This window comes from Chelonia mydas, chromosome 10 (genome assembly GCF_015237465.2).
Source record: "Chelonia mydas isolate rCheMyd1 chromosome 10, rCheMyd1.pri.v2, whole genome shotgun sequence".
Lineage (NCBI taxonomy): Eukaryota > Metazoa > Chordata > Testudines > Cheloniidae > Chelonia > Chelonia mydas.
Window position 1 is genome coordinate 67,246,046 of NC_051250.2, and position 129,964 is coordinate 67,376,009.

Below are 129,964 nucleotides of genomic sequence, written 5' to 3' on the forward strand. Positions count from 1 at the left end.
TCAATCCTTGAGGGGGCCATTTAGGGATATGGGGCAAAAATTGGGGATTGGTCCTGCTTTGAGCAGGGGATTGAACTAGATGATCTCCTGAGGTCCCTTCCAACCCTGAGATTCTATGATCTCTGTTTCTTGGAGGACTTACCCTACAGCACGCTGTTAACCAATAGTTCTCTACCAGATGCTGTTTGCTGCAATGGGCTAATGGGCTGAGCACAGGGATGTGAATAGAGAGCCTGGCATCTATTCACCATTACTCTGCCACTAGCTTCTTTGCTCCGTCCTACCAGTGTCAATGTTTGAAAGATGCTTTAAAAGTAGAAAGAAAAGGAGTACTTGCGGCACCTTAGGGACTAGAGCTGTAGCTCACGAAAGCTTATGCTCAAATAAATTTGTTAGTCTCTAAGGTGCCACAAATACTCCTTTTCTTTTTGCGAATACAGACTTAACGCGGCTGCTACTCTGAAACCTTTAAAAGTAGAGTTAGCTTTATGAGTCTGAGCCACACCCAGGGCCAGTTTTAGGAGCGGTTGAGCACAGTGGTTATCCTGGGCACCAGCTTCCACTGGGCGCTGCCATATTGCTGTGCTGCTGAGCTTTCTCACCCCCCACCTTCCCCACCCCTTTGCTCCACTGATTCACTGGCTGTTTTGTTTTTTGCTGAGCCACTCGGGGGACTGTCACTTTCTGCACTGACTGGGAAAACAACTAGGGCAGCTCCAAGCTATACCACACTCCTGCTGAAGTAAACTCCTCAGCTGTACTAAACTCCCAGATTTGAGTTAGCGCCTCAAAGCTAGAGCAAGACCCTGGCTATTCTGAGCTTCCAAACAGTCTTGACACTCTCAGGGTGAGAGCAGGTTCCTGGTTAAACCGATGTTGCCAACTCTCACAATTTTTCACAAGTGATGGGATTTCAAACTGGGCTGGCACCTGTCTCATGATGATGTGAGAATCGCCAGCCCTATTGTGAAGTTCAGCCCTGCCAGAAGCCAACAGAATATCTCTTCACCACTCGCCATTCTCACGAGTGGGGGCTGGCTGTCTTAGGGAAGTTCCTCTCCTCCTGTGAGCAATGGAGATGGGATAGCACCTCTGCTCCTCCCTCTTGCAGCTCCCGGTCTGGGAAGGCGCGGGGTGGGAGAGCGGTTGAAGAGCCCCTGGAGCTGTCCCCCCATTCTGGGAAAGAGGAGAGGGGAGTGTGCTGCAGTCCCCCAGGTCTGGGAAGTGGGGGGAGGAGCTGAAGAATCCCGGGAGGACCAGAAGTGAAGCTGGGACAGGCGCTGTGTGGGGACAAAACTGATGGGAGGACTGGGGACATGACTAATTGTTGGGCAGGGGACAAACAGATGTGGGGGTGAGAGTTCCTGCAGCAAGAGCCAAAATCACCTTTACCCAGTAGATGTTAGAGAGCGGGTTACACTAATTTTCTCACACACACGAAGTTCAAAAATCAAAAGACAGATTGAAAACACAATATAATTTTAAAATATATATATAGTGATTTTAGGGGGGCCAATCACATGATTTGGTGAGGGGACTCATGTCTTTTTGATGTCTTGAGGTTGGCAATACCAGTAAACCATTGTTCCAAACTGCCGGGAGTTTCTCTAGGCTAAAACAAGCTTTTCTAATCTTAGTCCTACCCACTAATGGGTTTTGGCCAATCAGCTCCTTCCACCTAACCCAAAAAGGAGTCTCCCAAGCAGCTAGCAGCAAAAATCAGTGTTACCCAACTCCAAGAAAATGCCACTGGCACACTACTCCACTGTAAAGGTGTCTAAATGGCTATTATTTCTGAATAAGGGGAATCAGAAAGAGGAAAGGAGATACCCACCCTGTAGCACAAATCCTGCAGTTGGTTTCTATTTTCCTATTCCTGTTTGGGCCGCACTGAAGATTTAAATTGTAAAAAACACCCATTTACCTTTACACAAACCAGCAGTCTGGGCCTCTACTTGCCTTGTGAGGCCTGTTCTATCACACTGACAGTCAAAGTTAAGAACCCATCTTAGCTATATAAATCAGTAAAATCATCTGAGGATATGTTCTTCTGTGGGCTCTGGATCAAGTGCCAGGTAAATGGAAGGACTCCCATTAAGTGGATGGCCTTTAGATTGTGCCTGAAAGGAGCTGACTGGCTAAAGCAGTGTACAAATGGCAACATATGTAAATACAAAATAAATCTAATGTCAGTATTTCTTGATAGTTTTATGCAGTAAAGTTCCCACAAATGTTTAACAGAGTTTGTTTGTTTGAAATCTTTGTTTATGTGCTTTGAAGTTAAACCTGATAGGTGTTTTTGGACATTTTAATCATTAATGTGACTATATGTGGACACACCTTTGAAATTTCTCTCATTTCAGAAGGTAGGTTTTATTGTGTTGTTCAAATTGTGCTCTGTCTTTTGCATACCTTTTTGAATGCACCTCTACTTTAAGTTAATGGGAAACAAACAAAACAATTAGGTCATGAATTTCAAAATCCTAATCATCAGAGGTCGTGCAACGGCAGTTGGCTATACCAGCATACTTCACAGAGAACTGAATCACATGTGACATGAAATCAAGCATATTAATTTCTTTTTCATGTAGTTATCTAAGGTGAACAGCTTGAAATCTATAATATGCGGCATGGAGTTTTGTGGAGGCTTAATTGAATTATGTTGGTAATGTGCTTTCAGAGACATATATGTGCAAATATTTTAATTTTCAAAATGAGAGCAACAGATAAATATCAGAATATAGCTGGAATAAATAATACTAATGGTTTTCAAAGGCTCAGCTTGTGGAGGAAGGGGGGCTATTCAGCATGAATGAAAATGGCAGAATCTGGCTCCTAATAACTAGTCACGGACCAAGATGGGCAGGCAAATGACGAAACATAACATAGGAAATATACTTGAACTGACTTCTTATTGCCCTTAAATCATAAAATTAGAGGCTTATCGAGCAGCACTACAAACAAGTTGTGGCTCAGGCTCATTTACAATAATGTTTATGAGCATAAAGGATTTCATGGGCAAACAGTCCTCTTGTTTGTTCATTCCAGCTGGAAGGAGGTGATAATCCTTCTAATGGCAGAAAAAGGAAGTGTGTGTTTCTGTCCTGATATACCTGTGACTCTTGGCTGCTTGCTTTAACCTGATTTATGTTTGATACATAGCTATGTAGTCAGGGGATTTTGGTGTGTCGTGAATTAGTAGCCAAACAAGCATGCTGTCCCCAGGCTGGTGGATTTGCGTGAAGTACACATGGCTTGATGTGTCAGAGTTCTAGCAGTCTCTGTTTTATAGATTTCATTATTGAGAATATTAAAGTGTAACATAAAGAAAGTCAATATAGACCTCTTGTTGGGAGTGCAGTGGGAGGGAAGATTATGGGAAACTAGCAAGCAAAATCCCAGTCCTCCAGAGGGCTTAGAGGAGGTGTGTATCAAAGACGCTCAGGGCAGTACTGGCCCCAATAAATTCACCTTATGCAAAAGTAGAAAACAGCTACTTTCCTTTATAGCTTACTCAAAGTGGTTTCTGCACTACTGGTTTTTACTGCACATTGGTGCACTCAGGTGTTGTGGACACCTAACATGCATCATAAAAGGAGGATTAAAGGGGATAGAGTGGCGTGTAGTGGAGTGATTTTACAAGACTGGATCCTGAATGTGGACATTTATTTACCCCATGGTGGGGATCCAGTTTGTGTGTGTGTATGTGTGTGTCGCTGATTTTCATGGGAGCTCCACACAAGAAGCAACTGTGGAATTGGGCCTCATTGTGGAAGTTTTTAGAGCACAGGCAATTCTTTATCAAACCTGGTCCTTCCCTCTCTGGTAAAGAGTGTACAGTGAATTAAACCAAATTCATTTAAATTAAACCATAAAACCTGCTGAGTAACCCAGTTACAGACAATACATTATGAAGCCTGTGACAACTTAGCATTTGGCTTACTTAGCTGTGTGCTGTGTTACGTTTGTAACAATGACCATCAAAAAGTGACATTTCTCTGCAAGCCTCAACACTGTAGATTAGTCGAGGGTATGAATGAAAGCAGGCTCCATGCTGTACTCTGCAGCAAATCTAGTGGAGAGAACTTAATGTTCTGTCTTGTCAGAGGATGCAAATAAAACGTAAGTACCATGGAACACTGATTTATGCAACTTGAAGCCTTACACCCCATCTCGTACAGAGCTTTTATGGAGAGAAAATACCGAGTTAGGAACCAGCAGTATCTTTTCCTGCTGTTTTTTTTTTTTTTTTTTTAAAGTGGAAGGGCCAAATTGTGTCAGTAAAATCTATTGATTTCAGGGCCTGTGGGTTGTAGTTTTTGTTCTCTTTTTATAATTTGATCCAGATCCTCCGCCAAGCCTCATCTGAGTGCAATTCAAGGGAAAGACTATCAAGGAGCTATTTACAGCTCTCGGATCCTGTGACTAGTTTTTTCCCCAGCCTTAGTCCCAGCAGAGTTTGGCCTGAGGCCTGTTCTACATTCCACCACTGGTAGAAATTTCTAAGATGCTAACGGAGAGGCGACAAAGGCATCAGCTATGAAAGTTCTGCTCAAGCTGGTGGCTCTTCTGTGTCGGAGGAGTTCCCATCAGGGGAAATGCAGCTAACTCCTGCTCCTGTTGCACTGCTGGAACAGCACAACGGGATTGGCACAAAGTGCCAGCATTTGGTCCCTACTTCCCCCAACATAAGGCTAAATTGTATCAGGGTATAAATAATAGGCCCCCACCTGTTCGTGTTAAAGTCACTTTAAAATCATTTTAAATAATTTTGTAAAAATTGTAAATCTATCAGTATAATGAATATCACTCCTCTTCCAAGTGCATGATTGTCTGTGACAATAAATGAACTGATCATCACTGTTGTGAAAACTATGCCAACCCAAAAAAATGTAAATCGGGTAAAGCACAATGTATTTGTACATGAAACGTGCACTATAAGAGCTGAGTGCCATATATAGATGAACTGCTTTTTAAATAAAATGTAAAATGAATAAAGGCTGTAGCTATGGATGTTTGGCTTTGATATCTGCCTTTGCTAAAGCCTGGGGTTTATAAGGTCTTGAAGTTCTTAAAGCAACAGCAACATCCCCATCTACCCCCCACCCCCCAATTATTTATGCTCTGGGAATATGACTTAAAACATGATGGTTCATTCCAATTGAATGGGTGGGTTTTCAGAGGCCATTTTAGATTCAGTTTATCGTACAGGAATATATTACATAAAACATTGTAGCACATAGGGAAGTCCAAAACAAAATCATACATGTGAATGGCCCTGAACGCTGCGGAAAGTGTGGCCCCAGAGTTAAGCTTTGTGCCTCAGGCCTATCTGTGGTAGCCTGCCACCGTTGGAAAAAACATTTAACAGTCCACCCTTGGAAAAAAATTGACACCATGGGGAGAAGGGGAAATCATTTATTTCTTGAAAAAAATATACTGATTTCTGTCTAAATGTAAATTCTATGTGGTTCTTATATAGCCCCCATTATGGTAGTATTTAAGCACTTCGCACACTTTTTAATGGATTTATCCTCGCAACACCCTTGTGGGGCCGGGCAGTGCTGTTTCCCCCATTTGACAGATGGGGAACCAAAGCACAGAGAGACTTGCCCTTAGTCATACATGAAGTCTGTGGAGGATCAGGGACTTGAACCCAGGTTTCACAAGTCCTAGGCTAGTGCCTGAACCATAGGATCATTTCTTTTAAAGCAGACATACATTGTCTACATATCATATAGACAAAATCAGTATCATGCCGATTAAATGTATTTAAAAACTGGCTCACTGATAGATCTCAACAAGTAATTGTGAATGGAGAATCTTCATCAAATGGCAGTTTTTTCTGTTGTGGGACCTTCTCAGCCCTGTGATAATCAATATCTTTAGTAATGATTTGGAAGATATTGCTTGTAAAGTCTGAAGATGACACAAAGATTGATATATCTTGACTTTAGTACGGCTTTTGATACTGTCTCGCATGACCTTCTCATAAACAAACTAGGGAAATGCAACCTCGATAGAGCTACTATAAGGTGGGTGCAAAACTGGTTGGAAAATCATTCCCAGAGAGTATTATGATACCCAGTTATTAGTGGTTCACAGTCATGCTGGAAGGGCATAACAAGTGGGGTCCTACAGGGATCAGTTCTGGATCTGGTTCTATTCAATATCTTCATCAATGATTTAGATAATGCATAGAGAGTGCACTTATAAAATTTGCGGATGATACCAAGCTGCGAGGGGTGGCAAGTACTTTGGAGGATAGTATTAAATTTCAAAATGATCTGGACAAACTGGAGAAATGGTCTGAAGTAAATAGGATGAAATTCAATAAGGACAAATGCAAAGTACTCCATTTAGGAAGGAACAATCAGTTGCACACATACAAGATGGGAAATGACTGCCTAGGAAGGAATATTGAGGAAAGGGATCTGGGGGTCATAGTGGACCATATGCTAAATATGAGTCAACAGTGTGACACTGTTGCAAAAAAACGAACATAATTCTGGGCTGTATTAGCAGGAGTGTTGTAAGTAAGACACAAGAAGAAATTCTTCCTCTCTACTCTGTGCTGATTAGGCCTCAACTGGAGTATTGTGTCCAGTTCTGGGTGCCACATTTCAGGAAAGATGTGGACAAATTGGGGAAAGTCCAAAGAAGAGCAACAAAAATAATTAAAGGTCTAGAAAACATGACCTATGAGGAAAGATTGAAAAAACTGGGTTTATTTAGTCTGGAAAAGAGAAGGCTGACAGGGGACATAACAGTTTTCAAGTACATAAAAGGTAGTTACAAGGAGGAGGGAGAAAAAAATGTTGTTGTTAACCTGTGAGACAGGACAAGAAGCAATGGGCTTAAATTGCAGCAAGGGAGGTTTAGGTTGGACATTAGGAAAAACTTCCTGTCTGTCAGGGTGGTTAAGCACTGGAATGAATTGCCTGGGGAAATTGTGGAATCTCCATCATTGGAGATTTTTAAGAGCAGGTTAGACAAACACCTGCCAAGGATGGTCTAGATAATACTTAGTCCTGCCACGAGTGCAGGGGACTGGACTCGATGAGCTCTCGAGATACCTTCCAGTCCTGTGATTCTATGATGAGATTGGTGGAGCTGTAAATGACGACAGCTCAGTTACACAGAACAAACTGAATTACTTGGTAAACTGTGCTCGTTCAAATAACATGTGCTTTAATACATCCAGATGCAAAGTCATACATCTAGGAACAAAGAATGTAGGTCACCTTTACAGGATGGGGAGCTGTATCCTGTTCAACAGTTACTCTGAAAAAGACTTACAGGTCATAGAGACATCTAGGTCAGCTGAAGTTCTGGAACAGTGCTACGCTGTGGCACTGCAAAGCAGCTGGATCAGAGGCTGAAAATTTAGCCCCATATTTTCAGTTTATCACAGTTATAAGAAATCAGTTTGACTGTGCTACATTTGTTGCAATGCATCACTTGCGATGCCTTCCATCTCTTTAAGTGCTCCTCTTCACACTCTTGATTTGTGCTGAGAGAAAAATGATTTCTAAGTCGGCAAAGCAAAGACACTGTAGACAGCCCCTCTATATTTACGTTCTTCATGGTGCCTTGACCCAAAGGAATTAAGGTAAAGAGGAGCTGAGATTTATCTTCAGTACAATCTTCAAGCACTGAATTCTCCCCAGATACGTGTAGATGGCTTTCACGGATGGTACTGGAGGACTATACCCCTATAAACTCTGGCACTTTTCTAGAGAATTGTGTCCTGTGGCTGTTAATGCTGTAACACAGGGACCTCGTGGTACCACATGGTAAAGGGCACCAGAATGCATCAGGGATTCCCCTGGGTCTGGTATCCACAGAGAAGTTCACCAAAGAGTATCATGAAAGGTGTCTAATGAAAGCCTGAGTCACACTGGTCTTCATACTCAGGGTAAAATATATGTAGGAATAAGTTATGTGTGTGTACTGAAAATTATGTTCTTAAGGTCTGTGACCAAAAGGTGAGAAACGGGTTTCTTTCAGACAAGAGATGTTTATGTACCTGTCTGTCAACATATAAATTGAGTATTGTATGGTTCACAATGGGTACCCATTTACAGTCTGAGCAAAATGCTAACAAGTAATTGCACAGTCTCCGGGGTTGATTCTTGACAGAAAAACACAAATGAGGATGGGGATCCTGGTTGCAAATGCAGAAAATGGATTTTTGGACTATAACAGGAGGGACAGAGCAGAACTCTGGATCTTTCCACTGAGGAGGCAAGAGGGCAGCGTGCTTGTTTCATGAACAGAAGACCACAGCCAAACCTGGTTGTAATACACTGGCAGAATTTAGGGTGAGCTTTTGCTCTCTGTGACATGACAATGTCTTATTAGTTAAGTTTAGAGTCTAGAATGCATCCTATGATTTTGTTTTATTTGTCACCCTTTGTTGCCAGTATTTCTGCTTACTACCATTTGAATTTCTATTTTTTGTTAAATAAATTTATACTTGCTTCCTCTACAAACAAATCTAAATGCTGTGTGGTAAGCAGAGCTGTGTTTTGTGGTGTGCTGGTCCTTTTTGGAAACAGAGGATCTAGGAAGTCCGTGTGTGTCCAGTGGATTGGGGCTGGGCGCTATAGAGGGATGGTTGGAGGACTTGGGGTTGATGTGTTCCTATCATTAACTTGTAAAGCAAAAGCAAGACCTGGGAGGCAGGGCTTGATGTTGCCACAGGCTGGTGGTGTTGGAGGACTGACATGCGGCAAGCACAGACAGGGCTTTCACATGGTAAGGTCAGGTAGTAGCGAGGTGCCTCATAACTGTGGCTACCCCTAGGAAGCATCACAAATGCCATGTCATGTTTGTATGATATATTTACATATATGTATTGCACAAGGTGCTTGTATTAATGTATGTATTTTGTTAGGCTTGCTACTATATCCTAGGTCTGCGCTGATATGGAATTGAATCCATTGGGTCCATGATTGATGTGATTCCGGAGGATAAATATCAGAGCTTACTTTTTAACAAATAGGCTAAATAAAAGGTGTAATCCTAGATTTTTGAGTAAAGCCCTAGTCATGATTCCGTAAGGGTAGGGTGGGACAGAATCCTCCCTCCTTCCCTAGTTGGGAACTTCAGGGCATTCTTCTGCAGCCACTGCTACAGCACACAGGCTGCTGTAACAGCCATGCCCAATGCACATCCGCCTACCCAGGTGCAGGGATTTTGGCCAATGGAGCCACATAACTGTCTAGGTCCATCCCACAACCACTGCTACTGTGATGACATTAGCCCTGGGCCATGTTTGGTAGTTTTCTCCCAAACCTTTTCTGAAATCGTAAGGGGGCAGGAAGAGTGCCTGCTGTTTATAGGTGCCTTGATCTGCTGGAATTACCTGCTTTAGGAGTCAGTTTAGTCACTGCCTAAGGCTTGTCAGGCTGGTGAACTAGGTACTCCTCTCTCAGCTGTTTCTATCAAATGCCCTACCGACTTTCGTGCTTTGGCAGTTCTAACTCCTACACCCAATGGCTGTGTGAACATGATAGGTTTTTGCAGCCTGAAGTCCAGAAGAGAGGGAGGATTCTTCAGTAGATCAGTGTCTATTTCCATTTTGCCTGAGTCTTCCCCAATGGGGAAAGTTCAAGATCCATAAGTTATGTGGGAAAAGGAGATCATATTTTCAGCTGTTAGAAAGACAAAGAAAAAATGTTGACAGCTCTACTTTGCCCGAGGCCCTCTTGCAAGGTGGCGAGGCAGAGACTCTGGCAGCCTGGCCAGTGCATTTGATTGTCTTACTCAGATGTTAATATGAACTTGTGCTTTCACCTCAGTGCAGTGGTGTGGGTTCTGGTCCTTTAAGGGTATGTCTGCACTGCAATGTAAGCCCAGGGTTAGTAGAAGCCTTTTGGTTAATGAAAACCAGGGCTCCAGGTGAGGTTTGACGTCACAACTTCAGCATGTCTCTACTCAGCACTGCTCTATAAGTACTAGGGGGTAGCCAATTGAGCCACTGGAGCACCCTCACCCTTAGCAGATCCTGGATTTGTTAACCTAGGACTTGTGAGTCTACACTCAGTTGTAACCCCAGGTTAGGAATTGTTGAATCCTGGGTCCCAACCTGAGGGTTCAGCATCTTCACTGCATTATGCAGGCCTGCATCCAACTACCCGTATCCCAGACTTCCTTGCACCTTCCCAAAATGAGCCCTTTGTTCATGATCCAGAGTGGAAAAACTTGACTGTCCACCAAACTGGACTGTCCAGAGGACATAGAAAGTCGGCCTGTGGGATTGTAGAATACTTTTAGTGGACCCCCAGAGCATGAATCCAGTGGGGCTGCATCTACACTGCAAAGCAACAGGGCTTGAACACTGGGTCCCGGCTTGACTCAAGCTCGGACCCTCTACCGCTGGGGGCTCCTGGAACCCTGGGGTCTGATCCTAGGGTTAGCACAATTTGTGTGTAAACAAATGGGGTGGAAGTGGTTAGACTTCAACCTGAGTTTGAACCCTGGGCTTACACTGCAGTGCAGACATATCCTAGAGATTATCACTATCATACGTGGCAATGGCATCTGTGCTCTGGATTTTGGACTGCAGGATGCCCAGACACACTCTGGGAAACTAGGTAGAATGCCTCAAGGATACCAGACTGAGCATCTTGTGTACTGCCACTTTAAGACTATCTATGCGTTGCCAGGTTTCAGGTCTTTCCCACTCTTAGGAGCACCAGATGCAGGCGAGTAGTGTTCTGCTTCTGCAGGGCTCAGGAGTCATTCTGTGCTCTCTAGTTCCAGATAATAAGGTCTGCTGTTTAAGGTACTTCACCTGTGAGCCTAAGTCTTCCTTCTAGCCTTCCAGAATTCCATCTGCTGCAACTGGGGCTAACACAGCTTCAGGTATTGCCAGAATGACAACAGTACGTGGGTCTGCTGCAGTGAAAACTACAAAGTCCTGCAAAAGGCAAAAAAGTGTGAGGCAGCATGCCAGCATGTACGCGTACAAGGAGCCACCCCACAGGTGAGAGATTTTCTTCTGTTCCACTTGTAATGCAAATTGGATAAAACTATTATTGATCTGAGTGAAAAGAGGCATCATCCCTCTAATGTTTTTTTCTGCTATAATCTATCCAAATGATGAATAAGAACATGAAGAGAGAGAGGAAAGCTTTCATTATATTTTTCCTTAAATCCTTTTTTTTTTTTTTAAATCATGTTCCTTATAGGACCAAAATCATCTCCAGTGAGATGATTTCCAGTGAGGATTTATTTGAGTGATTCCAAAGGTATTATATTTTTCAACAAAGCTGCAGGGAAGTTTTAGTGGGTGTCATTCCCAACAAATGTAGGAAGCTGATACGAAATTTTTGGTTTTGTTTCATGTAGCATTGCAATTCTGTTTATATAAAGGAAAATCTTAATTGCCGGAGCTCCCCTGTAAGCATGAACATTGTTTGTTCTTCACTTACAGTACACAGTATGCGTTACAGACAGGGACTGAGAGCCTTAGCTCCACTGTTTAATTTGTAATGAAAGAGGTGTCAGGGTTCAAGTAATTTTTTTTTAACATTCATAACAGATGCAGGAAGCCCAGAGGTGCCAGGGCTATGAACTGCTAAGCCTAGAGGTGCCGGGGCTCAGTCTTGGAAAGCCCGAGAACAAATTAAGCACTGTTTAGCTCAACAAATACACAACAACATCAGAAAAAGATAATTATCTGCAGAAGCCAGTGTCTGGGTACATGTTTCATTTTCAGGGATGTGCTACTCTTACAGTGCCCCTGTAACAGGGGGTCCCACAGTTAATCCCCAGTACTCGCAGTGTGGAGGATTGAAGAGCTAAAGCACTCTAGGCATTTGTTGTCCCCATTTTAACAAAGAGACACTGTATCCTAATCACAATCAAAGTAGAAGGTAGTGCTGCTTCTGGCAAATACATTTGTATTAAGTGCACTTGCTGGAAATGTTTACATAGCACTTAGTTCCTGAAAAATATACTGAGGACAGGACAGCATGGTGTTTCAGCTGTATGGTTTGAAATGTGGGGCGCTAGAGGGTTTGAATTCCTGTTGAGGGATACAGGGGTACCCCAAAATGCTTGATACTGAGTGCAAGCTGGTGCATTCCAAAGGCAAAAAAAAATTGCTCTTCAGAAGTATTTTTCTGAGCTACAGGGATAAATGTCATCTCTGGCGTTGATAGTCTAAGAGTAGCCAAGGAAAGCGGTGACTCCATCTACAGCAGAGAAATCAGCCCAATCCTCCCTCCAGTTTGGTGGGCTCCTGTTATTATGCTGTTGTTATAGACTGGATTGTATATGTGTCTATTCTTTGCAATAGTTCTGAATGGCAATAACTTGTTTTGTGTTTGTCCCCCATGGGTCTGGGTCTCTTCAGTAACTCAGGTGATGATAATGGTGATTTAAATACTGACAGCAATGACCCAGAGCAGATCTTCCAGAATATACAATTTCAAAAAGAGATCATGGCAAACATCCGTTGCAGACCATGGCCTATGAGACACAAGCTGAGGGCACTCAGGTAATGGAGTTTTCATGGACACTTTCAATCCCACCATTTATTGCTGCTTTTCCAGCTCTCACAATTTTGTTAACGTAAATTAGGTGTGAGCATGGGAATGGTTTAGAATTGCCAGAAAATCATGCAGCAGCTATCTTTCTACTACTCCATCATAGAGTAGTACAAGGTTGGAAATCATAGGATTTTGAAAATTAAAAAGCTTCTAAAAGTTGATTACAGCTCATTTTTGTATGTGTTCATTGAACTTTGGATCAGGGCAGAAGAGCTTTGTCTTTATCTTTGCCCAGCATCTACAGGGTGCCGTAGGTATCACACAGCTCTTCATTCTTTACCATTTCAGCCTTGTTTCCAGCACCAAATTCAGAATCTTTGTATTGCTGGTTAGTGATCAGAGATTTTCCTGAGCCATTTGGAATATTAAAACTATTCAATGATTCTGCATTAGAATGCTCAGGAAGGACCACTGAGATGTCACCATATGTAGTGTACATTCTGTCAAAGATACTCAGCAATATGTTATCAGCCAAATTTTGTCCTCGTGCTCTGTGAAACACTGTCAAAAACAGCACAACTTCCCACTATTAAGGAAGGCTGTGTTTGAAAGTAATGAGGCGTTGGTGGATGAGGGGACAGAATTTGGCACTTCTGCTTTTAAATTATGTTTCAAATACCAGAGACTAGTGCCCATGTTTGCAGATTAATGAGGTACATGTAGACTGTTGACAGCATGCAATGTAGTATCATCATGACAACAGAGTTTAAAGCCATAAGTGTTAATGGTTCCAAATTTGAAACACAGTATAAAAGTTCATAACTTTCTCCAATATCTTATCTAAACTGCATCAGTCCTTTCACTGTGCATTCCATTTGACTTTTGTTTCACCTTCTATGAAATCTCTCCCTTGTCACCTCACTGTGTGCTGGAATGGCACTTTACTAACAAGGTAGGTTCATTTTTCTGCCCACCTTTGCCTTGTCTTAGGAAGCAAAGGGAGAATTTTCTCATATCCCTGGAGTGAGAGACTGTAATTTGCAGCTAAACCTGAGCCACCTTCATGGATGAGCAAATGCCCTGTTCCTGTCCTGTCTGATTGTCTATGGTCCCTATTCAGCTTCCACAAAAGTAAAAAATTCCCATTAACTTCAGTGGAAGTAGGATTAGGCCTGTATGCATATCTTGTCCAATACCTCTGATTAAAATGTAACCAGTGGTTTAATATTAATCAATTGCTATATTGATAAACCCCATGCTTTAGACTATACTTTCAGAAGAAGTGTTGGTATCCATATAAACTGAACTGAATGAGGTATTATAATGCTTTTACTTTGAGATGATTTTGGTTACATTATTACAGAAAAATTCTAGAAACCAGGGAGCAGGGCACAGGAAAAAATTTTACTGAAGCTGAAAATCTTACATTTGTTTTGCAAACTGTTGGGATCTGATCCTGTGGTTCTTTCTCAGACAAAACTCCCATTGATTTTAAATGGCTAGCAATACTCTTATTTTAAGGAAATGAAGTTTTGCCTGAGTAAGGACTTCAGGATTGGGCAGGTAGTCTGTTGTGACAATATTTCCCATTACTTGGCAACTTTCATTTATGTGTGGTATGGCCCATGTTCAGAGTGTAATAAGATTTTTGGTTACATGAAATGAAGATTCTGTCTTCTTCTGCAGACAAGCTAAGGAGATTGTGTTGAAATATGAAGGCAGGCTCACTAGAACAAGAGGTTACCAGGCAGCCGGTGCAGAGGTATGTCTGCTTTTCATTAAAACTACAGCTCTTTCCTATAACAATTATCTGGAATTCTCATTTACAGAAGTACCTATTTTCTGTGAAACACTGCTCCCCAGTTCAAGAATCGTGTGGAAGAAAAATCCAGTTATACGCTTCTTTTTTCTATTAAGAATTTAGTAATTACATTTTCGCAAATTAATTTAACGTATGAGGGATGGGCCTCGTTCCGGTAACATGAGTATTTTTTCTTTTCAAATACTCCAGCAAATAATGAGGGTCTGCCAGAAGGTTGATGATGGGAACAGGAGCCAAACAATTTGTATTCTATAAAGAGATGTTGTGCTGAAGTAGGAGACCGAGTACAGTCGTTTAGTATGAAGAGTGTTTCTGCCTTTTTGTTTTCAAGGTATTGTTATGAACGCTTATGGTAGAGATCCTGTGGAAAGATAGTATGTGATCTAGGGTTGCCACCTTTCTAATGACTGGTAACCAAACCCTCGAGGCCCAGCCCTTGCCCTGTCTCTTCCCCCAGGCCCCACCCCTGCTCCGCCTCTTCCCCCGAGGTCCTGCACCTGTCACTCACAGGGTCTTCACCAACACGGCCGAGGCTGCTTTGTCTGCCACCTGTGGGCTGCACAGGGCCACGCACCACCACCAGCTGCATGAGCAACTGATGCTGCATTGCCTCCTTCCTTCCACTTAGGGTTGCCACCTTTTCCACAGATCAAAAAAAACCAGACATCAAGGCTTGTCAAATGGCATCCAGGGACACAAGCAGAAACCCGGACTGTCCGGGTGAAAACCAGACAGGTGGCAGGCAACCCTAATGTGATTGTGTAATTAAAGACTGTATCATAATGCATACGCACAAGGAGACTGATTACGCAACCTCTGTTCTGGTACTTCCTAACTTCTGAGGGCTTGCATTTACAAAGCTAATAATGTGCTTGTACTTTGGGGCGGAGTGTGCGTGAAATAGCATATAAAATGCAGTACAGCCAACTAAAACTTCTAAAGCTAAATATTTATCTTTTGTTCTATCGACACATAAACAACAGTACTTTAGCTTTGCTCTTATGTCATCAGAAACAGTTGATAAAAAATACAACCTTCCTGGATAGTGGAGATTGTGTTTTATTCATCTGTCTGTGGGGTCGGGCACATGTGTGCACGCACACACACATTAGGCATTATGAGTGAAGTTTTGCCATTGACTTCATTGGGGCCAAAATTTCACTCGGTTTGAAAGATTTGAGTGCCTAAGGGCTCTGAGCATGCAGACAACTGCTAAAATGCACAGGTTGGACTCATCATTAGTTAATACTTGCTATATTGTAACAAATTTTTGGCTTTCACTTTATACTTCACAATGCCCTCAAAGTCTGTGGGTATCTCATCTAATTATCCATGTTGTGTGTTTTTACTTGTTTCTGTTCTGAATACATCTATATATTTCAGAAGTTAGTTACCAGTAATTATTGTGTTTGGCTTTGCCGGCTATGAATTAGGGAAACTAGAAAGACTTTTTTTTTTAAAAGGGTTAAATTCAACAGCAGAAGCGAGAGAGCTGAATTGTTCCTTAAACTAGGGAGACAGGTTTAGACAGTTTTTTTTTCCAGAAGAATATTGACCGATGGCCCATTTGGCAAACCATGAAATACACAATAGGAGCGTTACACCACCAAACTAAGCATTCACTGGTTGAATATCCTGAGAGAAGGATACTTAATTAGCAACTTGGAAGAGTTTACTAACCCTTCCATAGTTTTTGCACCCATCCACTGTAGCCATATTTTTAAAAAAAGAGCTGGCAAATGTATGTAGTAGTATTTTCTAGCAGTTAGATAAAATCACTTCTAAAGTATTGTTCCTTATGATTAAAACTAATAGATCAATGTTTGTTCATCTAAAAATTATACAGAAACATGACTATGAAGGTGAAAATTATTATTCCTTTTTATTCAGGTGATCAGTATGCAGGACTAGAAGTCATTTTTTTTAATCACTGCTGCTTGAGGTTTTTTCACATTGACATCCAGATATATATAATTTAAATACCTTCAGTGCAACCTGTACAAGTTGCTTGATCCCTTTCTCAGCCTTATGAACACTGCCTTCCAATTAAAGTAGCAACTTTGGTGCAGTTCATAGCATCTATTAATTCTTGCAATAACACCTTAATAGCATCATAAAATTAATTAACTTTGACCCTGTAGATTGATGCATTTGTTAATTAAAAGTTTGCTTCTGCTTTGGCTTTAGCAGATTAGACTATTTGTAATATGTTGACATTGCCATTTGCTGCTTATATATATTCATACTCATTCAAAATAACAAGATCTACTGTAAATTTGTGTTTAAAAATGACTAATGTACATAAATGTTGTTGCCATCCTGAAATTCAATAATGAACAGAATATACAATATTTCTCTACTTTTGACTAAACAGAAGCAGATAGCATAAGAAAATGTCTATGAAATTATCTTGAATTACCTGATAAAATACTGCACTTGCATATAGTCAATTTACAATATATAGTAAAGTTATCATTCATTTCTGAATTAAATAAGAAAAGTTATTATAATGTTTTGTGAGTAGAGGTTACTGGCATGAAATAATCTGAGTGCATATTTAAGGTTATATTTTTATTTCAAGGACTTTCAAAATTTGTCCTCAGTTGCGCACACAGTGACTTGTGCAGTCTCATTTGCACATGCAAATGCCATTGTGTGTGAAAAATCTACCTGTTGTCTATGAAAATAATTAGCCACACACAAATTAGAGGCTGAATTGAGATCCCTTTGAAAATGTGTCCAATGGGTTCAAAGTAAATCCTCATACATAGAGTTGAGACCGTGTGATTATGCCGCAGTTCAGTATTAATGATCGCTGTCTCTAAGAAGAATTAGGACTTAGCTCAGAGTTACTTGCTCTTATACATTTAAAATTAGGTGTTGTATTCATTCATCCAATAAGAAATCTGGTTTCTTATTCAGTAGGATTCCTTAATAGATTACATAAACACAGTGATGCTGCCTTATTCTGGTGGTAATTTCTGAATCTGTTTAAAATTCTTTGTGCTCATAAATTAATCTATTCTTGCATTCTCTTTCTGATGCATACTTTACTTCACTTAAGTGTTCATTTTCCTTGTCACAGGTTTAGTTTATTCTTATCTTTCTTATTTCTTGTCTAAGGGCCACAGGGTGCCCTCAGTCACTTTTGTGCAACTCTCCTTGAGTTTATCCCTGATGATGTTCTGTAGATGGAATTTGAGCTTGAGAGAGAGCAATGTTTGCATCTCTCCAGAAGGAGAGTCTCTACAGAGTAGGCAGAGGGAGCAAAGAAGGCATGATCCCCTACATCAAAGCAAAATAAATCTTCTTGTTCCGTTGACCTACATGTTCCACAGCAAAGCTCTTACCGTGTAGGATATGTAAGTGTAATAATTCTCACAAGCAGTGAACTTGGAATCTTGAGCACTGAAGCCCAGGCCTCTACCATTTGAGTTAAAGGAGTAACTGCATTCGCTGAAAGCAGAGGTAGGGTGTTATCCTCAGTGTGGACATAGACTTTAGAGATATGTTACATGAGGAATTCCTTTCAACTTAGAATGTAATTCTTATGCAAAGCATTGAAGGTTCTGTGCCGCTGTTAATATATACCGCTTCAGACAAATAATGTGCTGATATATGAAAATATATCTCAGGTATATTTCAAATGGGTCTAAATTTAAAATATATTGTATTTTTGTGTGGGTACCCTCATTGGTGGTTCCAGATATAAAAAGAGTGGAGGAAAATACTCTTTGTATGTATTCTCTTAAGATCTTTAAAACTTCTCTCTTAAATATGCATGTGTGGTTTAGTGGTTAGAGCATGCACTTGGAAGTTGGACTCCTGGGTTCTTTACCTGGCTTTCTGACTTCTGGAAAGTTTCTGAACTGTCCGTCCCCCCACCATGACTCAGTTTATGCATCTTACGTACCTCACAGGAGAGCTGTGAAACTTTTTAGTTGGTTTTTATAACATGCTTTCTGATGCTAGATGAAAGATGCTACAACTGGACAAAATACTCTGACACCTTTTTGACAGTTATTGCTTTATGTGCAAATGTTACAAATCTCTTATTTCTGTGCCCTTTTCTTAGCTCTGGAAGAAGTTTGTTCGGCTTGCATATAACTTTGTGGTAATCTTCATTCCTTGGGAAATGAGAATAAAGAAAATAGAAAGTAAGTATGGAGATTTAGTGGGATTGTGCAATGCAAACCAAACTGAAATAGTAGGCTTAAGGGTTATGTTTGAACTCACTGAATTAGTGAAAAATATAACCATATTATAAAAACATTCAAAGTTTCATCAAAGTCATGTGGTTGTCATTAAAAGTCAACACATTTATTACTCTTGGTGTGTTAGATACCACATTCGTTTGTCAGTCATAGTCTTTAGCGATACTAGTATGATGTTACTACAGTGTGGCGACTACAGTTTAAAAGGCCCTGTAGTGCTATAAACTGCTGAAGTATTTTTGCAATACAGACATAGGGCCAGATGTCTGTACTGGGTCTGGCCCAAGATGTGCTCAGCACAGGACATGGAGTGGGAAAACTGGATCAAAGCCATCTATCCAGCCATTTGGCCTCTGGTGTAATTTAGACAGTGGCAGTTCAGGCCACATTTGCTTTTGACTCTTGTCCATCCCTGACCTGCCTCTTACATCAGCAAGCTGGGAGCAGATGTCACAGAGCCAGCTTTGTAAGGGAAATTCTCCTAAATCAGAGAATCTCCACTTGCCCTGTCAGAAGCAAAGGGAATGGAGCCGGGAGTCAAGCCCTCACATATAGTCTATATTTAAAAATTAAACTTTCCCTGCAGTGTAAAGTGCTTTGAGATCTATGGATGAAAAGCATCATATAAGAGCTAAGTATTGTGATTGACCACCTGTAATAACTATATTAAAGGTGGTAAAAAATGGAAAATGTATTTTCCTGACAATGTTCACATCTAGCTCTAATCTTGTTCTAAGTGGAAGGGATTTTTCTGTATTGCAGATATTTTCACGTGGATAAAAACTGCTCCACAATTATGACAATTTATTGGCAACTACTGTATTTATTTAGCTGTAAAATGAATGTTCAGATCAGACAATTCAGACTCTTTACACTGCTCCCTGTTTGTAGCAACTAAGGGAGCCAGCAGTGTACGTACCAGTGGGCTCTTCCTGCTCCTTCCAGGTGACAGGCAAACATTCTCCCTGTCTACATGGTGGAGTACTCCCTCCCAACATGCAGTGAGGGCCTAATACAATCTGCCCCCACCCCACACACCTAGTTGTTAAAACCCTTCTGACCTTCTTGAAATTACAAGCACCCAGACTGCCCATTTATCCGCTTCTGCATCACCTTAATGACCAACATTGCTGACCCAACCAGTCGTGTGCTGGGGTCCCTACTCCCACCTATATAATGGAGATTGTGGATGTCAGTCTGAGGCCCCATGTGACTTGCTTTGCACAAAGCGTGCAATACTTAGGACCAATTGTGATCATGTGGACAGTGGTGGAAATCAGAATTTTTGTGTAATAAAATTGTAAACAAAGAGGGACTGATTCTCTACTCCTTAATGGTGTTATGAATTATGAATAGTTCTGCTGTAGCCAATGAAGATGCACTGTGAAAATCAGAATTGGAACCACTATTTTCAGTCCAGACAAAATCAGGAGATACTGGAAATATCACATTTTAAAAAAAGACTGATCTTATTAAATTTCCAGCCTGGTTTACAGACCAAAATGGTTTGCATAAACTTAAGATGAGAATTCTTAGATGCTGAACTAAACAGGTGAGATTAACTACTACACATGCATTTTGACACAAGTTTCTGTATAAACAGCAAATAAGAAGATATGTATAGCCTGAACCAAGAAGATTCCTATGATCATAACTACTTCACTGTAAATATTTGTTGTGGTTTTTAAACCTATGAATAGCAGTTTATATTACAGTGCTGTATATTGATGTTATAGCATTTTCTCCTTCTTGATCTGTGCATTGCAGAGAAGGAAAAGTTGTTTTTTTTTTAATGATCAACTAATACTTCATTAATAAGTGATACAGCTTCTGACAGACTTCCCAGTTGATATAAGTATTTCCTGTGGTTTCAGGTCATTTTGGATCCGGAGTTGCCTCTTATTTCATCTTTTTGAGATGGCTATTTGGAATCAATATTGTGCTTACCATAATGACAGGAGCATTTGTGGTCTTACCAGAGGTTAGGACATAACTCCAATATCTATAGGAAAAACACTGAGTGTAGCATTTCCCTTCCTAAATTAAATAAATGTTCTGCTCAAAGGCATAAATGATTTTTTTCGAGTGTACAATTTAAATTCTTTAAAATACCTTCCTCTGTTGAGCGTTATTTCTGCCAGAGGAGAAGAGAAACTTGCCATTAATGTCTCAGATGACATGACATTATACCAACCGACCAATGTAATGTAGATGTTTCTGATTGCTGATATAAAGGACCCAATCCTGCAAGGTGCAGAGCATGTGTTAAACACCCGAAGCTTCTCTTCACTTCATCTGGAGAAATCGGTGCTCAGCATCTCTCCGTTTTTGGCCCTTAGAGCCTGATTTTCAGATGTTCGGAGCATCCACAACTCTGTGACACTTCAGCTGGAGCTCTGTGTGATTGTCTGTGCAAACCAGGCCTTTAGTGTCTATATTTTCTTATTTATAAAGAGAAAAAGTCTAGCACACCAATCTAATATAATAGGAAGCAGGTTTTAATGTACATCAGTGTAAATTATTTAAAAATTGATCTTCCCCATACATTAGACTGTGCTTTAATAGCTCTTATGTCTATACAGTAATAACTTACCTAAAAATTAGACTTCAGGGGCTAAATTCTGCCATCAGATATACATGGCCAACACCCATTGACCTCAGCAGGAGTTGAATGCAGAATTTGTCACTATGCTTCTAGTTTAGGAGAGTGAATGACAGTAATAGTACTTCTGATACTTCCCCTCAGGTAGGCAGTTTGTTGCAGCTTGTTTCAGGCTGTGCTTGACAGACCATGTGATAGAACTGTCTGCTTTACACAGTTTTTAAGACCTTTCCTCTCTTATCAGCTCCTGGCAGGAGCGCCATTTGGAAGCACGATCAGCAAGACCATCCCAAAGGAGCAGTTTGCATCAGCTCAGGACCTGGACACCATCTGGTCACTGGGGGCAAGGCTTAAAAGCACACTTCATTGCTTTGTTGCATGAATTCTTCATGTGTTAATTTAGTCAGGTGTGGGTGCTGATGTTGACTGTATGTTGTCTTTGCAGGGTTATCTCCAGTACTCCGTTTTATTTTACGGCTACTATGGCCGAGATCGGAAGATTGGGAAAGCTGGGTATCGGCTGCCCCTGGCTTACTTCCTTGTTGGAATGGCAGTGTTTGCTTATAGCTTCATCATCCTCTTAAAAAAGTAATGTTTCCCTTTTATTGGTGTTTGCCCAGAGATATATATTCAGGCTGTCTGAATGATATATTCTTTCCCCTCCCCTCAAAGAGTTCCTCCTGTATTTAATTCTGTAATTCCTGTATCGTATTCAAGCCTGCTAATATCAGAGAGGCATCTTTACTGGTAGATTAAGGACAGGACCGGGATCCAGGAACTCCTGAGCTCTACCTGTAGCATGTTCTTTTGCTGTCACTTACCCTCTCTCCTTCAGCTTCCCTGTCTACAAAATGAGGGCAGTGTTTAGCAGACGCTCAGGGTGTTGTGGGCGTTATGTAGTTAATGTCTGTACAGTGCACTGAAGATGTGGGGCCTGATTTTCACTGAGGGCTTTATGTGGCAAGTATTATGACAAGAAACTTAAACTGCTACCTGTACATTTTCTGTACTAGGAATCCCATCCAGTTAAATACAAATATAAGAATGCTGTCATAAAACTCTTGGCATTGCTTGCACTGGAACACTGCACAGTACTCAAATGTGGGCCTATTTATTTCCTTTGTTATTCAGGTAGAAGGACTGGAAGTAACACAGGCAAGAGAGCCTGCCAGTGCTGACCATAAATCTAGAAATATGCAGTACTTAGTGGGGCAAGGTCACTTTATCCTCTCTCCATTCAGTTTCCCTTCCTCTCAGGGTAACTAATTGTCTGATAAGTTGCAGCCCAGGAGGATTTTTAATATGAGCTGTAATAGCTGTGTCAGACACAAAAATTATCACTCTTTTTTTCATTAGATGTGTTATTTTAGGTCAGGATGGTCAGTGTTTTGGACACTGGTTCACACAGTGATTACACATTCAGGTTCTGGATGAAGTTTGCTTTTCTCTACCTGCAAAGGGTGCTGCCTTAGGTCATTGACTCTTTGTTTGCCCATCTGTTGTGACCCTTCTACCATTTCCTATCTGAGGTGAAACAGTTCTTATTAGCTTCTGGTAAGCCACACCAGATGTATTCTGTTATGTGAAACATCTGCAGAATAATACATAGTCATATGGCAATGACATACGCTGGTAGGCCCATATGGCTATTACATACCCAGATGGGCCAAATGTCCAGAGAAAAGGCGGAGGTGACTGAATTTCTGACTGCTATGCTGATCCAATGAAGACAGTTGAACCAACTATTTGCTGTACAGTAAAATTCTACCTATTTAATTATTTTCTATGATACTTAGAGAGAAACATGGTCTCATTTAATGTATTCTACAGCACAAACTCAAATTTAATATTCTGAAGAAAACAGAGCACAAATATCTTTGATTGAAACAATATAATTTATTTTCATATTGTTGGGGTAGTTTTTTTGTAATGATCACCTAACTTCTTTAAAGACCTTAAATTGATTTATTACATCCTTAAGAAAGTCTACTCAAGAAGGGTGGGCTATTTTTTAAAACAATAGCTGAGTAAAGTATCACTAGTTTTTTCATCTATCTGTTGTCTTTTTACTGTGCCATCACTATTGTTATCTGCATTCATAATACAGGATAGCCGTCGATCCTGTGTAAGATCATCACATTTTTGCCAGGCTATCTCTTGATCATAGTGATAATGCTCTGACATTGCTATGACATCTTTCCTCCAGTCAGATCCTACACAGGGGTTTTAAAAGTGAATTTAGTCTGGTGAAAGGTATAAGATGGACAGCCCTTGAGACTGAAGTCTTCTGTCAGACACAGGCAGCAGTGCACATTTTCCCATACCATCCAACCAATGTGCTTCAACTCTGAATTGGAGTATGCATTCCTGGGGACAAGGAATAGTTCAGTCTCTGTATCTTTCTCTGTTCTTAGGTTCTCTATTGAGATTGCCAACAAAGATACCAGTTAATTCCAATTTTGGTCATTTTTGTGGTATAGACACCTGTGAACCAATTCACATCACATAAACCGTCACACATTTACAACAATTAACATTTATTATTATTATTATTATTATTATTACTCTTTTCCAGAATGGCAAAGAACTCAAGAATGAGTCTAGCAAGTGCCTCTGATGAAAATTATACTTTCTGCTGGAGAGTGTTCTGTGCTTGGGACTATTTAATAGGAAATCCAGAGGCTGCAGAAAGCAAAGCTGCTGCAATAGTTAATAGTATCAGGGTAAGCAATTAGACTCTGAACAAAAGCATAGTTTAGGTCTATTGCTTTGTAAATAGCAGAGTGGTGTTTCATCCGTTCCATTCCATACTATTTCTTTCCTGTTGTGCATTGTTTATTTCTGACTCTGATTACCTAGCAGAGGGCTAGTATCAAATATCTTATTGCTGCTTCATGCACTTGATCTGTGCGCCCAATTTTCACTGATGACATGAGTTATGGTCAACAGGCATGATATGTAAATTAGAGCTTCGGGTCACTTTGTCATGTGACATTTTTGTCAACAGTGTCATTCAGTTTCATTTATTGTGTGATGTTCCGACAGCAACATCTTAATCCCCATTATTACATGTGTTATTTGGAGTTAAAACCTTGAGACAAATTCTTCCTTGCTACAACTCTAATGAATCTTTGAATCAGGATCCTTTTAATATCCTGATAATATGCATTTATATTGTACTTTTGCCAGAACAGTTCAGGGGCATTTTATAACTAGATCAACATTAAAAGCTGCATTAAACATGAACCTTTTCCATTTAGATTTTTAAAAACAGACACAGCTTTCCTAATATCCAGAAGTAATTGATTCCATAACCTTGGCACATCGTCACTAAAAGCCCTTTGTCCAAATGACTCCAAATTGTCTAGGACAAACCAATAAACACTTTGATTTGTATCTCAAACACTGGGATGATTTATGCTGATATTATTTTGTAACATCTACATGTGGGTGTTACGTGCCTCATGGGAAACATGCAAGTGATGTATGCAGTATTGTTGTAGCTGTGTTGGTCCCGGGATATTAGAGAGACCAGGGTGGGTAAGGTAATATCTTTTAATGGGCCAATTTCTGTTGCTGTGAGAGACAGGCTTTTGAACTACACCGAGCTGTTCTGAAATGCAAGCTCAAAAGTTTGTCACTCTCACCAACAAAAGTTGGTCCAATAAAAGATATTACCTCAGCCACCTTGTCTCACACGGGTGATGTGTCCTTTCTCTGAACAACTCATAATCTAAGGGTCCCATCCTACATTAATAACTGCTAGTGGGGACCTCAGGTGCAGTCCTATTGAAGCAAATGGGACAACACAACCCACAGATCCACATTAGTGAATCCTAGAACAGGACTGGGATCTAAACAGTGAACATATTAGAAAGGAGTGAATATAGCATACGCCAGCAAAGAGAGGGTGATAAAGTTCTTAATGTCTTTGTTCCCCCAAAATCTCCTTTACTGCTTAAACCCACAGCATGCAGTACTCTTATTAAGTAAAGAAGCACAGAGCCGTATGTCAGCTGTTCCCTAATGCAGTGCAGGATCTGGCCATTTTAACTTCTATGGTTTGTAACGGGTAGAGGAAATGTTTATTGATTTTACTGAATGCTCCTAAAATGGTAATTCTGTGTTTCTTTCAAGGAAGCTATATTGGAAGAGCAGGAAAAGAAGAAAAGCAAAAACCTGTATGTATACATGGCTGAGGCTATTTTCAAAACCACTGTTTAAATGCAGATATAACATAATGTTGACCTATTTGTTTTATGACCTAAAAAAAAAATGCAGGAAACACCTACTTGTGCAAGGTGGCCTATCTGTAGCATTTGTTGTGTGACTCTTTTCCAGGGCTGTGACAATATGCTTAAGGATTATTGCAAACATCCTTGTGCTTCTCTCGCTTGCTGGAAGTATTTACATCATTTACTTTGTTGTGGATCGATCCCAAAAATTAGAGCGCACCAAAAAGGAACTGACGCTTTGGGAGAAAAATGAGGTACAGTATGTCAACTGTATTTGACCTCTTTGTTAGTCTGTAACTGTGCATTCTGGTTAGAGTTCTGTGTTCTGCAAAGTCTTCACAAGCCTCTTGGCTGGTTACAAATTACTGTTGATTTTGCTGATATCTGTCCATAGTTTGGGGAAAAACTCTGCCCAGCAGCCCCTCAATGGGTATAGAGGAGCCATGGGATTACTCCTGGCAATAAAGTTAAACACACGCATAATTGTTTTCAGAGTCAGGGCCTTAAACCCATGAAGGAAGTGTGCACTTCCTATGCGTCATGGAGCACAATTCTGCAAGGGTCGATTGCACTGGCGTTTTAGGGCTGCGAGAATAGGTCAGGGGAGACATGGGGGTGGAGCTTCTGCTACATGGATCCCCTGCACAATTACCACCTCCACTGCACAGCGAGGGATTCTTAGTGGCCACAGCGGGAGTGGGGATGCAGCAGTTCCTCAGGACACAGGGCCTGCAATTCTACTTGGCCCTTACATGGGCCGCAAAAGGAGGAAGCTTTGCGTGCATCCACGTTAAGAGCCAAGCAGATGCTGGTCCATGGGCAATAACAACTATTTCAAAAGTATTAGCTTGAGGATAGCAACTGATGAGTCAGATCAGAGAAGAACACTCTTCAGATTTCTTATTGTTAATATAAAGGTAATACTTCTACAATAACATAAACTATAATGTAGTTACTAAGGTGGGAGGCTTCTTAGCAATATTCCAGATCAAAAATTCTGGGTCACAAATGTCCTTACTCTTGTCAATGACACATTTAAAAGTAGAATTTGCTGAGTTATCGCAATCACCACTAAGTATTTCTAGTGCATCATCAAGATTTCAATCAGCAAGCAAAGAATTCTTAAAGTACCAAAGAAGGCTATGAAAAAGCATCATAAAGACTGTCTTTCTATTCTGTAGGTGAGTGTTGTTGTTTCACTAATTACTATGATTGCACCCTCTGCATTTGAACTTGTGGCAGCGCTAGAGATGTACCACCCTAGAACCACTCTTCGCTTTCAGCTTGCCAGGTACTAGGCATATTCAGTATCAAAGCAATTTTTGGTTTGTTTGGTGGGAGGGAAGAAATGTACTGATGACACATTTTACTTCAGCCAGTGTAGAACATGAATAGAAGTCTTCGGAATAACCCTGCTGGATGACTGTCCCCCATATATTATGCTTGTTGTTTTCAGGGTTCTCGTTTTATATCTGGGAAACCTCTACAGTTTAATTATTGCTCTGTTGGATAAAGTGGACAGCATGAGTATCGCTGTAAGTATAGCTGCTATTATTATAAGTCTTAAAACTAGCTAACTTTACACATAGAACTATTATTGTAGCATATTTAAAGTCCAAAATAAATTTGTTTGAAACCCAAATATACCTATTGAAATATAGTGGAACTCTGATTAGAAGATCAGTTGTGGTATTCATTCATAAATCTTTTCCGTCATCTAGAAATTCAGATCCATAGGGATGCTGATAAATAACACAGATAGCCATTCTGTGCATCGTTTAACTACTTTGGTAAACTAGGTCACCATTTTAGACCAAATATTTCAACCTAGTCTAAAATCAACTTCCTGTTTTGTGCCTACAAAACTAGTAGATCATTTGCACATACAAATCAGGAAATTAGGTGCCTAGCCACCTAACTAGTCCATGAAATTACATGGCTGAGCACATAAATGGGTGCCTTTGCAATTTTGGACACATGGACATCTGCACAGTTTTTCAGACAAATGGAGACCACAGCTGAAAATGTAGCACTTAGACACTTAGATTAAACTTCTGTTCCATTCTTTCAGGAAGCTGAAGCTAACAGCAGTGCAAGTAACTGGATAGATTCTACCACCTTCTTAGCCACCAGAACCCTTCCCGAAGAAGACAACTTATCTACAACTATCCCTGATATAAGAATTAGGAGAAACAGTACATTGACTCTGGAAAAGAGTCATATTCAGAACTACACAATACCTCTCGTGCTGGTTAACCAGACAACTTCCCATCCCTACAACATGCAAAGTCAGAAGGATCAGTGCTGGGAAACATACGTTGGTCAGGTAAGTCCCTTTTTTCCCTATTAAGAAAAATAGACTAAATACATTGCTTTGCTTTACTAACAAATTAAAAAATCACACGGAGGTGTTATATTCCTTTCCAGAGTTCTTATCAAGGCCAGACCTAAGAATATACAGAGTGACATGGATCTAAAATAAGTAGTACCTGTTGTCTCTCTCTGACCAACCCTCCCATTCAATTCACCTGGAACTTCTGCCCTTATACAATGACAACCCACCTGATTTACTATTTATATGCCAGATTCAAAGATAGAAAATCCAGCTGTTGAATCAGACTTGACTTAGCCAGCAATTGTGGGGGCACAGAATGGGGGCTCTCTCATCCAAGCAGGGCATCTCTGAGAATGCAGAGGAGCATGAATCCCCCTGCACTCAGAGTCATCACCACAGCAGTCCCAGGGTGGCTGGGTGGAGTCCCTGCAGGGAATTCCCCTCTGGTATTTGCAGTCCTGCTGGGTGCCTGACAGAGATACATAAGTGGGAGCTGGAATGAATAAGGAAATCTCATAGAAAACCCCAAGTAACTATTGCCACTTACTTTCAAGATTTTAAATTTAAAATATAAGATGAGTGCCAGACCCCACCAGTCCTTGTTCAGGCCTCGTAGTTCATAAGTCCCTACCCTACTCGGGCAACTGGCATTCCCCTGGGGGTAAAAGGAATTCCTGGGTGGCATAGAGGGCACTTTTGGACAGTCCAGGACTGGAAAGAGGCAGAGCACAGCACAGCACACTGATCTGGTGATGGCCAGCCGGAAGAACAGTCCCTAGGGAACCTCTGTAGATGATGTAACTTAGATATTTGTTTCAGACATTAGGAGATTCTACATTTGACAGGGGGTGGCCTCTAGTCAGACTGAGGGTCAAATCAATGGAAAGATGGCTTGGAGTCCTTCTTCCTGCTCCAGTTATAGATCCTCCATTGAACACAGCTCAGCTAGACCTGGTGCATCAAGCCGATAGGGGTGTACTACTGTTCATATCTTGTCTCTTAGGGCTTGTCTACACTTACCAAGGGATCGACGATCAATGCATCGGCGGTCGATTTGGTGGGTCTAGTGAAGTCCGACCCGCTAAATCGACCGCAGATTGCTCTCCCATCGACTCCTGTACTCCACTGAATCGAGAAGAGTAGGGGGAGTCGACAGGAGAGCATCTGCCATCGACACTGTGTAGTGTGGACCCCGCGGTAAGTAGATCTAAGCTATATCAATTTGAGTTATGCTATTAACGTAACTCAAATTGCATAGCTTAGATCGAATTTCCCCTGTAGTGTAGACAAGGCCTTAGACTGAGCAACCAACCAGCACATACTCAGGATACTGAGAGCACATTGCAACTAGAACTGTGTGAAAATTTTGCAATGAATTGCCCGATGGGCAAAATTTGCATATTTTCAAATTTGGAAGGGTGTGGCAGGGGGAGTTCCACATATCAGTGGCAGTGCTGTGAAAGTCTGTCCCGGGGCCCAGGTTGGTTAGCGGATGGATCAAGGGGAGGGAACCACTTTCTCCACCACTTTCTCTGTCCACTTTGCAGGGATGGATGTGGACGTTATTATTCATTATGCTTTGACAGTGTTTCTGTGTTGTGAAATGTCCTTTTCTTTCAGAGCTTATACTCTAAAGCCCTGATCTTGCATTCACATCTGCACTGGAAGACCTCTGAAACTGTGCACAGACTCAGAGATCCACCCGGACAGATCTGAATGCAGGATTGAAACCTAAACCAATCAGGTGATTGTTCACATGCACATTGTCCCATGTCTCTGCATGACCTATTCATTCTGTTCTTTAAGCCAGAAGGGAATTAGATGTTCTCTCAGTACTTTACACAATAGGAAACTTGTTTTCAAACCCCTGCCAGTTCGTCAGTATGGATGCATGTCGGGGAGAAAGAGATGTACAGTGTGCAGATGTGCTTGTTATTGCAGAAAACTATCTGTCCTGGGATAATGGTTGTTGGTAGATTGCCCCTATGAGAGGTTGGGATTTGTTTGTAGCCCTTATTTTGGATTGCTGATGATAGAACAAAAATACTAAGGGGAAATTTGAACTAATTCTACTCCACCCACCCCCCAAAAGGTAATTTAACTCCATTATGTCTCAATGTGTTTTGGTCTCAAAGGGCTTCATTTATCAGTGCCACACTTCCAGTCTGGTGGCCTGAACCTCCTTGGATTAATAGGCCTCTGTATTGTTTAGCCCCTTGTTCAAAAACAACATAAGAATGGCCATACTGGGTCAGAGCAATGGTCTATGTAGCCCAGTATTCTGTCTTCCGACAGAGGCTGGTGCCAGATGCTCCAAAGGGAATGAACGGAACAGGGCAATTATCAAGTGATCCATGCCCTGTCATCCAGTCCCAGCTTCTGGCAGTTAGAGGCTTAGGGACACCCAGAGCACCAGGTTGCATCCCTGAACATCTAAGCTAATAATTTATCCTCCATTAATTTATCTAATTATTTTTTGAACCCAGTTACAGTTTTGTCTTTCACAACAACCCCTGGCAACGAGTTCCATGGGTTGACTGTGCGTTGTGTGAAGAAGTATTTCCTTATGTTTGTTTTAAACCTGCTGCTATTAATTTCATTGGGTGACCCCTGGTTCTTGTGTTATCTGAGGGGGTAAATAACATTTCCCTATTCAATTTCTCCACACCAGTCATGATTTTATAAACCTCTATCATTTCCCCCTTAGTCATCTCTTTTCTAAGCTGAACAGGCCAGGTCTTTTAAATTTCTCCTCAGATGAACGCTGTTCCATACCCTAATCATTTTTGTTGCCCTTCTCTGTACTTTTTCCTATTCTATTATATCTTTTTTTGAGATGGGGACCAGAACTGCATACAGTATTCCAAGTGCAGGCATACCATGGATTTATATAGCAACATTATGATATTTTCTGTCTCCTTATCTCTCGCTTTCCTAATGGTTCCTAACATTCTGTTCGTTTTTTTTACTGCTGCTGCACATTGAGCAGACGTTTTCAGAGAATTATCCACAATGACTCCAAGATTTCTTTTCTGAGTGGTAACAGCTAATTAGACCCCATCATTTTGTATGTATAGTTGGGATTATGTTTTCCAATGTGCATTACTTTGCATTTAACAACATTGAATTTCATCTGCCATTTTCTTGTCCAGACACCCAGTTTTGTGAGGTCCCTTTGTAACTCTTCACTATTTACTTTGGACTTAAATATCAAGTAAATTTGCAATCTTTGCCACCTCACTGTTCAACCCTTTTTCCAGATCATTTATGAATATGTTGAATAGCAGTAGTCCCAGTACAATTTCCCTGGGGGACGCAGCTATTTACCTCTCTCCATTCTGAAAACTGACCATTTATTCCTCCCCTTTGTTTCCTAACCTTTAAGCAGTTACTGATCCATGAGAGGACCTACCCTCTTATCCCATGACTGCTTTGTTTGCATAAGGGCCTTTGGTGAGGGACCTTGTCAAAAACTTTCTGAAAATCCAAGTACACTATATCCACTGGATCACTCTTGTCCATGTGCTTGTTGACCCCCTCAAAGGATTCTAATATATCGGTGAGGCATGATTTCCCTTTACAAAAGCCATGTTGACTTTTCCCCAACAAATCACGTTCATCAAGCAAGAACTCTTTATTTAAAAAATAACAAAAATATTGGGTTCTTTAGTCTGGTTTGATCATCTGGGGCAAAATTCTCCTTCTGGATTTGTCTGGCAGATCTCTGTTCTGATATTCTCCTTGCCCTATATGTATGCAGCTCCCAGTGAAATCATTAGGACCTGCACTCTTGTAGGGTGAAGAGAATATTGATGTCATAGTGTGTCACTCAGCCAGTTTAGTGTAACTACATCCTACAGGTTCTATTTATTGTCTTGTGTTTGGGAGCAGTTGAAAGATTTGGATGATTGGAGTTCTTAGAGGAATGAGGTAGTTATTTATAATTGGTTGACTTTTTAAAAAAAGTATGGGCCAAAATTGTTTGGGGCTGGAGTTTTCTTGTTTAATTATGTGTTTGAATTGTGTATTTTTTAAGACTCTGTTAAAGTCCCATGAACCTTGGATAGCCATGCACAGATACAAGTTGTAATAATAAATAGATCCAGTGTGTCTCTTTCAGAGCACTGTGATCTCATCTTTAACTGGTTATGCTCTTGGTTTTAAGAGGCAGTACTTCTCAGCACTAATCAAAAATGCATTAAAAACAACCATGTACAATAAATCCAGAAGCATGACTGCTATAGCAGAAGTGAAAAACTTTGTTAGTTAATAAAGATAACTTTTCAAAACAGACAGATTGAGTCATTAAAAAGAACATTCTAATTCACTATAACCAGTACTTTATCTGATGCAAGCAATAAGCAGCATGATGAACACTGGCACCAGACGTTTGCCCTTCCTGGAACAGAAACATGTAAAGAAACATTAAAGCAGGAAAAACTAATTGAAGGGTATGTTATAGATTCAGGGTATGTTACATCAGGATTGTAAGCATGAGTCAAGTGCAAATATCTCTAGAGCTTTATGCAAATCCTTTGCTTTGAACATGACTCAATAGCTTGGTACATACTGTGTTTCAGGAAATGCTGAAGCTGTCAATTATTGACATGATTTTCACAGTGGCAAGCATCCTGCTAATAGACTTTTTCCGTGGACTATTTGTCCGATACTTAAGTGATTGCTGGTGCTGGGATCTGGAAAGCAAGTTTGTAAGTACAGACTTTTATTTTAGTAAAATCATTCTGAAATATGATGAAAATTGGACAGACTAAGTCTGTCCCTTAAGGCCCTTGAGTTCATCAGTAGTTTCTTTGGCAACAATTAGGTTATCCATATGGGCACAGCAAGCCTAAGGATATATGTACACTTCAAACTGGGGGTGTGATACTTGCACTAGCACTGCTCAAGCTAGTGCACTAAAAATAGAACATTGCCGTGGCAGCACGAGCAGCGGCAGGGGCTAACCACTCCGAGCGTGTGCCTATCAGAGCATGCTAGGTTAGGTACTCCGGGGGGCTAGCCACTCATACTGTCATGGCTACACCCTGAGCTAGCTCGAGTATGTCTTCTTGAGCTGGGAATCACACCCTGAGCTCGAAGTGTAGACTTGTCCTAAGGGCATAGGTAGGCTGAATTTAAACTGGAGGGCACAGAGCAAACAGTGAGATTACTTCAAGCTCGCTGCCAGCTGTGGCCAACGCCCTGACTCCCACATCATTCTCATAATGAGATTATGGATCAGTCCCACAGTCAAAGATGACTAATAGATGGACCTTTTGAAAATGGAGAGTGGGTGGCTTCTAACTTCCTCTCCAGCTATGACAATGCCCCATGAGATATCAAGTGATGCAAGATACAATAATTATAAGCACACAGTCCTGAAAAATAAAGATCACAGTAAGTAATGCTTGGCTAGGGAGCAGCTGTTGCCATAAAATCCTGATATACAGTCTGTCTTTAGTAGCTAATTTAAAAAGTGGAGTGGAGTGCAATTAGCTTGAGTGTCCCAACCCCGCAAGTGCAGGTTTGACTACATGCCTGCTGCACGTCGAAGAGCGATACTTACACTGGAGATTTCAGACTGCAATCTATTCCATGAATTTATACAGGCTCATATTTTAGATAGTAGATATTAAAAATATTGAAACAAGTTGTTTACCATTCATTGTATTTCTTGTAGCCGGAATATGGAGAATTCAAAATTGCAGAGAATGTGCTACATTTGGTCTACAACCAAGGAATGATTTGGTATGTAATATATATAAGCATTTTTCTTGTCCTTGGTTGGTTACCAAGATAATTTATTACCTAAACCTCAAACTCACCATATATCCAAATAGGAGTTTAGTAAGGGAGCACTGCATGATTATTAACATTTTCACACTGATACAACATGAGGGGTTATTTAGAACTACTCATATACCTTATTGTAACATAACTAAAATTGACTGGAGGCGTGTTGATTACTTTGAAATTATATATTTCTTTCTAGGATGGGAGCCTTCTTTTCACCCTGCCTCCCAGCATTCAATGTTCTGAAGTTGATTGGGCTTATGTACCTGAGGAGCTGGGCTGTGTTAACATGTAACGTACCACATCAGCAGGTTTTCAGAGCTTCAAGGTTAGTTAAAATAAAGACAATATTCAATGTAAGGAGAAGAAATGTATTATCTGACTAAATGAAATGAGTAACCTTGAATGCTGGAAATAAAAAGTAAAATTAGATTTAATATATTAACTTTGAGGCCTTCAGCAAAAATCTGTAAAGGAAAATATAGTTAGTGAAGAGAGGGAGGTAGAAAGCAGCATTGTATTGGAGAGAATTATCAAATGAAAGTGCATCACAAGGGCATAAAGGGACCTGTGTAGCTTGGGATTTGTGATTATACACAGAACCTTTCACATCTATGTCACAGGGTCAAAGTCAGTAGTGACTGTAAGTTATTACTGGATGCCTGTTGGGGTTTGAATCCGGCCCTTTAAGAGTAAATCATACGGAGTATCCAATTTATAGAGTAGAGTAGATGCAGCTTATACTATCAAAAAAATGTTTTTGCTGTATAGCTTACACTGGTTTCCACAGTAAAATAAGCTACACAAGCAAAAGCATTTTTTACATCAGTATAACTGTATCTACACACTAGAGCTTTTGTGGGCATAGAAACATTGCAAAAAAAAATCATACTCCAAACTGTCACTGAATTCAACCATTTAAGTAAGTGTTTGCAAGATCGGTGCCTAGTGTTTCTTTATGTATAGGGCCCTACCAAATTCACGGTCCATTTTGGTCAATTTCATGGTTATAGGATTTTAAAAAATCGTAAATTTCATGATTTCAGCTATTTAAATCTGAAATGTCACCGGGTTGTAATTGTAGGGACCTGATCCAAAAAGGAGTTGTGGGGTGGGGGGCCACGGCGTTATTGTAGGGTATTGTAGTGTTGCGGTTCTGCTACCCTTACTTCTGTGTTGCTGCTGGCAGCGGTGCTGCCTTCAGAGTTGGGCAGCTGCAGAGCGGCGGCGGCTGCTGGCTGGGAACCCAGCTCTGAAGGCAGAGCTGCCACCCGCAGCAGCGCAGAAGTAAGGATGGCCTGGTATGGTATTGCCACCCTTCCTTCTGTGCTGCGGCTGACAGGGCTCTGCCTTTAGAGCTGGGCGTCCGGCCAACAGCCACCACTCTCCAGTCACCCAGCTCTGAAGGCAGTGCAGAAGTAAGGGTGGCAATCCTGTGACACCCTTAAATAACTTATCGACCCCCACTCCAATTGCCTTTTGGGTCAGGACCCACCATTTGAGAAATGCTGGTTTCCTCTGTGAAATCTGTATCGTATAGGGTAAAAGCGCACAAAAGGCCAGATTTCACAGTACGTTTTTCATGGCCATGAATTTGTTAGGGCCCTATATATGTACTATGAAGTATCAACTACTGTACCTTACGTTACACAACAGTGTTACCTTTGTTACATTTTTTCCTCAATACCTCAATTTCTTGCCAAAAGGTAAATAATTAAGGATTTTTTTTCAAGTCTTTAAGTCATGTCAAAAATAACATGTTCTTAAGATCTAAAAATAAATGAATACCCAAACCTTCATAAATATTTTTTAAACAGAACTTTGAAGCAACCTCAGTTTTTGCAGTGTGGATACTATAAATAGTTATCTGGATGTATAAGTGATATCTAGAGAACACAGCAAATAGAATTTTGATCATTAAGAATCTGCGCAAGGCCAGTGTGTACGGACTGCCCAGATTTATTTCCTGACCATAACGGAAAACAATATTGATGTTTCAGAAGTGTAGCTCTTGCACTTGTCAGGTTGATGTAGATTTGTATCCTGCACATTGGCTCTGGTTGTCTGTATCGTTAATACAACATGAAAAATGTTATGTTTTTTTGCAGATCTAATAACTTCTACTTGGCTATGTTGCTCTTTATGTTATTCTTGTGCATGTTACCAACAATTTTTGCTATTGCCCGATATAAACCATCTTTAAGCTGCGGTCCATTTAGGTAAGTTGTACTGAAATAATAACTGTAGTGAGTTGTTAGTTCCCTTATCTCAATAAATTAAACAGTTTTCAATGGAAATATTGCTGGATTGCTGATAAATAAAAGTTAATTTGATGTCCTACTTATAATTAATATATGGTGTCCTACTTATGCCAAAAATGTCTAGTTCAGACATAAAATGGTGTTAAACTACCTGAATATATACAATGGTATCTGACCCAAGTCTTTTAATCTATTTTATCAGCTGCAGACATTTTGTCATTATCTGCATAGTTCAGTTGTAATATGTTTGCGTGATGTAATGCAATATACTACAAGTCACATCATCTCTGAACTTCAAGAACAAAAACAACGAGGAGCTCTTGGGGCACCTTAGAGACTAACAAATTTATTTGGGCATAAGCTTTCGTGGGCTAGAACAAAGTATCTCAAGTCAGACACCCTCAAACTGAGGCACCCAAAATTGGTGAACACGTGGAAATTCTCGCCATATTTTAAAAATAGATTGATTCCATTCAATTTTTCCATTGATTTCAATGGGAGCTGGATTAGTCATAATGATCTTCCATAAAAATATGTTTTATTCAATGCAATATTATTTTCACATGATAAATGCTGACAATTTTCTTAGAGTTCAATTCAACTTTTTCCCCCTTAGTGGACAAGAGAAAATATATGATATTGTGTCTGAAACAATTAAAGCAGATTTTCCTGTATGGTTCAACACAGTGATTAATTATATCAGCAGCCCTGTAGTTGTCCTCCCTGCATTATTACTTCTATTGTAAGTATTTTACATTTCATAGTGATATTACTCTATCAGTACTGTATCTATCTGTAAATAGTTAAATCTTAATAGTTGGGGGAAAATATTGTGTGACAGTAATTTTATAAAACCAATTGGAAAAGTCTTGTTGAATTTATGGATTAGGGATCAGTCGGGAGTGGGAACATGCTTAAAGCATAACATCAAATGTTTAAGATAAACACTTCCTCCTTCCATTAGTTTCACTGGAGTGAGTGCTCTTAAATATTTGATGGCATGATATGACCATTTGATTTTCAGATTCATATGAGCCAATCTATGTTAGTCTTTAATTTAAGCAACAAAACCTAGCACAACAGCCCTTTATGGGTCCAGCAAAGGCCAGTAGTGGTAAAGTGTTGAGAGACAGTTGACAACCATTGGCAACGACGTGGAATACTGGGTTTGCTCTCCCAGTGTTCAGTAAGGTTACTTGCTGTCAAGGCTTGGCCTAATAGTAGTTCTATGAGCTTTCCAGACCTCTGTTTCTCTTTCAGGAGTGTCTCAGAAACCAATCTTCTGTTTATTATTGGTCAGTAGTTCAGTATATGACTGCACACAGGGCTTAATCTGTCATCTACAGAAGCTACTCAGTCATCCTGATTACTGACAGGATAAATTAATTATCAAGGCCTGCTCTCAAATGTTAATTTAATATAGTTTTCTGCAGTCTCTCCAGTCCTTTCCACCCCACTCCTTAAATAATCACATCTGGGAGTTGATATTTATTTTGAGCTGTTTGAAAGATACATCACTTTCACAAAATATCATTCAGCCCATATTTTCTCCTTCATATTCATTGGATATGTTAATTTCCTATGATCAGGCCTGGAAAAAATTAACCTGGTCACTTCATTTGAGCCAGGCAGATGGGCATTTCCTAATTAATAACTCCTCCACTGTTCCCTTAAAGATCTTTTGTACCTTATCTCTGTTATTGTTTTGTTTCCTATTAGTTTCCACCTAACATCCTCGTTTGATTTAACTCTATGCAGTCAGGCAGGATAACAACAAGCAGGTAAACCGAGGTGTATATGATATTCATAAAAAAACCCCTCATGCACACATTCTCCACAGAGGGTGAGAAAGATGTTAAGAGAAATAGCCATTGCATAGCAAACACTTCACAATGTGCAGAAGCATTATATTATACTAAGTTGCATTGTGTGTCGAATATGCAAACCTACTATGTTTTGTATGGTGTCCTCAAAGCTGCTCCTATATTCTGCCCATCTCCACAAAAAGAACTTAGTTTTGAAAGCTAAAAGAGCAGGCGGAGGGAGTGAATGCCACAATGTGTATTATTTTGTTTCTGTGTGCAGTACTCAGAATGAAGGTCCAGATTCTCAGCTAGTGTGAATCAGAGCAGATCCATCTGGTCCTAAATATGTTAAACAAGAAGGTGGGATTTTTGCACGTGAAAATAATGCATGCACAATTGGGAATGTCTGTTGAAAATTTAGTTTTTAATGTCACCTATATGTTAAGCTGTGGAACTCCAAAGAATTAACTGCCAGACCTTCAAAAAGCTTGTTTGTCTTTTGCATCCCTGTCCCAATGCAACGGACAAAGCTGGAGAGGAACAGAAATCATATTCCATTTCTGTGCCATGTGAGCCTTTCTGAAAGAACATTGCTAGGAATGTTTCAGATGTGATTCACAGATAGCCCTGTGTTCCTCTTTTCTAGCATGCTAATTTATTACCTGCAGAGTATTGCAAGGTCATTAAAATTCACCAACAGGCAACTGAGGATGCAGATCCAAAGTGTAAGTACTGATTGAAAACATTTATTACACGCTTCTTGGTGGCTTTTCACAAAGCACTAATCTTAACTAAAATTCTAAAGTTGATTTAAGTGTTTTGTATCATAAAATTAATCCTGTATTCATACCTCTTATTTGCTAACTCGTTTGCCTTCTAACATCCAAACTATTAGTTAATCATCCATATATTTATATTTTTTAGGAAAGAACCGAAGACAAGAAAAAGGTGGTTCACATAGCAGTAGGTAAGTTGGGAGCTTTTATAAATACATCTGTAAATAAAGCATTTGGCCATTTTTATCTCTTGTATGCACAGTAAGTACAAATAAAAAATATATTGGGTGCAGTATAAGCCTGCTACACTTCTAGTGTCAGTTTTAGCATTAGCCTAGCATTCACTGTAATTGTTTTTATCCTATGAGGTGATTATGCGATGGGAAAATTATTATACATTTTACAACTGATAATAAGTGAAATGTGGATCTCTCTAAAGATCTTCTAAAGGCTTTAGGTTGCCTAATCAAATTAAAAGCATGGGGCCAGATTCTGCTCTCATTTATACTAGTGTCAATCTGTAGTAACTCATTGGCTTAAACGGAATTTCTGTGGATTGACATTGATGTAATGAGAGCAGAATCTGGCCTATGTAGTGTAAACTAGTTTGAATTATTAGCAATAGACTAGCAAAAGAATTTAAATCTAGATGGACTGTTCAATTTCACCTTTTTCTACTAATTACTGTGTAACAATGCTGGTAGTGTTCAAACTTATACATTCATGAAACCCCTCATTCAAAAATAAACGTTTCTTACTGGGCCAAATCCAACAGACACATAAATGGTGGTGTATGTTATTTGTTGGGTCAAGAAGTAGGAATGTAGTATGCAGCAATAGTATACTATTTGTAATAGAGAATATAGTATACAGTAATATTTTACAATTGGTAGTATACAGTAAATTAGACCAGTATGGTTTGGGGGGGCTCAAATTCAGCTCTTGGCATTGGTGGGTGCAAATGCCACTGAAGTCGATGGAAGCTTCGCTCACTTACATTAGAGTTTAATTTGGCCCAGCTGCTGTTAGTAATGGTGGAACATAAGCTCAGCTGATGCTCTTGGGAAGAGAAGGCCTTATCTTTATATCCTCCAGTTGGTTTCTTTTCCTATAATCCTCATTTCATGGATTTGGTGTGTAAATTACACTAATTTTGCATATGTACTAAATGCCAAATCAGTGCAATTACAATACTTTTGCCACTTTCAACAATTTTCTGATCAACAAGCACCTGACATGCATTGGGCACCATCTATCCAGCTGGGTTCTTATACTGACTCCGATCACCACACCATCTCGGTGCTCAGTGCTTGTCTCCACTGAATTTGCCCAGAGGATTCTATGGGAACGCCATCCATTTACTGCAGGCTGAAGTTGAGTCAATTTGTTTTCCTTCTTAAAGGTCTGACAGCTCCAGTTACAATCACTCTCTGCTTTTTCTAGCCAGAATTCAGAATTTAGAGGGAAATGACAAAAGACCAGAGCAGGAGAATGACCTCACCAGTCAGGAGTCCTCAGCTCGGTCATCAACACCCCGAAAGAATGGCAGCGTCTTGAATTTTGAATCTCCAGTGACCAAAGGCAGCAGAATACAAACAATCTCACAATCTATACCGCAAGCTGATATTTCTAGGCCAGTGAATATAACTCCAACAACTCCAATCCCCTTAACACCAACTCCCACTGTTCCTAGCATACAGAAGCGTAGAATTGAGCAGGTTGCAAACAGGTGAGGCTGTCTCCTAGTTCTGAAATGAAATGTATTTCAATATGTTCATGAAATACTTGTTTTTATTTACAAAATTTGTGTAACCAAATTAACTCTGTCACGAACAAAACATTGGCAGAATAGTTTTTAAAAACAGCTTTGCTCACAGGCACTTGGCTACTATGGAATGGTAGCAATCACCTTTGATTGCTAGAGTGGATTATAGTACTTTTGTGCGGATATAGTTTATAAAGTTCCTAAACTTGTTTAAAGTAAAGATAAAACCCTCCAAATTACACTACATTAAAAAGCAATTCAAATAGGATATTCTTTTCATGAAATTGACAAATATAGTAAAAGTGAAGCAATATGTCAGAGGATTCTCTAAGCCTTAATGAAAATTAATTGTTACATATTTTGGATGGCTTTGTGATTAAGGCATTTGCTTGTTGCTTAGGATGTCTGAGCTGGATTTCTTGCTCTGCCACAATTTTCTTCTGTGACCTTGGGCAAGTCACTTAAGGCCAGATTATGAATGAAACTCACATTGTAGATCACTTGCTCACATGAGTAGCCTATTTGACTCCAGTAGGACTTGTGTAAGTAAGGGATTCACAATCTGTCCCCAAACCTCTGTGCCTTAGTTTCTGCAGCTGTTTAAAAAATTGATTATTTACCTTCATTGCAGGACTATTTTAGGGATAAATATGTTACTTCCTTTTTTTAAAGGTACTCAAGTGTTGTACATGGAAGTGCAAGTGAGCTCTGTAAAACAAAGCCCTACACTCCTGTGACTTTCAAAAAGCATGTTGAAGATGTTCATTCTGAGCCTCTTTTTAGGAAAGGTATCCAACAAGTAAATCCAGACACTCTTGGGGCAGGAGCTCCAGCTTTTGAGGGACGCAAAGTCCCCACCACACGGTATTTTATTGTTAACGAACATGAATCCCGCAAAAAGCTTCTCCGTTCCACTTCCCGGCTCCCAAGGCATTTCAGAATGGAGGAGTCAGGAGACATAGTTGAATTATATCCAAGGAACGTCAGAAGATATGTGGTTCGAACACCACACAGGACATACTTCCCTCACTTCAGTGAAGAGGAAGAGGAGGAGGAGGAGGAATTAAGGAGAGACTTGATAAGTAGATCCTACCGTCCACGCTCACTCTCAGATCTTCGCCCAGCTCCCCGATTTTACATTGGTGAACGTGTGGACAGTCAAATCCTTACTGGCAAGAATCTAGCTAAAGTGCACTACAAATCCTGGGACGATGGCTTTGAGCTAGAACGAGAGAGGCACCCACATTCCCACAAAAAGTCACACATGAAACATGTGGATCTCGATCAGCACTATCCAGAGCATCAAGTGAAACCTAAATCCAAGCATAAACTTGAACAATCTCTAACAGAGTCGGATTCCATTTCCATTGGATCCAGCAGTGATCAGCAAACCAGCAGCAACGACCAATACATCCAAGTCATTCATAATAAGGAGAAATACCTGAAATCTGGGGCAAAGCTTACCAGAAAGAAATCAAAGACCAGTGTTGATCTAAACATGTCTGAATCTAATGAACTGATATGTTCAAATGTCTAGGAAAATGCTCCATTTGTTTTGTGTTATGAACATATGTATTTGTGGAGACCTTTTGGCTGCCATTTGAACCACAGAGAACCGTTGAAATATAGTCTTCTGAACGACAGTATATGCAACTGCTTGATGTGGAGAAAGCAGTATTTAGCTTTCTGTTTAATTTTAATTGTACCCAAGTACAGTACGCATCACAGATGCATTACAAAAATCTGGAGAGAGAAGTATTTCTGCATTATTGCTCATTACTATACAGTAAAAATAAAATATGTACATGGGGCTGCAGGAATAATTAAACCCATGCAAAAGTATGTCAGGGAGGTTTATTTTACCTTCTTCAAGCTCTCAAATATGTGCATAATTTTCCCAGTCACGCCCATCTCTCTGAAAATAAAGGCTTCTTGCTTACAGTACATTTTATAGTTGTGTGTCAGTCTAGCAGAAAGCTATGCTGTAGCTGGAACAGAAGTTATAGGCTTGATTCAGAGGTTACTGGGTGAGGTTCCATGGCCTGCTTTATGCGTGCGTGCGCTCTCTCTCTCTCTCTCTCACACTCACACTCACACACCTCCCTCCCTCTCACACACCCTCTCTTCCTCTCTGTCACACACACACACACACCTCTCTCCCTCTCTCACACCCCTCCATTCCTCACACCCCTCTCTCCCTCTTCCACACACACCGCCCCCTCCATTCCTCTCACACCCTCCCTCCCTCACACACACACCCTCCATTCCTCTCACACACCCTCTCTTCCTCTCCTTCCCCCCCCACCGACATACACACCCTCTTTTCCTCTCCCTCCCTCCCACACACACACACCCCTCTCTCACACACCCCCTCCCTCCCTCCCACACACACCCCTCTCTCACACACCCCCTCACCCCTCCCACACACACACACCCCCTCACCCCTCCCACACACACACACCCCCTCACCCCTCCCACACACACACACACCCTCCCACACACACACACACACACACACCCCTCCCACACACACACACACACACCCCGCCCCTTTCTCTCACATGCGCACGCCCCGCCCCTCCCTCTCAGCCCCGGCCAGCTCGGGAAGAGGGGGCAGGGCGCGGTGCTGGGGGCGGGCCGAGCAGGCGGGGCCGCGCGGCGAGCGGGTGGAGCAGCCCCCAGGGACCGAGCCGCGTCGCGCCCGCCACGCTGGGGCGCTGCTAACCCCCGGCCGCCGGGAGCAGAGGCTGGCGCTGGCGGCCTGGGGAGGCCCGCCCAGGAGCCCCGGCGCCCCTCCCAAAAAGGCACGGGCAGCGCCATCAGGTGAGTGGGAGGCGCTGGGCTCGGCCTAGGCGGGGAGCGCCTATCGGCGAGAGCCCGGCCCCCTGTGGGCGGTGGCTCCTCCGGCCGGCCCGGCGCTCGCCATGGCTTACCAGGAGCGGGTCCGCTCGCTGGCGGACACCGTGCAGCTCTACCGGAAGGACCCGAGCGGCTGGCAGAGCTGTAAGCGCACGGTGAGCAGGCAGGGCCCGGGCTCCGGAGCGAGTCCACTGGGGACATGGCAGCTCGGCCGCCCCGCTTCCATTTCTGCCCCCGGTTCCCGTTCCTCCCTCGGGGCAGGGCAGAACCGGTCACTGGTTCATCTGGGCGCTGCCGCAGGAGGGTGTTGGATCCCCTGGGGGAGCATTCAAACCGTGGCCGGCCCTGCGGGGTTCTGGGTCCCGCTGCTGCTCTCTCGCTGGTCTTCCTGGATGCCCATCACCCTCGTGTCTGGGCGCCAATGACAAACAAGGGTCGGTGGCCGGGGGACTTAGTAGGAGGCGCTCAGCCCCCTGCAGACTAAGGCCGGAAGTTATTTCCCAGCTTTGTGACTCTCCTGGCAAAGTATTGGCAGCTAACAATGATCAGGACTTTGTTGTGACAGTTCAGACCTTTATACAGTTCTGCTAATGGTTAGCTCTGAGGTAGGATTTGTAATTAAAATCCTAGGAAGTTATTTTATTTGCCAGCCCTTTAGATGGGTAATCACTGACAAAGAAAACTAGCTAGCACAGTTGCCAACTTTCACGCGGTAAATGAGCACCCCGACTTTCACAATATGCCAAAAATCAAGCTAATCCCATTTCAAAACAAGCAAATCCCTAAGAACCCCAACACTCTATGTGACTAGAATCCCCCCAGCATGCAGCCTGGGAGTGTGGTGGGCCCGCTGTGCACCCCTGCTTCCCCACCCCTCACCCTGCCCCTGCTGCCAGGAGCCAATCAAAAAAAAAAAAAGGAACAAGTTGCAACAAGCTACAAGCAAAGCAATCTATAAGCCAAAAACTAGCCAACAAACAACTCACAAGACAATTAAACCAAAAGTAAGCCCAATTTCTGCTTTTTTTCCACGGGTTTGGCATGTCGACTAGCTAGCTGTGGCAAAAAGATTAGCCTGTTAATTGCTACGTGAAGTCTGAAGGCTGTCTTCACTTATTTCACTTTTGATAGAATGAAGTTTCAATTTATTGGAGACCATCAACTGAGTTTTCTGGCAACATGTAAGTAAGGTATTCAAAAATTACAGGGGTGAGGGCGGTGTCTGTCTGTGTGTGAGTGAATAACTCTTGCCTATTAGGGGTAAAGGAGCAAGAGAAAAATGCAAAGTTAATTTTAGTTTCATGTTTGTTTTCCTACAGATACAAAGGAGATGGAATAGTCTCTGCAAGTCCTGAGGCTGTCTGGGAGTGCTTGAAACCAGAAGCTGGTGGACTTAGAACAAAATGGGACCAAAATGTGAAGGACTTTGAGCTGATTGAAACTATTAGTGATGTAAGTTCCATGAAAATGTTACGGAGCATTGTGGTTAAATTCCCATCACATCACATAACTCCAGAGTTATATTGTTTTATCATGCTTACTCTCATAAGTGTTCATTCATAATATTTTAAACAATAGTTATTGGTAAAAGAAGGTAAACTTAAAAAAATAAAATATACACATCTGTGTTTAACTAATGAAGAGGTTTATCACCACCCAACAAATGCAAAGTCATTTATATATTTAACTGAGAGCCTTGAGTTTAAGGCATTTTGCCACCACAACACATACTGCATTGAACTCATCCTGCCTTTCTTCAGTACCTAAGCACACCAACATGAGTGCAGGGAACATTCAATTGAATTTCAGAGCCTTTTATTTTTATCAGCTTGTGAGAATCTTCACGTTATTTAGAATTAAATACAAAAAGATACATTTGTAACCTACTTATGAGAGAGTCTTTCATTCTGTATGTACAGACTTGTCCAGCTTATATAACATTCACCATTGTGGTGGAGCAGATGTTTAGATACAAGGAAACTGTGTTAAATTTCCTGTGGGATAATAGGTCTATACACCAAGTTTGATGCCACAAAGTTATTATCTCCCTGAAATTGGAGTTTGTAAATTACTACATCTATAAGTATATCTGTGGGTGACTCTCTTCTTAAAGAGCATTGTGTTGCTTGTTCTTATGGCATTGGATCCACCTCCCATCACTGCATTGTCCCATAAAAATGCCCTTGAGTCAAGACTTAGTGGATACATTTATTCACGCTGAATAATAAGTTATTCTACAAATTTGTGTAATTGAAATAAATGGCATTGCTTGTCAAGTAAGCATGATAACAGATATCACAATCTCTCACTTATTATGTTAGAAGCACATCACTGCATTTATATGTACATATACAGTGTGATTTAATGCTGTTTGTATTTTGTAGACTATCTCTATATGCAGAACTATTACCCCATCAGCCTTCATGAAGATTATTTCTCCAAGAGATTTTGTAGATGTGGTGCTAATTAAGCAGTATGAAGACGGGACTATAGCATCTGCTGGTAAAATAGTTAAATTTCCAATCCATTTATATTATATTGTATTGTATTTTTATATTAACAGTAAGTTAGTGAATATAACTGAAAATCTTCCAGGATATATTCTTTTTGTTTTTCAAAATATATATGTTTGTTGGATATACAATAAAAATCTTGGTCAGAAGATGCTTAGTCAATAGTTATTAGCATATATTAGTGCTTAATTACATCATTATCGCCATATAGAATATCAGCAATATTTACACTCTTCAGTCAGTGATTATACCGTTTGCCTATTCTTTTTCATAGTGTTCTTCTGGGAAGGAATAGATATTTCAGTTAGTATTAGAGCTTGTAGAAGTGCCTAAGAAAGTTCCTTCGGAGGCATTGCCTCTGATCACTTCATAAGATGTACTGAAAGCTGTTAAATTTTGCTTAACTAAAGCCAGTGAAGAGATGTGCCCATAGAGTACCCCACTAGTGATTAGTTTTCCTGCAGAGAGCAACTATTTCAAGCTGCTGGTACTATGTGCATATATTCATCTTTCTTTGTTCACGTTCATTTACATCTTTCATTAAATCTTAAGTCAAGAGTGTCAGTGCCCCACAATGCCTCTTTGGATCACCAGGCAGGAATCTCTCTCGCGCGCGCTCTCTATAGATAGATAGTGCAGTGAGCCTATGCCTTCTCAAAAGACCAAGAGAGGATCATCTTTGTGAAATGCATTTCTCTTACTTTTAGATTAGAGTGCAAGCAACTCAAGTTACTATTAAAACACTGTGGTGCCATAATACTGTACAAGCCCAGTAAATGTCTTTTGAAGTGCCTTGATGTACAGTCCATACCAGCAGAAATCATTCCTATAATGCATGCAGTACTTTGATTTATAGATTTGATGACCAGAAAGGAATATTATGATCACCATGCATAATACAGGCCAAAGAACCTCAACCTCAAGAATCTTTGATTAGCTTTCATTGTAAATGCTTGTCAGCTGGCGGTGTTTACTGTGGTAGAAAACTTTTACTGTTAGTGATTTTTTTTCTTATAGCAACCAATGTGGAACATCCACTCAGTCCTCCCCAACCCACATACGTTAGAGGGTTTAATTATCCCTGTGGCTGTTTCTGTATACCTGTTCCAGGGTAAGAAGTCTATTTGAATATTACATATGCTGTACTTGAAAGTCCTATCCGTAGCTATCGTGTGTGTGTTAATGTGCACCATTCAACAGAGAACCCTCTGCCAGTTACTGGTTTATATCTGGTTGTGGCTGGGTAGACATTGTCATTTAAACTTAGTGATGTTCAGTGCCCTACATGAAATGAGTTAGTCTCTTTTTTCCATTTCCTAGCGGACATCTGTTAACATTACAGAAACTATCATCACAGTGGGTATCCTCATTGGCATTCTCAGCTGAGAAGCCAAGGATTAAGAATCTGACCCAGTAGAGCAAATAAACATGTGCTTAACTTTAGGTATATGGGTAGTCCCACTGACTTCAGTGAGGCAATTTCACTTAAAGTTCAGCACATACTTAAGTGCTCTGCTGAATCAGCCTAAATTAACTGGGAAATTTACTATCCTTTCCTTGTAGGGGTAGGTAAAGGCAAATTGATGGGAGAGTAATTGGGAAGTTTGCTTTGTGCCCATTCTATGGAACAGGCATAGAAATATTTGTCCACAGATAACACATAACCGAAATATAAGAAATCTTATAAAGTTCTTAATATTTTACACTTCTGTTTGTAAGATGACTTGCACTGATGTGTTGTTTTTCCAGGGTACCAGACAAGACCCAAGTCCTCACTTTCTTTCAGACTGATCTTGGTGGCTATCTTCCCCAGACTGTAGTGGACTCATTCTTTCCGAGCAGCATGGCTGGATTTTACAGCAATCTGTCCAAAGCGGTAAAGACAGTGAAAACTCGACCGGCACTTTCTCAAAGGAAATACGAGTCTCGTTGCTGAGACTTAGAAGGGAGGGTTAGAAAAGCTATGATTGATGGCATTGCAGATTAGATTAAGATAAAAATGGAAGAAACAATGGGATCAGAAACCGACCTACAATGCCTTTCTAACAATATAGATAGGTAGGAAAGTTTGAAGTGGGAATAGTTCCTTGTCTCAAAGTCCATTTTTAATATAGGATTTATAATTTTTATACCTGCTTTTCTGTTTAAAAATGCACTACCTTGTGATACTGTATTTTTGTAACTATTAAAATAAGTGACATTATTCCAGCAGTATTCCAGAGGAAATTCTGCTGCCCCTTCCTGGAGGAGAAGCCACACTTCAGGCCTGTTTATGATCATACTTCATCTGTGTAAACCAAGTTACTCCTGAGGGAATTCTGCCCCCAAAATTTAAAATTCTGCGCTAAAAAACTTCTGCACACAATATTTTAAAATTCGGCAAGTTTTATTTGTCAAACAAATGTGGAGGCTCCAGCATGGCAGTGGGGAGCACAGGCCACTTGCTGCCCAGCCTCCCTCCCTCCCCACTCCCAGGACACTGACTCGTGGTGAGGTTGCACCCAATCCTGACACAGCACCAGGGCAGGGCCTGCCTCAGAAACACCCCAGGGCCCTGATCCTCCGTGCCAGATGTACCAGGTATGGGGCAAGCAGGCTCAACCAGGCAGGATCCAAGTGTGGAGGGGCTCGGTGTGGGGTGAGAGGGTTCTGTATTGAACAATCTGGATGCACAGAGGCTCTTTGGCGGGGCGGTTCCAGGTGCAGGTGGTTGGGGCTCAGCAGCGGGTCTGGGTGTGGGTGACTCAGTGCGGGGGGAGTCTGGGTGCTGGAGGAGTGGGGCTTGGGGATCCAGGTACAGCTAGCTAGGGTTCAGTGGGGTGGAGGTCAGTGTGGGGGGCTCGTCAGGGTGATTCAGTTGCAGGGGGTGGTCTGGGTGCAGAGGTGGGGGTCTGGGTGTAGGGATTTAGATTCAGCTGGGTGAGGTTCGGGTATGGAGGGCTCTGGGGCATCTGGGTGTACGGGGTGAGGCTTGGGGGGGTGGGGTCTGAGTATGGGGGGTTCAATACAGGGGGTTGGGCGGACAGGGGAGCAGCTCCCCGTACAGCGACCCCTCCCCTGTGGCTGAGGAGCGATGCTGGCAGGAAGCGGGAGAGGATGCTGAGCTTCCTACAGCCAGGGAAGGTTTCTGGGGGTGGGTCTAGCAGCTGATCCCAGGTCAGGGTAAGAGCCACTATAGTGATTTACCTCTCCACGAACTGCTCCGGGTGCCTGAAATGATGTGCCTGCACTGCTAGGGAAGGGTGCGTGACCACTCTTGCAGCTTCCCTTTGCTTCCCTGTCAGAAAATCATTTTTCTGCGGGGAAGCAAAGAAATCTGCGGGGGACGTGAATTGTGCGCAGTGGTGCAGAATTCCCCCAGGAGTAAAACCAGGAGCAGCTCTGCTGAAGTCAATATAGTTCCACCCGTATAAGTGAGATCCGAGGGAGCCCTGTTATATCTCAGATTCTACCTAATGACCCATATGAAACAATGTTCCTTTCTGAAGGGGGAGAGCTAGCTCCTTTGCTGCTGACATCAATATAGTTTGAGATATTACATTGGGACCAATCCCAAAAATGGGATAAACCACAATGAATTGGGTAGGTGAGAACCTATGGACCCACTCATTCTAGACTATAAGGGCCTGATTCAGCATGCACTGAAGTTCGACTGAGTTCAGTGCTAATGTTAAGCATATACTTAAGTGTTTTGCTGAATCAGGGCCTAATATCCTCAACCAATTCACAGATCCCTGGGCCTTGTCCTCTCCCATCATCCCCTTTCTACCAAAAAATTCTGATTTACAAAATGTCATAAACCAAACTGCACTGACATAATGGCAATAAATAAAGAGATGTATTGAAGTACCTTTGCTTGTCATTTTTCTAACTGCATTTGAAATGATCATGCATTTGAACAATTTTCCAATATGTTGTTGAAAGTGTTGTGAACTTGTGAATCGTCCTTTCTGTAAAGTATTGTGGACTAATCTTGACTGACTTGTTCATAAAAGTAAGACATTCTTGTTTCCGTCTCCAAGACGGACACACCTCAGGGCATATCTTAGGAAATCAGCTATTTATGTAAAATACAGTGATGTGTGCAGTCTTCAAAGATATTTATGTATCTGGTTACTTAGGTAATGTCAGAAGTTATTATAAACAGCATACTATTCATTTATTATCCTTTTACAAAAGAAAAAATGATCATTTGTGATTGAGTTGGAAACATGTTAATCAGGTTGCAATTGTAATGCTTTTACTTTATTATGTATTTAATTATGTTAATACATTTAAGTTTCTGTTCATGTGTTGTGGTTTGTGGGACATTTATGTACAAATATTTCCACTGTAGTTTTTAATGTATGTAATAGAATTTTAGGGAAGGGGGGTTAAATTTAGTTTTTGTGCCTGAGGCTTTTAAAACTTGCCAGTGTGTGTAGCAAATTAAATAAAATATTTTCTGTTTCACATTTTTGTTCTTCTGAATTATCATTTAACTCTGTCATAGTGTCCCCTCAACTCCCATTGCCAATGAGACTTAAAGGAGCTCTGCACCTTTCAAGATCGCTCTGTGCTCTCTTGGGGCTTTAGGCCAATCCTGTGAGGTTGGGAATGCCCTTAGCTGCTCAGACACTATGGAGATGGCTGCAGGATGAGGTAGATATTTTAGTGATGGGGGTGGGTACTCAGCATCTTGCAGGATTGAGCCCTTCAGCTGTTGTCTAGTCCTGTTTTTTTTTTTTTGTTGTTTTTAACTTAGACTGCTGCATAGTGCAACTATGAAGAATGACAAGTGCTTCTGTGAGGGAGAGTTTTGGGCCCCTGTCCTGCAAAGGCTTATGTTCATGCTTAACTTTACACACCTTGAGTTGTCCTACTGACTACTCACTGTGCATAAAGTTAAACATGTGTGTAGTCTTTGCAGGATGAGGGCCTTGTGTTTTTTAAGTACCCAAAAGATCAAGGGTTTATCTAAACCTTAGGCCTGATCCAACCACCTTCACTCATACCTGTAGTCCTTTTGAGTTCAATGGCATTACCCATGAGTAAATATTACTCAGAAGGGCAGAACCAGAACCTGAATAAAGGATCAGTCCTGTGAGGTGCTGAGCACACTCAGTTCAATAGAATCTGAGGGTGTTCAGCCCATCACAGGACTGCTCCATGAGCCCTCTACTCTGCCAAAGTAGGCTGGAAATTTGTAAGTACTGGCTGTCTTGTAAGATTTCTGGGACTTCCTGCTTTTGGGGGAGACTGGAATATTGGGAGACGCTTCTGTTTTACATGGGACATTGGCATTCCTGCTTTTGGTCTCTGCCAGAACCAGGAAATGCAGAGGTTCAGAAACCTAAAAGACTAGTAGCCAGGAGAGGGAGGAGCACACGGGTGATCTGAAATTATTACAACCTTTGAAAAGCTTGGTTCAAGTTTTGGATGATTTTTTTGTTAATGACTAAACCTGATGCTAGCGCAAGCCGCCCTGTACAAGGACTGTTATCTAATACAATCTTTCTTTCTGCCCTGTACAAGGTCTGTTATCTAACACAATCTCTCAGGCTTTCTGAGCAAGGCTGTGAAAACCCACAAAAAGAGTTTGACCTGGCTTTTGCAGACTTGAGCCAGAACAGAATTGAGGAGCTCAGGGCCTGCTTCACTGTACAGCCGCTAAAGTGACCACTGATTCAGATTTTTCGTGTTACCTGTGTCAGTGGCTCTCAACCTTTCCAGACTCCTGTACAGGAGTCTGATTTGTCTTACATACCCCTGAGTTTTACCTCACTTAAAAACTACTTGTTTACAAAACAAACACAAAAATACAAAAGTGTCATAGCTCACGATTACTGAAAAACGGCTTTTTCATTTTTACCATATAATTGTAAAATCAACTGGAATATAAATATTGTACTTACATTTCAGTGTATAGTATCTAGAGCAGTATAAACAAGTCATTGTCTGTATGAAATTTTAGTTTGTACTGACTTTGCTAGTGCTTTTTATGTAGCCTGTTGTAAAATTAGGCAAATATCTAGATAAGTTGATGTAGCCCCTAGAACAGAGGTGGGCAAACTACGGCCCGCAGGCCACATCCAGCCCGCGGGACTGTCCTGCCCGGCCCCTGAGCTCCCGGCCGGGGAGGCCCTTCCCCTGCTGTCCGCCCTCCCCCACAGCTACACTGCCACACAGGCAGTGCGGCTTGCGCCCGCCCACTTCCCAGGCTTTCTAAGAAGCCTGTCCTGCCGCTCTGAGCGGCATGGTAAGGGGGGAGGGGGGTTGAAAGGGGCGGGAGGTCCTGGGGGGCAGTCAGAGGACAGAGGGCGGTTGGATGGGGTGGAGGTTGGGGGGGGGGTCAGGAGACAGGGAGCAGGGGGTGTGTGGTTAGGGGCGGGGTCCCGGAGGAGTGGTCAGGGGACAAGGAGCAGGGGGCGTTGGATGGGTCAGGGGTTCTGAGGGGAGCAGTCAGGGGGCGGGGATAGGGGGCGGGGGCCAGTCTGTTTGGGAAGGCACAGCCTTCCCTACCCGGCCGTCCATACTGTTCCGCAACCCCGATGTGGCCATCAGGCCAAAAAGTTTGCCCACCCCTGCCCTAGAAGACCTCTGCATTCCCCTAGGAATACGCATACTCCTGGTTGAGAACCACTGATCTGTATGGACAGCTGCTTTAAAAATGTTGATCCTCCTGTATACACACTGCGGAAATGATATTTACTTAGAAGTGGCTAACCAGATGAGATTTCACATGTAGGGAGAGAAAGAGAGGGAGCTAAACAAGAAATTGTAAAATATGTACTGTGCAAAAAAAGGAAATCATGGCTTGACTAGACTCTTGTATTGCTTATCTTCGCATGGCCTATTGCTACAATATTTCTTTTGGCTGTTGATTAAAGAATAACAATTGCTTTTGCCCTTTAGGATTAACACTGTGGTATGTAATAATCAGTGATCTTAATGTTATGTCCCTATATTAACAAAGCAGGTCTGAGGAGACCAAAAGGACCACAGGGCAAACAGGCACTGTCTTGACCAAACTAAGCAGCAACTTTAATCTCTCATAAGACAACTCTTTGGAGCAAGGACTGTCCTTTTGTTCTGTTTATACAGCATCTTTCCGATAAGCCCCTGGTCCATGACTGGGGCTCCTGGGTGCTCTGATAATACAAATCCTAGTGATAATGCAGTGTTAGGTGCATGTACACAAGAGACTTATTTTGAAAACTTGGGGCCAATAAAAATATGCAAAAACTTGTCTCCGTGTTTAAGTCCATTGCGTATTTTGAAAATAACAAAACCTCTTAAAATTCTACTAGCAGTGGTAACAGTGGAACAATCCGTGGTTGGTGCTGCTTTCAGCAACATCTCTAAACAAACGGGGGGAAATAATTGGACTGTTGAACCATGGATTCTGATGCTCTCAGGGCTTTTTTTTTTTTTTTTTTTTTTTTTTTTTTTGTCATTCGTATTGGTCATACATTCATTTACTGTATATGAACTAGCATGAATCACAGAATTTGTTCCCCTCTTGTCTTTTAGTTTTAGCACAATAATAAATTAAGTAAATAAGTTACAGTTGCATTAACTTTTTGTTACTTTAAATTCTATTGTAAGTGCTAGAAATATATAGAGGAGGTCAAGGAGGTAATATCTTCCAGGGCACTGTACTAGTAGGTATTGAAGACTGGTCAATTCTTGGGTGTACATACAAACCCTGACAAAGATGCTGTAGTACGCTATCAATGTTTACACAGCACTCTCCATTTGAAGCAATGGCATGCCTTGTGTAACCATCAATGCCAGATCTGTCCCCAAGGTATTTAGTATTTCCAGTCACCAACTGGCTCAACGAGCCTTAAATCCCATAAGCAATCATTGGTATTTTCGTTTTAAATACTAATGCAGTGATGTTAAAAATTACACAAACTATATATTCAGATAACCAGGTTCAGTTCTAAATGTCCTTGTTACTCTGGCCCAGATTTTTAAAAGCATTTAGGTATTGCTTTGCTCAGTGTTGCAAGGCCTAAGTGACTTAGGAGCCCAAGTCTCATTTTTCAGAGGTGACTTCAACACTTAGGGACCTATTGACTTGTAATGAAATGTAGGCTGCTAAGTGACTTTTGATGACTTAGGCTCCTGCATCATTTAGGCATTGCAGCGCTGAACAGAGAAATCCCTGAATGCCTTTCAAAATTCTCAACCCTGTACTTAGGATATTTTTAATTCACAAAGCAATGCCTGGGCATTGTCAGGGTTTTTCAGATTCTTGTTTCACAGTAAATACTGTGCTGCGGTACAATGTTCTTCAGATGCATGTGCTTAATTTCCTACTCAGACAAATGAGATTTGCATCTATATTAGCTTGATTCTCTACTCTGTCCGATTTAGGGGTGGGGGCGCTGCAGGGAACCAGTCACAACTCCTGGATTCAGAGCTGCTTGGACACTGAGCAAATGATTGCTGTTCAGTGCAACTCTAACTTACGTGTCAGGGCTGTTATGCCAGTGGAGGATAAACTGGAGCTCTACTATGTCCTGTCCCGTCCTCTCCTCTCCCTCTTCTGACCCCAGAATATCCCCAAACAGCCTCTTTTCCCCCCCTTACAATGGGGGTGTGGGGCAACTGGCGTAGGAGGCAGCAGAGCCAGCTTTATGCTAGCAAAGAATTCCTCTTTATAAGGGATATTCTCTACTGGGCGGCCCTGGCTCCTTTGTGCTGGATAGAGCCCATCCTTCTCTGGCTGCTTGCCCTGCCTTCCTCCCTTCCCCATGTGCTGGAAGCTGTGGGGAGGGAGATTTAGGAGCCAACCATTTCTATTCTGCACCCACTTTTACGCAGTCCCCAGCTAGGGTTTGTGGTCAGTCTCTGGAGCAGGACTGAGAATCAGCCCTACGTTTTTGGCCTGTTTCTAATTTTCCTTAAATTTGGTGGTTAAATTAACTTTGCACACTAGTCTGTGACACCATCAAATGGATTTATATAGGATAGAGAGCACTGCAATTTTCACACATTTTATTACACTCGTCATATTAAGACCTTTTTTTAGCATTCTACAATTTGCAACAGCTGCTTATGAATATTGTAAAAGAAATTGTATAACCTTCTCTTATTCTGGACAACTTGCTTTGAGGTTGCAAAGAGACCTGTAAAACTTGCTATATGATCATCTGCACTTTCACAATATTGGTGCTGTGTTGGTAAATGGCTTTAAGTAATGAAATGTTATGGGTGTGCTTGTTTTAATCCTGGCAGCAGTTTCATACTTCTCCTTGCAAAGTTTCAGATGATGTGGTGGTAACAGAACTTGGATTTTTCCTCTTGATGATAGCAGTGATGGGCCCATCAGGTAATGCCTTGATGATATTCCAAGCTTCAAAACGGGTGAGTCCTTGCATAACAGTTTTGTGCACTTGCAGTAGCTCATCACCAGGCTGAACAGCGTTGCTCTGTTCTGATGCAATTCCTGTGAGGAGACAATGAATTTACTTAAGTTCTTCTGTGTGGGGAAATCTTTGTTGTTGTAATTATGGATAGCTGTACTAGGATGTTACATGGAAGATGCGCACATCTGATGCACAAATGGGAGAATCAAGTATTTGCCACAGTGCAAATGCAGAGACCTCCAAACCACTGAACACACTGTGGACAAGTGCCCCCTCTTTTCATTTCCAGGAGCTGTTGCAAAAGCGCACTCTGCATCTTTGGAAGGCCTCAAATGGATTTCAAACCTTTCTGCTAACTTGTAAATGTTGCCATTTCCATGCAAAAGAAGAAGTGTGTTTCTGTATAAATGGTATAAAATGCGTCTGGTCTAATTCCAGAGCAAGGAGTTCATCCCGCACAACAAAATGTCATGCTGCAGTTTCAATAAAAATTATCATGGGCTGGATCCTCATCTGGTATAGATTAGTCAATGGAACTACTCCAGTTTACCGGCAGCTGAGGATCTGACCGTGAGTGTGTGTGTGTGTGTGTGTGTATAATATACATATAAAAGAGAGAGAGAGAGTGTTTAAACACCTCTACCTTTAAAAATCCTGTTGATGATGATGGGTTTATCTCCATGGATGGAGCCTTTCCCTCCTTCCAGACTGAATCCTAAGCCAGCAGGTGTCTTTTCCAGAGTTACAGTGCAGATTGTGTCTTCGGTTGCTGGAAAGGAATAGAATGGTATCAGGAGGGGTACAAAATATTCTGAAAAGTGAGAACATCTGAACAAAGAATGAGTTTTTGTTTGTTCAATTTTGTGTAGGCATGTAAATGATAGAACAAAACAAGGCAGAAAATGACAATTTGCTTCATCTTTTTGGTCACCGTAAAGTTAATTGCTCCTACAGAAGGTTATGGCAGGGGAGTGGGATGTATTTTTTATGTGTTGAAATCTGAGCCGAATGAAAAGATTGGATTTAATATAAACGGCATTTGCTTGAATTACATAAACATGCTAGAGACACATTAAGATTTCCATATACTATATATATTCCAAAATTAAGTGTTCGGTACAAGTGACCTGATGGTAATATTAAAACAAATATTACCTAAACAGCCAGTAATGTTTATTTGGGGTATGTAAATATGATTACAAAACTCTGACTTCTGAAAAAGAAATCCTAAGAACAAAGATCATTCTACAAAACTGTATGTCCTCCATATGTTTTGAATATAGCCAGCTGGTGTGTTGGAGGCCAGAGTATGATTTAGGTAATCTGGAGAAAGTATCCTTTCAAATAAAATATTTTTCACAACACAGGAACTTTTAGGGGCTTGAAATGAAAGTTCATTACTGCTCACATGAGTAGCCATTATACATATAGTTAGTCCTGTTAACTTGCTTGACATTATCTGAATTTTTTCAGAACTCCATTTTGAGGAATTTTGCTTTTTGGTGCAGTTTAGTGAATTATGTAAGGTGTATATATAACTTCTTAGTAAAACTAACAGATTTATAATATCTTTATTTATTGCATTTTTCCAGCATACCTTTCCCCCACCAATATTAATTGATTTTTTGTTCATACACAGCTGAACCCCAAATCAGCACCTACCACATAATTATACAGAATAAAATAGCATATGTTGTTTTGCATGAAATTGTCAATATTTTATGTTACAAAATTGCAACTCTGATTTATACTGAAGACTGCATAGATTTCAATCTGTAATTTCATAATGATTATTTATATATACACCTAGAATCCTGATCCGGCTGATAGATTTTGCAGGACTGGGACTTAGGACAGCAGAGAGCAGTATCAACTGAGTAACAGGTTGTTTAAAGCCAACTTCCTGGATTTTTAAACAGTTGTACAACTTTTAATCACAACTCCAATATTTGTCTAGCTAAATCCCATGCAACCCTTTGTAAAGGGCAAGGATTCGGTGGTGGTGAGAACAGGGAGGTATATAAATATCTAGATAGGTAGCGGATGTGATTTAATGCAGGAGTAAAGTACTCACTAGCTTCTGTTGAGGTTTCACTTTCTGTAGAATACGTAGTAGAGTCAACGGAAACATTAAGACTTTTTTCTTCCTCTTTAGCTTTTTTAGTCACTACGACAGCTTGCCTCGGCAGTCGAGCCTGGCGCATGATCGCCAAGGCATCGTTGTGAGTGGCACCTTTAAGAGACTTTCCATTAATGGATAAGACTTCATCTCCTTTCTGGATAGTTCCTTCCTGAGATGCTAGTCCATTAGGAAATACTCTGTGAACCTGTTAGAGACCCCAACCACCACAAAAAAAGAGAAGACATGACTAAATCTCACAGTTAGTAAAGTTTAAATGTGACACATTTTCATTTCTTAGCAAGAAAGAAAGCTGATTTGTAAGGATCATGCGTTGTAATTGTTGTGGTAGAAGCCTATTAAGATGCAGGAGATACTGGATGGCTTGTAGCTGGTGCCACCTTATGCTATCAACCATCAGATTTCACAGAGTCTAACCAGGTCAGTCATCTTGTCCTGAACCTGCACCATTGACTTAAAGAGAGAGAGAGAGAGAGAGAGAGTCAGGAGTCTGAAAAGAGGGATTGGTTATTTAGTAGGTGACCATCTTCCTCTGAGTCCATGCTGAATCTATGCTGCAGTAGGTATTGTGCTCCCGAAGGCCTTGATCACTACTGATGATTAAATATCCCATTGCACTTAAAATAGGCATGTTAATCCCAGTTTTCTGGCAACATTCCATTCCAATTTGCTAATTATCTTCTGCAACCATAAATTCCCATTTAGATAGTCATATTCTTTTCCATTTCCTGTCCTATGCTGCTTATGTAGGGTTGCTGGGTACTGTTAAGGAGCTACATTTTTTTAAAAAGAAGTTCTGAAAAATTGGAGTGGCAAAATTAATTCCATTTTTCTTTTTGTCACTGTAACTTTTTCAAAGTTCAAAAAGTTCCAGAAAGTAAAACATGAGGGGAAACCTAGATATTGTTTGTTTGTTTGTTTGTTTGCATAAGGTGACAAAAAGGGGACCACCCAAAACTCTGAAGAAAAAAAATTTGAAAACCAAAATGAAATGACATAACCTCAATTCAAAATTCAAATTTTGTTTCAAAATTTTCCATTTGAAATATTTTTCTGCAGAAAATGTTCATTTTTGATTAAACCCCCCTTTTTTTGAGAGAGAGAGAAGATTTTGCAGTTGAAACTACATTGGCTGGCTCTAATTTTCTAATGTTTCCTTGTGTATAGACTGTTACCATTCCCACCATATTCTTATTTTCTCTAGCCTTGAACTTGCCCAGTTTCTTTAATCTGTCCTCATAGGTCTTAGCTTCCAAACCTTTTCCATTTTTGACGTTCTCTTTTCAACCCATTCCATTTTTTCTGCCACCTTTTTTTGGACTGAATGCTTATTGTGGGAGTATTTTATGAGAGTAACGCTACTTACAGTAACAACTTTGTTTTCTAGATCGATTCCTCCTGCCAGGCTGAATCCAAGACCAGCATCTTCTTCTTTATGCAAAATTGTAACCTGAATATCATCAAATTGCTAAACACAGAAAAATAAAATAATTTCAGATACATCCTACTATAATTCAAGATTACTAGAAGAACTGTATATTTTCTCCTGTATCCACTGTGTATTCTGCAGTGGCACTTAGATGGCTAAGGCAAACTCTGTCTTTGTTTTTATTTACTGGGCTAACTTCACCTTGGTATCATATCTTATGAATGAGTTTGTGTCTAAAAGTTTTGCTGCTTCAGTGAATGTGCTGTAAATTACAATATATTAAAGATCACTGATCGCTACTGAAATAGAAATAGAAAATATTATTGGCTCAGTGATGAGAACTATGTACATGGTCTTCTAACTCTGAGAGGAAAAACTTTTGTTATCTACAACTCATCCTACTCAATGAATAATGGTCTGTGGCTCAAAAATTACTTCTAAGCCTGGTTGCTATTTTTAATGTACATTTTGCTAACGTTTTAATTGTAACAGTAGCCTGAAATGAGCTGTTTCAGTCTGTTACCCTTTTAGATTACAGTTAATATGAGGGAAAATATCTCTTTTTAGTAGCATATACTACAGTGTTCTTAAGGATTCAGGTATAACACTTTTTCTTAAGAGAAACTGATTCATTGATCTTCACTTGTCTCATAACAATGTGCTTTTCAATAGCTGGATGCATAGTTTGGTTGACAGGCCACTGAACTAAGAGTAAGAATGCCTGGATTTTATTCGCCACTCTTCCTCTGTTTATGATGATCTTGACCAAGCCATTTAGACCAAAGTCTTCAAAAATGTCCACTGCTATTGATTGCCCAAACTGGAGACAATTAAGGCCTGATTTTCTGCTCTTCTGAGCTCCCACAACTCCTTTTGAGTCAAATGGGTGTTCGCTGCCTCTGAAAATCAGGCCTCTTTAAGGTATCTCTAACTGGGTACCTAAAATTGGTGCACACTTTTGAAAATGTTGGCCTTGCCCTCTCTGTACCTCAGTTATCCCATCTGTAAAATTGGGCTGATAATTCTAAGCCATCTTTGTAAAGTGATTTGAGATTTATGGCTGAAAGAACTGAGCATTACTATTACATATTGATACTGGTGTGTTTGTAAAAATTTCACATAGCAAAGATTAAACAGTAGCATCCGCTCCTCAGTTAGGCTGTCTTTGAGAATAGCGTGTACAGAAAAGTGGACTTACCTTTAAGGTAGCCTCATCTAGTGATTTTACTTCTTCTATAAGCTTCTTTAATTCTTCAGGGGAAAGCAGAGAGATGACTGATTGCCCGGACACACCAGATGCTTGAGATGAACAGTGTTCCTGTTTCTCTTCCTCTTTCCCGCTGTCTGTTAAACTCACAGTATAGTCTCTCAGTTCAGAAAGGCTTTCCCATTTTGAAAAGGGAAAAAAGAAACATTAATTTGTGATAGCAGCTTCCACACCATGGCACAGAACAGGCAATTCTGGAATCTTCATCTTTTGATCATACTAGAGTTTACCTGGTAATTGGCCAAGTGGTTCAGATCTCTATTTATTTGTTCCCAGTAATACCTACTGTAACATACCAAGAGGTGGCAGGGCTGTCTCAGTAGGGTGACCAGATGTCCTGATTTTATAGGAACAGTCCCGATATTTGGGGCTTTGTCTTATATAGGCACCTATTATCCCCCACTCCCTGTCCCGATTTTTCACACTTGCTGTCTGGTCACCCCATGCCTCAGTGATGACACGCTTGTGTGAGCATTCACGTGAAGGAATAAGAACCCTCTTGAATCTTTGCCCCCAACCAAATTGAACCTTCCCTGAGCATTGGAAAAAAGTTCAGATAACTTTTTTTTTTTCTTTTTTAACGTGACTCTGAACTTCCCAGTTATACTTGGGATTGGAAATGGGTATCTATCTTGTGAGAGAGGTTGTTTTCACTGTGTTTCAAATTTGAGCTAGGAAATACCCTTCCCACTTTTGCAGTTACAAAAGGTTCAGATAAGTACCTGAGAGTGCAAATGCTTATCCAAACCATAACCCCAAGGCCCATGACATTAATTCATCACAAACTATAATCTTTGCAAAAGCCGTTAAGCACATAGCCTCCCACTCTTTCTTTAATGACTCTGTCATATCAAACTAACAGCACAGAAGGCATGTCTGCAAAACAGAGACTAGACTAAAAAAATTTTCTGTACAATATATTTTGAATTACAGACTGGATCACCCTTGGAGAACATGAGGCAAGATTTGGGAGGTTCATGTCCTGCTTTTAAAATAACTTCCCCAACTTTTTAATTCTAGTTTATTTAGCTAGTCTTTTCTAGATTCCTCACCTGATTAGATATTTATAAAATATTATGAAAAAACGGTTATTAAAAAAATCGAATGTTGATAACCTGAGCAGGGCAAATCCTTATAAGAGGCAAGACCTCTCTGGTGCAATGCATTGTTTTGGGGAACACATGGAACCCATGCTGGCTACTCCATCTGGTGTAGCAGCAGTCAGACCTTCTCCTTTACTGATCCAAAAAGACCATCAATGCACCAATGCGCTAATATAATAGCAGAACTTGGCCTGAAATGTTGGCAAATTGGTAGCATTGAAATAAAGGGGTAGGAGCAGCTGTATGGACTTATTCTTGAAACTGCCTCAATATTGGGATTAGCAGTATTGGGTCCATTCTTCTGGCTCCAAACCATGGAGAACCTAGGGATATTGTTCTGTGGCTCAAAGAAGCTGGCAGCATAAAAGCTTAAAAATCTGTTTTTATTAATGGCATAATAAAAGGATCGACTGATCCTTTACATTCCTCTGAGGAGTTGTTAACTCTGTCTACACTCTAAGCAACCTATATTCCTATCTAAATTGCCTGAGGTACAGACAAATTGTTTTCTGCAGTGTGTGGTGAGGGGAAGGAGCTAGTCTATTTACCAGCACTGCTTTGCAAAAATTAACTTTAATATGGTATCTTACTTAAGGGAAAATCCAGTGTCTGAATGATGACTCTCGCTTGTAGATGAGGAAGGGGTCCCATTCTCTTCCATGGAGGGCTGAGATGATGCTTCCAATGTGCTCCATGGATTGTTCCCAGAAAAGAGCGGCGACTGAGGAAGGCAAAGCAAAGATTTCATTAAAGCAGATGACACTTGATTGCTGATGGAATAGATTTTGCTGTATTTTTCATCATTTGTCTTCATCATCTCACAAGACTGGTTAGCAGTAAGGGGGAAGCTTCGTGTTCTTTGGCTCTGTGCTTTTGCTACTGGACAGTGAAGTTCAGTGGCTTGTGAAGATAGTAAATCCAAGGAAATTTCAGTACTTGTGCTGTTGCTTCTCTTTGGACTAGGAGCGAGTGCCTCTTTGGGAGAGCAGGACCTATGTAGGCTCAGAGTCTCGACTGTAACCACAGATGGAGTTGATTGTAGTTGGCTGTTATCAGAACCTTCATTATAAGTGGCTTGGTTTAAATGAACTGGAGGGGATTCTGGCTCTTTTGGACTGGGAGAACTTTCTCTCCAGACTGATGGCTTTGGGCTGGGAGAACTTTCTCTCCAGACTGATGGCTTTGGGCTGGGAGAATTTTCTCTCCAGACTGATGGCTTTGGGCTGGGAGAATTTTCTTTCCAGACTGATGGCTTTGGGCTGGGTTTTCTGTTTCCTTTTTCAGGTGACTGAGGAGCACTGAAAGTTTCAAAGGAGTTTATTCTCTGCTTTATTGATGATCCTCTGGGTGAGGCCCGGGATATATTGGAGCCCCGTTCTTTGCCAGAAACACTCTGGAGGTCAATGGAACTTTGATCTGCCCGTGTGTTGATATCTGAATTTCCTTTCTTCAAACCTTTTAGACTTTGGCGAAACCAGGCTGGTTTAGGTGCTACTGGAGGGCCCCTTTTCCCAGTGTCACTTTCATCTGCGTTGTGTGCTTTTGAACCATCTGCTTCTGCTTCTGATTTCTGCAGCACTACGTCTGGACAGCTCGGACTTTGATTTTCTTCATTTGTGTTGTTCTTGGGATCTAAGTCTAAATGACTGCTTTCTTCACTCATAGTAGGATTAAACAAGCTTTTGATGCAATCAGAAATTCTAACCCAAGGGTCTTCTGCTGTAGTATCAAGACTGTAATCTACCCGTGGTTGTCTTCTAAGTACAGGCCTTTGTATTGATGAGATAGGATTTCCTGTGTTGTAGAAACAATTATTATACATAAGCTTTCTTTTCATTCCCTCCGTATATCCCTTTCCATGCATCGCTGATGCTTCACTGCCTGTGGGCTTCTCTACACTCAAGCCTCCAACAGGTTATTTAAGGTTACAACTCTTAATCTAAAGTTCTGCTTCATTGTGGCAAAAGCCATCTTGTGCTGATACTGGATTTAGCTGCAAACCCAGGCTCTTCGGGGCTGGCCACTTCCCTCAAGGGACATGTAACCTCTACAGGTAATGCTCTCTCCTGACATAATGGGACACTGAAATCATTTTGTATGCTCAGCACTGTCATGTTAAAATATAAGACTAAATTTATGTCATCTCAATTACAGCAGATTGCACTAGCTGGTATCGCAGCAGATAAAAAAAAGTTATTCTTCTCTTGCTGCATTTTAAAGCATGGTCTTTAAATATTATCTCTCAGAGACCTCTCTTTGATTGATTGTCTGAATGTCTCTCCAAATGGTTCTGTGCACTTTTCTAGTGTATACCATTTTCTCTTTGATGTAGGATGTTTTATATATCACAGGCTTATTAAACCTCTTACTGTCTATTGGTGCAGAGAGGACAGTGTTGAAAGTTTGGGGGTTTTTTATGATGATTTATTTCAGTACAATGAAAAGAATAACTGCTCAGGAACGGTTGCCATTTTAAATACTACTAGCTACCTTTTCACTAACAGAATCAACAGTGCATCTACTTCACATCAATTATCTATATTACATGCTGTTCAGTTTTGAAACAATAAATCAAAAATGTCCTGTGGTCCATGCTAAAAATAAAATTCAGTAACACTCAGTTTTTAATGTAAACAAATAAACAAAGTATCATCTGAAAACAACTAGTGATTCTTGTACGCCTATTACCATTTATTCTCTTTAATAAGAGACAATCCATTCATCTTCTTTTGGTGTCATTCACACTTCGAGTCAGAGGTAGTTAATACACAATTGTGTAGAAATTTGTCTGTTCACGCAGTAATTTACCGTTTTGCTGCAGTCTGTTTTTTAAAGATGGAATTAAAATGAATGCAAAACTCATTAACCCTGCTAAATATTTTATGCACTCATAGAGGTTGCTTTTGAAGCAAATGGAATGCAACACCTACCTGGGTTTGCTTTCCTCTCTTGGTCTCTGTCTGCTGACACTGCAGCTGAGTGTTCAGTACCTCTTGGTGTTATAGAAGTTGCAGAGAGACTGTGGGTTATAACTGTTTTATTTCCCTGTAGCAGCAGGTCTCCTGCTTCCTGTGGAATAAACAGGAAATAGAACCATGTCAAAATGTAATTGCACAAACCACATTATAGATGAGCATGTAGAAAAATGCTCTTCATTTTCTTGTTTTTAATCTGAGAATAAATATTAAACTGCAGAAAGACTGATTTGTTCTGTGCTCCAGGAAAGGGAGCAAAATATTTTATGTATGCCTGTAAACACACTGGAAAAATTTTTTGTTAACATCTCAAATTTTGATCGATTGTGTGTGTGTGTTGTGCACCACAACAAAGCAAGATATTGGCTGCTACAATTTTAGACGTCTAAAACCAGCCACACAGTAATCTCTTGCAAATCAGTTAAGCAAAGACAGAAAATGAACTGTCTAGCTTCTGTCTTTATTTTACACAGTGCTTTTCTTTGTGGGTCCTTTACAATTTTGTGTTTGGGGGTAATGAGCCCAATTCGTGGCTGGAACTTCAAGACCTTTTCCCCTTTTGTTCTTGGTTGGAAATGCAGAATGAGAGGTTCTGTTTGAGGTCACAGTACATGCTACTCGAGGCAGCCATTAGCAGATGCTCTAGAATTACCAGATTACTATGTAACTCATTAGACTGACCCCCCACCTGGTAAGGCAACTCCCATCTTTTCATGCACTATGTATAAATATACCTGCTACTGTATTTTCCACTCCATGCATCTGATGAAGTGGGTTCTAGCACACAAAAGCTTATGTCCAAATAAATTTGTTCATCTCTAAGGTGACACAAGGACTCCTCGTTGTTTATGTAACTAATGTCACAAAGTTACCATCTGCCAGAGCTACAGGGTTACTCACAGGAATCGTAAACAAGCAAGAGAGAGAAATTCTGAAACAAAAGTGAGATTATCCTGTAAACATCCAACTACCTGGCAACTCTTGAGCATTCTGACAGTGATGGGGTTCGCACTTACCCCTCACTATTCCAGTAAAGAGTTTACCTCTGTCAAGTCCCTGGATCATTGCTGGCCTTGGTAGTCTCAATCTGGGCTCACTTTCTAATCACCTTCTGAATGGCAGCACCTTGTGTTCAGTCACCAAGAATGACTTCTATCTTTTTAATATGGTGTTACCTAAACTCGCATCTCAGTGTGAGCTTATCCCTCACTTGAGACCACATCATAATAGTGCAAATGGTTAGAGTAATAATGAATGATTTTCATAGGGACAGAAAGTAAATTATCCTGATTCAAATTCATTTTAAGCATTCCAATGCAACTAGCTTTGAATTTTAGTAGCTTTGCATCTTTTTTCCAGTTAGGAGCCTGATCTTGTGTAACACTGCACACCCAGATCTTCAGTTGAAATGAAGTGGGAATTCTGAAACACACGATTGGCTCCAACTGACTGCGTGCTCCTGGCTGGTAGGGACTGTATCTACTTGTGTATTGACACAGTGCTAAGTACACTGCCAGGGCTTTATAAATAATAGTTGTGATCTGTAAAATATCACAGTTTAAAGTCAACATTTTAAATCAAATAATTTTGGCTTGAAAAAAGTAAGCTCACAATCTGCAGACACCACACACACAACTGTGACCAGTACTTCTCAAATTGAGTAATACGACATGTTTGAGGAATAAAGGAAAATAGAGACGGGCACTAATAAATCTTTCACTTAATTATCTGAAATACATTCTGAAAAGTAGTAACCTTGTTTTCCATGCAGCCACCTGCCTAAGAGACATCAAAAGTCTTTCCAAGGAATCTTTCTTTGAGTGCATTAAATTTTGCTTAGTGCACATTGATCTCAGGATTTCTTTTGTTCCCCTTAGCACTGCAGAATCACACTTGCAGCTTAATAACCAAGAATTGCATTGTTTCTCGGCTCAAATAATTACTTGCTTTAAATGGGATCTCAGAGAAACTGTTTTTCCTTGTCTTAGCTGTTTTCTCCAACAAAGCTGATTTTATAGTAGCTGTGGATGTGCATGCATGTATTTCTACTGCACTCCATCTTAGATGATAGAAAGAAGTCTTATTTTAGATGCTAAGCAGAAATGTCCTATTAGTTAGCTTTATGCTATACTTTAACCAAGGCCTTTACTGTTGTGTAGGTTTATTTTAATTGATAAGCCTTGAGCTAATGGTTGCTCAGTTTTGCTTGTTTCACCTGGCACTAAATTCTGTTAATTTCTACTAGCCTATTACTAAACCCTGGGTAAATGGGTTCCTTTTTTTAAACAAACCGCAACTCAGTTTCCACACACACATCACAGAACTGTTCACACTTATGCAAATTTGCTTCTCTGTTTCTGTTAATTCTTTTGGGGGTAGGAGGGATGTATATCTGATTGTGTAGAGTAATTCACTTCATTTTAAAAGACTTCAAAAGAGCTAAATTAATCAACAAATAGGAGAGTTCATGGTTAGTTTAACCTTATATCTAAAGCATTTAGGCCTTGTCTACATTAGGAATTTTGGGCAAACTGTTCCCAGTGTTACTAATACCAGTGCATTTCCTCCAGTGAGCATGCTAGTGCGGTGACTGTTTCATATTATTGTTCTTGTAGTTTACTGATCTCACTATTTATGGAATGGCTTGGCTCTGAATTTGTTAGTGTAACTATAGCGACTTGACACTAGAAGTGGTGCAAGCTCTCCCAGTCCTGGCTTGCAGTCCACTGCTGTTCCCGTCCCGTTTGACCAAAGACTGCCAAATGCTCTAAATTGTTTTGTACTGATGAGGCACGTTCACTAGGGGACTCCAGTGAGAACTTCACATTCATTCTCATTCCTATCTGCATTTGGATTTGAACACAGTTTTCCAGACGAGAAGGACAAATGCATTACAGCACTCCTCTGCCTAACACTCCTCATTTTGGGGGGTCCTATTTAGAACTGAGGTTCAAACCTCACTAAACAGGTAACTTATCACTTTACCTTCCAAATATAAGAAAATTCTAAAAGAAAAATAAAAACCCTGAGAACTATGCAGGATTTGCCTCACCTGAACATTGGCAGAAGATGGGCTCCCATCGTCTTGTAGCATAGGCTTCTCTTTCATGTCTGTGTTACACTCGTCAGTGTCTGTACAGTCTTGTTTAAAATACTTTCTTGGTGGAGGTTTGGGCTTTGACGATTTAGGTTTTCTAACAAGAATCTCCATCGATTTTTTTATGTTCTGAGAGGGATGGCCTGCTTCGTTGCCAGTGGGAGGGGAATGGTTCTCCAAACTGGTTCTGGACAATGAATCCAGCAAGCCAGGCTGTCTGGTAATTGGTACATCAATGCTGTGTACTTTTGCCTTCATGTCAGCAAGCTGGTATGGGGTGCCATTACTGCAAGATGACCTGGGGTTGTAACTACTGTCACTGCTGGAACGGGTCATTAGCTTCTGAGATCTGCGGTTGCAATAAGCAGTGTTCTTCTCAATATGTTTTTCATGCTGGTATCTGCCATGCCAGCTAGTTTCCAGTCTTTTAACACCTGTATCAGCAACATGATTAAAATATATAAAATGCAGCATATACCTTGATGAAAACACTCAGATACATTCAAAGCATTTACTTCTAGGGTTGTAAATCAAATCCACTGTAAAACTAAACCAGGTGAGTATAGCTATCTGATCAGTGTACCACAGCGAAAAGGGGGGAAAGCATTTGTGGAGGCATTTTAGATCAAGGAATCATTTAATTGTTGGGCACAAACAGTACTACCCCCTCAGATATACTGTTCTCCCGTATAGTTTGCTGTTGGTTCAATCTATTAACCCCGTTTGAGAAAGAAAACGAAGGCGAAACGTATCTCATATTATAAAGCATTGTGATAATAGCACTCCACATTGTAACGTGGCAAGTAGCCCTAAGGGGAACCTAGTGTTCCTTTGCCAACAAGGGAAATGGGATGCTTGTCCCATCCATAGATAGGCTGCATGTTATACGAACACCACATTATTTATCTGCTGACATTGGGTCAGATAGCTTCAGCCAGTGACAGGGGGTTAGAAAGTCTGAACAAGCCCCAGAGGAAGTAAGCACAAGAAAATGTAATGGTTAAGAAAAGTGTTAAATGAACATTATCTAGTCTGTTTCCGACAGGAAGTAAGTCAGAAACAGAAAGTGAAATCACAGTGAAAAATTTTCAGTAGTGCAATCCCACTAAAGTTTGCAACCATGCCACCTTTTTGAAACTTTTACCCCTTGTCACCTATGCCATACCTTGGGCCCAGCATCTGAGTCTATCCCTTTAAGTCAAGGATGCAGCTCTTCCAGGAGCCCCTCAGTGTTGCTCCATCAATTGAACAGAGAGTGTTACTCAGCCATGAGGTTGATAGGGCTGGACACTGTTCACCCCCAGAGCCAAACCTGTTGCCTCTGCAGTAGTCCCAGTGTGGGGATCAAACCCAAATTCAGTCCTCCCAAGTGGCAGAGTATTGCTCTGGCTGTTCTTATCAGATAAACAGAAAATTCTTGTGAAGCACGTTAAAGGCTGTTTTCAGTCGTGAGAGAACAGAGGGCAGGGTGTGAACTACAGAGTACAGCAAGAAGAGGGAGGGAATCCGAGAGGTGCCACAAAGCATCAGCTTCACTGGGGTTGAGTCTCAGAATGTTTGGAGTATGTCTACACTACAGCTGGGAACAAGCCTCCCACTCTTAGCCCGGCTCAAGCTAGCATGCTAAAAATAGCAGTGCGGACAGTGTGTCTCAGACAGAGACTCCGACTAACAACCCGTGCTCAACACTACCACACTGAGCCCAGTCTCTGCCCAAGCTGCACCATCCACAGTCCTGGTTTTAGTGTGCTAGCTTCAAGCCCCCATAATGCAAGCCTGTCTACATGAGCTGCAGTGTAGACATACCATTGGAGGTCAACCAGGTGTCTTGAGCTTTTTATACCAGTCTCTGGCAGTATGTCTCAGGATGGACTTCAGTTGTACAGCTCTATGATCTTTCCTCCTTCTTTTCCTTCTGCTCCAGGTTACTTAACTAGTCTGGTATCTCTCTCAATGCTAAGTCATAGCGGCTCAGCCAGCTGAATGAATTCCCTTACCTTCGGTATTCCATTGTTGCCTCTCCCTTCCAAATCTGTTGTTTTCCACAGCTTGTGAAACAGCTTCCTTTAGCTGCTGTTCAGATACCTATAAAATGTCGTGTCATTCTGGGTCTTGCAAAGCTCACCAAAAGATTGGCTCACCACACAACTCTCCATTCCTGCAAACCCTTTCTCACAAAAATAGTCCTTACTCAGGCAAGTGGTCTCAATGAATTTAATAGGTCTAAGCATGTGAGCAAGGATTACGTGCATGAGGAAGGGTTTGCAGGCCTTTAATTAGTAATATATATTCAGTACAATTGAAACCTCTGTATTGACAATCTAGATAAATGGGACATTTTTCAAGAATAAAGGGTAGCTTATCCATTGTACAAGATGCACAATTCTGGGTTTGCCATTATAAGGTATCTGGATGGTGTATTTTTTTGGTGCACAAATTAACCCAGTAAATAGGTCTAACAGACTATTAGAAAACATTTCTGAAAAAAAAATTCCCATAAGAAAAAAACATTTATTTCATATCACTCAATATAATAGCAAGAATTGGCTGAGTAAAATTCAATCAAACCAAAACGCTGACTTTTAATTACCTTCTGGGAGAGCGGCTTAAAATCAATAATATTGAGTTTCACATTCTATTCTTGGTCTCTATTTCATCTTTCCCAGTTCTTACTCCTCAATGAGAAGTTTCATTTGAATGAGTTTCAGAAACTCTTGTTTTCTAAGAAGCACATGTTATATAGCATTGTTCCTGAAAACTTGTTTCTTTACCTTGTTTATTCAAAGCACACGAACTTTCATGTAAGACACCCTCTCCACTGATCCTTGCACCTCATATATCTCTATACATAAGACAGCACACTATTTTGAATTTAAATATCTTGGGTTTGCACCTTAGCCTATATCTTAGGTAAAACCAGAGGTACTGCATGGACATCGGCACATTATTTGCCAAACTGATTTATACCAATTCTGCTTCCAGTATTAGTGTTAGTTTGTCAATATTTGCTTTATTCAAAATCAGAAAAATGTGGAATGCTACCTGTGGATCAGGGTGTCTGCTAATAATAATCTGCACAGCACCAGGACTGCAGTGGCTTAAAACAGCATAAACTTCATTAAGTGTCATATTTTGGACTGGTGCTTCATTAATTTCTATGATTTCATCTCCACACCTACAAGGGGATAAAAAAAAAAAAATCCAGCAAGAGGAGCAGACTTTACATTGTTATTTTTAGCGTATTGTTCCCTCATGACCGTGACTGTGCAAGAAACATACATTCATGTGGTTGAGTTTTGTTATGGTCGCAGACTAAATTAGTGTGTTTCACTGGGTTCCTTCCCTGAAAATGGAAAGGGAATCAGCACTGAGACATGACGTTTCCTCATTTGTGCATTCTCCACGAATCTGAATTCTCTGCATTTTCCACTGTGCACGTTTTGTATTATAATGGCAGGACAGACAGAAAATGACACAGAAGGCTGGCCTGTTGTGTACTGTCTGCACCCACAACTTCCTTCCCGCCTATAATGTAGCATTTCACTTCTTGTTTGTGACAAGTCTACAACTTCTACTGAAAGGGCAGAAAGGACAGTAACAGTGCTTGAGACAAGCTGAGTGAAGTAATATCTTTTATTGGACCTACTTCCAGTGAACGATACAACCTCACCCACTTTGTCTCTCTAATATCCTGGGACCGACAACACTGCCACGTAATACAGTGTCTGTCCTTTATGTTAAATGCAGAAGAGTAACTTATTAATAATCAGCTTTTAGATATTAATTATTGGAAGCTCTGTCCACTGTTGAACTCTGTCTTTCCTAATGAAATTCCAGCATGGCACAGCTGGGTACTATCATGCCCTCTCTCCCCTCTGTCCCAAACATGCACATGGGTGCTGAGGGTTTCAAAGTTTCAATCCAAATGTTGCAGAACTTGCCGCATTTTCAGCTGAGTTTCCAGGTACATTCAGAGTGCAGAACAGGTGCAGAACTCAAAGGATTTTTGTTTTAACACAACTCTAAAAACACACAGTGTACCAGGTCCTCCTAACATTATCCTCTGGCGATGAAGCTCTCAAATCTGATGGGATAAATTTCTGTTGGTGTGGAAGGTCCCAGACGCAATAAAGCTGTATTTCTATCATACAGTCGGGGATAGAATTTGGGGAACGTGTGCAAGACCTCTGCAATGCCATCTGCACCCGGGAACACTCTGGGTGCACACAAAGTATTGGGAAGGAAGGGGCAAGGCCAGTGGATCAGTGACTATACAGATCCTCTAGTCATTTCTCCTGGAGCCAGAGGTGAAAGTAAGCTGGTACACCCTGGTACGGCGTACCGGCAAGAGCTTCCCCAGGCGGCAATTGAAAGGGCCCGGGACTCCCAGAAGCGGCTGGAGCCCCGGACCCTTTAAAGTGCCACCAGAGCCCCGCTTCCGGAGTCCCGGGGTAGTGGCGGCGGCCGGGACCCCCAGGGCTCCAGCGGCGATTTAAAGGGCCGGGGGCTCCGCTGCAGTAGCGGTGGCTGGGAGCCCCTGGCCCTTTAAATCCCCACCAGAGCCCAGCCACTGCTACCCCAGGGCTTCGGCAGCAGGGCTCAGACGGCGATTTAAAGGGCCTGGGGTTCCAGCCGCCGCTACCGCCCTGGGCCCTTTAAATCTCCGCCAGCTCTGGCAGCGGGGCTCTGGCAGCAGTTTAAAGGGCCTGGGGCGGTAGCAGCGGCCGGAGCCCTGGGCCCTTTAAATCACCGCCCGAGCCCCGCTGCTGGAGCCCTGGGATAGTGGCAGCAGCCGGGACCCCCGAGACGCCATCGGCAATTTAAAGGGCCCAGGGCTCCATTGTGGTAGCAGCGGCTGGGAGCCCCTGGCCCTTTAAATCACCGCTGGAGCCCCTGGCCACCACTGCTACCACTACCACAGCCGGAGCCCGGGGCCCTTTAAATCTCGATTTACAGGGCCCGGGGCTCCAGAGGCCCCGCCTCTTCCGGTTGAGGCCACTCGCTTTCTGGTTGAGGCCACGCCCCCCTGCTGAGGACTCCGGCGTACCGGTAAATCCTTTAAGTTATTTTCACCCCTGCCTGGAGCAGGGGAATAAACTGGTCCCAGAAATGATTCCTTCCATCCATCCCTTCTAAAGGCCCATGTACTGCAAAGCCCATTTACTTGAACTTTGTGTGGGAGAAAGGGCAGCATTTGGCCCCATGACAGACACTGTCAATATTTAAATCAGTCTGAGTTTGATCCTCAGTTTTCTCATGTATCTCTTTTCATTCTCAGTTCCTGTTTTCCTGGATTATAATCCCATTTCTTGCCAGTTCATCTCCGTTCCTGTATATTGCAATACTTAGACTCCTGCTTGGAGAGATGAGAGCTCCATCTGAGATGACAGAGCTTATCTGGCAGGGGAATGTGAAACTTTCATTCTGAAAGGTTCTTTGATAAAAAAAACATTCAACATACCTGAGCCTCCCATCCATATGAGCCACGGAGCCTGGTGAGAGGGTATGGATAAATATCCCGGAAATGCACTGGGAGTAAGGGACACTGCACAAGCCAATTCCTAGGCCAACACCAGCTTCTGAAAGGGTTCATCAAAAAGATGCATAAGAAATGTGAACACCAAAATAATTGGGGAGTACTGTTTCTAAATGGTGGTTGCAAAACACGCTTGTTGAAAACAGAGCCATATCCTTGCAGTTATGCATTTTCCACAGGCAAATGCAGGTTTTTTTGTATGTGTAAGGAGGATGCACACAAATGTTGCTACACAAAGCCACATTTGAAAATTTAGTTCACACATTCATTGTTAGCATCTTTCAGATACAGTGCAATGCAGCTTTATTTTGCAAAGGCTCTGTCATGCAAACTGGATCCCAGATCTTTTTACAATGAGAAATAATAACAGAGAGAGGGAGAAAAAATAAGAAGGAAATGTGGTTGTGTGTAGCCTGAAATTGTACTCTTTTTTGTTTTCTGTGCAAAACACGTTTAGATTTGTAAGAGCTCTTCCTCTTTACAGAGACAGCAGCCATTGAGTTGATACAGAGTTGATGCAACCTATGCAAGAGAGGAGTCACACTTATTTACTTTTGTTCTTTGTTTTGGTGCATCCTGTCTTCTAAACTAAGTCATTCTTTCAATGTCTGTGATTTCTTTTTGTGTATGGAAAAACACAGCAGTTGGGGGAAGAGACAAAAGAAATGGCTGTTTTACAAAGCCATGAATTTTCACACTGAAATAGAGAGTTTGTATAATTAAGAATTAGAGTTGTGTAACGTGCTTAATTAACTGAGTTTGAACACTCAGTGAGTGGTGTCTCAGAGGGATTTGCCTTGTAAGGGAGTGAGGAGAACTGAAAGTGTCAATCTAGTGCCTGAGTGGAACAGTGGGTGGAAATATGGTAGGCGAAAGACAACAATTGATAGATAGCTTGGCAGGATATCACGGTAGGCACTGAGTCTGTATTAGGTGAGTTGAAAAAAATAATCTGTGCAAGCAGGGGAGGAATTAGGATAGAGTGAGGACAAACATGCAGAAAGTAAATGAGCCATCAGTTTGTGAATCAATGTCTTGTTCCATGTATTCCTTGTTCAGTTTATTTTAGCACTTACCTTTGTTTAAGGAAACTTCCATTATGACCCTGTCATTGGGCTTTGTGGTGCTTAATGAGACGGCAGCACCATCTGAACTGAAAGAGCTGTTTTCCTTGGTTATCCGAGTGCTGGAGCTCAGAGACCGACATAAGTGTGACGATAGGTAGCTAGAGGCAGAATACGGGGTGCTGAGGCTTGTCCTGACTGTAAGGGTGAGGAGACCCTTTTTGGCCTGCTAGAAAATGAAAACAATGAGTGGGCTGAGCTCACGTGCACCTTTTGGGTAAAGATAGAAATTGTGCTGTGAGGAGAGTGTGTAACCTTGAATTTTTGTAAAGCATCATAATGTGTTAATCCGTACATTGATTCTCCATTCAGTTCCAGAATTTCATCACCTGTTTTAAAAAGGAATAATTAAACTGTGTTACTAATTGCTATTCCCGAATTGTGTGAGAGACAAATAGCCAAGAACGATCATGCAGTAATGCATGGAGATGAAAATATACCACTTATAGCACTGATTTCAGTGGGACCAGATAGAGCCCTTCGGTGAGATTAAAATGCTGCTATAAATATTTTGTGCTCTAAATCAAATGTGTGAAAATTAAGTTAATGTGAGACTCCTCCCCGATACAGGAAATGATTGGATTTTTACATTTTCAGTATTGCCAACTCTCGCAATTTTATCCTGACTAGACATTTTGGATTGGGGCTTTTTTCCCTGCTTCATGAAAAGATACAGTTGCCAACTGTCTAATCACACAAATCCAAACACCCTTGTCCCTGCCCCTTCCCAGAGGCATCGCTCCTACTCCAACCCCTCTCTGAGGCCCCGCCCTGCTCACTTTATCCCCCCGCCCCCCAGGTGGCTCACTCTCCCCCACCCTCACTCATTTTCACTGGGCTCAGGCAGGGGGTTGGGGTGCAGGAGGAGGTGCAGGCTCTGGGCTGGGGCCAAGGGATTCGGAGTGTGGGAGGGGGCTCTGGCCTGAGCCTGGGGCAGGGAATTGGGATGCAGGAGGGGGTGCAGGGTGCAAGCTCTGGCAGGGAGTTTGAGTGCTGGAGGGGGTTCAAGGCTAGGGCAGGGGATTGGGGTGTGGGAGGGGATGAGGGGTGCAGGCTTTTGGAGGGAGTTTGGGTGCAGGAGGGGGCTCCGGGCTGGGACAGGGCATTGGGGTGTGGGAGAGGGTGAGGGGTGCAGGCTCTGGCTGGGTGGCACTTACCATGGGCAGCTCCCAGTCGGTGGCGCAGCAGGGCTAAGGCAGGCTCCCTACCTGCCCTGGCCCCATGCCACTCCTGGAAGCAGCCAGCACATCCCTGCAGCCCCTGAGGCGGAGGGCAGAGGTCTCTACATGCTCCCTGACTGCCGACTCTGCAGCTCCCATTGGCTGGGAAATGCGGCCAATGGGCACTGTGGGAGCAGAGCCTACCTTAATCCCGCTGCGCTGCTGACCGGGACAGGAGCCGCCCGAGATAAGTGGGGCCAGGGGGCTCCATGCACTGCCCCCTCCACTGGCCACTCCAGGAAGTGGTAAGCATGTCCCTGCAGCCCCTGGAGGGGAAGGGAGGAGGCTCTGCAAGCTGCCCCTGCCTGCAGGCACCACCCCTGCAGCTCCAAGTGGCCGGGAACTGCGGCCAAGGGGAGCTGTGGAGTCAGTGCTCGGGGCATGGGCAGTGTGCGGAGACCCCTGCCCCCCTCCCTAGGGGCCGCAGGGATGTGCCGGCCACTTCAGGGAGCAGTGCGGAGCCAGGGCAGGTAGGGGCCCTGCCTTAGCCCCGCTGCGCCACTGGACTGCCCACTCGCAATTTTTCCCTTTGTCAAAATGGCCACCATCTCCTTGTGCCACTCATAGGCCTGAAGCCAGCAAGACAGATAGAGTCTATCAGCTTGTGGCAATCAGGCTGCCATTTATAAAGTTGGCTGCCACCTCCTGTTTTGAATGAGACTAAGGCCATTCCTACAGGCAAAATGGCTACCACTTTATGGCTCAGGGGACTAGTCAGGACATATGGATTGCAAGGGGCAGCAGAGACTCTGTAAAAAGTGAATGGGGGAGGGGAAGCAGGGCATTGGTGACAGCAGGCGGCAGATTTAGGTGTTCAGGGGGATGTGGGGGTGCAAAGTACAGTAACGAGGTGGGAGATGGAGAGATGGAATGGCAGCTTCCCTAGCTTGGGGTAATGGTGGGTAAGGGGAGTCCTCTCCAAGCAGCCAGGGGAAGGCAGTGTCACAGTGTTGCCAACTCTCATGAACTGATCATGAGTCACAGGATTTTGGCGCCTGTAGGAGGAGCTGTTGCGATGATGCCAGGAGCTCCTCCAATCCCATAATTTTCAGAGAGGGCACGTGGGCAGAGCTCTATGCAAGAGCCTTGGAGCTGAGGACACAGACCTGCCCTGCCACTGAGCCCTGCCTTCATGTATAGCCCTAGAGCAGAGAGAGTGTCCTAGGGAAGGGGGAGTTGGGGAAGTGGTGCTGCTGGGTCCCAGGCACAGACGTGTTGCTCTGGGGTCAGGGCACTAAGAGGAAATGGATGGCAGTTCCCCTATCTTAGGGATGAGGCTTGGGTAAGTGGTGTCTCCATCTGAGCAGCCTGGGAGAGGCATGCATTTCTGTGGTCATTAAAGCTTGCCTTTTTCAGCTTGAAATGATCACATATCCACACTGGAAGAGGAGTAGAGGGAAGTCAAAAGACACGCTAAACAACATGATCAGATTTTTTTTAAAAAACCCACCCTCCTGATTTTGTGGGGTCTGGCTGATGATTTCTGATCTCTTGAGGTTGGCAATACTGCAGGTGAATGGCTAAAAACTTTGAAATTTCATTGAAAAATGGAAATATTTGATTTCCACACTCCAGTTTTCTGCCTCGTTCTATTTACAGTGGCCAAAAAGGTAACTGAGTCACTAGCCTCTCTTCTGAGATTGTAAACAGAGGAGCCATGCCAATTAGAATGTGGATATTTGCCATGCAGGCAATGAAATTAAACTACCACCTCATTTCACAGCAGTTACCAAACAATCTTCAGGGGAAAACAACTTTCATTCACAACCAACCTGAGCTGGCTTTGACCCTTATGTCACCAATCCCACAAGCAATCCGATCCTCTTTTGTCCTACATTTTAAATGTCCTACCTTCTTGTAACCTTCCATCAGCAGCAGCAGCTCCACCTGGAAAGATGGTCTTTACATAGATACCAATGGGCCCATAAATGCTGTCCTTCCCTCCAACAATACTGAAGCCCAACCCCTAAATTATGAAAGAGAGACAGAGAGACAGAGAGAGAGAGATCATGTTTATTTCTCATAATGGTTACATTATTTTCCCTTCTGTACTAAGATGCTACATGGGCAATAACAATTAGCAAAATTGTATGATGGACATTAATATGTTCATTACAAGATTTAAAACAAAGGTGGATATAGTGATCTCCAACTTAAAATTTCAGTTAAATATCTTCTAAGTTCGTCTTTATAAAAGTCACAGACCATTAATTTGATACTATATATGCACTGCAATAGTAACTTCTGATGATTAGAGCATAGGTTTAAGTTCCATACTCCTGACTCTGCCACTAACATAATGTGTGGCCTTAGGTGAATCACTTAACCTCTTTTGCCTCAATTTCCCGACCCATAAAATGGAACTGATATTCACCTCAGAGGGATATTCTGAGACTTACTTCTGGGGGAATTCTGCAACACTGCTCACACGCAGAATTCATGTCCCCCACAGGTTTTTTTTCTCCACAGAAAATATGTTCTGCCAGGGGTTGCCGTGGCACCAGAACAGAGGGAAGCCAGTTCACCAGCCACAGGGAGGCTGCCAATAGGGAGGACAAGAGGCTGCCTTTCTCGCAGTGCCCTGCCTGTGGGACCAGGTGAGGAGGCGCAGGATATGGTGGGAACAGACAGAGCAGGGCAGATGGGGCTGCTGGGGTTCTGGCATTCTGAAGGGCTAGCTGGGGGGGGACATACTGGGGCAGGGGCTGAATGTGAATAGGAGTGCAGGGCCATGAGCACATGGGGGTGGCTGAGTGTGGGTGCAGGGACAATGAAGGGGGGAGGTGGTTGAGTGGTGGTGTAGGGACACATGAAGATGGGGGAGGGGAGCATGGGGATCGGGGAGTGGGGGGCAGGGGTTGTGTGGGGGCAGAGAGTGGCTAAGTGGGGGTGCAGGGACACATGGTGACGGGGGAGGAGGATGCAGGGCCGCATGGAGATGTGGAGAAGGGGTGGTTGAGTGTGGGGTGCAGGGACACATGGGGATGGGGGAAGATGTGCTTGACTGAATGGGAGAGGCTAGGGGTCAGACAGGAGCTGCATGGGGGAAGCGCCCCAACTCCCTAACAATCTCCTCCCTCCCCAAAAAAACCCTGTTCCATACTTCTCCCACTCACATCCAACAACCCTCCAGGTTCACTCCAGGCTCCTTCCCAGCAATTACTTCCCTCTCCCTCAGCTCCTCCATTACCCCTGAGTTTCCCAAACCCTTTGTACTGCTTCTGAGGAGGGAGGGAAATATGTTTCATTATTGTAGTTTAAATGAATTATTACTCAAAGTTCTGTATTAATATGCCTAGTAAGAAAACTATTTGTCAAAAAAATTGAATTTCTGAATCTTTTTTGTTATCTCTGTTGTTATAGACATACTTGACAGGCATTTTGAAATAAATTGAAATTGGTGTGATTATATTGTGTTATTTTGACCAAACCAATAAACAGAATTTTGCAGAATTTTAAAATGTTGTGCCCGGAATTTTTAATTTTTTGGCACAGAATTCCCCCAGGAGTAGAGATTGTACTTAATTACTATTTGTAAACCAACTGGAAATCCATGGATGAAAAGTGCTATGGAAGTGCAAAGTATTACACACAATGGGGCCCTGATACATGACTAGGGCCCCTAGGTGCTACCGTACACAGTACAGGTGATGATCATAATAATTTATTTTATTGAATTCCACAGAAGGACTTTCTGATAGTAGTCACTACATCTGTAATGGACATTGTTATTTAGAAAGAGATCTTAATTAGAGAATTTACAGGCCTAAAAGGCCTCTGTTTAAGTTCTAGCTTCCATATTTTATGCATCCCAGTTACAAATGAAAGTCAGTCAAAAATAATCACAAATAATGCAAATGTGTGGCAGACAGAGAGCAAGAACACCCCTTTGGCATTTTTATTTGTAAGAGTGATAGCAATTGCCTTCTCTCTGTCTTGCTAGATATGGTCTGTGTAAATCTAAGTTTTGTTTTTGTGCATGTGTACATGATTTGTACCGAGGGTCTTGCTTATGTAACTATGCTTTATCACCGACTGCATCTTGTGGAGTTTCCTGGCTTAACAAATCAGGATGATGCAAGCTGCAAAGCACTAGATGATATAAACAAAGCTGGTAATACGTTGCCATGGAGAACATGCTCTAGCTACTGTGCACACATGCGATTCCCATTAGCCTCAATGGCAGATATGCACGTGCATGGAGAGTGAGCCCTCACTTAGAGTACAGTAGATGTGCTATGAAATACTGCAAAATCCGAATCGAGCTGAAGACAAGTTGCACTAACGAGCCAATCCTGCAAGGTGCTGAATTCCCTCAATTCCTGTTAAGTCAGTACCTAACAGGATAGAGTTCAGCTGTAATCTTGCTGTGTGAATGTTTGGTGTTTGTGAAAGGTGACAAATCAAAAGGTTCTGGAGGCTGCAGTCCTTTATTTACCTGGAGGTCAGATACGGCACAAGCAGTGCATTCTTCCCCACACTGCCAGTCCACCACTGTCTGTCAGCTCTGACTTGGAGGGAGCATCTCGAGAAGGGAGAGGCTAATTCAGTCTCCAGACCCCATTCAGTCAGTGCCCCTGGTTGTTAAGAAGGATGCCAGTGAATGTCAGCTGTTGGTGGTGATTGTGTCCATTAGGAACTGGACTGTGACCACCAACACACGGCACAGACCACCAAACAGTCAGCAGAGGATGGTGATTTTTAGTCACTGGCTGCCCAGGCCCGGATTGGAACTGGCAACCCAGAGGCGAAAGGCTCCCTGTCCCGTTACCAGCCTCCCTGCACCATTCGCTCCCCATTTGATATGTACCTTTATACTGGGGAAGGTGACTAGCATTCTGTTTATGGTAATATACACAAGCATCTCACCTTCCCTTGGCCTTTCATCAAAACAATGTTTGATATTACGGAAGCCTGTGAGCCACAAGACGTATGCGTTAACTGAGCAGTGCTCAGTGATCTAGAGGGTCTTGAAACAGCCTGCAAAGAGAAAAATAGTTTTAATGCAGTGCCAGGCATTTACATACCAGATGAATGTGTGCAATTGCTCTGTGAGAGTATAGTCTTCATGGAACAACAGAGATCCCACAGGCAGAACATGCTGGGTTTTAAAATGTTTGTTTGCATGATTCAGACAGCTCGTTTCTCCAGGACCCAATGGGCTACAGAATTGTCTGGAACATGTCCTGGTACTTCAGTCTTTTTTCAGACGCATAGGATATTCAGCTAAAAACCTGAGGTCCTTATAGACTATGGGCTTCATTTTGAAATTGATTAAATCATTTCTATGCTTGTCTAGCTACTGTGATCCAACCAGATTTAGAATCTAGACCCTAGAAGTACTCTCTCATACTTGAGTCATATTATTTGTGTTGGCATTTGATATTCCCATGCCAAAATTATGTGGTTGCACATTTGGGTCACAACAAGCACTGTTATGTAAGGGCCTGAGTACAGCACTGTGAATCCAGATCATCTCCAGATTTCTATTCTTATTATTTATTGCTATTACTCAAAGCTCTAGTCTAGTCAAAGCTGTGCAATCCTGACTTTGCCATTGACCAGCTCTGTATCCTTGTCACCATTTTTCTGCCCATTTCCTTTGCCATCGAAGGGTGAAAATAATATAAACTTTTACCCATAGCATCTTGTTGTTGTACACTATTAATTAATGCCATTATAAGTGCTTCAAAGATGTAAACAGCCACATCCTGAGATTAAGTAGCAGTACAGAATTCTTCCAGTGAAAGAAGTAGTTCCGTTTTGCTTGGATCTATTCAGTGAGAAGCTGATAACCAATTTGCAAGTAGTCTGCTTCCCTCAGTTTAATAGATGGTGGATTTCTTAATTTGTTTCCAGCCCATCAGGCATGACCAGTTTTAATATGAGTCTGTATCTGTAGTGATATACATGTAAGCAGGGTCTGAATGAGCTCTACCCTGACACCCAGCGATGAACTGGGGAGCAAGACGTCAGGGGCAGACCATATTTGCACAGGCACACCTACTCTGCCTAGGTGTACAGCAGACAGAGCTGCTTTGCCAAAGTGATCAATTTTGGCAGGTTTGGGGTTACAACCCACTCTGAATGCAGAGGTATCCTTATTGCATGAGTAAAGGGCAGCAGAACTTAGTACTGTATGCCTTGACTGAACCCCCCTTGCTAAGCAGGGAGTAGGGATGCCAAATCCCAGTAACGATGAGAGCGGATGGGGACTGGTGTTCCTACCCAGCGGTGTGCGCTCTGCCTAAAGAGTCCTAGGCCCCATTTGACCCTCCCCTCTCCAGTGTTTAAAGACAGAGCAGATTGGACTTGACTGAGAGGCCTTGTTTCTGTTCAGTGATTACTAGAGCTGAAACTACTGATGAGCAGGTCTAGGAGCTAAGCTTTGGACGTGGGGTGGGACAGTGTTGCAGTGAAAGACAATGAAGAGGGAGCAGCACCGAGGTTCCCAGGTACCCAGTGAAATCACTGAGCGCAGGACTACGTTGGGGGACCCCAGACCACGGCAAGCCACAGTGGCAGTGATAACAGTGGCAGAGATGAGGGTGGTAGAGGTGGCAGCAAGCGGCCAGCGATGGCAGAGATAACAGCGGCGGCAAGCGGCAAGCCGTGGCAGAGATAGCAGCGGTAGTGAGCCAGCTGGAGGGGCAGCAGCAGCAGCTAGGGCATGGCTTGATGCCCTGCCCCCTCACCCCCACCACAGTGGTGGATAGACCCATGTGAACGCACCTCTGAACTCCGGGTCTTTGCTGACTAAGGACAACCAACTGTGAGTGGGGAGCAGCGGAGGGAAAGGGGAAGGGCGTGTTGAAGGGACGATCATTCGTTGGGAGTTTCACACCACGCGATGGGAAACTGAGGCAAAGGACACCGCCCAAAGTACTGGGGGTGGGTGTTTGTTTATGGCTACATGCTTTTGAGCAGTGGTTGTGGTGTTTTCTCATATGAATGCTTGGTTCCCTTTCCTTTTTAATACAAGTTTTTCTTTTGTTATACACAGACTCAGTGCTTGCAGCTGGGGAGGTATTGCCTCTTAGCGGTGCCCAGGGATGGTGTTTAGTTTTCTCAGATTACTGGGTGGGGACTTAAGCCACTTCTGTTTTGTATTGTTCAGAGGAACCCCTAGATATTGAACCTTGTTGCTGCCAACTCCAGCTGGCAGAAAGGTTACATACCTAATGAAGACGTCCTATATGAACATTAGCACGAAGCTTATTTAAGCACTGAATCAAGTTATTATCTAATGCTAAGTATGCATGAAGTTCAGCAGGGCTAGAAGCATGTGCAGGGAAGCTCAGAGTTCTGATTTTCTACAAATTTGTTTATGTAGCGATGTGAAACTAACAGCTGCATGAGGATCTAATGTATGGAACACCCATCAAGCATTCAGCTTCTGCATATGTCAGGAAATGAGGCTTGACGAGTACATGAGAATAAGCTTATTCGTGCAGTACCATAGAGAGAGTTAAGAATGTGAATATCTGGGAGATGGCTGTGTAATGCCAAAAATATACTCAGTGAAAGGTACATCTCCGTCAAAACCCTGGGCGGTAGCCCATCTTCCATTAGGGACCTGAGATATGTGCAAGTTTATACACAGTTTGTTGAAATTCATGCCCCTGAGGAAGGGCCTGTGTAAAGCTCTTCAAGGTGCAGAAGCATTGCGATTTCTATATGTGGCCAGCAGGGTGGATCAGTCATTCAGGGGACCTCTTCTGCTGTCACAGTGGCAGTGCTGTCTCCTGGCTCCAAATAGGTGAGAGGGCTATGGGGGTGACCAAGGGAAGGGACAACAGCATCCACTCTCCTGTGGATCCACCGTAGCTGGAAAACGTGCATAGGGGATGCTCAGGAGCAGCAGGTGCTGGAGAAAGGACAATGGAGGGGCTGTGCTGTCGTAGAGCCTTTCCTCCATCTCTGGACCTGCACCTCACACAGTCAATTCAGTGTGGCTTTGTGCAGGTGTGTGGGGGGCGGGGGGGGGAGTAGGCAGAAATTTCACCATGGGGAGGGCATCCCTTTCACTTGGGATGGCCCGCTGGCAGGGAGCATGGCTGGAGCGACTGAGAGATGCACTGATTCACTGTATCCCTAGTGCAGTCTCCAGTGGCAGGGCCCCTAAGGCGGGAAAGCTTTGGCAAGAAAACTAAGTGCAGCTTAGCTGGAGTGTTCTTGTTGAGCCTGATGAATGTAACTTTCTAGTGGTGTGTGATTTCCTGTTGCACTTACCGGACCTCTTCCTACCGAACAGTCTAGCTGCTGAGAGAGTGACTTCCGGTTACTGTAAAGAGAATGGGGCTGTCTGTCTCTATATGCTGTTGATTTCTTTGTCACTGGATAGTCAATTTCCCCCATCCAATAAGGATTTACACCTACAGGAGACAGAAGGCATGACACCGTATTTTTCATGAGCATTAGCTTCAAACACTTCTGCATCAAACACTTGACTCAATAAATTCCGTTTAGAAAGATTTTTCAAGTTGTAAATACAACTGTACCAGGCAGTGATGGGATTCCCTGAGCCACCTTTAAGAACCAAACCTCACAAGCTTCAGTTGCACCCAGTGACTTCACACGATCAACTGCTGGGCACACTCAGCTAATAGAGAGAGTTCTGCATGGCAGACACACAGGGCCTTGTTCAAAGACTGCCTGCTGCACATACATTCCATTCACTTTTATGCACAAGCTTCTGCATCCATAACCCTCTCTCTCCATATCAGGGGCTCCTTACAAGGGAGCATCTTAATTGCATCACATGATGCACTGAGAGCAAAATCACATTACCCCGAAGTAAAGAAGACAGATACAGTTATCACAGAATCAAAGATGATACAGATGAAAAGACCTGTTAGCTGAGCCAATTCCTCCTTCTGCCAATGCAGGGTGAGACTATTATATGCATTTCCCCACTTTCCTTGAAAGACTATTCCACAACCTTACAGACTTCACTGTTCGGCAGACTTTTTTTAGTAGATACAGGTTTTCAAAAGACAGTAGGCTGGATGTGTATTTTTTTCCACAGCAAAACCCTGGGTGCAAGATTGTGGAAAATCTGCCCACTAGTGCACTGTGTCTACACGGCTCTGCTCCACTGAGGGACTTGCACCCCGCCTGTGCTACCACAGTGGTGCTGGCCAAGTTGTGGGGGGAGGGAGAGAAAGGAGGGGATGTGCTGACTCCGCATATCCCCAGGGCAGCCTCTGCCAGTGTGGGATCCTATGAAGCCCTGACTGCAAATTCAAGCTCCATCCTTGGGAGAAGCAGCTGAGAAGGACAGCGGTGCAGACACTACCTACACTTCCCCAGGGGTGAGACCCTCTAGGACACAGCAACCCCAGCTGTCTTAGAAGGGGGTAATCAGGCCCAACCACCTAACGCTAGACTATGTGTCCACAAAGGGGTTCTGCTGGCATAAGCCATGAGGAGGAGATCAGGCAGCTTGTACCTGGATAACGATGGCATTTCTATCTGTTACAGGCTTTCACAGTTTGAATCACTGGAGTGTACTTCTGTTCATGTCACCTATGCCAAACAACCATAGGAGGCCAGAACCCGATCCAGCCTTTCTGGCTATAATAAACTGCTGCATCAATGACCACCCTCTGGCCTATGCCATGTCTAGTAGAAGGAATATGCAGTGCTGGGGGACTGGGCAGGTAATTCACCTGTTTAAAATTTTAACATGCTGACATACAGAGTATAGGATTGGGTTTTCTGGCTGTGCCCTGTTTCACTACTGCTACCCTTGCTATATTGTTTCTGTGCTTTCACCTATGCTGTGTACAGGCACATCTGGATTTCATTTTATTACAAGCTATTTCAGCTACTGCACGTCCCCATCAAGTTTCCTTTCTGTCTGTTTATATCTATCTTTGCATTTCCAGTGTGCCCATTGCCATGGTATCTGGGCAAAAGTGAAACGTCTCCTAGAGACTCAGCTAAGTTGTTAGTTTTAACTATTTCACTCGAAAGGCCATGTTGATTACATTCAATGGAAAACAGATAACAGCATTGTGAATAATCATCTCCATATGACAAATATTTTACCAAGAAAGCACAATGTAAACTGAAAGGGTTCATTATTTGGGGAACATGTATCACTAGTCTGTACATTTGATTAGAGAATAGATACTGTCCTCAGCCCATCTGAGTATCCCGGAACACTATTACTTTAGTTTCCAGGAATTACAACCAGAAAGGGAGAGAACATCATAACGTAGTTCATAAACTTTATGTCCAGATGTCTCATTTAATGCAAACATTTAACACAGCCTAACACTAAAACTACAGCACAGAAGTTAACACTGAGTTAAAGCGACATTCCCAACATAAAACTGATACATTTTAAAATGTCACTGCCCCTATTACTAAAAACACTTGAGAGTATGGAAATATAAATAATTTTAAAGATCTAATATATTTCTCAGCATTTATGCTGCTTGTTTCCTTTTTGCATTTTCACTCATTCTCTCGAAGGGACCTTCAAAATTGAACCTACAAATCAAGCTCATGTACATCTTTGCACACAAACACAGTGGGTGAAATCCCAGTCCTACAGAAGTTAATGGGAGTTTTGGCATTATCTTCAGTGGAGCCAGGATTTCACTTGTGTACCAGCATACATCAAAACATCAGATACACTGTGTGTATGTGTGTGTGCAAATAGCTACACAATGAAATAGGTGTGCCCATATTTGTGACTACAAATCCGGGAGGCACACTTGTAAATGTTACCCGTATTAAAAACTTGTTTATAGTCAATTGCAATACCTGCTTCTCAAGTATTGGTATATGTTGCCTTTGGGAATGATAACACTTAAGAGGAATGTTTAAATTAAAAATGTTTTTTTTAAATTACAAAAGTGTTTTTGTTAATGTTAATTTTAGTAAAAATCAACCAAAGCTTTCCCCCACAAAAAATAGTCTGAACCAGTTCAGGGTACCTTTAAAATATGCAAAATGGTGTGCATATGTAAGTTGATACATAATTTTTATGTACAGGGATCATGACTGATAAGTATGCATGGATATCTGAATCCATTCTTTAATACTAGCTTGTCATGCACCATGAGTCTTACAGAAGAAACTAGCTAAAACCCTCCAGAGTAAAGCTTGGCAAAAAAAGCTGTTTCTTTCAACATCATGATATCGTAACCTGAGAAAGTTTCATGCATTTAAATTTCCCAAGAGAATATATTTCCTCTTAGAAACTTACTGGTTGAATTACTGCGAGTCCTTTGGCAGCTGGCTTTAGAGTGCAGAAAACAATTAGTTTGTATTTCCATTTTAACAGGCCTTTCATTACAGACACCTATCGAGGATTCCTGAAAAGAGACCCAGAATATTTTAAATACAAATCTGATCAGCTATGTTTTTACTGAGAGTGCTAATCACTTCACCAAGTGCAACAACAAAAACATGGAAGTTAATCTCAATTTTTAAAAAAAAATTCTCACAATTCAGTTTGCACAGACTTCAGCCTGGATTTTAACTTATATCCCAGAACTTGGGGAGGAAAGCAGTTTATCTGGCATAAATGGAATGATAAGGGATGGTGATTCTAAATTATTTGTTTGATCACATTTCTTTCAAAATATCAGAAGTAATTGTAACTTACCTGAGGACTAGTATGGAAATACATGCAGTTGAGAAGTTACATTCAGGATGCTAGGTAAAAAATGAGTCTATCTCCCTCTTCTTCCCCCACCCGCAACAAACCTACAAGAATATTTTCATTTCTTGGTAACTCCAGATATGCTGCTCTAAATATCAGATGTGACTAGTGGTTTGATTTTAAAGGGGCCTGATTTTTGGAGGGTAGACGATTAGCACTTTCTGAGAATCGGGCCCTTTCAAGGAGTTCCAAGATAGGCACCCAAGATCACTTTGAAAACGGTGGCCACTGTGTTCAGCATTTATATGCTTTCAATTAAACAAATTTGTCCAAAATTAGCTTGGGAGTTTAATGGGAAAAGTAAATGATTACACCCAACTAGGAACCCCACTCTAAGCATACTTTAAAAATAAGAAGTTTTGTCCATCTATGGATCTAGGCAATGCAATTTATTGCAATTCAACAGGATGTATTGAGCCTTATCAGTTCTAAAAGAATGATAAAAGGGCACTAATTGCATGGAAAAACCTCTCTCAGTTAAATCATTGGGGAAATAACTATCACTTTGCATAAAAAGCCAAGCCAGTTTTACTCAAGGGAATCTTGCAGGGGCTGAGGAGGCCACAAAATGGTATAGGAGCAGGGTCTATATGTCATAAGATGTTGAGGGCCAACAACAAGATGTAACTTACTTCTTGAAGTCTAGTTTTAGTAGAGCTGTTTGGAGGTATCCTATCACAGTGAGCCACTGAATGGTAACGTTCCTCTTCAGCAGCAAGTGGCACCATTGCCAAATCATAAAAAAATACATCCTCTTTCCAGCCTGCTTCCCCTAGTGAATTCTTTAGAATAAGAAGCACAAAGAAGAGTCTGAAGGGTGCGTTGTGAAACTGATTTTATAGGTTTTGGCTAAGCAGCCGGTTCCAGAATCTCATTTCCAAAATGTTTTCTGTTAACTTTTAGTTTTATTTTTCAGCCAACATAATGTATGTTTTAAAGTGCACAGTGGGACCTAACCAGGCTGAAGCTGTTGGCTGCTACCACAATATAAATGTTAAATATAGTCTGCCTTATAAAACATAAGTCCTCTTTGATTTTGAAAGGAAAAAGAAATAAACCCCTGGTTAGAGTCTAACAGACCTCACTGTGATAGACAATGTACAGTATGAAGATGCTAAAAAGAGGCACACTCTGGGCAGGACTGCAGACTTCAGTTCTCATTTCTCTAACTAAGCCTGTACTAGCTACGGTAGTTTCCTGGCTCTAGATAATTGAATGTTTTTTTCGTTAACGTTTAGGTCCCAATCCTGCAATGAACACCTGCACGAACACCATTGACGTCAAAGGGGCTCCATGCAGATGCAAGGCAGGGAAGCACCCCCATGGAACTCACTGCAGGAGTGGTGCCTTAGGGCTTGTCTACACAGTGCTTCAGTCTGTACTAGCGGGGTATAAATTCTAGTGTGCACTAGTGTGTTGCACACTAATAGGCCCAGGTGGACCCTGCTGGCGCACACTAAAAGTTCCCTAATCTGCATTAATATAGTCCCATTTCAAACACATTGTTTAGTGTGCACTAGACTGTGTCCAGTACCTGCTGTCTTCATGTAATTTTTGCCAACATGCTATTTGCTTTTATCAAAAAGTGAATGCCCTGTCCAATCATTTATTCTGAATCTCTCCTACAAATTATGAAAGTAGGGTTTTAATTTAAATGAATGCATATATGTAAAATGTAACAAAGCCTCTGACTTCCTTTTTTTTTTTTAATGCCTTTACTATATGACAGATTATTGGGAGCGCAGCAATAACTAAATTAGGGAAATACAACCAGCACCACTCAGATGTGTGCTTGAGGGTAGGTTAAAACCGTGAGATCTGGATCCAAATGGTCCACCCACAAAAGATCAAAGGGCTTCCACTGGAAAAGGGCTTGTTTGTAATACTCCTGCCTCACTGTCCTGTTAATGCTACCTTGTGCTCTCTGATCCCCATGGTAAACCCTAGCACTCTGTAGCAGTGGGTCCCACAGCTATAGAGCCTTGGATCCAAACTTGGTGGGTCCTTGGCCCTTTCCCAGCCCAGGTCCTGGATTCATGGATCTTCCATTCATCCACCCCAGCTTTGGTCAATCTGTACATAGAAAACACACAGTGGTGGGGTATGTGCTTATGAAAGGAGTGACTGTATAGTCCCAGCTAGAATTTCTAAGGGCTGATGGCTCCCCATAGTCTCTGTTTGTCCTGGAAGAGCTACGCTGAAGGTTAGCAGACTTAGACCACGTGAAGTTTGGGGGAGAAAAAACAAATGTTCCAGATGTTCAGTGCACTGATTCCTCTTCCTTTCAGTTAAACACTTTTGAAATGCCAAGGAGATGTGGAGTGGACCACAGCCTACTTACCTTGTTAGCAATCACCAAATTCACCAGTCCTGTTGCTGATTGAATGAGAGATTCAGCCTCTTTGTTGGTGAGCTCATTAAGTGATTGTCCATTTAGTGTTAACAGTTCATCCCCTGGGCTTAGACGACCATCCCTTTAAAACACACACACACACACACACAGTATTACAGACCCAAGAACAATACAGCATAATTGAGATTGTTCTTGGTGTCTCGCCCATAAAGGCACATGAAATCTCTCCTTTCCCCTGCCACCTTGAACACTCTCATGCAGGGGCTGGCTACAATCACAGATGGCTCCCTGCAAGTACTCCTTAGTGCACAAAACATCCCAAAGAGCTCCCTCTTCCCCCACCATTCTAAGCTGCGGAGAGGACTGTATACTGTGCTCTCTTAAGAGAACCCAGGGCCATAATGCCTTCCAGTACTTCTGGTAGCACAGTGACCCTTACTAAGGGCTATTAAAGAGGGGACACCATAAATCTTTTACAATGCACAAGCTAGCATCTTTCTAATCAATGATTAGATAATGCATAGAGAGTACACTTATAAAGTTTGTGGACGATACCAAGCTGGGAGGGATTGCAAGGGCTTTGGAGGGTAGGATTAAAATTCAAAATGATCTGGACAAACTGGAGAAATGGTCTAAAGTAAATAAGATGAAATTCAATAAGGACAAATGCAAAGTACTCCATTTAGGAAGGAATAATCAATTGCATACATACAAAATGGAAAATGACTGCCTAGCAAGGAGTACTGCAGAAAGGGATCTGGGGGTCATAGTGGATTGCAAGCTAAATATGAGTGAAGAGTGTAACGCTGTTACAAAACAAGTGAATACTATTCTGTAATGTTTTAAGCAAGACACAAGAAGTAATTTCTCCACTCTACTCAGTACTGATAAGGCCTCAGCTGAAGTACTGTGTCCGGTTTCTAGGTGCCACATTTCAGGAAAAATGTGGCAAACTGGAAAAAATCTAGAGGATAGTAACAAGGATGATTAAAGGTATAGAAAACATGACCTACGAGGAAAGATTGAAAAAATTGGGTTTGTTTAGTCTGGAGAAGAGGAGGTGGGGGTTGGGTGGACGAGAACAGTTTTTAAGGACATAAAAGGTTGTTACTAGGAGACGTTGTTCTTGTTAACCTCTGAGGATAAGACAAGAAGCAATGGACTTAAATTGCAGAAAGGTCAGTTTAGGTTGGACATTAGGAAAAACTTTCTAACAGTCAGGGTGGTTAAGCACTGGAACAAATTACCTAGGGAGGTTGTGGAATCTCTGTCATCGGAGGTTTTAAGAAAGGGTAGACAAACACCTGTCAGGGATGGTCGAGCTATTATGTAGTCCTGCCTTGAGTGCAGGGTATTGGACTAGATGATCTCTCGAGGTCCTGCACCTCTATGATTCTATAATCCTTATTTGCAATGAACATTGAGAAGAGTTAGAGCTGAGCATGGCTGCATGTTTTATTTCTAATATGTTTATCCATTTCTTCAGCTCAGTGCAATGTAAGATGTTTCCTGTGCATCACTGCATTCCTTTGGATTTAAGATCTTAAAGTGCAGCTGGGCAGAAGATGGGTCCTTCAAAAACCATCAAGTTAGTCCATAATAATAATTATAAACGAAGTACCTGTGGGCAGCACCCCCATTGATCACTTGGCTGACTGTGAACCCTTTCCCAAGAGAAGTGCAGTTGGGGGTTCTCGAGACTTGGATCCCCAGGCCATCATTTCCCGTGGCTATACAAAGCCTCCAGATGCAGCCATCCTGGTTCAGGAAGATGAAGACAAAAACTCTTTATTGCATCAAAATAAATATGCAGAGAATATTTAAGTTATTTACAGTTTGATTTTTTTTTAAAGCATCAATTTTCTTGTTCCTAGATCCAGATTATTTCTAAACACAAGAAAAGTAGAAGCTGAATGCAGCTCACTTCTGGGTAGATGCTGTTGTGTGAGACAAACATCTCAAACAATTCTTCTCCATGGGGCTGCAATGACTTCTGATTACCATAGGAAAAGATTATAGTATGATGTGTTTTACCATGAAGAGGCAAGAGAGCAGCTGACAGATTTTGACAATAGGGATGTGTGAGATTTTTTGCCCATGCCAACTGGAAGGAAAGGGAGAGACAAAAATACTAAATTAAGTATGCTGGGACACATTTATACTTGAAGTCCATGGAGTATTTTTCCCTCTGTTTTATTGATACAGTTAAGTGTTTTCTCCTTACTACACTACAAGTGGTTAATGGTCCTGAAAGAAGTATCAGCCCACCCCAGGAGAACAAAAAGAGAAAGAGTGAGAGATTGAATTCCAGTAATTCGTTAAGAATAATCAGCCCCTAGTGGCAGTAGAGTTAAACTGCCATTTTTATTTTGTTAATTTGGCTTTATGCACTGCTGAGAAACGCATGCGAATACAAGGGCAAATTTTGCTTATAGAAGCATACATGAAATTCACTAGGAGTCACTCATGCTTCCAAAAACTAATGTGGAATCATAGGGTCTGGTGAGATTCTTGCACTAGGTTCATGGCCAAATACCTGCAACCTGGTAAAGCCTGTGCAGTTGGCAGTGCCATGGGCTGGGACAGCTAAGGATAAAAGCGGTAGTGGCTGTATGGTCCGAGGAGGTGCCCAAACAATGTGTGTTTCATTTTATATTCCGAATTCAGGCTTGGATCTTGCAAACCTTTTATCACAAAAATACTTAGTTCCATGACTAGCCCCTTTGAAATGAATGGAAGTGCTCACATGAGCAGTGAGTGATTCTTCATACGTGTCAGGGCTTGCAGCATTGAGCGCTTACATTTGGAGGATTTTATTTTTTGACTCGTCAGGGCAAATTTTCAGCCAGTCTCAAGCTCCTCTCTATTCAGAGACACCTCCCCCCATTGAAACCCACATGCGGTCGTGCTCCGTTCCCCAGCTTGTGTACAGGACTTAGATTCCCATCCTGCAAAGAGAACTGCTTGATTTCGAGTTGAGTTAGTGGAGCTCCATGCAGGTGGCCGCATGGTTTTCTTTGCAAGATCAGAGGCTTAGATTGTAAATTCTTTGGGGGCAGGGACTATCTCAATATATGTTGTCCATATATGCAATGGGGACACTGTCCTGACTTGGATTTCGAGGCAGGTGCTACTGTTATTTAAATGTCAAATAATAATAATAAGAGGTGATTTGGATATTTTTCTGGGCACAATCATTTGTATGCATTAAATTAGTGAGAATGCAAAACTGGAAGCGAGTTCTGTTGTGTGTCTCACAAAAACTAGAGAACAGCTATAATTTTTGTTTTAAATCCCTTTTTTAACCCCATCAGGTTTGGTTAATTTTCAGTTTAGCTCTATCTGTCAAATACATTAGAAATTAATTTTTGTTGGAGGGAGGTGTAGCAATTCATATGTGTTGTCCGCATTTGCAGTTTGGAGTCCCGGATATAGATCATTATATTAAAATCCAAGTTCTAGCAACATGACATAAAAGCTTTAAAAAATAAATATTGGACTAGCCAATGTTACAGCAGCCAATTTGTTTGGGCTTTGCTCTTTAATGTCTTTTATTTCCTGTCTCATTTATTATTTTATATGTAAAAATGCTCTGCTGGTGCTTCCAAGAGCAGAGCAGTTATTAGTTTTGCCCCTTTCTTTAATGCGTCCTGTTGGTTTTGTCCGGTGACTCATAGCTCCAGGCCTGGCAAACGTAGAGAACATGTTAAAATAAAGTTGGCAGGTTTGGTGGGTGGGCAGGTGGGTTCCTCCTAGGGCACCAGACCTAGTCATTACTGGAATGTATGTTTAATGCATGTCGGTTGCCAATGAATAAAAAAATCTTTCACTTACAGGCAGCTTTGCCATACAGAGCTTAATGAAGCTGGTGAAATGTGTATTTCACATCTGTTCAAATTTTATTGACCCCAAGCATGCAAATAAAATGAAGGCCTGTCAATAGTGCACTGTTAGTAAGATTACATTTAAGCAAAAAATCTCAGGCTGAAAGAAAAATCTAAATCAAAGGAGTATCGCAGGATTTTTTTGGAAACTTTTGTGTATAGATTCAGCTGATCTTTCATGCTTTTCATTTTGCAACCAATTTTCTTCATTCTTGTCATACCAAAGGCCAAATCTCAGGATATTTTTATCTGTGCCATTTCAGAGATTTCCTTTTCCATCACTTTCTCATTAGACGTTTCTAGCTGAGAGTCCTGTCTTGAAACATCTCCTTCCAGATGCTGTTTTGAAATAAACGTAACCAGGACTTCGCTGGAAAACTGAAACACTTTTGTGCCCTCTGAATGTAACTCACAATAGTTAGATTGTCTGAAATGAAATACATGGCTGCACATGGGTGGTTCAAGGAAGATCTGGTAATCACTTAACCAGGCATATGATGATAACCTGATTAACTCTGTTTAAAAAACAGTAATAACAATATAGCAGTGAGTGCTTAGGCTTCTGTATCCCGCTGAATATTAAAGAGCTGTGATTTCTGAGTCAATGACCGATTAAGAGAATAGAGCCTTTTTGAATTTTCTTCCAGAGAAATTGTATTATGTCAGTTTTAAAAAATAGGGCCAGAGGCCTCACTGGTGTAAATCAGCAGAGCTCCATTGATTTTGATATGTTCAGCTGAGGAACTGGTCCTTTAAAAACTTTTAGACAAAATTCCATTTATTTTCCTAGCATCTGTCTGGGAATTCCCTTTGAAATTAATAAAGGTACCAGGTGGTACCTGTGAAAAATCCATGGGATAGTGGAACTGTGCCATTGGAGTAGCCACCCCCATCCTGCCCTCTCTGTTTTACCTTCTTTTCACCAGTTGCCCTCCATCTCGGTAGTGAGATTATGAGATCAGTGGTACATGAATTAATCGGCTGATGCAACAGGTGGGGCTTGGGATTCAAGTTCCCACAAAACCCTGGCTATGGCTAGTTGATGGATAGAGAGACGGGTAAACAGATCACGCAGTATAAATAGATCTGTCTATTCATCAACTATCCTTAGCCATGTTTTTTCTGGGAACCTGCCCTACCTGTTGTGTCACCCACTTGCTACATGTCACCTCACTCAACAAGTTTAAGATGTAAGCAGAGTCAGGATGAGCTCCACCCTGACATCTGGTGGTGAGGTGTGGCAAGTTGTGGAAAAGAACTTCAGGGGCTGATCTCATTTGCATAGGTACACCCACCCCACCTAGAATGAGGCCATAGCTGCCCAAATGGTCACTTTGGCTGTTGTGGGATCCCCAGTGTCTCTGTTATTGGGGCGGGAAGAATAAATTGTTATTACCCTGATTATGGGAACTGTGCTTGGAACTGTACTTGGCCTTTTGTTATGATGGAGGGACTCACCATCAACTAAGTAGCACTCGCTAAGCAAGGGACATGGGTTCCAAAACTCTATGAATGGAGAGAGGCTTGAGACATGTATTTGTACCTGGTGGTGTGGGCCCCTTTGTGAGGGCCTGAAACACCAATTGCACCCCTGTCTCTCTCCACTGTGGAATGTCAGAGCTAATTTTGGGTCTATTAAGAGTCTTGCTACAGGTACTGTGCTGAATTCACTTTGGCCTTATGGTGCACCAGCACTAAGGCTCCCACTACTATGAGCTGAAATCACTGAGAGCTGAAATCACTGAGCACTGTGTCAAGTAGTGGGGAGCCAGAAGAACCAGAGTGCAGCGGTGCTGTTCGTGGATAGGCTGGCGGAGTGTTCGTGAGACAGCGAGATGAGCTGTGCAGAGCGGAGCCGTTCGTGAGACAGCGGAGTGTTCGTGAGACGGCGAGCTGAGCAGAGCTGTTTGTGAGACGGCGAGCTGTGCAGAGCGGAGCCGGTCGTGGTGGAGCGGAGCCGTTCGTGAGACAGCGGAGCGGAGCAGAGCAGAGCAGAGCCCTGTGGGGCAGTCAGCTTCAGGACACGTAAGGTGCCTCTTCCACACACAGGCACATTTTAGCCAGACTGGGGAGTAACACTCTGCAGATGAACTTTTGAACTCTGGGGCTGGGCTTTTGAACTTTGGGTGATTTGTGGATTGCTGGACTCAAGAGACGTTTGGGTTCTGGGACTCAAGAACCCGAGGGAAAGGATGTGGCCCAATTTGCTGGGGTGGGTCTTTGCTCATGGTTTGGTTAATGAACACTAGTTGTGGTGTTTCCCCAAATTAATGCTGATGTCGTTTACCTCATGTTATTAAAGATTCTCTGCTACACCGAGACTCTGTGCTTGCGAGAGGGGAAGTATTGCCTCTTTGAGGCGCCCAGGGGGTGTGTAAGATTTTCCCAGGTCACTGGGTGGGGACTCGAGCCAGTTTTGCATTTGCTTTGATGAGAGGGAACCCCTGTGTACTGAACCTGGCCCTTGCTGCTATCAACTTGGCCTGGCAGAAGGGTTACAAAGAGATAACCTGTGTCTGATCTCACAGTCCCATTTCTGGGAAGGGCAGAAGGGAGAGGATGGAAAGAGAGACAGAGCACAAATGAAGAAAGTGAAGGAATAAATACGGCCTCCCTCCCAACCAAGCTTGTCTAGCTGTCATGCCATAACCCTGTTTCTGAGACATCAAAGTCTTCTGCCATGGAAATCATCCCATCACAAAGAATGGGTCAAATCATCCTCTTCTGGAAAATGGGAAATTAACAAAAAATACGCCTGGATGATGATGCAAAAAAAGTGAGTTGTTTTTTTCTCTCAGGCATGAGAGATTGAGGGCCACATGGAAAAGGCCAGGGGTATGGTTCTGGAACCACACGGAGCCCTACGATCCACTGAAATCCTGACTCCAGTCTTTTGGCTGTTGGGCATTCACGCAGAAAACCTTCCCCTCAACATTGCACGCTGTCCTGGATACCCCCTCTCCCTCAGTAGCCCTATTGCCATGGCTACTATTACAGTGATTGGGTGTTACATGCCACTGCCCAACATGGGTGACGGTGGCATGTGCAGAAGAAGCCACATATCATAATGTAGTGCTGCCAGAAGCAGTAATAAACTAGAAAGAGATTACTTCTTGAAATTGCTTGGGTGCCCAAAGGACCATTCCAGCTCGGGTGAATGTCCCTGGTTCCACCCATTCCTCATCATGACTGACTTTGTCTCTGATTTCTCAGTAGCGCTATCAGATATACCCTCCTTCCACAACTTTTGCCTGAGTGTCAGTGCACCAAGTGTCATCAAGAGCAGAGAGGCTGTAAAGCAGATCTTCTTATTTACACACCAGTATCCTTACCATTTGGTGCACACACGGAAAGCCAGGAAGTTACTTTGAGCAGCACACGACAGGCGAACACATTCAGAAAGGAGCATTCTTTCCCAGTAATCATCCCACTCAGCGATGTTATAGACTACCAGCCTTTGGCTTGCCATTCCATTTTCTTTGTTGCTTTTTTAGCCAAGGTCATAGTAGTTTGAGTTGTCTGCACTTTTAAGTACTGGATGTGTTGAAAGATCACAGCACACGCAGTAGAACTTACTTAACAAAATCCTTAACATTTGTAACACATAGAAAGAGAATTCCAATGAGTGAGAGAGGTCAAAATAGCCCATATCACTAGCCTCCCAAAGCTGCATTTTCAGACAGCTACCGACCAGCACAATATTTAATGATCTTAGGATTCCCTTGTCTGACATCAGAGATTCACCAATGCTAGACTTTAAGGCCAGAAGGGCCCCTTGCGATTGTCTAGTCTGACTTCCTGCATAACACAGGCCATAGGATTTCTCATAGGACCCATCCGGATGAAGATCGAGGTGCCTTCCTCGCTTGGTGAATACTATTAAGAAAACTCTGAATACTATTCTTGCCATGAGAGTTGATCAAAAATAAAAAGATTATGTAGGCATCTAGAAGATTTGGAAAACATTTTCATTCCATGGCATTTCCAAATGGACCAATTTTCATTTTCCAGACAACCTTTTGTATGGATGTATATTTTTATAGAGATATAGGGAAGTTTGTCTCAGACAATATCAAACTCACTTAGAACATAGCTTCATGCCAACTACAGAGTAATCAATGAGGGACCTTTGTTTCACCCCAGGCCCATCTACCCATTGGGAACATAGAATTGCATACACCCCAGTTTAATCGCTGAATATGCATTCTGAAATTATTAACGCTTTAGTTGCTGGGTTAAAATAATCCCCAAAATGCATACTGGGGACTAACCGTGCTTTGAATATTCCTCCTTGAAAGCAAAGGCAAATGGTTTAGAACCATAATGTAATCAGAATGTCAGAAGAACCTTTCCATGATGTTTTCCGTTTGAATTTACATCAAAGTGTTTGTTTATTTTCATAAGCGGAATAAGTGCCCCATAGTGAGACCGTTACACAAATTACAGTTCCCGGGATTCATTTGAAACTCAGCCACCCGGTATCAGTTATCAGAATTGGCACAGTAGACTGAAAATGTTGTGACTTTGCCTAGAAATCAGTTATGAAGCAAACCTAATACACAACACTGTCTGCTACTTTATAATAATACACATATCAGTGTGGTGAAAACTGTATGTAACCTCACACCTAAATGCTGTGTTTTCTGCACTATTGTTGCTTTAATGGTACAAATCACTAAGAAGGCGCTGGGATAATCTACATTGGCACAAGTCACTTGTTACACTAGCGCCAGTGTCTGCATCAGAAGGTCCTGATTTGCATTGTGCTCAATTTCTGTTTGTTAAAAAAGATTCTCAAATGAAAACCATTTTAGAAGAGCAAAGTAGTAGTAGTATTCTCTGTAAGCTCTGAGGATAGGACAAGAAGCAATGGGCTTAAATCGCAATAAGTACACTTTAGGTTGGACATTAGGCAAAACTTCCTAACTGTCTGGGTGGTTAAGCACTGGAATAAATTGCCTAGGGAGGTTGTAGAATCTCCATCACTAGAGATTTTTAAGACCAAGTTAGACAAACATCTGTAAGGATGGTTTAGATAATACTTAGGACTGGTCTTCATTACAGGGAGATGGGTGCTGCTGCAATCGATACAGCAGGGATTGATTTAGTGGGTCAAGTGAAGACCCTCTAAATCGACTGCAGACCACTCTCCGGTCAACCCTGATACTCCAGCTCTTCGAGAAGACTAAGGGAAGTTGACGGAGAGCGTCTCCCGTCGATGCAGTGCAGTGAAGACACCGGGGTAAGTTGACCTAAGCTACGTCGACTCCAGTTACTTTATTCATGCAGCTGGAGTAGTGTAACTTAGATCAACTTACCCCAGTCATGAAGACAAGCCCTTAGTCCTGCCATGAGCGCAGGGGACTGGACTAGATAACCTCTCAAGGTCCCTTCCAGTCCTACGATTCTATGATTATGATGCAAGTTACATACAATTGTCAGGGTCTTAGTAAGCTGTCAGTGTGGCCCTCGAGACCACAACAAACAAAATAAAACATGTCTTCCAGGGATAACAAGTGTTGCCTTAGTTTCCACACTTCCACCTACTCACAACTGCTCTGTTTTGACAAACGACAAAGACCCTTGTAGTACTTTTATTATTCTTGTTATGGTCACTGGTTATCAAAATTATTTTTATGTAATATAAATGATAGCTGTAATCAGATCATGGCACTTCCTATTATACTTACTGTACTGTGTCGATACATAGAACTTGCCAAGTATTTGCGACAAGAGTATGTACCTGAAACTGGTTGCCTGAAATAAAGTGATGCTGGAAACACTGTGTAATTTAATCAAAGTGGGAACACTAGTGAATCATACACGAACACCAGTGTAAGGCTCAGACAGGAACAAGAATTCTTCCACTGCTGGGCCTGGAAGGAACTGCTGTTTGAGAGTTCAGTGCTCTGGATTTTTGTGGAGGGTGTTCGCACCTTCAGGGTCATGGGCACCAGGCACATGGCTGCAGGTAGTGTAAGGCAGAAAACTGATGGACTAACACAATAGTCTGGCACAGCTGTGTGCCCCAGTAATGTAACAGAAAAATGGATTCTGATTCCCTGAAATGAGAATGGGCCATGCATTGATCAGTGAATTTCTGCGGCTGATTATAGAGAGCAACAGAGAGCCTGACGCCTTGGGACCTGAAGAAAATCACTGACTCTCTTCTTCTGGATATTTGAGGATGGGGGTTTTAAGAGAGGGCCAAGTGCTCTCTGATGCATACTGCACTAAGGAGCCGGTTATGACAGACCAGTGCGATATAGAGGGGATGTATCAATCACTTCACTGCATATTGCAGAGCCTCAGCAAGATGACACAGACGGGAGAACAAGGTAGATGATGCCAGCATCTCTGCTCTTGTAGGAGGAAAAATGAAGACTTGATGGCATCACCATGATTCCACACAGTATACAGAAGGTTAACAAGTGCCACCAGGGGACACTTACATTGCTAAAGATGAATTGATGTATAACTGTTCTCCAGCGGCAGCAGCTAACTTGACTACCATAAATTCAAGGCACCTGGATTCTCTGACTTGACTATCTTTGGTAAAATGGTGAGAAGTCAGATGCTGGGAAACCTGGTGGCAGTTATTGGAACTCAGGGTGCTTTGGATTTGTGGATGGACAAGCTGCAACAGCTGACAAGCACACGAAAATGCACTGTGCAAGGAAGGTAGAGTGGAATCCTTTGGCTGGCAGAGGCCAGCAGCCTCCTTTCATTTGCAGAGTGAGCTCACCAGCCAAAATGTAGAATGTTTCCATGCTGGAGGAAGGGTGTGTTTTTGCAGAGCTCCATCGTGATTAGGCGTCTTTTGGGGCTGGCTCAATTTAAGTCATTTTTTTTTCTTTCCGTTGGAATGCAATAGAATATTCCCCGGGGGGGGGGGGGGAGCGGGCAGGGGGGCTCTGTTTTGAGACTGAAATGTGCACTATATTCTCCTGATTCCCTTTTAGTCAAGTTTGGGCTATGTGCTGTGATCATTAGAGAGAAGCTCAAGTGGCACAATGGAGATTTGGATTCAGAGTTTGAACACCATAAGCATTACTTGGTGTTTGGATATGAAGTTCTGATTTGAGCCCATTGGTAAAGAAGATATGCAAAAATGAATGGAAGGAATATTTAATACAAAGGAATCAGTTCCCTCATACAGGTCAATATTTGTATCACTAAAATGCATATGATGTAATAGGCATTAGATACCATGGAGGTGACCAGCTATAAACTACCTAGGTATATAATGTATATTTAGTTCCTGTCACCAAGAAGGTTCTCAAAGTGCTTTAGTCTTTACTAGCTGAGTGGACAGACTATGTACTGTGTATTTAGCAGACGCTTCACTTATGCCTGTAATGCAGCCACCTCTGGGATGAAACAATGTAGCTGCTTAACAGCACACAGCAACAATATACAACACCTTAGGACAGAAAGTGACAAAATATGCAGCATCCAACTGAAATTGTAGGGGGAATTTATTATAGGTATCCAGAATGTAATCAGTCAATTTGAAAAATGGCCAGAATGGTGGGATTACTACATTTCCTCTTGATAAAAGCAGCGTCAGTTTTTTAACAACCAGAGGCACTTAGGGTCTCACTTTTATATCTGTTAAGAAGGTGACATCTCTAGCAACACAGAGTCTACATCCTTCAAACTCAGACAGATCATTTGCCTACTGGATCACCTGAGTTTCCCCTAGTACTAACCCAGCTGCACCTCACTTAGCTTATAAACTCTGACAAGAGCACTGTTTAAAAAGGGTCTGTGCTGTAATGACCCCACTTTCTATTATGGCCGCTGGTCTGCTGCATTCCAGGTAGAGTGCAGCTCCTGAATGCACTGAGCATGGCTTAACATTCCACTGACTTCAATGGCATGTCAGTCAGCAGAGTGCAGTGGAGAGACCCTGCAGCCCAAGAGGGAGTGTAATACACTTTCTGTGCTATTTATGCCGAGTTGGACCGCTGCTGGCTCATGATCTCCGAGAATCAGTGGGGTGTCTTCTGTGCCCTGAGATTCATGAAACCATTGAAACATGAAATAAACAATAATCAGTGAATTGCCTACCTGGATGAAGAACTTCCTTCTCATATTCTTGCAGCTTTCACTTCCATCATCTTTGGACTGGATCATGCTGGTGATCACAAGAGGATAAGGAGTGCTGTCATCCGGTTCTGAAGTGCATAGCACTTGTAGTCTAGGGCAACTGTCAATTTTCTCTTGATCCCAACTGGTAGAAATCTCAATGGGATCAGGGCATTTCTCATCTGGACTCGACCCATCATCAGTATCCTTGGTATTACAGAGTATAAGTGATCTTGAAATGGAGCGAAACTTTTTTGATTTCCTGCTCCCAACTCTGCTCTGTCGATCCACCTTCAGTGAGCTGGTGATGCTGCCCTTTTTCCTCTCATGTTCCCATTTGTGTGGCATGACAGTGCCAAAAACTTTCTCCAGTCCTCAGCAGCTAAATATCCTCCCAGAAGAGAAATATAAAAAGTGAGTTATAATTGGCCTCGTCCTATTTCCCCTCCCAGTAACCTACACTACTGAAAAGTTGTGATGAACAAATTGAGTCAACAGAGCCTTTCAGTCCACTAACAACCATGTGATGTCTTATGACTTGCAACATTTATTTCTGTGCAGTGCTGTACTAAATTCTCCTTCACCATTTCATTCTCTTCCTATGCTCTCCAAGCACAGAGGAGTGCTTTAAACAAATGTTTTTGAGGCTTCTGTTGTGTTGCTTCTTCCTGGTTTCTGCTGAATTTGCAGGATGAAATCCCAAATTGAAAAGAAGATACACAAAAGCACTATTCTATCCTTCAAACTCACATAGAAGGAGAGGCTCTGCTTGGAGCCTGATTTATGACAGCGTTGTAATTCAAATAGGATTAATCAAATTGTTGAGGTTAAATTCTCTGCCTGGCACATCTGATTTGTAAGTGGTTTAGCTAAAGTAGATCTTGGCCATGAATAAGGAAGGAATGCCAGGCTGGAGTGAAACACATACCTTTGGACAGCTAAGCCCACTTAAAAGAATCTGTGTTTAATTGCAAAAAAGAGATCCATTGAAGCCATTTAGATGTGAATACCTGATTAAGGATTGAACCTCAGAAAAGAATACAACTCCAGCGTATTAATGCAAAAATAACCCATTAAAGGAATTATTTTTCCACTGTATGTTTCTGCATACCAAATCAAAATAAAATAGAGCAGAAATGCCACGGAGTAGCAGTGTGACATAAAAATTGGTACTTTATAAAATGAATATTAAGTAAAGGAATAAGCATATTAGAAAAATTAAGAAAAACTGGTCAATAAATTTTCAGCATAACCTTTTTCCATCATAAAATGCAAGTTAGTTGAAATTATTATGGTTTTCAGGAGCATATTGATTTTTGATGGGTGAAAGTTTAAATGAATCATTCTGACTTTCTCATTTCATTTTGATAATATTGAAACATTTTGTTTTAACTTTATCATCTCAAGTAATTTCATTTATACTTTTATAGTATATCAAAGTATTAATTTGAATCGTATATTTAAAATTATATGTTTATTGTTATATATCATTATGTTTGACGTTATCTAAATGAAATGTTTTGACCTTACTGAAACTAAATCATTTTACATTAGTGAAATAAAATGTTGCTGATCGTTAATTTTTTGGAATTTCCCATTTCGCAGAAAATTTTGACTTTTCATTCCAATTCTGAATGTAAACAAATTTTGAAATGTTGGAATTTCCTACAGAACAGAAATTCTGTTTTCTGGCCAGCTCTAGTAATAAACTTATGCAGTTATACAGGGTTTATTTCTCCTGTTTTTATCTTCCTTTTGATCTGTTTATTAAAATGCACAGGTCCAGGAAGGTTATGGAATGTAGTTTACATTAAATTGAAAAGCATATTTAAAATAAATCTTTTAAAGTCTGTAGCTTTGATCCATGCAATTTGCACAATATGTTTTAGACTGGGATTTATTTCTTTCTCTCTCTTTTAGTGACTCTAGTGCTGGTTAAAGTTGTAAAACTGGCTGGAATATCTATTTTGCCCCCGAACAGGTCCACCCTGGCCAGGAAGGAAAGCTCTGAGAGGGTGGTTCAATCTCCATGTTCCATTCAGTCCTTAGTATCTCTGCGAGTGCTAGCAAAGGTGCCAGGTAATGGTAATTACGATGTAATGAGTTGAGGATTTTGTTGGACATTTTTAAAAATAATGAAATGTTCTTATTATGAATGTTTAATAGCACAAAGATCACGGACAGTGCAATAAAGCACAGAAAATGTATGCACAGGGAGATGATAACTGTAGGAATGCTTCTCAGTGGGCTCAGCTTCACTGTTTACAAGCACAAATTGCACTTGAAAAAAAGGTGCAAAATTTGCACCTATGTTTTTTGTGTCAGAAAATGAATTATGGGCGTAAGACATCAGTTGCATGTTACAACTGAGATTTCTACCCACGGCTCTGCTGGCGATGCAAAAATGTGGGTGCAAATTTTGCACAGGCAAATTGCAGCTGCAAAAGGGAGACCAGCCACCTGAAAATGTAGGCTTGTAGATTTTACACCAAGCCAGCTCCACTGTATAATAGAACCCTACAAGACAGCCTCAGGATCACATTCCTCTCCTCTACCCCTCAGAAAAATACCCATAGAAACCAAACCAAACACTGAGGAAAAGAAGGAAAAATGAATAATGTGTAATAGAGAACCTGCGCAAAAGAGCTATATGCTGGGAAATATGTAGCTTCTAGAGGAGTACAAGATCCAGTCTGCATCAAAGTTTGTTTAATTTTGTAAAAGAAAAACAAACACTGCACATAGCCTTTTCATGAGAAGCAAAGAGGTCCCTTTATCCATCATTGAGAATATGCTAATACATATGGTGCCTTGAAGAGATTCAGGCATTTTGATAGGTGATACTCTTTTATAAGAGTTTAGGATAATTTATTTTCTATCATACTAATTATAATATCCTTCTGCTTCACAGTGTCTTTCATCCAACAGGATCCCAGAATACTTCACAAATTACATACTAGCACTATGTGAGATTTTCCAAAGGAACGTTCTTCCATCAGAAAATGCCGATTCATTGAAATCAAAATGTTGTGTTGGAACGTGTCAATTTCAATGAAAATTTTTATGGAAATCTGCCAGCTCTTCTGCCCACCTCCCAGCTCTTTGGCAGCTTTCCTGGTGTGCTGGCACAGAGACTGGGCTCCCTGGGCTTCCAAGCTCTCCAGTTTCAGTTTTGAAGGAATCTTTCAACATCTAATCCTAATGTAGAGCTGTACCTCCCAGCTCTGTAATCACGCAATGCTTTACCTCCCCTAGTTTCCATTTATTGTTGAATGGAATCCTTCTCTATGAATAATCCAAGTACCTGTCTCCTCTTACTGCTCATAGTTTTGTCCAAAAGGATCAGCTGAGTGAAGTTAACCAGGGTCTGGTCAGTTTCAGGGCTGCTATTCTGAGGTGGACACTGATGAAACTGCCAAGAATCATGATCATTTCAGTTAGCAGCTTCTTGGGAAAACTAGAAGCCAGGCAAAGGGAGGTACTGGGGTTATTCATAGAGAAGGCTTCCCCAAGCTCTGAGATACCAAGGAGCATGGGGAGCTGGGCCTGGAAATCTTTGAAAAAAATCCATTTCTGTTCTTCCAATATGGATTTTTTTGCTGTGAAAAAATTCATAGATCTGGTTGTTGTTTTTTTAAAGCAAAAAAGCCCCAGGACAAGCTCTGACTCTTATAACACATGACAAAGGAAAAAAGGCCTTGATTTAGGAAAGCATGTAAGCATGTGCACAAGTCCCAAACACATGCTTAAAGTTAAGTACATATGTAATTGTTTTGTTTTGTTTTTTAACGGGATGCTTTCCTGCCTAAAAATCCGGACAAACAGTAAAACGTGGAACTCAGTTAATCCACCTACGTCAGAATAAAAGAGGGTATTTAGGCATAGCTAGATAGACACGGGGAGGCATGATGGTTGAATGGATCAGTAACCAGTGTTCTGTTCTCAGCTCTGACGCTGACTTGCTGGATGACATTGGGCAAGTCACTTCACCTCTCTGTGCCTCTGTTTCCCAATCAGTAAAATGAGGCCAATGATACTCACCAGAATCCTCTATTTGTAAAGCACTTTGAGATACACGGATTTAAAGTGCAATGTACTATTGTTAGTCATAACTTTAACAGCCTAATCATATCCAAATAACAAGAAAATATGCACATTGATCTAATTAAGTATCACATCTGCAGTTTGTATTACACTTTTTACATGGAATAATTTGCATTAGTTAACGGTAAATGACACCCACCCATATTATTGTGTAACGTCTTTTGGGGGTTGTTTTAGTTTTGTTGGGTTTTGGTTAAATAAGACTCTTTCATTGCTGCCCCGGTGTAGAAATCAGTCCAGTTGCTACTTTTTGACATAACCCCCCCATTAGGACCTCAATATGTTAAGAAATTAATCTTGAAAAGCTCATGATAAAGGTTACATTTCCTGTATGCTTGAGGGTGTTTGGACGGAAGGAAGGACGGACCTTTTATAACAGATGAAAGACAGAAAGTGGGCTTGGAAGAACAGTATGATTGATAGGGCTACAGGTATCTCAAATACTGCTCAAGTAGAGATCCAGCTAGTCCAAGTGCATCCCCATAACATCGGCATAGGAAGCAGTGTGTCTAACCTGCTCAGGAGTGCAAGTAGGATGGTACGCTCTAGTACGCAGTACCGGCATGAGATTTTTAGTGGGTATGGGGTACCGGAAAGAATTGGGGAGGCTAGAACCCCACTCTGGAGGGGGGGTGGAATTGCACTCTGCTCCTTAAAGGAGCAGAACACAGCTAGGAAGGGCATTCATTCTTTATTTGGATCTAACAGCACAATACATATGCCAACTAACTTAAACAAAGGCTTTGTTTAAGTTTGTTAGCATATATATTGTGCCGTTAAGTTGGTCAAGAGTCCTCAAGAAGGGAGGGGAGGGGAAGGGAGGGGAGGGGAGGACAGAAGGTGTTCAAACAGTGTTTTTGATTCCTGATCCAGCCTCTGGATTATGAACATATACTGATAGGAGCATTCTAACCAAGGTACTGAGGACTTTAAAATAATCTGGAGCCTTCATATTTCCTTGATCCTTTGCAGATGGACTTACGAGTTGGATATGGTACAAAGACTGTTCTAGCCTCATTGATTGATGATTTCTTCCTTGCAATGGACAAAGTTCAGATGTCTGCTGACTTTCTCACATGAGTCAGCAGCCTTTGATACCTGTGGTATAAGCAACATTGCCCTTGCTTGATTGGTTTTGTTCTTTCCTCTCCAAATGTCAAAGCCTGTTCCCATTGAACTCAAAAGCAAAACTTCTTTTGATTTCAATGGGAACAGGATTTGGCCCCAAGAGATCAGAGAATGTGATTTTGATCAATTGCTTATCTGTCCAGAGACAGTTCTCATGCATGTTCTGCCAGGCTGGTTTTGATTACCCTTCCTGTAGGTCATGCTGAGGAAAATAATCAGACAATTTGGGCTGCAGTTCTATGAAGATGCACATGGCACACACGCAGTTCTATGCCTCTTTTCCATCAAACCCAGATGGCGCAGCATCTTTGCTTTCCTAGTGTCTGGTGGAGAGCAATACTTAGACCTTGTCTACACTGCCAATTTAGAGCACTGAAACTTTCTCGCTGAGGGGTGTGAAACACCTCCCCCCCCCCCCCCGAGTGACAGTGTGGACGCACTACAGCGCTTTTCATACTGCGCTCTCCGAGGGCTGGTTTAACTCAGAGCACTCTACGGGCCTGGCTACACTTGTAGATGTAGGGCACTTTGAGTTACACACACCTTCGCAGAGTGCAGTACGGAAAGCACTGCAATCTGTGCACACTGACAGCTACAAGTGCACTGGCGTGGCCACATTAGCAACTCTTGCAACGGCCACAGAGAGCAGGGCATTGTGGTAGCTATCCCAGCATTCAAGTGGCTGCAATATGCTTTTCAAATGGGGTGCGGGTAGAGTGTGACAGGGAGTGTGTTGTGTATATGTGGGGGGAGAGAGAGTGGGTTTTTGGGAGCCTGAGAGCATGTCAGCATGCTGTCTTGTAAGTTCAGACACCAGCAGACCCCCTTCCCCTGCCTCTCAAGCAACATTCCACAGTAATGGTTGCTTTGTCCCGGAGCAGATACGCAGCCAGCTGTCAGAAATGGAGCTTTGAAACGGCATATCCGCATTCCTACAGCCAATTCCAAACAATGACAAGAGTGGCCACTTGACTTAAGGGGATAATGGGACGTTTCTGGAGGCCGATCAGAGCGCAGTAATGCAACACCTTGTTCACACTGATGCTGGGGTGTTTCAGCCGAGACGGACCAAGCGTTATGCTTCTGGTGGAGATGGATTACCAGGAGCGCTCTAGCTGCAGAGTCCAGGGGCTCTAAGTGCCTTGCCAGTGTGGACAGGTCTGGAGTTAGGGTGCCCAGGGCTGCTTTAATGCACTCTAACTCACAAGTGTAGCCAAGCCCTACATCTGCAAGTGTAGCCATGCCCTTAGTTTGGACATAAAGGAGGCACTGATAGTGTGTTAAGGGAAAGTGGGGTGATGGTCCTTCCTATCCTTCTTCTATTTAAGAAGTTTTCAATTTGAGGGTGGTGCTGGATCCTCAATGACACCTGGGAGTACAGGTGGCACCAGGGGTCCATAGCATCATTTTACAACTGCATCTGTTTAACAGATGCAGTTGTAAAATTTTAGACAAGTAAGGGGAGTGTCAGAGGGGACGGGGAGTGCGTGGGTGTCCTGGGCTGGGGGCGGGGTAGACAGGAGTCACATGGAGGGTCATGTAGGGAGGTCACGTGACCCCCCCCCCCTTGTGTCCCTCCCATGAGTGCAGTACCACCAAGAAATGATTTCTACTTGCACCACTGAACCTGCTGCATTTTTAGAATGAGACCATGGAATATGCATCACAACTTACCTCCAGATGTTCAAGGCCTTTCAGATGAGATTGGTTGCCCTTATAATGTGGAATCAGTGCTTCCAGGAACTCCTACGGTATATCAACAATAATAACATTAGGGATAGGTCTGAACTAAAAACTGAGATCTGAACAGCTCTGCACTAGGCGACATTTCAGAGGCAGACAGCATCTCTTGTTAAAGGGTTTCAGTGTTTTACAAATATTTACTAAACTTCCCCTCCCCCCAGGAAGTAGTTAATTAAACCGAGCCTTTCTACAACTGGGAAAACTGAGCAAGATTAATGGCCAAACTGTGGTGCACCAGAGTAGGGTCCACCATGAGTGAGGATGGAGTGGGCAGCAGAAGCCCCTTCTCTGCTCCAGCACACCCATACAGCAAGCAGCCATGCCCCTGAGCACATGCCATACTAAATGCCCTGAAAGGGGCCTCTCTCTATGAAGCTGAAACTGGGGAGAAGTGTATAGTACACCTACTGAAAGGGGCAGGACATGTTGCATAAGCCCCACTCCCCCATCACTTCTTAAGGAGTTATGCCTTATGCAGAGGTAACATTTCCCTTCTTCACTGCATGGACAGTACAACTGCAAGCCCCTCCATCCCCAGTGCTCCTTTGCGTCTCGAGACCAAATTGAACCCTACAAGACTTACCCAATATCACACAGCAAGTTAGCGGCTGAGCTGAGGATAAAACCCAGGAGTCCTGATGACTTCCAGTCCCTTGCTCTAAGCACTAGATCATGCCCCTAGTCCCAGCTTTTACCAGTGCAATGTTCTCTGTAGAGCTGCTGCATAAGTAATACAACGACGGTAGGAGACATCAAAACACACACTCTATAAGCTCTCTAATACAAATGTCCAGAAAGCAGCAATGCAAGTGCCAGAAGATCCTTATGAATCATCGCCATCTTCCACCAAATTTAATTCAGTTTTTTGTGGGAAAGGCCAATTATTTCAAAGCCAGCTCCCAAAACCATTTATCTTTCCCCTGGTGCGCTTGCTGCTTGTCATATTCTCTGGCCATTCCGGTACCTCCAGCCCTCCTGATGGAAGCTGTCTGTGGTTTGTAACTCAAACCAAATGTTACTTCTTTTTTTCAAGGGTTCCCCCCCCACCCCTCAGCTTTGTGTTAAAAAGCTCTCTGTCTGTCTTCTGTAAACAATATGCATAATTTTTGAGTAGCATCCATTTGGTTCACATTTTTGGTTGGATATTAAACCAAGCATTTACAAACGTAAATAATTTGGAGTCGTTCCCGGACTGAATGGGAATCCTCTGCTGTTAATGAAACAGTGGAAAAGTTAGATCTATTCTTTATTAGCAAGAACACGAAGGCTTTACGTTACTTAGTACTAACAGCATAAACTCTTGCATCACATTTTAAATCTCGATCCTGTGAGCTTTATCAGTCTTGTTACTCAGCTTTACCATAAACATTGAATGAGCACAGAAGTCTAGGGCTTCCAGCCAAGAAGGAGAACTACCTTTTTGTTTTGGTAAAGAGCAAAGGCATTTTGGAGTACTGGATTTACTGTGCAAAGCCTGTAGTAATTATAAAATAAAAAAATAATAAAGAGAACTTACAACAGAGAGGCAGAAAAACCTGACTCCTGCAGAAGGCTGTTTTTCTTCATAGGCCTGGCAAAAAAAACAGAGTGAATAATTGAAAACACACCCTCACTGTCACATGACTTAGTTTTAGTAATTTGGTTCAGTATATTGGAATGAGACTATTGTTTCCTAATTGACCAAAATGTCAGCAGAGATAGAAAAACAAAACCAATGAGATACACATCCAGGAAGACTGTTCCTGACTCTCTTGCAGCTGTTCAATGAAGCCAGGCTTTCCAGGATTTTGTCATTCCCTCTACCCTTTCTTTTGAATAGCCCCTGGATATACTGGGGCTTTGAGCATGTTACACCTCTTGAGGAGGAGTGGAACCAAGCTAATCGAATGCAGGATTTCCTGTTGCTGGCCAGCTCAGCCAACACACTTCTCGTAATTTTCAACAGTTATGTTACATGTTAAGTCAATAGGAATTTTATAGGCCACTTCCTTTCCAGAAGCAAAAATAACATGGGACCCTCCAAATATTGATTAACAGAAGCCACTGTGAGTCTAAGTCCCAATTCTCTCTCTTACTCCAAAGGGGATGTAAACTGAATGGTCCATATGACTAGCATGTTCCTTTTGCCTTCATGCTGACTCAGATGCATTGGCCAGCGCTGGGGGAGAAGCCAAGTCCTTGCCCACCTAAGCCAGCTTTCCCGGTACATGCTGGCCCGATAAAAATACCCAACGGCTGCGAGAACTGATTTTTAAACAGTTATTGTTTATTTGATACAGATTTTAAATAGCAAAGCTTATTTAGAGGCCTCATTTTTCTTCTTGACCCTATAAAATGTACATAATATCAGATCCAGAAAAACTTAAACAGAAGCCTGAATTACCCTCTCACCCCTCAGTGTGGTCCCTCAAGCTCACACTGTCACGGCCCACTACTTATTCTGTGGATACCTACTAGAGAGGACTCCACTGCTATCAGTCTAACACTTAAATGCCTTCACCAAAGAGAGGTGTGATTTGCGTTTAAAAAGTTACTGTGAAATGGTACCATGTTTATTGTCTGTCAATGACTTCTAGATCAAAGCTGCTCCATGTAGGTAGGAAAAAGGGTTTCTTTAACTTCCACCCTTGCTGGGTTCACACGGTGGAACGTGAAAGTCAAGCTGAGTTCTTTCCTGTCTATGCAACTGCCCCAGTAACCCTGGCCCAACTTTATAGGTGTTGCTAACTCATAGCTGAAGTGTTCATCATGAGAAGAAAAGCACCCAGCTTTGCTTTCATGTACCAGAGTAAGTTGGCAGGGCATCAGTTAGCTAAAACATCTATTCAGTTGTAAACAGAGCAAATATGATCTGGAGTCACTGAAGGGCAGCAAATATGGAATGCCACAATGCTGCTTTAAAGTCTCATTTTGGAGAAGACCCATGTTTTAAACTCTCTAGTGGACACCGGATATCAAATTTCTCTCCTGTAAAAAAGTAGAATTAGGGAACTTATCTTTCCTATTATTTAACCAAAAAACATGATGCCCTATAATACCTAAATCCTTGCTGTGGCATGGGCAAAGTGTGTTTGAATAGAGGGATAGCAGCAGCAGTATTATAGATGTGAAAAATCAGTGAAGAAACTAACAAGTTACACAGAGTTTCTCATGCATTTTTACAGTGGCACACACGTGCTATTGGTAAGGGATGCAGAACTTATTCATACAAAATCTGAACAGTCTCAAAGTTTTTCTCCAAACACAGACCAAACTGGAATCTTTTCTGAGGCTCCAAAACATCAGCAATCGTTTTTTCCTTCCCTTTTCATTTTCACACACCAGTGCGCTTCCTGACCATAGGCCAAATTCTGGGGTCCCTAAGTCAATCGGAATTTTGCTCAGTTCAGAACGGCAGAATCTGGCCTACGGCCAGGCAGCAGAAACATAAATATCTTGAGCGAGGCTGCTGATCATGCTACTTCTTTCCATCCCTTTTTAATAGCACGTTTGTTCAGTGCACAGTGGTGATCGGAAAAGTGAGCTGTTAGAATGTACAAGGATAGAAAATAATGCCAGAGTATATCTTCACGGTATTCCCTGATATTGAATCCTGTGCGTGGGTCTCGTTACACCATCTTTAAAAAGATTATAGTGGGAGAACGGCCCTGAAAATGATCAGAGACATGAATTCTGTTGTATGGGAAATCGTTCAGTACAGAGAAGGTATGAATAAGAAGTGACATGATAAGCAGTATAAAAAATAATTAAGCGTATAAAAAGGCTGCTCAGTAGATCCTATTTACCCTTTCCTGGAATACAAGAGAAATGGAATGAAAAGGTGACAAATTTAAAACCAATAAAAGGAAACAGATTTTTTTTATACAAAGCATAATTAATATGTGGAACTCATTGCTACAAGATGATGTCAATGCCAAGGGTGAAATTTTAGCCGCTTTGAAGTCAGTGGGGAGTTTTGCCACTGATTTCAGTGGGGCCAGGATAACACCCTATGAGTGTAGTGGATTTTTTTAATTAGCTGTTCATATGATCAGAACTAGCCAGTTACACTGATATAGAATATATAAGGGATAACAACCCCCTTGCCTTGGAACAAAAGCAAGCCTTGTCTGCTGGGATGGGAAGACATTCCCCCCTGGGCATGTTATTTCATATTTGTCTCATTATGGAGATTAGCCACCTTTCTGTGAAGAATCTGGCATGTGTTCCTTTCTCCCAAACAACTTTTAAATGACAAAGAGCAATTTCCTCTTCATTGTTATTGGTACAGGCCTGAATTAGTCACTCCTGCCTTGATTATTGCAGCCTTTTCTGCACTAGCTTCCCCATATCCCACTGCTGCCCCCTCGGTCCATCTAAAACGTAGCGATATAAAAATTGCCAGCCTGAATCAGACTAGTCCAATAGCCTGTTGCTGACCGTCACTAGCATCAGAACACGTAAGCTGCACTAAGCAATTCTGGGATCACATGCCTCCAGGAAGTTTCCTAGTCCCCCCTTAGTTAGGGGCTGGCTGAAATATGAGGGCATATATCCCTTCCAAAGTGCTTCTTTGTTTTTAACATTTATTATTGTGACGGGATACTCTTTTTATCAGAGGAACGTGCAAAACCCCCATGGGTGAACAATTATTGTTTAGCCGGCCCATCAGGCAAATTCTTTCCTAATACCTGTCACTTGGTGGTTTGCTTATGCAGTGAAGGATGAGGAGAGCTATCTCTTCCAAACACACAATGAATCCTGTGTATTGGAACTATAATTTGCCCTTTTTTTGAATCCTGCTAAGGTCTTGATGTCAGTGAGATCCAGTGGCAATGAGTTCTACAAGGTAATAATGCATTGTGTAGAAATGTATTTCCCTGTAATAGTTTTAAAATCTCTGCCTTTCCGGCTCGTTCAGTTCTTGTATTGTCAAAAGTATTGTCCTCACCTCCAAGTCTTTGTGGAATTTTGCTTCCACTTATCTTTATAATCACTTCACCATTTATCCCCACTTGCTCCTTTACCTTTCTCCTTTTGCCTCCTTCTCTTACTCTGAGCTTCACCCTTCCTTCCAGATCATCTTGTATGGTTGGAGCACCCTCCCTCTTCCTCAGATCCTTAAAACCACCTCTTTTGTGAAACCTTACTACCTTTAGCCTTACCAATTGCATCCAGGCCTTCTTGTTATTGAACTGTTGCTCGGTGTTGACCACGTGTTGTCTTTGCTTGAGTTAGGTTGTAAGATCCTTAGAGTATGGATCTTGTCTTTCTGTGTGTTTGTGTAATGCACCATGTATACTTACAGTGCTGTATCTGATTGTCAGGTCTTTCGCTGGTGGACAATGTTGCTTGTGTTTTAGATGTACTATCTACAATGCTGTTTTTATGGAGCATAACATTGTCACTGGAGAAGACGGTTGCTACCAAAAGAGCTCATCCCACACAGCTCATCCCTGCTGCCTCACCTCCAGGCCTGATTATGCAGCCCTGGGCGAATGGGTAAATCATTGTGTAGGCAAAATGCGCTGGTTTAAAAAAAATAGCACACATCTGATGCACATGAACTACATGAATGATGCACTGGCTGTGCATGTGACTGAGAAATACTGCAGTGAGTGTTTGGAGAACACTGACTTGTGTGGGATGTTGAGAACGATGGCATGTGGGGTATGGCAGGAATGTTATCCTTTTAACACAGTGAGGGGTGCTTTTTAAAGGAATATTTGTATTTATTTATAGATCATGTGTAAGAGCTTGGAGGTGGAGTAAAGAATGCTTGCATGTAAGTATGGCTTAATGCTTGAAATCACGCAAAGTCATTCGTTTCATTTCGATTAATTGATTCCAAGTCCAGAAGGGACCATTGTGATCATCTGGTCTGGCCTCCTATATGACACAGTTCTAGTCACTAGTAAATAGTTGGTGCTGAATGTAGCGTCCAACTATTTTGCAAGTAATTGGCTAGTGTCACAGAGTATATAAATTACTGCAACTCCAGAACAGTAATAATTTATGTGAGTTCTCCTTTTCGGGGATTTTTTGATTTTTTTTTTATGACTTTGCCTCTTTATTCCACATTTCCAGTCATATAATGTTGCTTTTTCATCTGACCTTGCTTTCCTTTTGATTTATGCGCCCCTGAACGGCATACCAAAATAAAGGGCCCTTGAGGTGGAATGAAAGGGGGATTATCAATTGCCAACAAATGTGATTTATCAGGAAAAATTATAGTGTGAAAGAAAAATGAACTTTCTCTATCTGCAAAATCACATGAAAATGGTCTCAGTATTTTTTAAGGCTTCAGTATAAAAGTTGCATTTAGGGCCAGCTATTATTACATTTTATTGTAGGTTCTGGGTTGGCTTCTGGCACCTTTACTGATATGGAGTTAGTCCCTACTCCTCAAGCAACCCCATTGTGCTTGAGAATATCTGGGAGTACTCAAGAAGTGAAGAACTATTCCACATGAGTGAAGGTTCTGGAATCTGTCCTGCGCCAGAGCGCGCTGATATCAATGGAAAGATTTCCATTGGCTTCAATGGGCTTGGATCAGACCCAAACACAGGTAGTACGTACTACTGTATTTTGACTGGAGGATTTTTTTTAAAAAAAAATTAGCATTATCAATTATTTCCACCCTTTGGTGAAGAATTATGCAATCCCCTGCCCCTTAAGTGTCAGCAGGTAGGTAAGATGAATTTACTGCATCTGTGGGAGCAGTTGTTATTTCAGCTGCGAGGGCTTAGCAGCAGCCACCTTTTGAGTCTCTGTCATCCTGTGTGCTTGGCAAAGGTAAAGCTATTTAATTCAGCTTCTCCTTCTCTGCATTAAATGAGTTTTGAAACCCCTTCATATTTACATTGCTTTCCTTTCTCTCTGACACCATGATAGCCATAAAGAGACTCAACTTGTATGATTTTTATTTGTGGTGTCAAAGATTTCAGAGGCGGGTTTTCTTACCAGCTAACTTATTCGGTCCAGAGGCTCTAACGCCAACTGGTATCAGAATACATAACACACACATAACACACTTACATTATAGTTAACAATATTGGCTATCAGATAAACAACTGCATAATAAGGTGCAGAATATTGTGACACGATTGCTTAGTGGTAGTGCTGGCTACAGGGACTGGATTACAACAGTGCTCCTGAGATTCCATTGGCTTCTGATCTGCTCCTGGGTGCAATTGACTATGCTGATCTTTAAAGCCCTGCATACTTTGTCCTAGCCTTCGAGTGATTGGCTCTCTCCCATGTGCCACCATGACATTTGAGATCAGCTGATGCATTCGTGCTAGCAGTACTGAGATTTAAATATATCAAAGCTATTGGCAAGGAGTTCTGAGTTGAGGGTTTTTGACTTTGGGAATTGTTTTCCCCATTGGTCCAACAGATCCTGAGCATAAATTTTGGGGCACAGTAGAAAGCCCATCATCAGCTTACACAGACTTGGAGAGTGGGAAGTGATATCATTATACTTCCTTTACTGCATGAGCCTACATGGTAAATATTTTACTAGTTGTGTGTTGCTATGATGACAGCAGTTTAAACACTGCAAACTAAACAATAATGCTGTGTACTTCTACATCATCTTTCATCTGAGGATCAAAAACAAAGTAGGTGTGATAAATCCCTTTTAACAGACAAGGCATAGAGAATTTAAGGCCAAACTTTACTAAAGTGTCCTCTAATTTTGCATACCTAATTTTTGGGTATCCACTTTGAGACACCTATGATCTGAGTTAGGGAGCACCCATAAGTTCAGGGGAAGTCAAATGGAGCTATAGGTGCTTGGAATCTCTGAAAAATCAGGAGTTAGTAATGTTATCTTAAGCTGGACAGTCAAAACAGAGGCCAATTTTGACAAATTGGTACTAAGTGACAGCCCAAGATTACCAACCGTATTCTAAAAATATCTTCTTGTAAGGTGTAAATGGACATATAGTATCACTCCAAAAAGTAGAAAGCATATATACTGTAATATATGCATGGGATAGAACGATGCAAAATGCAACAGGAGTAAAAACACTGGTTCAGATCCCTTGCTAGAGGTGGGGGCGGGGGGCAGAAACTGGTATAAAGAGACCATGGTGTGCAGTGACAGCGCCCCAGTGTAAATAGAGCAGCTGCTCAAAGCTGTGTGGGGTGCTAACAGCCCCACAAGGCCAAAGCAGCAGCCAGGGATTGGTACAGCATAAGGGCATTCTGCCCCCCAGCTGTCTTTTCCAACAGCCATAACCTCTTCACTGGCAGCCAGGAGAGATACCAGAGGATCCTCTACATTGACTCTGTACCACCAGAGGGTTTCCTTTACACTGGGGTGATCCTCCTAGCACTGGCTATCTCAGCTCTGCAGCCAGACTCCACTGACAGTTCCACCAGTATATAGTTAATATACTATCCCGTACGCTTTTTCTCATAGTGTATGAAGCAGTTACTAATAAGACTCATAATAAATGGAACTATCCAGTGAACATTGTATTAATAATATTGGCAAGATTCCAAGTCTAGGGATTTTATTTATAGCATATGGCTAAACAAATATGTCTCTGATTTGAGGCTGAGATTCTGGACCAATTTACCGATTTCCTGCATCAGATAACATTGCACTCTGATTCAAGTAAATTGTACATTTGGACCTCTTGCTTGGAAGTATTCTCTGAGAATGTGATGGATGAGCACATTAAAGTTTAATTTTAAAAGAGGTTGCAAATATGTGGCTGTTTTAGACAGGATCAGATACTAGTTTTGTCCGGTTCTCACTGAGGCTAAAATATGCTTGTATTCTTCAGCAGTTTCTTTAAAGGAAAATAAAAATCTTTTAAAATGTAGACTAGACATAGTTGAAATGAAATAAGATTCAGAAATGATTCAGAAAAAGGCACTGGGTCTTAACAGAAGCTTAACAGAAAATCCCCTAACCTTTCCTCTAAATCCTGCTCACTAGGGTTAAATACCAGTGAGAAAGATGATTTATAGATTTACAAACCCATTTACATAGTGGATGATATATTTTTTTGTTTTGTTTCTATTCTATTTCTCATAGTATTATAAGCTTGAAGAGGACTTGACAGCTAAGGAAAGCTTCCGTTGCGGGAAAGTCCCTACTTTTAAATACGCTTACCTGGGAAAATATTGTCCAGCAAAGTAAGAACATCCTATTTTGCAGGTACTGACTGGCTAAATATACATGTTTCTTTTTTATCATGAGACTACTAATCAAACAACAAGCAAAGATGAGAAGCTATATCACTCCAAATTCCCCCTATCGCTTTAAAATAAGATATTCATTACAGTGAACAGAAAAGCAAAAGCACAAAACTCATACAGGAAGAATTACCCCTGGCTTTATGTTTTATCTATTTACTCTTCTCATTTAAATTGTCAAAGAAAAACACATTGAAAATGAAACATATTTGCATCTTCAAACAGCAGAATAAACACTACTGAGACCCAAACAGTTTGGGATAAATATATCACTTACCATTGTCAAATATCAAAAATATCTTCTTATTTAGGATCATTATTGTAACACCTTGGATGTAAAATATGCAGCTGAGTCACTTCACAGTATGTTAAATACTTTAAAAAATAAAAAATACACTGTAAGTCCAGGGTGTTTGGATATTTGTAAGTCCTAAGCATGCAAAATGACTACTCAATATAACAATTTTTCCTCGTCAGAAAATGCCTTTGCTATTTGCCAGCAAATCTTTAATGCTTTAGACTGGGTATTTCCAACTACCGCCCTACTTGCTAGGCAGATGTGTATAAAGGAGATGTTATTTCACTGAATCAACCACTGAGATCGTAACCCTTTTCCTGTACCACAAACAGAAATGTAAAACCTCAATCTTTCCTTTGGACTTTAACTGACTTGTCTCTGTTGTAAGAAAGCAAATGCAACTATTCCAAGGTCTCCTATATGGAAAATGTGTTAAAATGTTTTAGATCATCTTAGAGCTTCAGCTACTCACTCCAGCCACTCATTAGTTAACTGACCTTTGCTGTGTTTATGTAAGTGTAGGGTACAAATACAACACCTAGACTCATTGCCCAAAGTTGAAATGATTAATTTATTACTCTTTTTACAAAACACACATATAGAGAAAGAGAGACAGAGAGAGAACGCATAGTTCTCTTTTAACCTGAGTGAAAACTCCTTTCATAAGGTCTGAAAGGGCTTCAGGAGGCTGTTCTTTGGGAAATAAAGTCTGTATAGTGGATAGCAGAGTTTGGCTCAAGGGGAAGCCGACATCAGCCTAAAGCAAACAAAGGGAGCTGAGACTTCCCTTTGTGTGAGAAGAGAGAAAAACTGATCATCATAAAAGAGGTGCAAATGTCATTTTTATCATGTCCCTACTGAGGGGGTTGGTTGGTTGTTTGAGACAACTGCAAATTCTCCTGTCATTTTAATAGTTACACAGTTGGTCAATTTTTATTCAGATGCGCTTTTGTGTGAGAAAAATAATTATTCCCCCCCAGATAGATAATACTTCGGGCTTTTCATCTTCAGAGCACTTCACAGTTATTAACTAATCAATCCTCATCATAACTCCCAAGGGGAAAGCAAGACAAAAAAACAAAGGGCCTTTATGCTAAGCCCTGAGTAAGGAGTGGTATATAGGACTGAGTCACAATTCCTGCCCTGCTCTCTTCTGGCTCTGGGGAGATGGGCCAGCAAGATATTTCACCCTCCTTGAGGGTGCAGCTTACTACCCTCTTTTGCCAGCTATGGCTCCACCCACAACATGCCCTCTTCCCACCCACTTGTTTGGAGGAGAATCAGGCATTGAGCCCTCCTCTCCTCCCCGTGTCCCAGACTCAATCCAGTTAATTCTAAAACAGCTGCACGGAGAGGGCCTTTTCTCTACCCTACTCCCCTATGTAGTCACGTTAAACAAGTCAAAATCTAGCCCTAAATGACTTAAGGCCACAGACAAATTCAGTGTGTCTGGACTAGAATTAAGTCATTCCTGGCTCTTAGTCCTATGCTCAAACCACTATTCCATATGCTTCTCTAGAGAAGGGCAATAATGCCATTTCACTGCATAACTTTAATTTTTCTTTTCCATTTTATTGGGTTTAGGATGTATTAGTTCTGTGTCAAGGACACAGCCTGTCCCTGATCTGAAACAAGCCTGGAATACAGCAAACCTCCAGATCAACAAAATAAAGTTCACAAAAGAAACAGTTAAACATTCTGACTGGCTTCCCTCTGTCACAGAAAATGCTAAACACATATGTAAGTTATATAAAACTGCATTGATTCATATTTTCCCCTCACAGTTTCATAGTCCAGGGTGGCGGAAGGACCTTGTGACATTCTCCGGGCACTCCAGGGCTTGGTAATAAAAATAAAAATCCTTGGCAGAAAACAATGCTGTCTCAAACTACACCCACCCCAGTGCCGGACAGATGGATTTCCCAGTTTCCTCACTTATGCTCAGCCTAAACAAGTTAAATTTACAAATCTGACAGCTATTTATAGCAAACATATCTACTGCAGCAACCAAGGAGGTGGGTGGAGATCACTGGCTATAAGCCAAAGGACAATTTTTCAACCAGGCATGTGTGGTCATTAGCCTAGAAACTGACTACCTGAATTAACACCTAATATTAACATAAGGCCCTGTACATAGACACAAACTGAAGCCCCAAGCTTTTCATTTTCCCCCAGGTAAAATGGTCTTTTCTTTCAGTTTTTCTAACTTACCATTAATAATATTTATTAATAATAATGACAACACGCTTCACTTTTCATCCAAAGTGCCTCACACAGGTGAGTAAATACCATTATTCCTGTTTAAAAAATTGGTAACTAGAGGTGTAAAGAGATTGCGAGCCATATTTACAAAAGTACCTTAATGTTGAGTGGCTCAGATTTTGGCATCCTTTTAAAACCTGGCCCTTTATAGAAGTTTGTCCATGCCTTTAATAATTTTCATTGCCCTCTTCCAGGCCATTCCTATTTCTTTTCATAGATAATGTGACCAGAATTGAACTCATTTTTTTAAAAAAAAGAACGTACTATTGATTCATTTTATGGCGTTCTACTATTTTCAGTATTCTTCTCTATCCAGTTTTTAAAACAGCCTAACATCTGATTTGCTTTTTTTGACCACTGCTGTGCACTGAGCAGAAGTTTCCATTAAGCTGTCCACAGTAACGCCTAAGTCTTTTTCTTGAGTGGTTAATTTAGAAACCATCAGTGTGTATAAGTAGTTCAAATCATTCCTCTCAATATGCATTACCTCATGCTTACCTACACTGAATTTCAACTGCCATCTTGTTGCCCAATCCGTCCCTTTAAAACTTTTCTAGGTTTGCCTTTCCAAAACAATTGTCGATCATCTACAAATGTTGCTGTCTGACAGTTTCCCCTTCACTACCCACCCTCCCTCCCCACACACACTTACAGGCGCACATTCCAGATAACTGGTGAACACATTAAATAACCCCAATCCTAGTACAGATCTTTGGGGCATCCCCTTATTAATACGCTTCCATTTTTTAAATGACTGTATAGCCATACTCATTGTTTTCTAATTCTTAACCATTTTCTAATCTATAGTAGTAAGTTATCTCACCCTACGGTAACTTCATTTCCTAAACTGCCTCTTGTGAAGGACTTTATCAAAGGCTTTTAGAAAGTACAGATCAAAGAACCAGTAGGTAGAATTATTTTGCCACTAATCTGTTGACTCATTCAAGGAACTCCAGTAAACTGGAGAGGCACAACTTTCCTTTACACGTATAAGCAGAGGGATAGGTGTTTATTATAAGCAGGAGAATATCGTGTAGAAATAGGGAAGTGTCATTATCACTCTACAAGGCATTAGTTAGACCATACTGTATCCATTTCTGACGTTCACACTTCAAAAAAGTAAAGAAATTGGAAAGGGTTCAGAAAAGAGCTATCAGAATTATCTGAGGTCTGGAAAACATGGCTTGCCATGAAGGATTAAAGAAACTCAGTCTATTTAGTTTATACAAGAGCTGGTTAAGAGGTAACTTGATCCCAGTCTGTAAGTACCTATATGGGGAGAAGATTTTAAAGGTTTCTGATTGTAAAGGTCGCTTTAATTTAGCAGAAAAATATAAAAGTTTCAATGGCTGGAGGCTGAATCGTGACAAATTCAGATTAGAAATATGGTCCAAATTTGTAACAATTAGGGTAATTAACCATTGGAACAACTTACCTAAGGATGTGGTGGATTCTCCATCGCTTGAAGTCATGAAATCAAGACAAAATGACTTTAGAAAAAATATGCTTGAGCTTGAACAGGGCTTGTTGCAGGAATTACTGGGTGAATTCTATGGCCTATGTTATGCAAGAAGTCAGACTAGATGATCATAAGTGGTCCATTTAGACCATAAAGTGCTATGAGCTGTGCTGGTTTCTCCCTATCGTATTGTATTCATGTAGGCATTTTGTATCTACATCTTTAATTCCTGTTTCAACTCATTTGCTTAGTACTGAGGTGAGGTTCACTGATCTGTAATTCCCAGGTTCGCTTCTAGCACCTCTTGTAACGATAGGTGCAGTGTTTCTCAGTGCCTCTGATGCAGCAGCTGATTTTAATGCTCAGGTTATTACAGTTTCAGTTTCCTCCCTGGCAGAGTGACTCCTGTCGTCCCCAAGAAACCACTCTATTCTACAGGGTTAAAACTCCTCAGATTTGGTAACAGCCTTTGGGTCAAACTATGACAAAATTGCCTCCTGAGCAGCCCTGCTCATACCTCTTTTAAAACTGACCCTGGGCCCCAAGCAGTACAAGAGATTCTCTTGCCCAGCTGTACAATAGTTATCTCAGGCTGATACTACTACGATTATTAGTTATTTAACATTTCTGCTGAGGTAGCGCTGAAAGGCCGCAACTAGACTGAACCCCAGTCACTGTACAAACATATTATAAATTATGATCTCAGCCCTAAGGAGCTTGCCTGGACATTTATTGCCTGGACTCTGTGCAATTTGCCACAGTACCTGTATGCGTGTGTTTTTATGGCAGATGATGCCACTGTATTGTGGTTAAAGCTCTTGCAGCCATTTGAGTTGGAACATATTTCAGTTTGATTTTCTACTGAGGATTCACTTCCTTCAAAACCCTGCAGCTTTGGGATTGGAGGTGTGGGGGGAGATGCTGTTTTCCGTTGATGCTCTGCGTTATTCGGACAATGGAACCGAGAAGCTGGTCAAATTGGGCAACGCTCTTAATCTTTTGGGGGGAACAGATTTACCTGGCTAAGGACTTGTTTTCTCCGCCCAGCTGAAGCCATTAATTGTCCTTTGTTAGGTGTGGGTCTGATTATCCTTTAGTCTGCAGGCATTACATAGTGTTGGGCATTAAATATGGATGTAAACAAGATTTAATTTTTATTCAGTTACCTATGGTTTATCATACTGGGATTCTTTGGGATGGTGGGAGCTAGATGACTGCAGGCTATTATTAACTCTCTTGCTGCTCCCTTTTTATGCCTGAAACACAATTATTAAGGTGAACATTTTTATTTTGTTCAAGGAGATAAAGGAATTAAAACAAGAAGGCATCCTGGCCTGGTTTTGAAGGAGAGTGGATTTGTACCTCATACATTGGTGAAATGATCATCATTCATTCCCACAGGGAAAGTTACCTTACCTTCATTAAGCTCTGATCGTCAGTGTCATCTTTATGTCCATGTAGCTGATGGGACTGCAAGTTTAAGCTATTCTGAGCAGCTTTAATTTGTGCTCCTACGTTCAAACATTTTGTGTTCACTCCTCCTTCAGAATGGCTCCTCCCCCCTTTTCATGACTCTGTCAAGTTTTGGACTCCTTCATCTCACCCAGCCAAACATCCTCTTGAATGTCAGGCAAGATAACCCCGGCTGATGAATACTCACTGTAACCACTTAATGGAAGTGACACAGGAGTATCACAATTAGTGAGTTACTCAGTTAATTTTTAAAAATTGCTCTCACCCAGCATGTAAGTGTGCTCTGTGTTTCATACAGCAGCTTTAAAAAATGTCTCTAGCCTCCTATGGTTGCAGATAACTTGTTATTGTTCATTATACCAATTCTGAATTAACATCTTTATTTACAGTATAAGCCTTGTGTTATTGCAGAAAATCCAAGTGTCGTTGCAGGTTACATGGACTGAACAAAAAAAACCCTTCACTGCTAGTTGGCCTTATATAATGCTTAACTTCTGAAGCTAAACAGCTTACAGTAGTGTTGTGTAAGGGACCTAATGTTCAGTATAAATCAACTTTTCCTGAATTCTTTTTGTGATGAATGAATGCTCTGTTCTGAAAAAATAATTGCCTACAGGGAAAGGTTCCATACATACCCTCTGCAGTGCAAACAGCTGGTCCCCAAATCCTTGTAAGCTAATTTCATAGAGAGCAGGAATTTGTGTTGGTGTTTCAGTATGTTATGTAAAGTCCAGTCCTCTGTAGAAGCCATTCACCAGTTCCAAAGTGTCTCACTGTTTAAAATCAGTAGCACTTCAGGACAAATTCCATAGCTGCCTAATCTGGTACCATCTGTTCACTTAGCATAGGGAAGAGGAAAATGCTTAACTGCAAACACTTTCAGAGTGCTGCACAAGTTTCCCTGTAGCAGTGAGAACAAAAAAACATGTTCTGACAAAGGTCTAATTTATAATAGTTATTCAGCTGACAGCATGGAGCCCATTTAAAGATGTTAGCATGGATCTGAAAAAGGAGGAACACACGGACAAAAATAGAAAAGATCCAGAGAAGGGTGACATTTTTGTCACTATAAAAAATCAGCCCAAATCATCAAGGTTTACCTGATTTCAGGTCAAAACCACTTAGCTGGCCACAAATTGGCCAGAAATTTGGCAGCCTTGGCCCACATTTCAGGTTTGATACACACCAGTGTGTCATTAGGAAGGTTTTGAACAGCTCTGTCTCACTGGCAGAAGAGTCTCATGAGCAACACAAATCTTTAGGGAGGGAAAGCAGGAATGCTATCCCAGCAGTAGCCCACCTAAACGCGAATGCCATTTAACAGTCACTTCTCTCTTAGGTGTGGATTATTAACAATAGTGATGCCCCCCTCCTAAGCATGTCCTAAGGAGACTTATCATATTGAATAGTTTAGAAGGAAAAAAAGAAGGCAATTCATATGCTGGACCCAATTCTGGGCTACTCCTCAGCTCCTTTATGATGCTCTGTTGAGCAGGACTGAAAACCAGCTGGATCTCTCTCCACTGGCGAATACACCTGACATAAGGAGGATTCCCTCAATAGTGTAGGACTGACAGAACGACCCTATGCTCCCCGCTTGCAGATCATGGAGCAGGAGCGTGCTAGGGGAAGAAGCAGACCCTGGAGCAGATCGGTACTGGGGAAGGAGAGGCTGAAGCTAGAGTGCCCTGTGCTTGGACTATTCTTCACTGCCATATATTCCTTTGGGGACAGTTACAGCCTGGGCATAAATTAGAGTAGCCCCAGGACTGCTCAAGCTGACATTGGGAGCCTTAACTAGCCCATGGCAGTGTCAGAATCTAGAAAGTGTAAAGGTGGCCTAAAGCCACATTTCTGCACGGCCCCCCTCCCCCTCCGGCCATCCTCCTACAGGCACACCAGACTTAAACACAGTCTAGAATCAGGATCGATCTCTCTCTCTCTCTCTCTCTGACACCCTGACTCCTAAGGTTTCCAAAAAGAGATTTATTAGTGTTTTCAAACGAGAGAAGGGTATTACACTCAAGGGAGGGAGAGAGAGTCTTGCACACATGCACCCACACACATGTCTAAAGCCCAGGTTTTTGTTGTGTCAGTGTTAAAGTACCTACTCTCCCAAACTATCCACAAGTCCCAAAATATGCTTGCTTTCTTGTGGTCAATTTCACTGACTATTGCAAGGCTACAGTACATCTTGGGTGTTCTGGCCAAGGCTAACACTGCCAAAATTGTCAGCCAAAAGACAGGAAGAGACAGAAAAACTTGAACTGGAATACAAGAGTTTTTAATCTTTCACCCACTACTGAAAGCTGTGGCTGCAAGACGAGGAAGACCTAGACAACCCAACCAGGAGAGGTAGCAAGAAACCAGGAAGAAAGGATAGAGAATGCTGTCTGCTGTGGATTTCACGAATTGTCATGTTTAAGTCTTGTAGAGACCCTATAATAATAACTTACATGCTGAATATTGTTCTAAAAGTTTAAAGGCTTGGCAACTGTTGCCAAGAAAACAAAAGCCACTAAAGCCTTGATACACCTCATTTATTAGCTACTTTGATGTTGCCTCTATTGTGTTGGAGGGCTCTATAAGAACTATGGGTGAAATTTTCAAAAACACTGAAGTGTCATTTTCAAAAGCACTCAGGAGCCTAAACTTCACTGAAAGTCAGGCTTTGTCTACACTGGCAACTGAACGACAAAACTTTTGTCTTTCAGAGGTGTTAAAAAAACAACACCCCTCCCCCCCCCCCCAAAAACCCAAAGTTTTGCCAACGACAAACGCCAATTCGAACAGTGCTTTGTCGGCAGGAGCGCTCTCCTGCTGACAAAGCAAATGCTTCTTGTTGGGGGTGGAAGTGTGGGCTCTCACCTGCCGACAAACAGTGACTACACCATGTGCCTTTTAGCGGCACGGCTGTAGCGACACAGCTGTGTCACTAAAAGCTGCATAGTGTAGACATACCTCACACGCTTAGGTTCCTAAGACATTTTGAAAATGGGACTTATGCTCCTAAGTTTCTTAGAAATTTCTGAAAATTGTACCTATGACTATACACATATATAACCATATGTGACTCTTATTCCCTTTGGCGGCATTGTCACACCCACAGGGACACCCATGGGGTTTTTAGCCTAGCAATTCCCATTAAAGTCAGTGGAACCTGTGTAGCCAAATCTCAGTACATCACACTGAGAATTTACCAGCTGGTAGGGCTTTATGTCAGGCTTTGTCTACACTGGAACAGCAAGGCACCGGGGTTGGATGGCATTCATCCTGAGATGCTTAAATATGGAGGCGAAGAATCAGCCATCTGTTCGCTGTGCAACAAAATATGGACAGAGGAGAAAGTGCCGGAAGAATGGACCCTCGGTATCAATCAAGTTACCAAAGAAAGGGGATCTAAACAAATTGTTCAAATTGGAGGGCAGCAACACTTCTATCTGTCACAGGAAAAGTATTAGCAGCAGTCCTCCTGAACAGAATGAAAGGAAAGATGGATACCAACCTGTGTGAACAACAATCTGGATTTAGTGATACATATGGCCTAAAATGGAACAATTCAAGGCTATTTGACTAGACATTGCTGACAACATCGCTCTTATCAGTGAAGGTGCCAACGGACTATAAAAATGCACAAACCAAGTAAAAGAAGTAATGGAGAAGATAGGTTTGAGATACAAAGCTAAGAAATGTAAAGTCACGTTAATGGGGACTACAGGGACAGATATCAAAATTGAAGAAGAGAAACTGTAGAAGGTGGACACTCTTACATATCTTGGAAGTACCATCAGCCAAGATGGTACTAATTCTGAGGAAAGAAGAAGAATTGGGAAGGCAAACGCTGCATTTGTAAGATTCATAAACATCTGACAACTCAAAAACATCTCCCTCAAGACAAAACTGAACGTGTAGAAAGCAATTGTTATCACCATCAAAACATATAGCAGTGAGACATGGCAACTTACCAAGAAAGATAAGCAAAAGCTGGATGCATTTCATCACATATGTCTGAGAAGAATATTGGGAATAACATGTAGAGATAGGAAGACGAATGAAGAAGTCAGAAAAATGACTGGACATGGCACCCTCTCTCAAATAATGTACAAAAGAAGACCTATCAATCATAGAACATCAGGGTTGGAAGGGATCTCAAGAGGTCATCTAGTCCAACCCCCTGCTCAAAGCAGGACCAATCCCCACCTAAATCATCCCAGCCAGGGCTTTGTCAAGCCTGACCTTAAAAACTTCTAAGGAAGGAGATTCCACCACCTCCCTAGGTAACCCATTCCAGTGCTTCACCATCCTTCTAGTGAAAAAGTTTTTCCTAATATCCAACCTAAACCTCCCCCACTGCAACTTGAGACCATTACTCCTTGTTCTGTCATCTGGTACCACTGAGAACAGTCTAGAGCCATCCTCTCTGGAACCATCTTTCAGGTAGTTGAAAGCAGCTATCAAATCCCCCCTTACTCTTCTCTTCTGCAGACTAAATAATCCCAGTTCCCTCAGCCTCTCCTCGTAAATCAGGTGTTCCAGCCCCCTAATCATTTTTGTTGCCCTCCACTGGACTCTTTCCAATTTTTCCACATCCTTCTTGTAGTGTGGGGCCCAAAACTGGACACAGTACTCCAGATGAGGCCTCACCAATGCCGAATAGAGGGGAATGATCATGTCCCTCGATCTGCTGGAAATGCTCCTACTTATACAGCCCAAAATGCCGTTAGCCTTCTTGGCAACAAGGGCACACTGTTGATTCATATCCAGCTTCTTGTCACCTGTAACCCCTAAGTCCTTTTCTGCAGAACTGCTGCCTAGCCATTCGGTCCCTAGTCTGTAGCAGTGCATGGGATTCTTCCGTCCTAAGTTTGTTGAACCTCATCAGATTTCTTTTGGCCCAATCCTCGAATTTGTTTAGGTCCCTCTGTATCCTATCCCTACCCTCCAGCGTATCTACCTCTCCTCCCAGTTTAGTGTCATCTGCAAACTTGCTGAGGGTGCAATCCACACCATCCTCCAGATCATTAATGAAGATAGTGAACAAAACCGGCTCGAGGACCAACCCTTGGGGCACTCCACTTGATACCGGCTACCAACTAGACATGGAGCCATTGATCACTACCCGTTGAGCCCGACAATCTAGCCAGCTTTCTATCCACCTTATAGTCCATTCATCCAGCCCATACTTCTTTAACTTGCTGACAAGAATACTGTGGGAGACCATGTCAAAAGCTTTGCTAAAGTCAAGGAACAACACGTTCACTGCTTTCCCCTCATCCACAGAGCCAGTTATCTCATCATAGAAGGCAATTAGATTAGTCAGGCATGACTTGCCCTTGGTGAATCCATGCTGACTGTTCCTGATCACTTTCCTCTCCTCTAAGTGCTTCAGAATTGATTCCTTGAGGACCTGCTCCATGATTTTTCCAGGGACTGAGGTGAGGCTGACTGGCCTGTAGTTCCCCGCCATGACTTTTGAAAGATAATGGCCAATGGCTCTGCAATCACATCCGCCAACTCATTTAGCACTCTCGGATGCAGGGCATCCAGACCCATGGACTTGTGCTCCTCCAGCTTTTCTAAATAGTCCTGAACCACTTCTTTCTCCACAGAGGGCTGGTCACCTCTTCCCCTTACTGTGCTATCTGACCTCAGTGGCTGGGACATGTGCTGAGAATGGAAAAAGAACGCTTACCAAATACCGCCCTTGAATGGAAGCCAGAAAATGCAAGAAGAAAGAACGGAAGACTGTGACTAACATGGAAATGAACAGTTCTGAACAACATCAAGCACCTCAACATGAAATGGGAAGGTATGGAGAGAAGGGCAGTTGACAGGCAAGGATGGCAAATGTGGGTAGCCCAATGTGCAGCAAAGCATGGGACGGACTAAGGTCTAAGGTAAGTGTTTTATGTGTAGCTTTATTTATTTATTTATATGTGATCACTTATAATAATTAATATTTATTATAAATTTCTGTATCTAACAACTGCGATTGTCTCTCGCCTGACATGTCCTATTACCAGTTTTGCCAACTTTCTACTTGCACAAAACTGAACACCCTTGCCCTGTCCCTTCTCTGAGGCCCTGCCCCCACTCACCTAATTCTCCCCCTCCCTCTGTCGCTTGCTCTCCCCACTCTCACTCACTCGCTCATTTTCACCGGGCTGGCTCAGGGGGTTGTGGTGTGGGAGGGGGTGAGAGCTCCAGCTGGCGATGTGGGCTCTGGGGTGGGGCTGGGGATGAGGGGTTGGGGTATAGGAGGGTGCTCTGGGCTGGGACTGAGAGGGTCTGAGGGTAGGAGGGAGATTAGGGCAAGAGCAGGGGTGTGGGAGGGGGTCAGGGGTGCAAGCTCCGGGTGGCGCTTACCTCAAGCAGTTCCCGGAAGCAGCGGCATGTACCCCCACCAGCTCCTAAGTGGAGGCGTGGCCAGGTGGCTCTGCATGCTGCCCTGTCCACAGGCATTGTCCCCGCAGCTCCCATTGGCCGTAGTTCCTGGCCAATGGGAGCTGCGGACCCGACGCTTGGGATGGGGGCAGCATGCAGAGCCCCCTGGCTGCTCCTATGCATAGGAGCAGAGTGGGGACATGCTGCTGCTTTAGGGAGCCGCATAGAGCTACAGCAGGCAAGGAACCTGCCTTAGACCTGCTATGCCACTGACCGGACTTTTAATGGCTGGTCAGCAGAGTCCCTTTTTGACCGCGTGTTCCAGTCAAAAACCAGGCACCTGGCAACCCTAGCCTTTAAGCTATTGTTTACTGAGCACTGTGGGTGTATTTGTTCAAACTCAGAGGAAAATATGGTCTCAAAGTTGGATCCAAGCCAGCATGGGGCAATGAAGAGGAGGATGTAGATGGCTGCTGCAAGCCGCTCCCAGAGCTTACAGCTGAAACTGGACAATACCACTGAGAACCATATACCCTACATGACCTATAACTGGATGGTCTGCTGAGCTTTGCTTTGATATACCCTATGCAGCAGTGCTTAATAGATGTCAGAGACCAGGCATTCTGAGATGCATATGTAAACAAATAGCAGAAATGCCCATGCATAAATTATCCTTCAACAGAAAATCCCAGTGATGGTTGCATCAGACTCTTTTCATGTTCATGCCTATAACCGAGTACTTACTTTTATGAGCCCTCTGTTGGCAACAAAATTTAGAAACTTAGAGAGAAGAGTTGTGAAGAATTGTTGACAGATGTTTTCTAATACTGAGAACTCTGTTCTTGTGCACAGAAGAAGGAGGTGGTCTTGTGTGCTACCATAAGGGAAAAAGCACAAGTAACTCAAATGCACTATTGACATGTGCATTTCCTAGTTGCAGTAGAACCTCAGAGTGATGAACATCAGAGTCATGAACCAACCAGTCAACCATGCACCTCATTTGGAACAGGAAGTACGCAATCAAGCAGCAGAGACCAAAAAAAAAAAGAAGAAAAACAAAAAAGCAAATACTGTACAGTACGGTGTTATGTAAACTACTAAACAAATAAAGGGAAAGTTTTAACAAAAGACTTGACAAGGTCAGGAAACTGTTTCTGTGCTTGTTTCATTTAAATTAAGA

At 42.0% G+C, this 129,964-nt stretch overlaps 3 protein-coding genes and 1 long non-coding RNA gene across 4 annotated transcripts; 3 read left to right on the forward strand and 1 right to left on the reverse strand.

Annotated features, from left to right (window-relative positions):
- Positions 1-7,680: 7,680 nt before the first annotated feature.
- Positions 7,681-42,237, forward strand: TMC3 (transmembrane channel like 3). The gene is made up of 23 exons (XM_043524092.1): positions 7,681-7,767; positions 10,827-10,993; positions 12,368-12,511; positions 14,190-14,265; positions 18,401-18,482; positions 20,414-20,520; positions 21,386-21,484; positions 21,587-21,729; positions 23,717-23,864; positions 25,279-25,322; positions 25,483-25,630; positions 26,558-26,667; positions 26,833-26,911; positions 27,448-27,702; positions 32,292-32,420; positions 33,392-33,459; positions 33,704-33,832; positions 35,613-35,723; positions 36,382-36,507; positions 38,217-38,295; positions 38,495-38,537; positions 39,790-40,075; positions 40,784-42,237. The coding sequence occupies exons 1-23, from the start codon at positions 7,681-7,683 to the stop codon at positions 41,646-41,648; spliced, it is 3,525 nt and encodes a 1,174-aa protein (XP_043380027.1). The 3' UTR covers positions 41,649-42,237.
- A 510-nt stretch (positions 42,238-42,747) lies between these two features.
- Positions 42,748-49,935, forward strand: STARD5 (StAR related lipid transfer domain containing 5). Its single transcript, XM_007066878.4, has 6 exons — positions 42,748-43,125; positions 44,102-44,151; positions 44,290-44,422; positions 45,355-45,472; positions 46,501-46,594; positions 47,233-49,935. Exons 1-6 carry the CDS (start codon positions 43,036-43,038, stop codon positions 47,417-47,419), a joined length of 672 nt encoding a protein of 223 aa, XP_007066940.2. The 5' UTR covers positions 42,748-43,035; the 3' UTR covers positions 47,420-49,935.
- A 4,481-nt stretch (positions 49,936-54,416) lies between these two features.
- On the reverse strand, positions 54,417-107,719 carry IL16 (interleukin 16). Its single transcript, XM_043523558.1, has 21 exons — positions 107,648-107,719; positions 100,724-101,123; positions 90,388-90,524; positions 88,755-88,887; positions 85,955-86,063; positions 82,966-83,108; positions 79,603-79,713; positions 76,585-76,699; positions 73,769-73,842; positions 73,466-73,682; positions 72,315-72,432; positions 69,896-70,028; positions 68,851-68,938; positions 66,809-67,287; positions 63,712-63,850; positions 61,372-62,575; positions 59,610-59,793; positions 58,349-58,450; positions 56,917-57,169; positions 55,486-55,611; positions 54,417-54,922 (listed from the first exon to the last, which is right to left on the reverse strand). Exons 2-21 carry the CDS (start codon positions 101,087-101,089, stop codon positions 54,717-54,719), a joined length of 4,437 nt encoding a protein of 1,478 aa, XP_043379493.1. The 5' UTR covers positions 101,090-101,123; positions 107,648-107,719; the 3' UTR covers positions 54,417-54,716.
- LOC119567193 lies at positions 81,140-90,398 on the forward strand. The gene is made up of 4 exons (XR_005227102.2): positions 81,140-81,505; positions 84,217-84,395; positions 87,652-88,821; positions 90,253-90,398. It is a non-coding gene; the product is annotated as an uncharacterized LOC119567193 (long non-coding RNA).
- Positions 107,720-129,964: the final 22,245 nt, after the last annotated feature.

Coding starts and splice junctions, on each gene's coding strand:
- IL16 (XM_043523558.1), bottom strand. CDS start 101,089: ATGCCACACAAATGGGAACATGAGAGGAAAAAGGGCAGCATCACCAGC. Junction 70,029..72,314: donor CATATGGATGGGAGGCTCAG/GTATGTTGAATG, acceptor ATCCCCTTGTAG/GTGTGGAGATGAAATCATAG. Junction 59,794..61,371: donor GACACTGGATTTTCCCTTAA/GTAAGATACCAT, acceptor AAAATGGGAAAG/CCTTTCTGAACTGAGAGACT.
- STARD5 (XM_007066878.4), top strand. CDS start 43,036: ATGGCTTACCAGGAGCGGGTCCGCTCGCTGGCGGACACCGTGCAGCTC. Junction 44,423..45,354: donor TGATTGAAACTATTAGTGAT/GTAAGTTCCATG, acceptor TGTATTTTGTAG/ACTATCTCTATATGCAGAAC. Junction 45,473..46,500: donor CGGGACTATAGCATCTGCTG/GTAAAATAGTTA, acceptor TTTTTCTTATAG/CAACCAATGTGGAACATCCA.
- TMC3 (XM_043524092.1), top strand. CDS start 7,681: ATGGCTTTCACGGATGGTACTGGAGGACTATACCCCTATAAACTCTGG. Junction 21,485..21,586: donor ACACCATCTGGTCACTGGGG/GCAAGGCTTAAA, acceptor TTGTCTTTGCAG/GGTTATCTCCAGTACTCCGT. Junction 25,631..26,557: donor CGCTTTGGGAGAAAAATGAG/GTACAGTATGTC, acceptor TCTATTCTGTAG/GTGAGTGTTGTTGTTTCACT.